The sequence below is a fragment of the Centropristis striata genome, chromosome 10 (assembly GCF_030273125.1).
Source record: "Centropristis striata isolate RG_2023a ecotype Rhode Island chromosome 10, C.striata_1.0, whole genome shotgun sequence".
In the NCBI taxonomy this organism is placed as follows: Eukaryota; Metazoa; Chordata; class Actinopteri; order Perciformes; family Serranidae; genus Centropristis; species Centropristis striata.
In genome coordinates this window covers 25823271-25964131 of record NC_081526.1, presented here as the reverse complement: position 1 = coordinate 25964131, position 140861 = coordinate 25823271, and the positions used below count along the sequence as shown (strand labels likewise).

General features: G+C 39.8%; 12 protein-coding genes and 1 non-coding gene across 15 annotated transcripts; 4 read left to right on the top strand and 9 right to left on the bottom strand.

Annotated features, from left to right (window-relative positions):
* Positions 1–4740: 4740 nt before the first annotated feature.
* On the bottom strand, positions 4741–15262 carry chpfa (chondroitin polymerizing factor a). The gene is made up of 4 exons (XM_059343153.1): positions 14807–15262; positions 11109–11673; positions 9306–9488; positions 4741–9180 (listed from the first exon to the last, which is right to left on the bottom strand). Exons 1-4 carry the CDS (start codon positions 15094–15096, stop codon positions 7918–7920), a joined length of 2301 nt encoding a protein of 766 aa, XP_059199136.1. The 5' UTR covers positions 15097–15262; the 3' UTR covers positions 4741–7917.
* A 5149-nt stretch (positions 15263–20411) lies between these two features.
* On the top strand, positions 20412–29929 carry LOC131979430 (pyridoxal kinase-like). The gene is made up of 11 exons (XM_059343401.1): positions 20412–20651; positions 22095–22149; positions 24500–24604; positions 24939–25022; positions 25358–25392; positions 25675–25760; positions 25978–26023; positions 26108–26219; positions 26899–27035; positions 27159–27225; positions 28606–29929. Exons 1-11 carry the CDS (start codon positions 20571–20573, stop codon positions 28731–28733), a joined length of 936 nt encoding a protein of 311 aa, XP_059199384.1. The 5' UTR covers positions 20412–20570; the 3' UTR covers positions 28734–29929.
* Positions 29930–32502: 2573 nt separating this feature from the next.
* agpat3 (1-acylglycerol-3-phosphate O-acyltransferase 3) lies at positions 32503–52911 on the top strand. Of its 3 annotated transcripts, none has more exons than XM_059342741.1 (10): positions 32503–32707; positions 43127–43184; positions 43365–43592; positions 43920–44089; positions 44238–44399; positions 45859–46012; positions 46107–46209; positions 48322–48397; positions 48903–49101; positions 49292–52911. In XM_059342741.1, the coding sequence occupies exons 3-10, from the start codon at positions 43415–43417 to the stop codon at positions 49381–49383; spliced, it is 1134 nt and encodes a 377-aa protein (XP_059198724.1). In that variant the 5' UTR covers positions 32503–32707; positions 43127–43184; positions 43365–43414; the 3' UTR covers positions 49384–52911. The 3 variants fall into 3 exon arrangements, with proteins under 3 accessions (XP_059198724.1, XP_059198726.1, XP_059198725.1); XM_059342743.1 differs by lacking the exon at positions 32503–32707 and adding an exon at positions 33981–34061; XM_059342742.1 differs by lacking the exon at positions 32503–32707 and adding an exon at positions 40746–40865.
* Positions 52912–54375: 1464 nt separating this feature from the next.
* Positions 54376–76625, top strand: LOC131978617 (GTPase IMAP family member 8-like). Its single transcript, XM_059342327.1, has 6 exons — positions 54376–54479; positions 55417–56133; positions 57261–58547; positions 58628–58689; positions 61336–61571; positions 76511–76625. Exons 1-6 carry the CDS (start codon positions 54434–54436, stop codon positions 76623–76625), a joined length of 2463 nt encoding a protein of 820 aa, XP_059198310.1. The 5' UTR covers positions 54376–54433.
* On the bottom strand, positions 62288–63211 carry LOC131979630 (olfactory receptor 6C1-like). The gene has a single exon (XM_059343685.1). The coding sequence runs from the start codon at positions 63209–63211 to the stop codon at positions 62288–62290; it is 924 nt and encodes a 307-aa protein (XP_059199668.1).
* LOC131979631 (olfactory receptor 4B13-like) lies at positions 71485–72431 on the bottom strand. The gene has a single exon (XM_059343686.1). The coding sequence runs from the start codon at positions 72429–72431 to the stop codon at positions 71508–71510; it is 924 nt and encodes a 307-aa protein (XP_059199669.1). The 3' UTR covers positions 71485–71507.
* LOC131979645 (U2 spliceosomal RNA) lies at positions 74697–74883 on the top strand. The gene has a single exon (XR_009395080.1). It is a non-coding gene; the product is annotated as a U2 spliceosomal RNA (small nuclear RNA).
* Positions 76626–78221: 1596 nt separating the features above from the next.
* LOC131978616 (olfactory receptor 4B13-like) lies at positions 78222–79222 on the bottom strand. Its single transcript, XM_059342326.1, has one exon. It carries the CDS (start codon positions 79191–79193, stop codon positions 78222–78224), a length of 972 nt encoding a protein of 323 aa, XP_059198309.1. The 5' UTR covers positions 79194–79222.
* Positions 79223–84921: 5699 nt separating this feature from the next.
* Positions 84922–85848, bottom strand: LOC131978615 (olfactory receptor 51E1-like). Its single transcript, XM_059342325.1, has one exon. The coding sequence runs from the start codon at positions 85846–85848 to the stop codon at positions 84922–84924; it is 927 nt and encodes a 308-aa protein (XP_059198308.1).
* Positions 85849–99285: 13437 nt separating this feature from the next.
* Positions 99286–100212, bottom strand: LOC131978614 (olfactory receptor 1D2-like). The gene has a single exon (XM_059342324.1). It carries the CDS (start codon positions 100210–100212, stop codon positions 99286–99288), a length of 927 nt encoding a protein of 308 aa, XP_059198307.1.
* A 3192-nt stretch (positions 100213–103404) lies between these two features.
* On the bottom strand, positions 103405–104430 carry LOC131979339 (olfactory receptor 1D2-like). The gene has a single exon (XM_059343292.1). It carries the CDS (start codon positions 104428–104430, stop codon positions 103465–103467), a length of 966 nt encoding a protein of 321 aa, XP_059199275.1. The 3' UTR covers positions 103405–103464.
* Positions 104431–119834: 15404 nt separating this feature from the next.
* On the bottom strand, positions 119835–121090 carry LOC131979153 (olfactory receptor 1D2-like). The gene has a single exon (XM_059343077.1). It carries the CDS (start codon positions 121088–121090, stop codon positions 120122–120124), a length of 969 nt encoding a protein of 322 aa, XP_059199060.1. The 3' UTR covers positions 119835–120121.
* A 6580-nt stretch (positions 121091–127670) lies between these two features.
* Positions 127671–128827, bottom strand: LOC131979154 (olfactory receptor 1D2-like). Its single transcript, XM_059343078.1, has one exon. It carries the CDS (start codon positions 128750–128752, stop codon positions 127808–127810), a length of 945 nt encoding a protein of 314 aa, XP_059199061.1. The 5' UTR covers positions 128753–128827; the 3' UTR covers positions 127671–127807.
* Positions 128828–140861: the final 12034 nt, after the last annotated feature.

Sequence of the window (140861 nt, the reverse complement as noted above, 5' to 3'; positions counted from 1 at the left end):
CATCAACATCTGGGTTTTTTGGAGTCAGAAGTGACCATATTGAGAGGATAGGGTGGTTACAGCCCGGCAGAGCAAACGTTAAATCACCAGCTAATGCTAGCTAGCTAGTTTACTGTAATATTCATTTTATCGGGGTCATCCCTATGTTCCCTGAGTGGGGAACATAGGACCCTTAGAAAAAAAGTCCTATGTTCCCCGTTTTACACAAAAAGGGTCCTATGTTCCCCGCAATCTATCAATCTTTACAGTAGACTCTCAGCATGGCCAGCAGGCCTACTGTCGCATGGCCCACCTTAGCTCAAGCAGTTAGCAAAACCTAAATTTGCACAGCAGCTACTTTCTGGTTACTTTGCAGTTCATTTTTTTGGCTTTTTAAATAGGGTTAGGCTTAGGGTTAGGCCTATTTGCCATGGATTTTGGCAGTAATGGAGGAAAAAGTAACAGACCGGGGAACATAGGACCCTTTTTGGGAAAAGCGGGGGAAAAGGGTCCTATGTTTATAGCGTAACATGTACATACCGTGAAAATGAACAGCTGGTTCTTTAGAGTGTCTTTTATTACAACCAAATGCTGAACAAGGCATCCAGCCACTCAAAATATTTCACCCCATAAGAATAACTATTTAAATGTACACATTGCCATGTATACACACTGCTACGACTCTATTCCAATTGATAGGTCGATGTGGTACTAACTTGTTAATCACAAGATAGCCCCACCCTTAAGAATACCCTGCTTTATCATCTAAATGTCTAAATATCTAAATATCTTTCACTCTAAATAGGACCATAATTTACAAAATGAACATCATTCTCTTAGACTTGAAACTAGCTAATTAAGATCATAAACTCATTAAGAAACTGTTTGCTGTGGTAATAAATCAAGTAAGAAGTAGGGTCACTTTCTCATAGACTTCCATACAATTGGGCTTCTTTTTGCAACCCTGCTGGCCATTTGAAAAAAAAAGCATGTTAAAGGCTTCACAATTTCAGACCGGAAAGCTACGTCCACTTCTTTTTTACAGTCGATCTTTAAACCACTTTGTAGTTTTTCAGCTGTTTTATCTTTTTACTCCCAGCAGTGTTTGGCCGTGTGTCGACACCAGATGCAGAGAATTCTAGCTGTCTTCTTGTTTTTAATGGTTCTCTCATCCAGGCGTCTTTTTTGCCTAACAGACATTTTTTCCAGTCTTCTTTTTTTAAAATTATTATATTGGTTGTCCTGCTCAATATAGATGCAGAAGTAAAATGGCAGTTGCAGTTGCTGTTGTTGTGTTTGTTGTGGTCATTTTTGTTGTGATGTGAAGAAACTTCTGGCTGATTGATCACCATTAACGGCACTGTTGCTAAACCCTAAAAGTACCTGGAATTTATGTTTATTATCACCTTTTACCGCAGGAACTTAGTTAGAAAGCAAGAGATTAACACAAAAGTAAGTCTTATGGTGCACACGATGGCTGCACATTAAGTTATGTTAAGTTCCTGCAGTGGTTAATGGCTTTAGATGATCTAAATAAATGCAAGCCAGTACTGAATTTCTAAGACTAGATGGACAAACTCAGTGTTCTATCAAATTTGGCCTGACTTGACACAATTGTGGCAGTAGAAATAGTTAACTGGGCCTCCTAATAGCTCTTATCCTCGCTTACCCTTTTGCCTTCATCAGCCTAAAGTTACTTACAGTGCAGGCACACTTGCATCATCTTATGGAAAATATTTGTTGAGCTATGTATTCATTGGACAAACATTTAGGAATGTGCTTTCTGAAATGATGAAACGCCAGAGATTTTTTAATTAACTCACCCACAGTTGCCCCACCATCCATATATAACAATGCTATGGGACAGAAAGCACTTCACAGTCAGTTGTAACACAGGACTATGTGTGCTAAATCACAAGGCAGCTGTTCTTTATCTTGGTGGAGATCGTGGGCCTTTCCCATTTCTCAATTTTTCTTGCCTCCTCTCTCCTCGTCCCTCAATCCGCCGGGTTACAACCTGGAAATCATTCTCAGTGCTCCATCTTGAAGGACAACCCAATTCATAAAATGCATCTTCTTGCCCTGGGAGCTATAAGCAAGAATATAGTGGAGTGGACTTTGCAGAAGTCTTTTTGGCGGCTGTGACATTTTCTTTCTATTTTTAACAACTTTATTGAGACAAAATACAAAACACTTGTGTATACTCAAGGGACTCAAGGTTGTGATAAAAATATTTTAAAAAGTGAAATAAATATGTTGTAAAGCTTACAGTGGATTTAGTGTTTTAACTGCTTCTTTATTTGTACACTCAAATGTAGAGGGAATGTATTGTTTGATATGGATAGTCAGCTGTGGAGAGTTTCTACTTGCATATTTGGATTTGTGAACACAAAATGAAGTCAAAATGACTAAATTAATCAAATAGTACCGTGAACAGAGAAACCTGTGACATAGTGAAGTGGCGTGACAATGGACAGATGATGCAGCTGCGCCCATGTCTTATTTAATTGACGTTGCTTTGAAATGACAGCTGCGAGGCGAGGATGTCATTTTTTGAAATGCCTCTTCCTCACCTTCTCCGCTCATATCCCTCATGGGCTGGATTAAGATGCAAGGAGAGGAGGCGAGGAAAGGAATCGTGGATGGACAGACTGGGAAATGGGAAAGGCCACGTGTTTCCCTGATAGCGAGCAACTGCTTTGCTATCAGCAAAACTTTAACCTCATATCCTGTCTTGTTGGAAATTGTTTTGGACTGGATTTTAAAGTTGTACACAAAATCACACCTGCTTAAAGCCCCTTTATGTTTTGACAGGCTTTTGACAATCCACTCTGGGAATTTTATGAAATACTTCACATTACAGGATATCATGTTTACAAATGACAACATAATTTTTCTGTTAATTTGATCGATGCTTTCTGTTGTGCAATATCGCTATTCATCTTTAGCCCACAATGAGATCCCACAGTCCTCCATCTGTCAAATCCCCTCCTCCTGTCAAGTAATCATGGGCTATACATGGCTGTTTAATATTCATAATCATGTGTCACTTTGACATTTTCAAAAGGTTCCCAATCACAGTCTCTGATGGCATCCTGTACAGGCTATGCATAACAATCTTCTCCTCTGTCATCAATAATTGTAGCTATCCTCAGATGAGTCACACAGGAGCTGGTGTGTTGAGATGAATACGAGGCTGCATTATCACTGTAGAGTTGTGTTGCTGGAGCCAGGAGTTGATGCAGAAAGAAGGGGTTTCTATCTTTAAGATGCTGTGCACTGTAAAAACTCAACCTGAATACTTCTGTATGCAAAAGCATTTTAAAAACACAGATTAGAAAGAGTTGATGTTAGAACAGCATGCTGTCCCTGTGAGGTGCCACGGTACTGATGTGGGCGGCAGGTCTGTACTGTAGCAGACGGGACAACTTCCCTGCTTGACAACATGTAGCTCACATTCCTTGCATTCCTCTCAGAGCGTCTGCTCTGAGCTCCTTTCTTGCACAGCTCTTTGGGCCTACCGACTTTTTATAGCTCCATGACATTCAGTCACATGTGCTTTGTCTCCTTATTATATTATCCGCAAAAATTGATTTTCATCCGACAAGCCACCGATGTTAAGTTTAGAGTATCTGCTGTTATGTCCTTTTTTCAGCCGCTTATTTTTAGCTGAGGTCTGAGAGGTCATGTTAGAAGAGAGAAAATATGAGTGCAGTGACACAAGCAGCTGTCAGGAATTCCTAAGAAGCAGGAACTCCATCCCATATCATAAAAGAGCAAGGGAGTGGACCATCACTGCAGAAACAAGAATTGCTTACATTTTGTACAGATGTGTGATTATTTACTTGTGATTATTTCCTCTGTTAGAACACATTTTATAAATGTTAAATATGGTAAATACAATAACTATTAAAGTTTAGATTGGTAAAACCAGTGCCTCCTAAATCCAGAGCCCAATTTACTTTGTAACTTGTCTATTTTCTCTTCACAACAGTCAAAATGTCTCATTTTAAATCCTTTCCACCACTGACTAAGACATTTGTTACAAATATGGCTTACAAGGTTGCAAAAAGACTGAAGGCATCCTAAAGGTAGGTTCAACTCAGAGGGTCTTTGAAGAAGTGTAATTATCTAGTTAGGTTAATGTGATTTCTTGACCATTTTCTTAATGTCTAGTAATTTGTGTCACTCTGTTTCTTAAAATCCCCTCCAGGTGATTTGTCGTGAAACCAGCAAACTTCTAGTACCAGTTTCTAGAAGACTTGAAACAACTGTGTCCCTGTGTGGGAGGAGAAAGTCCTGGGATCGAACGTAAAGCGAAGTACAAAATAATGACTTACAATTAACTCCCAGCTGCTCTGTAGTTATGTGGTTTTACAGCATGCCTCAGGGTAGTGCATACGGACCCTTGAAATAACTAAAGCTGTAATTAAGGTCGCAACGTTTTCCCTGTTTTTACCCAACCCAGACATCAGGAATACCTTGGCTCTGACATGGGTAGGAATGTTAACTGCAGTCTTACAGAGCTGGGAACATGTATGATAAAAGCTTACCAGTTTGTGTTACAAATATAATTTCTAAATGTTGTTCATAACGCTGCTCACCTCAGCAACTGGCAGCCTGTCCTGGTCTTGGACCTGAGCTGCAGAAAGTAACTGCGCTCTTCCGCTGACACCTAAAGGACAAACTGGATTTTGTAACTGAAATACAAAATATACCATTTTCATATATATTTTTAAAGACAGCAAAAAGAGCAAATGTTTATATTCAAATACTCTTTATTTAAAAATTACAATAATTCACAGTTCATTTGGGAATTACAGCACACAATTAAATGTGATGAGCATTAATTAAAATGTATCACTTTGGTTATACTAGTACCCATATGCATACAAAGTAAAATACAGTATATGTTTAATTTTGTCACAAAAATAATAAAAGAATCAATTGCTGTGTACATAAAGCTACAAAAGGCTTAAAAATAGAATCTATAAAATATTTATACATGTACAGAGAATGTCATGAAAGTCTCTGTTAGTGCGGAAGTTCAGAATCTGCATAATTCATAGAGAAATGACAGATAAATAAGTTATGGACAAAATACTTTGAGACTTCGCTCAGCGATGGTGGCTCTGTTAACAACGCCTGGTGATTAATCTGCCACGCTCACTTAATTTTAAGCTTCTCATGTGTACAGAAGGCAGAGACGACGCAGATCACCACAATAACTTCATATTGTAATCTAAGCCCTCCATCTTTCACAGTGGTTTTTGGAAGATTCAGTTTCCAATTGCGCACATTATTAGTGTCACACTTTTCTGCTCTCGTCAAGAAAGAGATGCGTTATAAAAAAAAATGACCTCCGTGGTCTTTGTTCACATGGCAGAAAATACAGCAAACACTGATGAGGATCACAACTGTGGATGTAGTGTTTCCAACAGATACTTTGAATCTGATTAAAGTTAAATAAAAAAAAGGACTTGCCTTATTTTGATCCATTTCAAAGTAAATATGATGATGAAAAGTGTCTAGTGTCAGCAAAATACATTAAAAGGTCTTGACAAAAGAAATTACAGTGTATTTACTTAACAATAAACAGAAAGCACGAGTCTTACTTTGTGTAACGTGATATTCACACTGCTGTACTTGCAGCAAATGTCTTTGAATTTAAAAGTCCTGTCCTCCATTGGACATCTAGCCAGTTGTGTTATCTGTAATATTGCACATCATAATATACTAATAACTTTCTGGTGTCCAGTACCTCAACCTCCACAACCACCACTGAATAATGTAGAAAAGGCCTCCCATTGGACTGCACTGCGGCTGGGAGAAAGCAACAATTTCTAAAACTGAGCTCAGGAAATGGAGGACACTGACATCATTCAATAACTTACAAAAATCTTTAACAATACAGTCCAAAATACTTTGGAACATATAAACATCCTCTTTAAGAGTATAAAATCAGTCTGCTATACTTGATGACGTGAAAAAATGTCTCATACATTCTTAATTTCAACATTTCTATACTAATTAAATCTTGTTTTAAAGTACCACTTCAATGAGGACCCACCTGGGCAATCACTTCAGACATTTACCAAGGTGATTTTTATCCTCATTATTCATAATTCTCCTTTCCCTCCTGCATGTAAATGTTCTTGCAACATCTAAAGATTTCACAGAGAAAACTGTAACTCAAATACACAGTGTTGGCCCTCTGGAATATACTAGTGTTCATCTGTGACCTCTGAAGATCAAGAAGAAGATACTTTTTACCAACTCCTTTCCTGCATTGAGGCACGTTTACAACCTGTGGATGGTTGTGATCACGAAATTTGCAAGTCACCTTTAAAAAATTGAAGGTTCACTGAATATCCATTCAGTTTTCTCAGCTATGTAACAAGCTTTATCCACAGTGAAAGATAATCTCTCTCACCCATTCAGAACTGTTATTCATGTTGTAAGTTCAGATGTGTAACACCTGAAGGGTTAAATATAAAATCTGTGTAACAGAAAGATCATTTTAACAGTCACCATATGAAAACTCAGTGTCAAGGCACATGTACAGAAATGCGCTTTTAAAATACCCAAATCAGTAAAAATTAAAGTAAAAAAGCACAATGTTTCAACATGAAGGAGCTCACAACTTGTGGTGCAATATGCTAACGTACATCTAGTAGATAAAGCTCCATGTAACAGCATCTTTGATATTAATGTTAAATGAAATGACATTCTAGAAATGTAAAAGCGCTGCTGCTAGCACTTCCGATCCTACTGAAAAACAACAAAACCACTATATACCAGCTTTTTGTCACTTTTTAACTCTTTGATTTCAAATTCAACCCTCCCAAAAGAAACTATAAGCAGCTGCACCTTACACTTCTAATATTTGTTTATTTTATAATACCTCCACAACTCAAAATGGTCGAAAGGGAGATATTTCTTCCAGGAGTTAACGGCCCAAGTATGATAAAATCCCTGTGAATATTGGAATTACACTGGACCCCTGGAGATAAGGACTAACTTCAACTGGCTACCCATGTAGCCTTGTGTCCACTGCATGTGAAGCGGACATCTTAAACAAACATAACAACGGGATGGCTTTATACTTTCCACATCCACAGCGGACAGATTTGGTCTGCCTGACGTAATTATTGTCCGCCCATGTCCATGCTCACAGTCTGTGTACAGCTCCCCCCAAAAAAGGACTTTGTGCAGACCGTATACATAGAAAGCATGCAGACTGCTCATGCTCAAGTTGTTGCACAATCCAGTTCAGCTGGTTGGCCAACGAGAGCAGATTATACCTAAATAGATGCTTGTTTAGAGAGAAGGTGTTCGGGTGATCCACTGTTACCATATTTATACAATCTATCTCCAAAGGAATACAAAGACATCCGATTACCATTTTCTTTCCGTGTTGAAAGATCTTGATAAATATGGCAGTTGGGAACAACATTTCTGCCAAGTGAAATGGAAAATGCTCATATGTGAATGCCAGACTGACGCAGACCCTCAATTGTCGTAGGAATAGAAAAGAAGTTCACAGCTGTCTGCAGACGTGGAATGCGGAAAGTTTGCCCGAACCTTAAGCCAGCACTACATCAAGGCTCTGCTGTTTTGAGTTTCTGCCACACAGTGGTCAAAAATGCTAAATGCAGCTTTCAGAATCACCAAAGTAGCAAAAGCATTTGGTTCTAGAAACTCATCTGTATGGACAAGTATTGTAAACATTTAAGGAAAGGTTTCATTAGGAATGTACTGCATATATTTTCCAAACTAGTTAAAAATTCTAGAATAATCCTTGATGCAGACTAAAAGATGGAAAATGACAGGCAGGGTCACAAATGTAGTCTCAGCTCCCAGACATGGCTGTCCCAAATTCTAGCTTGCATCAAAATCTATTTAAAGATTTGGAGGAGAAGAAGTTTACTGATGTTTTCAAGTGCTGTTTCCTTGTTCTTGCTCAAACAGCAGCATGGCCAGCTGGGAGCGAGAACCGAGACCTTCCAAGTTGCTCTGAACACATCTATGATAGATGTCTTCACTGAGCCGTGGATTGCACGCTTGGTAGTTGTACTGCTGGTGCAATGCTGGCTCCACTGCCCTGAATACATGCAGATCCGAATACTTTACAAACATATCGAAGATGTCCAGAGTCTCTAGAATCTCCTCATTCTCTTGGACGTCTGAGACCATTCGCGTGCGTGTGGCCATGTAGTCCGAGTTGTAAAAACATGCTTCATCAAATGACTTGTGGTCAAAATGTCCTGCGTCCTTGATCAGATCCACCGTGGCTGGATGCTGCTGGTTGGGAAAGGCTATATCAGGGTTGAAGTCCTGGAAATGGACAGGGAAGAACACCTGCCAGTTGTTTATGGAATTCATTCGGCAGCGGTTCAGAAATTCTGAATTGACATTTGTGTTGATGTGGGCCAAGAAGAAAAGCGAGTCAACTGGATGCTTCTTTGAGATGATGTCCATGAATTTGATCTGGGATGGTGTTTCGGTCTTGACGCTTATCCATGGGATCTTTACCGTCGGGTACTTGCGTTCATAAGTGTTTATCTGGGTCTTCACGCTGGCAAAAATATCGTTCTGGTTAACTTGCTGGGCCTCCACTGGGTCATAAATAAACAAGAATGTTAGGATTGCATTTTCACTGGTCTCAAAAGCATTAGAGGCAAAGACTTCTAGGAAATGATCAACAAAGCCCCTGTCCTGCAGAGTAAGAGGTATGATGATGTGAACTCTTGTAGCTTCAGTGACATAGGGCATGGGAATGATCTCAATCCGACTTAAAGGTCTCACCAGATGAACTCGCTTGGTGATGGAACGGCTGTGACCTTTTTGGTTCACCACCTCAAGCTGAAGGTCCAAGGTGTACTCCATGCCCCTGATGGGGTCAAAGCGCCTGTAGCCGTTAATCAGCTGTTGCTTCTTAAGGTGTAGGACAGGCTTGTACTTCTTGTTCAGCTCTGCCATGGCTACATCAATGACATCAGCCACATCCATGCGGTCAATACCCTGCAGCTCGCACTTTGGAGCGCCATCGATGCATGAATAAATCTCCTCCTCTGTAAAGTATTCCCACTTCAGAACTTCAAACCGAGATTTTGGTTCAAAAGGTGGATTGATCCCGACGGGCCACTGGGCGCTTCGGTTGCCCTCAAAAGCAACCACGCTCACGTTCTTTATTTCTGCCTGTGGAAACACAAGAAGTGTTCAGCTCTATACAGTTGCCAACCAGCCAGAGGTAAGCACAGAGAAGACAGGTTTTTATTTTTGACTGAACCATGGGTGATTTGTGACACTTGAAAGCAGCTTACCTGCAGCTTAGCAATCTCATCGTAAGTCTTCTGGAGTTCAATCTCAGTGAAGTATCTGTGCAGCTTGTACATCTGTTCAGGGTCAGACACTGGATGGACAGTCAGGGCATTCTTGAAGTGTTCGCTCTGTTCTTTACTGGGATCAGAGTTTTTCCCCAACTCATAATGGTGGTACTGAAACCCCTATGGAGAAACAGAGGTCTTTTCATGAGGCATCTTAAATCCGGAATGACAGAAACATGCTTAATGTTTTTCCAGGCTTAGTTATGCTGTGCTACTTCAAACAGGCATTACACAGTATCTAGACAGCATCTTTGGCTCGTCTCCACTACAAACAGGTTGGTTTAGACCATAATTGAATAGTGAAGGGAAGCCAGAGATTCACTTTGTGGGAACCGATACTATTGTGATGCAACAACTGTCTATTGTCGGTGTTTTGATCATTTCAGGAATGTAATTTGTTCTGGGAATATGAGGCTTAAGAGTTGCCTGATTTGAATTAATTCCACCACTTTTTATATAGAATAAAGTACAACCACAGGGAAATAAGGCTAGAAAGATACAGGTAAGAATTTTACATTTGAAACATAGTAACACAAAATAACTGGCACCAGAATCCCACTTAAAGAGACAGTCACTTAAGCTGAAAACAGAGTAGTCACCTAAAGAGCTTGAGTGATTAAAAAAAGTGAATCCAATCTGATCAAGCTATTAAAAGAACAAAGAATGGAGACACTACTTAACTGAGCAGCGTGGCCACTCTGTTGTTAATGTTTGCCAACAGCCTGTAGTGGTACACTTAGTGAAGCATTATCCGTGCCTAATTGTCATCAAAGTTGTCTCTTAACAGAAAAATTGATGTCAGGCTCTGTGTTCAAGCTGTTTTCTTCACCCACGCCAGGCCTTTTAACTTTCCCCCTGCTTCCCTCCCTCATTTAGGGGACTCGGCTGGAGCTCTTCTGGCTCACAGCACTTTAGTTAGCCATGCAACTCACTCTCAACTGTGTAACAAGATGGTTTCCTGCTCTGTGACTTAGCCAAGGAGGAGGACATTAAAGTAACAGACAGTGGAATAACTCAACATCAAAATACTGGCCTACATGCATATTGTAAGGAAATGTTTATACAGGACAACCTTCTAACAATATAATTAAATATGCTGACACAGAACACAAACTTTAGCACTGATGAAGCAAACTGTGCTGAATGCAACAAAAACCATTACCTGGGAGGTCACTGGGACAGATCAGGACTTCACAGAGCTTGTTTGACCTTAAATGCTAATGACATTACAGGAGCAGGGCATGTTGACCCACAGGGGATTTTCACACCATTGAACCTAAGCAAGGCTGAACTCAGCTGCTCTCTGCTTCCTGTTTACCTATTCCACACTGCTGCTGGGGCTGTAGAAAAAGAAAGGCTAAAGGGTATTAGCAATCTACTCTGTAATATAAATACCACCTCTGTGCTAGCGTGGTAATTACACTTTTATATAGCTGTCTGTCAGTTTTAAGTGCTGTCCCAGAGGCAAAGCCTGATTTCTCCCGTCACAGTTTTGTTTTACTGTCGAGAAGGAGAACCCCTGCTGTAACCTGTCTCACAACCGTTCTAAGTGACAGTCTGAGCATTTTTTCCCCCGTTGCTCGTCATTCATTTTAACTATCAGCTGCCTCGTTCTTCTCCCTTTAAACATCAAACATTATGAAGCTGAGACACAGTTTTATAGATTAAAAAATGATGTATTATTGAGAAGAGAGGTGTGTGGTGTTGAATGAGTACAATGTGATTATAGACTCAACCTACCTCATATTCACTGACACAGTTTGTGTTCGTGTAATCAATGATGCATCTTCCAAGCCATTCATCAGGCCTTGCGCTCAGGATGTCATTCCTACAGTTTTCCAAGTAGGGCTGGAGTCGGAGGAGCAAAGTACGTGACAGGAGGTATCCAAACCCTCCGTAGCAGTACTTCCCTTCCATTTCTCCCCCTATGAACTCCTCCGGACTGCCCATGTACAGCTCTCGATCCATACTCAGGTGATCCACCAGGGTTTTGATGCGGTCAGCTTCTGTGTAGGCGTCATCTTGGATGAAGTAAAACCAGTCGTATTCATTGATGTAATGGTCGAAAATGTATTTGATATTCTGAAACATGTTCCATATCAGTCTTTCATCTCCGTGAGAGACAACAAACATGCCGTGAGGGACTTTTCGGTTGCGCATGCCAGTGAAGAAGATTACAGTGTCCAGGTGATGGCTGATGGTGCGATTGACAGCTACACCCAGAGTGTTTATGGTGTTTTTGGATGTCAGGACTCCAACAAACAGACGCTCTCGCATTCCCAACTCTGTGCTGATGTATTTAGCCCTGAAAAAGACATCAAAGAGCTTCTAAATAAATGCTTAATAATCATTTCAATTAAAAATACACTTTTAAAAAAAGACTTTCACCAAATAATTTTTTGGGGTTTGACTAACTGCTACACCAAAACACATCAATGTGACTACCAGCTGTAGTTTATATAAAGCTGAAGTTTTGGATCCAGACTAAACTTGTGATTTTGTCCACCGAAAGTCATTGACTTCGTGGGAGTTTTAAATATGCCATCACACAGATTAAGAGGAGAAGCCATAAGCTCTTTGGAAAAGTAAACATGCGAGGACTTGTATAGTGATTCATCGCCGAAACCATGAACCAACCTCACTTCTTTTATACTGTTCGGCATCTATTAGAGCTGCAACAATTTGTGGATTAATGATTAGCAGATAGAATGAAAAAGACTCAGCAACTTTTCTACCGAGCAAAAATACCAAACATTTGCTGGTTCCAGCATTGGATGTGCTACTGTTATAGCATACATATATAGTAAATTAAAGGAATACTTTAGCTGCAAAATAACTATCTGTATATCAGTTACTCACCCCACATTACATTGAATTCTTGAAGACAACCAAATAAATAAACTGGGAAATCTGAATTAGGAAATTAAAAGTAAATGAGGTCCACATTTAGCAACAATATAACTATCAAAAAAATCCATTTCAAACTCTCGCACAACTCGTGCTGTATAATCAGGCGTGCCCGGGATGAGTAGCCTGCACATGCGTAACAAAGTTTATGTGAAAGCGTTTTAAATTGTAAGAATTCAGCCTAAATGCATGTGTATGGGAAGCTATGCCTCTGGGTGAATGAGACTTTACTGCACAAGTTGTGTGAGAGTTTGTAAATGGATGTTTTGATATAGTTTTTTTATGTTGTTACATGTCCAACCTGAAATGTCCCCCATTTACATAATTTACAATTCATCAAGAACTTTCTGTAAATTTCAGGTCGTTATTCTTTTTTCACTGTGGTGGGACAGGAGAAAAAAATATTTCTTTTAGAACTGATGGTTACATGGGGTGAGTAATTGATACACAAATTGTCATTTTGCACACAAAGCATTCCTTGAGATATATTTTTGATATACATTTTGAACATCTCTTTGGGCTTTGGAAAGTTGTGATGAGCCTTTTTCACCACTTTTTGACATTCCATAAACTAAATGATTAGTCAAGTAAACAATCAGCCCTAGCCCTTATACTACAAACCACTGCATGACACTAGTTGTCTTTAAAACCTGAATGCTGAAACGCTTTAAGGTCTAACCTCAGCAGAACTTTTCCACAGGGAAAAGTCTCTTTCTCAGAACTGCAGTGCAATGCGACCACTTTGGGTGTGAGAGCTAACATTCAAACAAGGTCTCCATCCAGGAAATCTTGGAAATGTCTGCCTGTTTACAAAAAAAAGGTTGAACTCTTTCAGCATGGAATAAGATGTAGTTAATCTTAGCTCTGTGGCAGGGAATGCTAACAGATAGAAACCAGCCACAGAGAGAACTGGTGCTGGACACTTTCTATTTTATCAGACTTTCTGTGGAAATTTGATCGAGGCAACTTACATCATCGTGGACTGAGTCATAGGACTTGGCTTTAGATTTGACTTGACAAAATAAAATAAAACTTACCACTGAACTTGTACGTAAATACCAATATCATGATAGGCCAGTTAGTTCAATGTCAGCATTACTTTTTCATTATTATAAAGTTCAGTTGCACTATTTAATTTACAAATATTTAAAATAATAATGTATAACTTATTACTCAGTTGTTAAAAAGTTTAGGAAATTAGTATTGACTGCCTTGACTAGTGTATATTGAGTTATCAATACTGAATGTTCTCAATGGCTTCAATACTAATTTTCCACAGTATCTATACACTGGTACCAGCCTGGCCCTATGCTCTCTGGTCTCTCTAACAGTGAGTTGACAAACATACACACCCTGTCTATTGTTAATGTGAAGTACAGTTATTCTTCAGCTACTTGCCAAGGGAAAACATTGTCATGTTATAGCTTTGTTACACGTAGCTTTAAAAAAACTAAATTAAACTAAATGAAAAGAATCTTACGCCCTCAATACTTTTCAAGGTATAGAATTGAAGTTTGAAAGTCCAGTGTGGTGACAACACTAATCTTGACTTGAGTGCAATGACTTGAGACAAATTATGACTTGGTCCCACCTCTGCTTGCCATGTGGTTTTATAATATCGTCACACTGTTAAAATAATCGCCTAAGTCATTTTTTGTCAAAATAGTTTTTTTTTGTCTAAATCATCTCCTCATGATGACGGCCACCTATGGTAAAATCACCTCCATCCTCAGTGGATCAGATCATGTGATTTTACCCTGTTAAGATCATCACTTCTTTGACAATTTGCCACATTCATTGGCATCAGATAAGAACCCAGCAAAGAAGAGCTAGAGGGAGATTGTTTAGTTCAGTTTAGTTTATCAGTGTTTTATTGTTGACACTAATTTTGGTAACACTTTATTTTGAAGGTGTCTACATGAGAGTGACATGAGCGTGTCATAAACATGACAAGGGATGTGTCATGAACATTAATGACACTTTGAAGTAACATTAATGCTCATGATACTTGTCATGTTTCTGACAGGCTTGTGTGACTCTTCAAAATAAAGTGTTACCATATCTTGCTTAAGTCACAAAAGCATGTTAAAAAAAATCCTAAGTCATTTATTTCTCTTAAGTTACATAATTTACACACAATGTTATTACTATGCCAATAGCCATCCTTTGTTAGATCCTTTTTGAGTGAAATGATCAATAAATGTCATATGTTACACTTTTGGTTTAGTTTTTTGTGTTTCCTACACTTGAAAAAAATGAGTTAGGCGATTATTTTAACAGGGTGACGATATTAGTCTTATTAAAAATCAGTATTCAATCTCATACACACATGTGACACCTGTACACCTAGCAATGTTTGAACACAGTGATTGAAGTATGAGTTACTGAGGATGAGCTAGGGCCGCCTGTAAGCCTACCGTAGTCTGTAATAATGTGGCCTGTATTCAAAACAACTATAAACCATGTATTTTAAGCCCGGTCGGTCACAGACTGTGTTCACCAGTTAAAGTAAATAACCATGGGAAGCTCACCTGAAAACTTTCTTCGGGGCGCTCTGCTGGACTTGTTTATATGGGACTATTCTTGGTTCAAAATCCTCTTCGGACTCCACGTCGTTGACAGTGGATATAGAGTTGGGCTTTCTGGCTCCTTTGAGCTGTCCATCCTGACTCAAAGTCGCATCCTCTCCTTCCTTACCGTCAAGGTAACATGCTTCTTCCGTCCAGTTCACGCTCAATAAACTCAACGTAAAGCCTAAAGAAATGCCGATAACCACCGGGCCGAACGACCGCAGGACAGAAACAAACGCTGAAAATCTCATCTTGTGCGTCGGCTCTTCTATCTGACAGTCCCGCGTCGCTTTAAGGCGTCCGAACAGGCCTCTGGTGCGGGACAGGTCAACTATACATCAAGTCTGACTCGAAGCAGCCGTACCGACAATCAACTGGAGGAAAAGATGCAACTTCTTCCTTAAATTTTACGCAGGGTTCTTACGTGTCAGTGTAGCCGCTACCTGGCTCCTCCCCGAGCGGCCAGACGTTAGCAGGAGAGGCGGGTCTAGTTCCAGACTGTGTGAAAGAATGCACTCTACGCAGGGGCGGAGGGATATTCAACCAGAGCCGCTGAGTGAAGGAAGCGGAATGCGAACTGGAACACAACCAGAGTGTCTGTTTACACCAGGTTTACACCCACACACTCTGTGGTTTACAGGTGCATCTCAATACATTAGAATATAATGAAACGTCAATTTCCAGTTGTTCAAGTCAAATAGCCCCAACTAAGTATTGACTGCATATACAGTCATGGAAAAATTATTAGACCACCATTTTTTCTTCAATTTCTTGTTCATTTTAATGCCTGGTACAACTAAAGGTACATTTGTTTGGACGAATTTAATGATAACAACAAAATAGCTCATAAGAGTTTAATTTAAGAGCTGATATCTAGACATTTATCAGTTTCTCTGATCATAACCAAAATCATTATCAAGGAAACCATCATATTTTTCCAAACACATGTACCTTTAGTTGCACCAGGCATTAAAATGAATAAGAAATTGACGAAAACAATGGCCTAATATTTTTTCCCATGACTGTAGATGGACGTTCTTTTCAGAGGCCAACATTTCCATATTAAACATAGTTTTTATAATTGGTCTTTTTTAATATTCAAATTTTTTGAGACACTGAATTTTAGGTCTTTGTTACGTAAGCCATAATCATTACAATTAGAAGAAATTAAATAAATTAGGACATGAATTGTTTCATTCTGTGTAATGGATCTATATAATGTGTCATTTCCACTTTCTGAATTGAATTGCTGACATGAATAAACTTTTGTATAATTTTCAAATTTATTGAGATGCACCTGTACACCATGGGGATGGCCTACATTGGCCTACATGTAGAAGGTAAATGTTTTTGTTTAGTTTTGGGCAGTTTACTGTGTTTATTGACTTTAACTCAGTGTTGACAATATTAATTTTACAGGGCAGTTTAATAACGTATCAGTGTAAAGTGAGTACAAGTCACAAATGGAGTATGCAGCCATCTTTTTCCACCAGTAACAAATAATAAAACAAACACACAAAAATATATAAATAACACAATAATAATAATAATAATAATAATAATAACAATAATGATAATGATAATTATATAATTCCACAAACAACACCTCTTTCCCTACTAGTACAGTATCATATTTAAGGTTACATTTTTACTGATTCAACACAATATTCCAAAAAATCTTACATGCACATATCCATCCATTTTATCTAATTATTTATTTTTAATTTAACAAAATCTAAAACAATTCTCATTTGCAAACTTAGCAAACTGCTCATATCATTATAGGGCCATAATCAAAACATCAATGTTTTCATAACTAGTACCTACAATTTCTCTGGTTTATTCAACTACATTTTTTTACTTAGCTACATTATTTGACAGCTGTTGTTAATTTACATATAATGTACACATTGATCAACTATAGGCTAACATGCTAGTTCAGGGCTGGGTAGTAACAGATTAAATTTAATCAGGGTTACAGAATGAGATTACAAAAAACATGAATTTAACTATAATAAAAAAAAATTACATTTTAAAATTATGTGCATCATATTGTAGTTATAGTGTCAACGATTACTTGATTATGTGTTTAAAATATGTCAATATTTAAATTATTACTCTTATTCTATGATAACTAACGCTATAAACTCATGAAGAGCATGTCTGATGTTTGTGCTACATTTTGTGTAGTGTATGAAAAATTTATTTTATTTGAGTCTAAAGTGTTTTGAGATGTTAAAAAAGTTTTTGTTGAACTCGAATTTGTGGAATGCTCGATTTTGAAATCATCAAAAGTATTCAGATTATATTACATTTATTTGTAACCTAATAGATTATGTTATTGATTTTTAAAATGTAAATGTAATCTGTATTCAGTAACTGACCTCTGCCTGCTACACATTAATGCATCAGTGATGCATCAGTCTAAATAATATAATATAGTAACAGTTTAATACTCAGAGGGGCCATTTTTTCGCAATTGAGAGCTAATTTAGCTAATAATACTTACATAGCATTTATTTTAAGTAGAATTTTGAATGCAGGACATTTAAATGAAGTGGATCGTCTTTGGGTTTGGTTGTGAATACTTTCTCTTCCTTTGGGAGATGGACAAGCACCTTCATGCCCTTCCGGATGAACACCTTCATTAGCAAACTGATGCCAACTAGGTGCACCTCTGAATGCTTGAATCTATCCTCCCACTGGCCAACCATGCTGCAAACACTTCACACTGACAAGGATCTTCAAACTCCAGCCAAATCCCTTGTCCTGCTTTCCTTCCATTTCATTGTGATGCAGCCTTTTAAGGTGTATAATATATCATATAACATATCTCATCTAAAAGCAAACAATGGCGATCATAATACAAACTGGTTATGTAAGCCTTTGTTGTATTTTGGGTTGGTTATCATCTTTTGTTGCACTCATAAGATACACATCAAAGCCTGGCTGTACAAATAGGTTTTATATGATCTGTATGAGTTATCCTCATTTTACCTTTTATATGTTATACATAGTAATCCATATAGTTTTGTTCTCAGACACAATCCTCTGTTAATTGTGGTTTCATTTTCATTGTGATATGTTTGGAAGAGATTGATTAATAAAGATTTGGAAAGATATACACTTTATCTGTCAAGAATAAATCACATTGTCACAACCAATTCATGGAAAGAGGTAATATAGATATATATTTTATTCCAACTTTATGGGCAAACGTTTAATTGCAAGTCATGATTTGCAACATTTAAAATTCTTCATTGAGCATGATTGTGTTTTAAAAGTGAGAAAAAATGTTTTCAAAATCAGATTTCATCATGTGTTTCTTGTGGATATTGTGTAGTCAAAGTGAAAAAACAAAACAATAATCCGGTCATATAGGTAAAGTTTTGATTTAAAAAAATGATACCAAAAAAATGTATGTGGTATATAGAGGCAGAATGAAAATTATTCAAATACGGCAAAAAATAGCCCAAGACGCCAAAGGGTTCATTTAGGTTGTTGTGCTCTTGCAAGCAGTCAGGTCAACAATCTAAACCAACCAATTCATACCACATTACCTCCTTTTTAAGGATTCATTCAGAGTTAAAAGTGAGTACAATTGTGCACTTACAAACCCGAGTCAAGTTTCTCAGTATCATCGTTATTAATGTAGAAAAGTAATAAGTCAGTAGCAGCTGTGCCTCTCTGCAGCTGCTTTATGTGCATTTCAGTGATGATGAGCTCAGCTTTCAGCCCAACCACCTGGCTCTGGCTCTTCTCTATCTGGCCTCTGTGCTGCTCACCCCAGATGCCAGGCCCAGTGTGTTTGTGGTCTGCTCAGTCGATCCTTCAACTGCAATTTCTTTTTCAGTCCTTATCTGAAACTCACTGCCTCCTGTCCTCCCCCATCTCAGTGACACCTCAGCCACCCTGACCCCACCCCCCGAGCCTAAAACAGCCTGAGCAGCAGAACAGGACTCCTCTTGGTCTTCAAAAAATGTTTTCACCTCATACCCCCATTTAGGTCCCTGCAGCTAATAGCTTATAAAAAGGATCGTGTGCTGGAATATTTGATTTGTTACATCCCCCATTATGCATTTTCAGCTGTTTCATTAAAGCAGGTTAGAATCAAATCTTAGCGCTCTTGTGCCCTCTGGTGGTAAGCAAAATACCTACCTCAGTTAATCTGAATTTGGATCATAAAAGGGTTATATTAAAATTGATGAGCAATATATAAACTACATGATCAAAAGTCAGGGGTTAAAGAATAAACTATGATTTATAGTATTTTACATTTGGCTCCATGTATTACTGGATAGGCTGCACTTAAATCAATGTGTGGATTATTACGTTATTATTTTATAATTAAAGTGTATTTTTCTATCACTAAGTGTAAAATATTAAAATTACATCCACAGTGAATCTGTCTTTTTAAGGGCTAAAAATTAAAAAGGTCTAATGTGAATTCTTCTTACAGCGCTGCTGCACTCTCAGCTGTGTATAACAACATGTTTCCTACACTGTTTATCAGCCAAGGAGGAGAACATGGAAGCAAATGTAAAACTTCTGAAATACTGGAGTGTATATTGTACAAGGACACATTAACATTGACAACTTAGTAGCTGAGAGGTCAGTGGGACAGATCAAGACTCCACAGAGCTTGTTTGACCTTCAGTGCTAAAGACATTACAGGAGCAGGGCATGTTGACCCACATGGGATTTTCACATCATTGAACCTAAGCAAGGCTGAACTCAGCGGTGATCTGCTTCCTGTTTACCTTTTCTACACTGCTGCTGGAGCTAAAAAGAAAGAAAGGCTAAAGGATATTAGCAATTTACTCTGTAATATAAATACCACCTCTGTGCTAGCGTGGTAATTACACTTTATATAGCTGTCTGTCAGTTTTAAGTGCGGTCCCAGAGGCAAAGCATGGTTTTCAGGTGTTGTTGGAAACCAACAATTACACAATTTTCTCATAATCAATTGTCAAATTATTTCAGCTATGTTGTGGACTTTAACTGACTGTTAGGTGGCACTGCATGATGGATTTAAAAGGTTATATCTCAGAGGTCATGGGTCTGGAAAACCTTTTTTTGTGTTTGCAAAATGTATCTGCATACAAAACATTAATATTTCTCTTGCTGTGTGTATTTCAATGCCATTGGACGTGGGAATTGAGACTAACTTGTATATTTAAATTCCCTATTAGTTGTTTTTCAACTGTTGTCAATGGCCTCTATGCTTTAAGAGCCAGAGGTTGAGGAGGGACCTTATGAAAAGCCATGAGATGTTTAAAAAAAAAAAGGAAAAAAAGACTATATACAAAGTATTTAGCCAACAGTTAGACTGATTCTTTTTCTTCACATTTGTGTTAGGGCAAACTCAGAGACTGAACTTTTATTTTTTTATTTTTTTAAGTTGCGAGGGCAAATGTGTTTAAACAAAAACTGTGAATCATTTCATCAACTCAAAACTGAAGTGAACGGTTTTTTTCTGGCAGGGAGTTGATGTCTCCCACAGTCCTCATGAGCACATGAACGCAGCAGTTTAGGTGTCCTTGTAGCTGCCTGAAGAAAAACTAAATGTCACTAGCAGCGGCGCCGCTTCTGCCCTTCAATGCTGGAGTTATTCCTCACATGCTAAGTGTCAGCGTGTCGGAGGAGCCTGTAGACATTTCAATGCAGCTTTAGGATTCATTTTGTCCGCTCGGTGTTCTTAAACGCAGTCGCTGTTGTTGCGGTAATGGAGTGTCGTGTGTTGTCCATTCAGAGTCATGTTGTCAGGGGATACGTCGGGAACAAGTCGGCAACATTCCCGCTGCAGGTAAGCAGATTTACATCCAGGTTGCTCAGAAAAATCACCAGATAGCATACAAAATCTGAGAGAAGTGCATGTCTTATCGAGGGTGACTTCCTGGTTTGTGTGAGAAGTCTTGCATTTACTGTAATATGAGGAAACCTTTACTGTCATCACAGGCCGTTTATTATTATTTTTTAGAATTTAGTCACCTAATATAGCTTAATAGATAATTGCTAATTGATGACTAATTAAAAAATACATTTATCTCTAAACTGAACTGGTGTTGTATGACAGTGCAAATAGCATTTCTCAATCAGAGATTTGAGCATGAATTACAGCCTGGTTGTTGTTATCTCCCCTTCATAGACAACACACTGTAGCTACAGGTAGCAAGCAAAGTTAAAGCTTTGATATCGTCGACCTGTTAAAATAATCGCCTAACTCATTTTTTCAAGTTTTGCAGGAAACACAAAAAACTTCACTAAAAGTGTAACATGACATTTATTGATCATTTCACTCAAAAATGATGGCTATTGGCATAGTAATAACACTGTGTGTAAATGATGTAACAAGCCTGTCAGAAACATGACATGACAAGTATAATTTTACTTCAAAGTGTCATTAATGTTCAGGACTCATCCCATGTCACCTTCAAAATAAAGTGTTACCATATCTTGCTTTAGTCACAAAGGCATGTTCAAAAAATTGCCTAAGTCACATTTTATTTTGACTTAGGCATAATGAATCAGCTTAAGTCACACACTAGGCCATTATCTTAAAGGGGTAAAATCACATGATCTGATTAACTGAGGGTATAGGTGATTTTACCATAGGTGGCCGGAGTCAATGAGGAGGGGATTTAGGCAAAAAAAAACAACAATTTTGACAAAAAATGACTTAGGCGATTATTTTAACAGTGTGATGATATCTTTTGCCTGGTGTATTAATTTTAATGTCCCATAGGAAAGCGTAGATTTCTTCAAATATTTGAATCAGAAATACCATTTTGTATTATAACTGGCCATTTTTAAAAGCACTTTGAAGTCGTCAAGATTTTTCAAATTTAGATTTTCCACTCAAAGACAGCCATTAGTTTATTTTATTATCATGCAGAGAAAATAATACATTTCCTGCAAAAGGCTCAGCAGGACAGTTTTCGAACAGTTCATAGAAAAGGCTGTCTCTATCTTTAAAGTGCAAGAGAAAGCATTCAGAAGCTAAAGCATTGTATAACTGTGTTAAAATGTAGTGATTTATATGTACTAAGGTATGCCAGAGCTGACCTCAGTCCTTTCAATAATCACAAAAGAAAGGTACACATTAGTGAGAAAAATAATAAGAACAGCTCTCACAGTAATTCACAATGCTGTTCCCACAGTACAGAGATATTTAGAAAATCCTTTAGACCTGGTCTTGTACTAACATCATTGTTCTGTTTTTACAGCTGCTTTGTTTCTTTTTTCTCAGGTGCTGGGCTTTGAAGTGGACTCTATTAACTCTGTGCAGTTCTCAAATCACACAGGTGGGCTTGAGTTTGACTCTTAATTTGCCCCTTGTCAGAATATGTTTAATCAGTGTCACAAAGTGTATTTGGTCATTTTCCACTTTCCTGCCACTTTTTTATTTATGAGAATATATTAAATATAAAGCTATGGGTTTTTGGTTATTACTGGTGTAGTACATAGACTAGGAATGCTTTAAGTCTTTAGTCAAAAACTATCAAGTTGTGATTCATGTTATGTTATACAGTATCTGAAAGGATCATAGAATAGTGGTTGTTTGTTTGCATCTGATACTACACACAAACAAGGAGGCTCAAAACGGCTTCCAGCTAGTCTAGACAAAAGCAGTTACAAACAATCAAATATTGACCTTGCCTGCTAGTATAGAAACCTTTGTATGAGCTATGTATGCATACTTTAACTGACTCAGTGATAGACAATCCTTCTGGCAATCAGTCAGGTTTAGAGGAGGGAATCAGTTACTGAATAGTTAATGTTTTCCTTGTCCCTCTGATCAGTTTATCTTTCCTGTCAGTTAACTTTACACCGGGTCTATCTGTTGGAGTACATTGCCTAGTATGAAAACTATATTGTATACTATTTAAAAGAGAATTGATGAAAAGAATTGAAACTATTAGTCATTTAAAAGATGAAATATCAAATTCAAACAGGGACAAACTGAATACATATAAATGCATGCACAGTTAAAACAAGTCATTAATGTAAAGGTCTGTGTGGCAAGATTCAGATAAATTAGCTTGTTTCTTTTTTTAAATGTTTCCGAATATCTTAATACATATATGAAATGCCTTCCTAAAATTCCTGAAGATTCCATTTAAAATTACAGTGAGCCTCGTCAAGCTATTCAAATCATTTGAAAGCTTAATCATCACTGTAAAGCAGTTTGCGAAACAGTGGCTCTCCAGGTGAATAGCAAAGCACTCCCTTGCTGCCAGCAGTGCAAATTCAATATATATATATATTTTTTCAAGCCTAGGATTAACAATAACTGCACTATAATGGACACAAACTGTGCAATATCAGTACTTTCAGCACTTCAATCAGGTGTACTATCATTCCACTGTGCAATATAAATACTTTCCTATATCTAATGGTGCAATTTCAACTTTTGATTCTGTCTATATTATATATACTGTTCCTAATTTTGTATTTCTTCTTGCTTAAATTGTTAATATTTTTTATGTATTGCTAATATTGATTGTTTACTATTTATTGTTATTTTAATTAGTTTTTGCTATACACTTTATCTTCTGTAACAATGAAAATGTCCCATTTGTGGGACTAATAAAGGAATATCTTATAGCCTTAAAAACACAGTTTGTCATCTCAATGGGCTTTACAGGTACACATGTTTGCAGGATAGTGATTCTCATAGAATCACTATCAAGTTGATTACTATCGATCAACAGCTCTATTGTCTTCATACATGCTATTTACTAATATAGTTGTTATAACTTATAGAAGATATGTGAAATAGGGCTGTCAAACTTTTTACCCATTCAGGAAAATAACATAAAACTTAATGTCTTAAATTGAAATTTGAGAGCTGAACCACCTGCAGAGAGGACCGGATTATAATCTGGGGCTCATGTGCCAAACTATGTGAAGAATGTGTTTTCTCCACAGGGGCAGCAGACATTTGCACCACTTGCATCCATATAAACATCTGCTTCTCTGTGGGAGGAAGCTGTCCAGTGTTGAGCATATGGACTACATTACACTACTGTGTCAACTCGAATTGTACTTGTAGTTTACACGACTATATGTATACATTGATACGCTGAAATGATCATTTTCATTGGAGGCATTAATATTACAGTTTTCTCAAGCTGTCCGTGCAGTCCTCACAGCAAGAGGTGCGCTCGCTGGCTCAGGGTCAGGTTTGGGCTCCCTGTGAACAGTATGTACCAAAGAGTGTTTGTGTCCATTCTGTGTCCAATCATTTGCAGTCAGAACAGCTTTAGAAGGTTTATTCTAGGTCAGTGGTGAAGGAGGGACAAAGAAAGGGGGAAGCTGGCAGCCAGGATACAGGCATCCCATTCAGTCAGCATGGAGGCCCCGTTTGGCCCTGGACACCACAGAGGAGACGGCCCTCAGCACAGGGAGAGGGGGGGGGTGGGGGGATGGGAAGACAAACAAGGAGCAGAAAAACACTTTGATGCAGATTGATTCACAGCAGGGTTGTTAAAGTACTACAGTCTTTTTTTTAGTTTTAGTAGTGTAAAGTGTCATGGTTCTCCACGGATCCTCAAAAAAGTCCTAAAACATCTTAGTTTCTGTCTTCTAGATTTAAATTCAATATCTTTAAAATGTCATGTCATTTTAAACCCCTGTTCTCCCTCTTCCTAGGCTACGCCCACTGGAAAGGGCAAGTACTGACAGCCGAGGAGCTGAATGTGCTTTATGAGGGCATTAAGCTCAATAAGGTGACCCACTATGACTACATCCTCACAGGTGAGCAGTCTAGCAGTGTGTTCCTGTAAAGACAGGTGGAGATGAGCAGCTACATTTTATGACAGCCTTGTTTTGCAGTTTAATAGAAGAGCTACTACATTCACCTCGAACAGTGGCCGCAGTATGACAGAAATGCTGCATCTGAAGCAATATTCCCCCAAAGTTATTGACATGCCACTGTTCCTGCATTTCTTTCACTCACTCACTCTTAGATTTGACCATTAGTTTGTATGGGCTGCCATAGAAGGATTGGGAACTTTGATCAGTAGTTGGATTACAGCAAAGTATAACACACTAACGTCATTTTCTCTTCATCGCACTTTCATCCATCAAGGGTACAGCAGAGACACGTCCTTCCTGGAGATGGTGGTTGACATTATTCAGGAGCTGAAGAAGTCCAATCCCAGCCTGGTATATGGTGAGTTTAAGTATTGTTATACTGTTCACATTTGGAGTTGAAATAACCAATATTGGTTAGTTAAATCAATTAGTGGAAGGACGGAAAAATGAATACTGATCACTGAATTCTTCCAAACAAAAGTGTGAAACACCCCTTATTTTTCTGATTCTTCATCTCTTCATGATGTGCAGTTTTCACTCTTTTCCAGCATGTTGTAGACCAAACAGTTGATCTGTGAATTGATAAAATAAGAAGCAGAATAATCCATGATTCAAAAAAATAAACATGAATTACAGCCCAGAGAACATTGAGTTTCTAACTTAAGTCCTAATTTTGAATCTTCTTTTCTACAGTGTGCGATCCTGTTATGGGAGACCATGGTGCTATGGTAAGCATCTTACAGTGAACTCCCTTCTTCTTCTTCCAAACTATACAGCTGACGAGGCTTCACTGGACTTAGTACTCTTTCTGTACTTTTCCTGAACCACCATTCAAAACATCCAAACATTTTAATTAATATAGTATTTATTCCATACATGTTATTCTGTCAATGAAACCCATCTTTCATTCATATTGTAATTATTTGTTTTCACTTTGGAAATACATACCTTAGTTAAAAAATTCAGGGAATACCATGAATGAAAAGTCTTGTTTATGACGTCTGTTTCAGTACGTTCCAGAGTACCTGCTGCCAGTCTACAGGGACAAAGTAGTGCCTTTGGCCGACATCCTCACCCCCAACCAGTTTGAGGCAGAGTGAGTGCACTTCCAATCATAATAAACAAAGTTAATGGGACACTACACAGCTTGGTTTGAAAAACATCCATAAAAGCTAGCTGTAAAAATGAATTAGAGATGGTACTATTTTGTTGTTATTAGCTGATAGGGAGAAATATTAGATGAGTCACTGATTATTATTCGATGCAGGTAAATCCCCATTTTTACATCAATGACTAGTGCCCTTTTTACACAGGCTATTAACTGGGAGGAAAATCATTACAGAGGAAGATGCTGTTGAGGTGAGTATCAAACGTATTTCTCACTGTGCTGTATCCAGTTTATTTATGTAAGCTTGAGGAAATTTAACCCCCCCATCCCTCCAGGTGATGGACTTGCTTCATAAAATGGGTCCAGAGACCGTGGTCCTCACTAGTACAGACCTGCCCTCGAAACGTGGGGACCAGTTCCTGGTTGCTCTTGGCAGTCAAAAAATAGGTAAAATACCAGACCAACTGATACTTCAGACCTATACCGAATGTGGTTTTTGTTTGTTTTTTTACACATTTGAATCTCCTATTGAGGTTCTGAGTGAAGTTTTGAATGTTGACATCATAATGTATGAAGCCATCAGCCCAAAAACCCAAACAAATCTGTGCCTTGCTTTGTGTACCGCAAGTGGGTTGTTTGGCCGTAGTAAAAATGTTTGTGCAAGGCTAAAGGCCAATAAATACTGACTGAAGCAGAATATCTCATCAGATAATAACATGTTGTATATTTTGGAAATTATTATATCTATCGCTCCTCAATAAATTTTGACTTTTGGACTTTACAACGCTCTGGCGTTATTGGAAATGTTTGGTTGACATGAGTTGGAAACAATCCAAGGCAGCCACCACTACAATGTGATTCTTCAAATAATATAATACTGATATTATTGTAGCCAAATCTTTATCTGCAACAGACACTGAATAAAGCTGGGCAGCATTCAAATGTTGCTTTAGAATTCAAATGTGAACATTATTAATGTAACATTAAAGCTTTAAACTAGTCAGCACAGTTTAGTCTACTTACTGCTTGAAGACATTTATGGATTTTACTCTTCATTTGGAATTTATGATTTCCATGTTTGTCCCTGGCAGTTCTGATTTCAATATCCTGTGTGTCCTGACTGTAGTGAAACCAGATGGGACCAACACCAGTCAGAAAATCTCCATGGACATCCCCAAAGTAGATGCTGTATTTGTTGGGACAGGAGACCTGTTTGCTGCCATGTTGCTAGCCTGGTCTCACCATCACCCCAAAGACCTGAAGGTTGGTAGCACACTTGACTTTTCAGTCAAAAAGTTGATGGAATCTGGTCTAATTATGTTGCTATACTGCTTAATAAGTTAGTGCCAATTTGCTAACCTTGTTTTTTTTGTCTGTTTCTCACAGGCTGCCTGTGAAAAGACTGTTTCAGTCATGCACCATGTCATTAAGAGGACCATTACATACGCCAACGGTAGGATTGTGTCATGTGGTCTCTCTACTTTATCTTGACATAGTTTACCTGACACAAGGGTTCTACAAAATAAATAGTAATATATCAAACAGTTGTTGAGAGACGCTTCTAAGTTGATTACATTTCTCTACACTGTTTGCCATCACAAGGATTTAGTGAAGCTATTGTTAGGTATTGAGTAAATGTGATTTATATACAGTAGGAGACCCAGAAGTAATGCCGTAACTGGTGCTCATATAACTGTTTGTAAAAAGCCACAAGAGGATTAACAGTGTCAGCATTCACTCAGACAGGAATGACCCTTTTACTGTAAGTTAACCAGTAAACCAAAGTCCAAAGTATTCACAGACCTTAAAGAGAGTCCAAGCTAGTATGTTATTAAGTATATTTATTATACTCAGAGCAACTCTGTCAAAAAAGGGACAGACACTTTTACCTTAGTGAGGAGGTTTGGTTGAGCTTGTTGCAAGATGACACCTTCTTTTAAAAAGGTGTGAATGGTTGGTCAAAAGAAAACGGGAAGCAAGAAAAATGCTGTCTTAGTGATTATAAACAGAATGGACAGTGAAATCAATAGCCCTAATCGCAAAGATTGATCTCTAATAAAACATGGTGTAATAATGAATACTACTGCAAATTCAGTTATAAGCCATACTTTAAAAGTAGCCTGCCAGAAATCTAAAATATCTTGACTGATAGAATTCCAGCACAGATAAGCTTCTGAGCAGCACTGGAGACCCCAGGGAACTCTTCCATAAACGTACCTCTTCACAGATGTCCAACAAATCACTACCTCATGAAAACAACTGCAAAAAACAACAAAACAACATCCTGAAAATGTAACAAATTCCCAATAATGTAATAACATATTTAATTATCTCTGAAAATGTTATTACATTATCAGTTAGGATATGCTTTTGAATTATAGGTGAAGTTATTACATTATTGAGTTTTATTACATTTTGGATCGACTTGAGTGCAAATTTTATTACATTTTCAGGCGTCATCACATTATGAGGAAATTATCACATTAAAGGGTGCTACAAGCCTGTTTAAATGCTAATTTGTTCAATGTATCTGCTTCAGTTTATTTGAATACTGATTAATGGGAGAACAATGGCGTTCTAGTGTTACTGTGTTGGGTGGGAACATCTCAAATAAGATCTATCACATTTCATTAACTCATTGACTCTGTCCAACATTTTCTCCTGTGCTTAATAAACTCTTAAACCTCTTAAAAACTTCCACCTTCCTCCTCACAGTGTTTTACGTTAGTAGCTTTCTTTAGGGCTGTGTCATAAAAAAGTGTCACTACTTTGTACTAGGAAGTTTTATGAATAGCCCCAGGTGTTTTCTTTCAACTTATCTTCTCTCATTCAGAAATTGCTGGGCCTGGGAAAAGGCCCAGTCCTGCACAGCTGGAGCTGAGGATGGTTCAGAGCAAAGCCGACATTGAGAATCCTGCCATAGTAGTGGAAGCTAATGTTTTACAGAAGTCTTCACACTGACGACTGTAACATTCTCGTGAACATTCACATCGAGCCGGTATGAATCAGCTTCAGATCTGGGTGGTCCGCCAGACACATGTAGGATTTTCACATCAAAGACTGTCACGTGTCTCTGCCTTACAGAACCTCTGAGGGAGCACAACTATGTTTCACGAGCGGGGTCAGCAGGATTTGTTGGATGTACATTCTGCTCACAAACCAACTGGAATCACTGCCATATGCGTCTGTACTATGGCCTGTGTAGACATCATCTGCCATTTGAAAGAAAAAAGGACATTTGCCAACTATGTTTTAGGTTTAACAATAGTGTAAGTGTACTTGAATCCTCCTTTACTTGGTGGAAATAATTTCTTGCTATAAAACAACTCATCTCAATTAGGCTGAACAGATTCATGCACGACCATGCCTCCACTAGTTTTGGTTAAGATTGTAAAGACTCGTCACATGTCCTTAAAGTGTGTTGCTCACAAGGCATTATAAGCACATCAATATACTGTTTATAATATAATGAAAACATAATGATTTAGACATTAAAATAAAATAGATGATTTTTAAATGTATGAAAGCATGCACTGTGCTTATAATGAACTTGGGTGTTTCATCATGCACTTTACCTTTAAGTGTTTTCACCTTATACATGCAGAATGGATGCATTATAAGTGCTGAAATGTGTATTTTGACTCCCACAAATGTGTAACATCTTATGCAATTATTATGTAGTCTAAACAGTTTCAATCCCCCGGTTTGTTTCATTTTATTTGTAACTTAATGATAATCATGAGGCTAGTTGATGTCTAAAATTATTTTAATGAATTTTCTGAATAATGTTTTTCACCTCCTTTTTTAACAATACATTAATGTCTTGAATTAGCAGATGTAGAACATGTTAGATCCATGTCTTAAGCATCTCAAATTGAGGTATTTGCACAGATAATCTTTAATATATTTACTAATCATTGTTTGCATTTTTGACTGTTGTCATATCTCAACAAAAGAGTCGGTATGAGAGACCATGCTGTATAGTAGCCTTAATGGGGTTAAGAATAAAAACATTGGTTGTGAATGTTTTCGTGTACCAATGTAATAGCTGATCCTCACACATAATGTTAGAAAGTCAAGTGCCAAGCTGTGAGCTGCTGCTCTGACAGAGAGCAATATAAGAACATAAATAATAAATGATTCATATTTTATTGAAACTTTGTTTTGACTTTGTTATTATTATTATTTTATTTATTTATAGGTTTCAAGATGAGTGAACCAAAGATGTGATACTTTTACTTTTAGGTTTATTAGCCTACTTAGCTTATCCAGACTGATACATTCACTCAAATACTTTGATACATTTTAACTTTTAAACTTACATCACTATTGAATTCTACTCAAGAAGTAGTGACTCATTTTAACTGTATTTACAATAAATTATTATTAACTACATAGAAAATATCTGATTGCATTTTACCTTCATTTTTTCCAATGCTTTCAATATGAAAGGATAAGGAAACAAAAGAAGGTAAACAAGTCAGCTTCTGAGTGGTTACTATATTGTGTGATTAGGGCCAGGTGACAGCTTTGTTTTCCCAACACTAATCCACAGTATGAATAGCCAGCATTAACCCAAATAACCAGACAGGCCAATATGTCTGCCCAACTGCAGCCTCCATGCAATAAGCAAAGTTAGGGCATTTTATTTATGTGCACTATCTAAGGCAGGGGTCTCAAACTCGTGGCCCACGGGCCAATTGCGGCCCACATGACGATATTTTGTGGCCCCCACCTTGAAGTGAAAGTTTAATGTTAGTTTTATATGAATGACACTTTACCTTGTTGTGTATGGAAGGTCCCTTTAATTACTTTTTTTGGTAATTTTGTGTCTTTTTTTTGGTAATTTTGTGTCTTTTTTAAATAATTTTGGGTCTTTTTTGGTAATTCTGTGTATTTTATGGTCATTTTGTATCTTTTTTGGTCATTTTGTGTCTTTTTTAAATAGTGTTTTTTCAGTCATTTTGTGTCTTTTTTAAAATTGTGTGTCATTTTTGGTCATTTTGTGTCTTTTTTTGGTCATTTTAATACTGCCTCCAGCGGCCCCCAGGTAATTTGAGTTTGAGACCCCTGATCTAAGGTAACCTAAATTAGAAACTCCAGGTTCTGTGATGAAAGAGAATTGATTACTTTGTGATAGTGACTGGTTCATGTTTAAGACATTAAAGTTCAGAAAGATAACATGCCATATGTTATCAGCAGACATACCAGATTTGTCACAGAAGAGGCCTCAGGGGCTTATGCATACAAGTTTCTGATCCCTCAGTTGTCTGTTTCCAACTCGTGCTGCAGCTATCCAAAGGCACCAGCAGAGGGCTAAAGAGGTCTGAAGTTGAACAAACATGTACACCTATTCAGGGAACTAAATTATTTTAATGTCATACTACTGGCTGTGTGAGGTTGAGTTGTGGAAGAAAATAAGTTAATGCCTTGTGCATCACTACACATGAAAAAAAAAAGATTTTTCAGACATTGAGTTCTAATTTTTTTAAAAAGTATATTTTAAAATGAATGTTTTAGAATAATTCCCTTTTCAGAAAAGGAAGCACTAAAAGAATTGAACAACCTCTGCCACAAATTATAGGTGACTAATAATAGACTTTTATTAGATTATCATGTTTCAGATTATGCAATGTTACTTCTAGATAACAATTTGCAATTTATGGTGTACATGTTTTAGATACTGCTGATTCAGTTTCTCTTTCTGAGACAAAGGATATTTATAATATCCAATTTAACTCATAAGAACTCATACCCAGTTATCCTTAAAGGATGTGTTCAATAAGTGAACCACATAGAACACATTTCTGATGTTTAAAAAAAAATAAAAAAATACTACCCCTAAATGTCAAAGATCTGTGATGTGACATGAACGTTACATTGGGCGTTTAAGTTATTTATGTTTATAATATTTCTTATTCTAAAATAAAAAACTAGACACATTTTCTGCTTACAGAGACATAAATTTGCCTTTTTCTTTGCATCTCCACAACAGATATCAAAATTGTGACATTAATAGTGCTGTTTAACAATAATCTGTTTGTCAGATTTGTTTTCAAGTAACAAAATAATAATAAATCAATAATAAATAAAAACAAATAACCCTTTGACTTTTTGTTTGCATCTCCATAACATATATCAGAATTGTGACTTTAATTTGTTCAGGAAATATGGTCAGAACAAGTTAAATGCAATAAAGGACACACTATTAATGGATAAGAATTGTTAAATGGGTTTAAACTTAGCGTCTTACCAAAAAATATGCTTTTTGAAATTAGATACTTTTTCACATTTCTGTTTCCAGTCACACATATATTCTGGAGAAGTCACTTCTTATCACAGTCACATGACCACCACACCAGGGTGTTGAGTATACGTCACTTAGGGACTGAATGAGTTAAGGTGAAGCATAAAGCTGAATATGGGAGATTATAAAAGATTTAAAGTGTTTGTTACACTGGTGTCACCATGGGTTCTTATGAGTTAAATAGAAAAATAATTGAAGCAATAACCCGCTCCATGAATTAATTGATTCTAACTGGTCAGAGGGAATCAGTTAATTGTCAATTTCAGTAAATATACTTATTTAATACTATATTTTTTAAAAACCTTCTAGTATATGAATGGGCACGTCCGAGGCTGCTGCTGCCTATTGTTTAAAAAGATTGTGTATTTTAATTATTCCTGAGGATGAATGAGGGGCCGAACCGGATGTAGGGCATGCCACCTTCAGATGGGCTTTGAGGAAATGGGGGCTTTAACAGACAAACAATAGCGCTCTTGCAAATCGCATTAACTCAAGTCATTTTTATTGCGTTTCAGGAAACGGACGAAGCAAGAGGGACTCTTCAGTCCATTTATTTTACGTCCCTGAAGGCAAGGAAGCAACGAAAAAGTATCACAAAATCTACCGACTCCCAAGTGAATAATTCCAGGTAAGAGTCCCGTTACTGACACCGACTGCTACCGTTAGCTGGCTAACTAGCATAGCGAGACATTACATGTTACAGGTCAGTTGACTCTTTACAGATAATGTGTGTTAGGACACATTTGACACTCATTTTCAATAGATCTACCTGCTAACCGACGCCACCCTCCTCCACAAACATAATCATTACCCTAGCTACTAAGCTACACCGGTTTCGTTAACTCAGCATGCTAGCCGCTCCGCTAGCAGCCACTCTGTCCTTGTGCAGCTCACTAACACCAGGTTCAGGCTTCTCTGTCAGCTAGCCTTTACTTATCTGCTGTCTCCGATAACAATAGTGGAATAGAATAGATGCTTTTATTTTGTGGTGTGAACATGTGCGAATGATCTGTGTTTGCAACTTTGAGTTGACGGCGCAGCTAGCTTAAGTTGGGGCCGCTGTCATGACATGTGTCAGAGATCAGCCCAGTCACAGGTTGGACTGATGGGGCATGCTGGCTAGTTGGTTGTTTAGCATGTTGAGCTAGCCATGCCGCACTAACAAGTCCACGAGTGGTTTTACTCAGGGGCCATGCTGCTGCAAAACAAAGCCGGGTAACGCTGTATATACTGAAGTAACACATAGTGTGGCATGCTAGAGACGATAGAAATAATGTCGATGACTTTATTGGATTTGTAAAGCAACTTGATGGGCTTCATTTAGAGTGATAAACATCCAGCTGATCCAGTATTACTTCAAGTACTGTGGTTGAGGACGACTGACTCTGTGAGCAACTGGACCTTAACCCCTTAATCCCCAGAGCCCACTCCCTCATCCCCAATCCCTCCCTTCCCTCTTATTTTGTCCCTTCCTGTCTGTTTGTATGTGTCTTATCTTCCTTTTATTCCATTTTATTATTTATTTATTTATTTTCTATTTTTTTAATTATTATTTTCTCATATATGGTTATCTTCATTTATTTGTTTATTTTCTATTGGTTTTGTTTTTGTATATTTTGACTATATAATTTTGGTGTTTATATTTATCTTGTTCCTGCCTAGTCTATGAATGTATTGGATAATCTGATGTGTGCTCTGACAGCTGATATAATTATGCATCCAAGGAAAATCCAATAAAAATAATTTTGAAAGATAGAAATAATGAGACTGGGTTCATTTAAAAACCGCTATAGTGTGAGCAGTCTGTGTCTGCTGTACGTCATGTGAAGCAGCTGGCTCCGGGTTGACCTGCGTAATGTCGTACCACACATCAGACGTTGGGTTACTGGAGTTCATTCAAGTCTGCGGCTCTTTTAGCCAGTACCAACTTTAGGCTTGAACCTTAATCTTACCCAACGAAGCGAGCAGCACGTGCTTGACAGGCAAGTAAAGCTATCGTGTTAGTTTCTCACTATTGTTGCTGTCTGTAGCTTAAAAGATGCCTACTGGTGATCATAATAATGCTTGTGCTTTGTGCTAGAGGCAGCTGTATTCTCACTGTCCACATAGTTAAATCAGACTACAGGCTTATTTGGATTGTCCATTGATACAGCGATTTGCTTGATTGTGCAATAATGTTTAATGTGAATATGTTTATTGACTCATTGGTTCCACGTTTATATTGTAGAGCCTCTTGATAGGTGTGCCAGCATGCAACAGATCTTGACAGGGAGATGTGTTCACTGTTTTAGTGCATGACTTTGCTAGTGATGAATGGTAATTGTTATAAATTATTAGTTAATATGCGATGTGTGTATCATTTTCAGTAATCTGATAAGTGACTATGACAAATAGCCACTTATCTAAATTGCAAACAGTTAATTTTCTGTTGAGAGAATTACTACTTGAGTGTCTAATCTTTTCAGTACTGGTGGAAATCACAATTTAATCCTGCTGACCACACTGACTCCTAATGACAATTTCTCAGTAATTCAGATAACAGCTATAGCAAACACTAATTATGATTATGATATACAATTAAGAAAGAGAACATCTAACTTCTTTCTTGCCAACAAGGGGTAATCAATTATTTCCATTCCTTCAGGTGTACCTCCAATGTACATGTACATGTGTGTCTAACTAATTACTAACTAATTATTATGTCTAGGCCCCATAAACCTGTGCTTACAGAAATTATGTAATACTAATTAGATATGTATGTGTTGCAATGGTGGGTGAAATAAAGGAACTACCTAAAAACCTCTAGGTTGTATTTCTGAATCATAAATATCCTAAAAATACACTTTTTAATTGAGAAAACTGTTGGTTCAAAGTCTAGTGATAGGACTGTTTACACATGGCAACCTCTTAAACTTTTTATCAGCCGAAGTATTGCCCTGTAGGACTTTGAGACATACCTGAATTGATAAGCCTTAATCTGAGATGTGCCATCACTGCTGGTGATGCCACATTACTATGTATACCTTTTTTTAAACCTTGTAATCATTGTGACTGTCTGGTTGAATTTGAACGTTATACTCTACTTACAGCGTTTATACTCAAAGAGTCAATTTTACCCATCAACCCCCCCACCCCCCTTTGCCATTAGTCCCATTCGAATTTGCTGACTACAGCAAGAACTACCGTTATATACCCTTGAGTCTTATCAGTAATCACTTCGTGCTATGGCTACACCCTTTTAAAATGTTTTAACCATGTTGAAGAGATGCAAGGCCATTCTATGCCAGCTTTATCTTTATTTGTTAGGTACTGTCTCTCCTTTCTGAGATAGCCTTTTGTTTAGACTTTGCATGGCGTATTTGACTAAGTGATAATTTTGGTTTATTTTATAAACTGTGAAATCCAACATTGCCAGGAACTGGGATTTGACCTGTCCAAGTGCAACATAGTGCTCCTGGTGTATTTTCATCTGTCAATAATGGCCCCAATAAGAAGTAAGGCTTTACACTCGGCCACACATACTTGGCTTAAAGAACAACTGTAAAACTGAAGCTGCTATTGAGTATTTAGCACTACAGTTACTCTATGTGCAGGGTTAAGAACACTTCATGCTTTGAAGCATGAATGACCTTCATTGTCAAGCTATCACAATGTATTTTTTTTTTATCTGTGTTTATATTTAGCTTTAACACCCAGTTGCAAGGCCTCAGGACTGTACTCTAACCTTTGACCTATTTGCTTCAGTAAATGCTGGAGTTCATTTCAGCATCTCTCTGCCAGCTTGTCTGAACCACATTTGACAACACTAGCTCTATGTGGGTACCTCAAGGCTTTTGTTGCCTTGTCCACTAGCCCCGTTTGCCATCTCTGTGTGGCTGAGCAATGCAGATCTGTTGTAAAAAAATTCTTTACCCTTTGGTACTGTCAAGAAGACAGAAAAAGCAAGGATGACCATAGATGACTTTATTTCTCTTTATTGATATATTTTCCGATATAGCATTGTTTCTAGTAATTCAATAAATGAATAGCCTAAATAAATTGTCCATATGAAATAACCTCCTGTTAAAGCTTATTTTTCTATCTTCCATACTCCATGTAAGCAAAACAACACCTTAGTGGTTTCGTTCCTTCTTCGCTCTCATGTGCAAGGATCAGAATGTAAAATATTTCCAAATGACATAAATATTACCATAATGCAGTTTGGCTGCTGGTTGTTTGACATATGATATAAAGAAATATGTACAATAGACATTTTAAAAAATTAGCATATATATATATATATATATATATAACAAAACTAATTTTGTTTTAAGGAGTCTATTGGTCCTCTCTTGGAAGTTGTTTCCTTTGACTAATGCTAGGTGTCAATAACAGGTGGCCAATGGCACAAGGAATTCAACATTATGATTGGTTCCTTTAGCGTAACAGATGCCTCTCTGCTAACTCAACCCTGGTAGGGGAGAGCCCAGCCTCCTTCTTTGTTAATGTTAATGAAATGTGACATATCCAGGGTGCCCATAGCCTGCTAATAAGGCCTAATCTGATCCATTGGATTAGAGGATGGGAATGCATGTAAGACCTTGCTTACAGTACGTGTGTGTCTCCTTCCTTTCAGAAGTGAGCCATTTTTCAGTCTTCATTAGTGGACTCTATTTGCACTTGCTCTTGATTAAGATCCATTCTTATTTTAATTTTTCGTATGATATGAAATTCTTTGCTTCTCAGTAAAGTCTTGTGCAGATTAGTCAGCTCGTCCAACAGGTTCTGGCTGTGTTCTTGCTCTCATCATCATAATCTCTCTCTTTCCTTATCATGGCGATGAAGCAGGACAGCCTGTGACTATCCACTGCTCTCTGCAGGACTTTTCTTTGTTGTTTTTAAATTTCTGGCTTTGATTTGGTGTGATACCAGGAGCCAAAATGCTGAACCAGAGTGCTGTGATGATCTTTACTGGGATCTGTGGGGCATTGGTGTTGATGGCAATGGCCTACTATGTCTACTGGTAAGTTAAATGTTAGAGAGGTGGTTTAACTGGGCAAGCACAGGCCCTATCTGCTTTATTAGAACTTGTAAAAAGAGATAGAAGGCGGCATAGCACTTTAGTGCTCAATTTTTTTTGCAGAGGAAATGGGAGCGCAAACCTTTGCAAGCCAAATTAAGTTTGTAGAATTAAAATTACTTGACAAAGGTGCAGCGCCTGCCCCGAGGTGGCTGGAGTTTGCCAATATTTATCTGGTGTTTTTTAATGTACATTAATAGTCCTTTCTTGTATGAAACCCCCAGCAAGCAGTGGTTATTTGCTGGCATAGATGTGTTCAGGTATTGTAGAGCAGAATCAGCTGTCCAGCCTTAAGCAGCTTTAACTCGGTCATTGTATCTAATCTTTGTGGGTTTACAGGTGGGCTTTTATTTTGCTCTTTTCATGGTCTAAACCAGTTTGTTACTCTGAAAGTCTTTTATTCCAGCTTTATTATACGAGGTTATTGAAACTTCAATGCAAGACTAATGTGGGCTTAACTAAAGAACACCGGAAGTTTGATTTAACCACCATGATAACTTGTTTTCTTTGATATTGTATTGAGCAATCTCTGCTGACTTGGCAATGTCAACAGTGAAAGATGCAGATGAATGATGGTGTCATTGTTGAGCCGGGTGGGGTCCGTCTTATGGGCTATTTCTATAAATGTACTATAGTATAACTGATGTGTTTTGAATACAAAATTTAACATTCAAAATATAACAAAGTATTCTGTTTACTTAAATGTTCAAATTAGTTCAAATTAATTGTCTTTTACTTTGCACACGTTCAGTTGCATCTGCAAAGTCTGTCTGTCTACCGTTAATAAATCAGGATTGTTACTTTTTTAAGCATGCAGTGAATGCCATTAGAGCCACCACAAACCCACGCCCACCATGTTAACCTGAATAGTTAAAATGGAGCAGTGATCCAATCAATTACACTTTAGCTAAGCAACACAGAATTTTTTTACCTGGTGACCTCAGAAAGCCAATAGAGCAACAATTACATTTGCATAGTTATTTGGATGTTTGTAAAAAGACATTGTAGTAGTCAATTCAAATTGTGTTTGGTAAAGGTCATAATGAATGAAGAAAATACCCTTTATAATCCTTCATAGGACCTTTAGCTGTCCCATATTGCAGGCAGGCTGCCGCTATTGGTCAGTATTTCCTTATTGCAGTGAAGTTAGTATGGTGGTATGTCATCCAAAAATTAAAAAAAATAATTCATTGTATAGAAAATGCAGATTTTTAGATAATTTTGAAATGGTGTAACCCACACACTCTTTTTTCCACAAAGTAATTGTCTTGGTTACAGCTGTTAGAGAACCAAATTAAAGCCTCCCTTATTACATATGCTTATGTTATGCATCTATCCATCATAATGGTCCAGAAATCTAGTATTGTATCGCTCTGAACAATGTTATAGTCAAGAATCTTATAGATTAAAACTGTCGTGTAAAGGGAAGTCCCATTTTAGCACCAGTGGTGTTGACACCCCCAACCTTTAAATACATTCTGTTCAGCAGTCAGTCTGATTCATTGACACAGGGCAAACAGCCTGGTACTTTCAGAAGAGTTTCACCAAACATAAATTATGACAGTTGGACTATTACGTCCCAACTATGACAAATGGACAATTGATTTGTTAACTCTTCCCTAGCATTAACCTTTTCAGGCAAGAGAAACAACAGACTTTCTTAAATAAGGACTGTCCCCAAAACAGAATTGTCAGAGCAGACTCAAAGTCTGCACCTAAACAATGAGGGGTCTTCTTCATTATCTTGATTTGTCATGTGCTTGTGGTTCATTGGCTCCTTCTCGTCTGTAGATACTAAAAATCCTTATCATAACCGAAGTTTCTGTCTTGCTGGACTGATGACATCAGTGTCAGACTGGATGGCAGTAGAGAAGGTTGTACCGGCGACTGGTTCAGAAGTCTTCTATGCAAACTTCAAGCAATCGGAACAGCCGACAAGCATGAGTTGCCCTGACCTGACCTGACTTTCCTGCCTTTTTTGCACTGCTTCCCATTTCTATTATCCTTCTTTACTTCCAGTTTTGTGGTTTGGACATTTTTAGATGAGACTCGTGTTGTTATTGCTCCTGAATTGCTCTGTGTACAGCATTGTGGCTAAGAAAAGAGTGATTAGATAACCAAATGTGAGTAGACTTCAGGTCTGCTCCACTAATGACTCGAATCATCGATCTTTAGAGGGCAGCACTTGAGTCAAACTGAAGAAAAGAGGAACATAATGTAGTTGTGCAGCAAATATGTTAATATAGTTAGACTAACATTCCCTTGAGACCTTGGTTGGCGATTTACTCCTAATTCTCAAAGCAAATATGATGAGTGCTGCTTGTTTGTTGCATTTTGCAACGCAAGGTAACTTTTGGAGGTGGCATTAATGCACACAGTCAGTGCTAAGATCTTTGCTCTAGGCATTGTGAATAAAAGCCTCCATTTCAATTTGAGTGAGAATGTGTGGCTGTTACAGGTTGTATGAATGAATTTAGTGAGACCGAAGAGAATGTGGAGGACAATGAGAACAAAGGTCATATGTTTGGAAATCTCTCTGTCTGAGCTCTCTTATAGAGTTCCTGCTTGTTGCCATAGCAAAAGTTAGTCGGGCAACATCTACATTGACTGCTTGTGGCCAAACAACTCAGGTTGACTATAAAACACGTTTGCAGTTGCTATCGACAAAAAAATGAAACCATCAGCTGATTGTTGAGGGGGGGGGGGGGAGAAGTTTCACCCTAAAATTCCAACCAAAGCACTACATCACACATAGATTAAATTCCTACATTTAATGAACAGTAGCCTACAGTATTGCTGTATTCAAAGGGAAGGCTGAAGCACATAGGGAGAGAATACAGAGCAAGGACCAGAGCAGACTTGTACCAACATATTTTCTTATGTGGATAATAGGTATCATAGCAACCAGGTGCAACCAAAGCATCTCAGCTGCCAAAAACCTGTGCCTCCAAAGTTGCTCAGGGGCACTCCCAGCTCAGGTGTTTTTAGAAAGACCATCAGGTGTTTTTAGCAAGGAATAAAATGCTTTGGTAGACATACGACCTTATGAAAGTAACCTAAGCATTTTTTCGACTAATGAGGATTTGGTAGAGAAATGCGTCCAACCAACCAACCAACCAGAACTCTGCCCTAAATCACATGCAAACCCCAACACATGCATGCATGTTTCATGTCAACATAATATAATAAATACATCTCAAATCCTTGGGGCTTATCTTTAAACCAATACAATAGATTATACTCAATTTACTGATGAACAGTGTTAGTTGCAGTTGAATAGGTTGAGTCACTTTCTCTCTAGACTTCCCTTTTTATTGTCCATAGCACTTTTACCCACTTCTGTTCATTATCAACATGCTGACTGAAACCAAATCACATGTGCCAATTGCTGCACTTTGTCGTTATTACACGCTGTCCTGTTTGATTATTCAGTGTTGTAGCCTACTGCCCTTCCAAAAAAAGTAAGAGCCACATGTGATATGTGCAATAGTGAAACTTTACCCCTCCAAGTCACTCTCTCCCAGTAGGAACAAAGGTCATATCTGTAACATAATGCAGGGACGACTGTGGATGTTTGGACTGATGGTCTGATCCATCAGGCGATAAATGACACTCATACACATGTGACAGCATTTCATCACTTCTGTGTGTCCTAATCACAGAGATTTAGAAGCATTTTAACTATCGCTTGCCCAACGGACTGAGCTGAAGTTCTATGGATGTGCATGTAAGATTTAATTTACTTCACACCTAGGCCTCTTTGTTAGTCTCTGTGTTGAATGCTAGACGTGTATTTAGATATGTGGCATAAGTTGAAATTGCTTGCTTTGCTCTATACTGAGAGAGTACTTTAAAGAATATCATATGGACTTAAGGTAAAAGATTTCTGCAAATATATTTGAATTGCTTGAAAAATAAGGCCTCTTGGATTTCTGGTCATTTATATTTAGAGGCATTTCAAATGATTCGTGAGGATAGATAAACAACTCTGGTTACTATGCTTTTGGCTGTTTTAAAAATTTAGTCACCGTCATCTATTTGTGTTTGTTGTATCTAGTTGCACTTGTGAAAAGAAACAGTGTAAGACAATAATTAAAGCAACAAGAAAGCATTCATTACAGACTCTGTATGAACAAGACAGAGTCTGTGGTTAGAGACCATTATGTCACTGTGATACGCAGGCACACAATGTTTCCGTCTCTCCCTTGTTATCTAGCATGCAGGCTGTTGTTCTAAAAAGCACCAGACGGCCTCTTTTTTGCTGGTTTGCTGACACAGTTGTATCAGTGAATGCAGGTGACTGTACATATGTTGGTGTTTGCCAGCACTGCAAAGTTAATCATAGAATAAAACAAAACGTTATCGTCCATAATGAATTGCACTTTGAGGGCAATATTGATGCTTTACTTTGAAAGGGCTGTTCAAATACTCCCTATTAACATGTACATAGTTTGACTTAACCAGTCTTTTTATTGAGGTAGTTTCAGACGTGATCCTTATTTTGTGTTTTTATCTGATGAGAAGTATGTACATTTTGTGTACTAAAGATATTTGCAGAAACCGGAAGGCATTTTTGCATATTTATTGAATCATTTATTGGTCAGCTACTCTGATGTTGATATTTGATGCTTTCACGTAAAAAAGAAAGTTGGAATGTAAAACGCAGCAGGTGGAAGCCCAGTTGGCAGTCCTGACAGCTCCTCAGATCGCCGCACAGATCTGCAAAAGGACGACTCAGATTAGAAATGTTTCTGAGAACGGATTTAAACTGGCTTGACCCACACTTTAATGGGCTTTGCTGCAGATGTTGGGAACAATCCATTCAAGGCCGGGTGGCCTGTGGTCATCCTCATTGGTACCTATCGATAGTAAATGTCGATTCAAACAAAAATGCTTAATATTTTGTGAACAATGTTAAAGTGATAATCAAATCTCTGGCCTGAAAAAAGTAAGATATTTTCTCACAAAGCTTCATGTAATGGGTGTCTGGCCTTACTTTGACACCATACAAGCTGTATAAACATGTGGTGGCTGCATAACACTGATCCATCTTTTTCCCTATATCTGCTGTCAAACCGTTCCAAGGATGCTTTGCACGAACACAGAAACATCCTGGATAGTACCCCAGTCTGTTGCCGTGCTAATAGTCAGAAGAACACAGTTGCATCCTTACCTAGAGGCAATTAAATGTTTCCAGTTCACTTGAGTTAAATGTGTTTGACCTGTTGGAGAAAACTGGAGCACCCGAAGGAAACACCCATAAGCACAGACAGAAACCTAAACTCTTCATGGGCATCAGGTCCGGCATTGTGTGCAGCAGCATTGGTGATAAACAGTACACTACGGGCCGCAACTAATAATTAATTGTGGTCTTTTATTGTTTTGTCAAACTCCTACTGACCGCTTAAAAATCCATTGATTGGCTGTGGTAGCAGCCCTTTCTATTACATTAGACATCTTTGACACAATGAAAACATGAGGAATGTGACAAGAATTAGTAGTTGCAGTGACCCTAAACTAAGCTCTACTCTTTCAAATATGTATGTTATAGTGTGACTAAATGTAACTGACTGTATTCAGATTCAAATGTGGGGTTCTGTGTAGCCTAAAATGTGGAATGTCTTTCTTCTGTCTCACAGCCTTTGTGACAGGGCAGACTCCAAAATAAGGACACACACAAAAAACATAAACTCAGAAAAAATGACATATTGCTTTGACAAAGAGCGTGGATAAACACAGCTATAATGGCATATTCCTTAACAAGGCGTGTGCCACAGTTGGACCTATCATCTGTCTTCTTCATGTTAAATTGCTGCCCACACTAAGAACCATAGAAGCTCTTTCTGACAGTCTTGTCATTAAGTAATACAGTTAAACCTGTTGGATGAAACATGCACTTCTTTAAATGTTACTGTAATGACACTTTGCTGCAGCCTTTTACGTCACTCCTGCCTCCTAGCTCAACCTCTGTTCTTCTGTCCCCATCAGGACTGTATTACTGGCTGACGGACCGTGCAAACGAGGCTTGTAAAAGGATCCCACCGTGGTAAGAAACACTGCTATTTGTTTTAAAAATCTGAAAGCATGGTTGCCTGCAAAACAACAGGCTTAAACAGGCCTCATCCATTTGTCTAAACTGATCCATCACTCTCTAATTGTCTGCCAAACTCCCATCCCATTCATTTATCCTCCTCCTTTGTCTGCTCTGTTCCTGCCCTACTCTCAGGTTGGTCGTAGTGTATAGAGAGCCTACTCAGCTCTCTGGGCTCCTCAGCCATGGCTCTGCTGGCCTACCTGAAGAGCCTGTTCATCCTGCAGTTGCTGATGGGCTTTGTGTTTGTGGTGAGCGGCCTCATCATAAACTTCATTCAGCTCTGCACCTGCATCCTCTGGCCGATCAACAAACAGCTCTATCGCAGAATCAACTGCCGACTCTCCTACTCCCTCTGGAGTCGTGAGTACATTTGTTGTTGATCAATATTTTTCTTTAATGCAAACACCAAATTTAACAGGAAGTATGTCATCACACTTGACCTGACCACTGGCTGCATTCATGTCTATTATTTCACTAATGCAGGTTTAATGAACTAGGATACAGTCAATCAGACATTACATTTACACTGCAAAAAGCTCTGATGTTTTTGCTTTACTGTCATTTTGAGCTACTATTTTAAAACATGAATCACTTTTATATAAATCACAAACTGAGGAGCAAACCTGATATTTAGTTAGAGGGAAATGCCTTGACGTTCTGATATAATGTGCTGTCGTCTCTCCACAGAGCTGGTGATGCTGCTGGAGTGGTGGTCGGGCACAGAATGCACACTATACACCGACCAAGCTACGGTGGACAAGTTTGGCAAAGAGCATGTCATCACCATCCTCAACCACAACTATGAGATCGACTTCCTGTGTGGCTGGACCATGTGTGAAAGATATGGCATCCTAGGGGTCAGTAATGTAGCGAAATTTACTCTTTATTTATTAATTTAGTATTCAGTTGCTTGTGAACTTCAGATCTACTCTGAATGACAAGATTGGAGATGATGAGTAATCCAAGCTGCATCATTATGAACATCTACCTGTCCCCTCTTTCTAGAGTTCAAAAGTGCTAGCCAAACATGAGCTACTGAAGGTTCCTCTGATTGGCTGGACCTGGTACTTCCTAGAAATAGTCTTCTGCAAAAGAAGGTGGGAGGAGGACCGAAAGACTGTCTTCAAAGGACTGAGCAGGCTCAAAGACTATCCTGAATATATGTGGGTAGGTACACATTAGACATGCTGTTTGTCTGCATCCTGGTTTCAGTGAAATAGTAAGTTGTGTCTAAGGTTTTGCACTTATGTTCCTCATTTCATGCTACTACACATCCATTTGCACAAATACATAATATAATTTGTATAATACAAATACATTTTTGCAATTGGTTGACTCAAGGTATGACTGTTTCCATCTTGGGTTGGAAATGTGGAGAAAGTGGCAAACTTATTTACTTTAGTTATGTACAACATGGTTCTTATTTTTGAAACCTATTAGTCTGTTTTCATCATTATACTACTAAGCTATATTCCTAGATCTCAGAGCACTGAGAAGTTACTAAAAAAAGGTCCTACAGGCCAAGAAATGAGCAGTGGTAGGCCTGGGCAAAATTACAGTATTAGCCATCAAAACAGTATAGAATACATTGCATATATTTTTCGATATCATTTATATAGCATATATATATATATATATATATATATATATATATATATATATATATATATATATATATATATATATATATATATATATATATATATATAGCCCAGGCCTAAATAATCGGACCACTTCATGTTATAATAATCTCTCATTGCACAAGAAAACTGTGTGAGCTCAACCACAGCAAGTTCAGTCGGTCAAAGTTCAGCCATTAACTTGGCCTGTAAGTGATTTACTTTAAGCAGACATAACTGATTCATTTTTCTTTACTAAGCTAGGATTAAAAAAAGAAAAGAAAAAACTGAAATTATTCTTGAACCATTTAATATCAGCTCTTTAAGTTTTAATTGGGAAACAAAACATGAGGAACTCCAGATGCTGCCCTCTCACCCACTTTCTCTTACATGAATAGAAACCGTGCAGATTGAACACACAAGTTCTCTGAGTGCACCAGCTGTATTTAAAATTTCTCAACAGGGAGGGCATGTGTTATTATTTCTCTCTGAAAACTCTGTGCACAGTGGAAGGTCCAGTTCAAACAGTCCAAGGAGGCTTTTTACTTTGCTTTGCAAGGAAAAACGTCTCTTTAAACAAGCAAGTGGCTTACATTCATTGCGTCTTACCTGGTGGCAGCAGGTGTTGCTGTTTGTTGTGCACCTTTTTTACTGAAGGTGTAAAGCAGATTTTCACCCTGACACAACCAGTTCACCAGCCCAGATTAAGCAGATCAGCAGCTGATCTAATTACCCTTTAAGTCAAGCATCAGGCCACTGCTGTTGACATAGCTCTTATGTGTTAGATAAACAAACCAAACACACTGTTTTGGTATGGAAAATTGTCATCACCTGCTTACTGAGATAGAGCCTTTATTTCAGTGTAGTCTTACATTAAGGGGAACTTGATCTGTAATTCAACCAAGCAGAAGTAGGGTAGTGGATGGGGAAAAGAAAGGAGGTCACCTCAAGTCTGCGTCTTTTTTATAGGTGTGTGTAAGTGTAACACAGCTCGTCTCCCTCCACAGTTCCTGCTGTATTGCGAGGGCACCCGCTTCACAGAGACGAAGCACCAAATCAGTATGCAGGTTGCAGAGAGTAAAGGCCTGCCCAAGCTCAAATACCACCTCCTGCCCCGAACCAAAGGGTTCACCACCACACTGCAGTGTCTTAAAGGCACAGGTAATGTGTTCAGACACACACATATAGTTCAGGCTCAATTCACATAACACGTATGAGCCTCTCATTCTCAATCAGGTTTGTTTGTTTCTTACAGTAAGCGCTGTGTATGATGTGACCCTAAACTTCAAAGACAACCAAACTCCCACCCTCCTGGGCATCGTCAACGGCAAGAAATACAAAGCCGACATGAGCGTGAGGTGAGTGCCACTGATACCCTCCATTTACTCCACAATCATCAGTTATTGTAATAATGATGCATTACACTGCCAGCTGTACTGGATTTCATCAAGTGGAAAACGATGAATGTATTTTAAAGCTTTTGGCTCCCGACCAACTGCATTTTTGTCCCGTAACAATGAAAGGGACAGCGAGAGCGTTGAAAGTGTTGGCCAATCTCCCAGCACGTTTATGGTTTCAGAACAATAACTCTAATGGTCAGGACACTCCTGCTGAGTAAAGAGCTGGGGCTGTTCATGCTGAAATGGCTGGGGAAAGCATGTCTTTTGTCCTGACAGCAAAACTTAATTAGAGAAAATAGTGTTACTTCAATTTACTCAGTTTAAAAAAAGAAACTAGGTGAAGGAGAATAGTGGAGGACACATTTTTTTTATAGTTTGCGGTGACATGACTGATTAGCCTTGCCTCAGTTAATACACATTCCAGTGAATTTAAGATATCAATCAGAACAAAAACAGACAATCTATTGTGCAGAGTGGATGAGAGTTTAATGCTTGGGAGCCACCTGGTGGTGAGAAACCGGCCACAAGTCATGTACTGTTATCAACAGCAAGATTTTACATCTTATTGTCCATGATTTTCATTTTCTTTCATGCAGTGTTAAAGTCAAACCTCCTCATGTGTTACTCTGATAATTCTAGTTTTTTTTTTTTTAATTAAGTGCAGTGACTAAAAATTTCAGAATATGTTATATGTATTGTATGTGTACTTTACTACAGTATTTCCACTTTACGGTACTTTGTACTTCTACCCAACTACATTTCAGAGGGACTATGATCATTTTTTACTCCACTACATATATTTTGATACATTTAGATACTTAATTACTTTGCAGATTCAGATTAATAATACAAAATACAATCAACAAACGCTTTGATGTACCAGCTGCAACAGTATAGCAACAGACACATCAATGCATCAATACTTATAATTAAGTTATATACATTAGACTTAAATAGACAATGCTGCATACTGAGTACCTTCACTTTTGGTATTTTAAGTTGATTTTAACTGTAATACTTTTGTACTTTACTTAACCCCTTCACAGTTTGCTACCTGTCTTAGTGGGGTGTATTTAGGGGGAGCAGGGGATCTTTGGGGGAGATGGCAGGAACAGCAGATACCACAGAGAAGTGGTAAACATCAGAAAGTGTGTATTGCTGAGTACTTTTATCCAACCTGAAATTGATGGACCAATTTCTAGCAATATTGTGGTTTGGTATACCAATATGGTTTACCAATTTTATTACATGGCTTGGGTGTCACAAGTTATCTGACCAAGTCGTACTAAGTCTGTTCCACACATTCATACAGTGTGTGGTGTTTAAAAGAGTTTTAATCAAGTTCCCCATTGGTGGAACCTCTACCAGTTCCTACCAGAGCAGGGGTGTCCCTCTCTACCTTTATTAAAAAAAATAAATAAAAAAACTCCTGAAGACCCAGCTCTTCAGAGAGCATCTTCTCTCCTAGCATCACATGATAATTCTAGTCGTTAACAAATCGTCACTAGCACTTATTGCTGCACTAATGTCTCTTACTGCACTATGCCTTGATTGTACCCTTTTTTTCCTGTAAGTCGCTTTGGATAAAAGCGTCTGACTAAATGTAAGTCCTTGTCAAGAATAATTTTCAAAACTGGAATCATGACCCTCGACATTATGTGTCCTTGGAGAGTAAGTGGTAAAATGGTGTGGTGTGCCAATCCAATTAATCCGGTTTAAGTGCACCTGAATGACCATTGTTATAATGGTCACTCACCTTCATCTCTCTGCACAAAATGTAAATGACCCGCTTCTCTGTATCCCCCATTTCCTTAAAAGTTTTTATTTCTATCTTTGCCATTTCTGCATAATTTGCAGCATAGATCAGCTGAATTCTTGTTCTCACAGGATTTAGGTGTTTTTTAAGTGAAAAAGCAAACTGTCATATCCAGCGCCAGTGTGTTTCCCTTTTTTTATTTTCTCAGTTATTCATAAAATTCTAAATTCTGTCTGTGAAGGTAAAAAACAATCTGTGAATTTTGGCTGAAATGTGTGGTGTTTAACACTATTTTTTTCCTCTTTACCAACCAGGCGGTTTCCTGTGGAGGAGATACCAGATGATGAGAAAGAGTGTGCCATCTGGCTGCACAAGCTCTACCAGGAGAAGGTAAACTGAAGTACACAAATGATTTACAGATGTTTTGATGAGAGGCTTTTGCTGTCTTTTTTTTTTTTTTTTTTTTACCAAATTAGGTGACATGAATAATTCTGTAGTCACTTAATTAAACTCAAGGAATGCACATTCAGACACTGTGACTCACTTGTTGTGCACAGATGAGTTATTACTCTTTGCACTGTTTATATGTTGACTGGACATGTTTTTGATAAGAAAGTGCAAACTTTCTTAATGACCCCAAATGCACCTCTGGCCCTCGAGACCTGATTTGAGGGGTTGGTTCCTAATTAATGGTAACACTCATTTTATGATTGGATGCATCACTTTGTCCTTAATTAATTATGGGGTAGGGGGATTTAGGGAGCGTCCTGTTCTCTCATGTCAAATGAGCCAATAGCATATTTTGAGTCTGCCTTCCAAAGAGTTGCTTGGTAAAACAAAAGTTGATTTGATCAGTTAATTAAGTGCTATTAACTCTTGATCGTTTCCCGCTCAGGATGCCTTACAGGAAATGTACAAAAAGGAAGGCAAGTTCCCCGGACCCACAATAACCCCACGTCGCAGGCCATGGACACTGCTGAACTTCCTGTTCTGGGCCACCCTGCTGCTTTCACCCCTCATTAACTTTGCTTGTGGAGTGGCCGTCAGCGGCTCCCCCCTCCTCATCATTGGCTTTATCCTCTTCCTCATCATAGGTATGTAAACTCTGCACCAGTTACCCTGAGAATAAAAAAACTACATAGGCTTGTGGATTGACAAAAGAGGCAGCAGTTGTTTGACTTTACCTGCAGGAAGAATGAGATGGAGACACAGTGTTGTTTAACATTTGAATCACTGTCCTCACACACTCCTCTCTCTTCTTTCCTCCTTTGTCCTTCTCCCCAGCCTCGATAGCTATCCGCCGCCTCATCGGGGTCACCGAGGTGAAGAAAACAGGCTCCAGTTACGGCAACCCAGAGGCCAAGAAACAAAACTAAAGTGTGTCACCCCCTCTGTGTACGGCCGTTTGTGTACGGTCACCCTGCGGTGACTCACCCCTACCCAAATCCATTCTCCTCCTACTGTTGAGTCAGTTGGCAGGCTGGGGAGGAGACCCAGCTGTGAAAACATAATAGAGACCAGAGTTAGAAATACTAATGGCACTAGAGTGAGAGTGAGCATGGATGGTCTGGGGTCCAAGCTCTCTGGTGTAACACAGAACATAAGGAGGGGGAGATGCAGTACTGTATTCCCCTGCATCTTTCTTAATCCAGCTAGCGACCCACTGTCTTCATCCAAGTCCCATTAAATCCCGGTAACACCCAAGGTTAAGCTCCTAACCTGTCTGACAGCCAGTCAGCCCATTTCCTGCTCTGCTCTAACTACCGCCACTTCCTGTCCGAGTCATCAGCCAATCAGGGAGTGGGGACACGCTTGTTCTTTTTGCCCACAGAACACAAGCCGATCTGCATCTGATCTTTTTAATCTTAACCATCCAGGGGCAGTCCATTTCTGCAACAGCAATCTGTAACATGCAGGACATCTCCCTCCCTTTTTTTCACTAAGTGGGACTTGTAATGGGAACCGGTGCCTTGAGGCCCAGCCTGGTTTCCATCATCTTAAAGGGTCTGTTCACCCAAATCACAAAACCTTGACCAGTTAATGTCTACATAGTTATCCAGCCACCAGGATGGTTTGGGTTTTTATGCCCAGGGTCTGAGATTGCCATCAATGTAGGTGAATGAAAAGCTTGCATCTTATTTGAAAAACTTTGCAGCAGTGCATCTTTCCTAAATAAACGTCTCTGTTATTCTGGATAATTCCTGAACAAGTGAAAAGTGACCATGTTGACACTGTTGGATTATCCAAGTGGTAGGCAAGTTTCTGTAATTTTAAATAAGTCGTGCACCACTACTGACATTCACTTCACCTTCTTTGAATCTGTTGATCTTGGTGAACTGACCTTTTAACATCTTGGCTAGGAAAAGGCTGGTGTCTGCTAAACTACAGCAAGGGCTCCAAATGTGAAAACTGTCCTCGTCAAGGACACCTACCATCTGTTACAGGTCTCATTTGTCGCCCACAGCACCACAACACCCACGGATTCATCTTGACACATTTGATTATTTTTTTCTTCCTATTTTCACTTGCTTTACACAAATAGGCATTCGCATATTGTTCATTTTTACAACATTATTTAACACTTTGTTTCCCCCTAAATGTGATATTAATTAAACCAGCAATCCCAGTCCAAACACTGAAGCAGTGAAGACCAACTGTCTTCATGTAGCCTCGCAGCCATTAGCATATTGTTTTCTGTCTGGATATAAACTGTCGTAGTGATGTTTTAACCTTTGCCTTAAATCAAGCTTGCTCAGGCAACGGATTGCTTATTCGCCACCCCTTTAAAACAGCACCCACCTCTTACCTCTGTTTGAATATTCATCTTCCTCCCGTTACGATGCATGAAGGAGCAGTGTGCATTCATTTGGTTTAATAACCAAAGCAAAGAAAAGTAATTGAAAAACCAATTTTAATGTCTAAAGAGGAAAGCTAGAGTTTGTTAAAGGTATCCTAGTACCTGTTCATAGTTGTTAGTTAAAGAAAGCTTCTTCCACATCGTGTGCACCATTTCACCATTTTTAAATCAGTCATCCCAGAATCGGTTGTTTTTAACAGATTAAATGTTGGCTGCTGCAGTACATGAGTAGATCTCTTCCAGTGTTAAGAGACACATTTCCTGGTTCAACAGTCAAACAGTGGTAGAGACACGGCAGAGGTATTTAGTGTCCTGCTCTCTCCTCTCCTCTCCCCCTTCCCGTGCCACATGTAGACCTAATCACATATTTTTTTGGTTTTCACTCCTCAGCAGCTGTATGTTGTGTACTTTCTCTGTAGACATATTTCAACCCAAACAGATTTCATGCAAGCCTTAAGAGACAGTGCTGCTTAATTTTTGTGTGAAAATGTAGAAAGTGACGAGCCCAGGTGCTAGCGAAGAATTGAAAACTGTTCAAATGTTCTCGAATAGAAGCGAGTTGCTGGGATTAGTTGCCGAGCAGCTCGTTTTAAAGTTCTAACATTAAGAATTAAAAAGAAAAGAAAATGGATAAAACCTCAAAGAGCTCTCTTGGGAATTGATTTATAGTTTTTTACAAGACGAAACTTTGAGTTGCTTTACCTCAAATATCTGTTAAAAGCTTTAGTATCTTGGCCTGTTATCTTTTTCCTCAAGAGATCTGATCACATACCAACGCAGTCCAACTCATCCTGTCACTCAGTAAAAATCATAATCCAAAGCAGAAAGGATGTTGAAACATTCAGACAAGGATTTGGAAAACAACTTTTTACACTGGATGTTTTTTTTATTCAGTAAAGAAATATAACTATCTTGTGGTTGTTGTAATTTTCTGAGGTCTCCAATGGAATTAAATAACATTACAACTTTACTTTTTTAAAGATAATTGAGTTAGTGGCGCCTCTTACGTCAGCTTTTTTGTTTTCTAAGGCTATTTTTATGTTTTCTTCAATTAAGACACTTGAGAATATTAAAGGATTTAATCACAAAACAACTCTTACTCTTCTGACTTATTTGGATCTGTGTGAGTTTCTGTTTGCACAGCAGTTCAGTTACAATGATTATATCTCAGCGTGAATCCAGGATCAGACACAAAACATGTCTCAACTGTTTCCTCCCGTCTTTTCTCATCCATCAGAGGAACCATTTTCACAGAGGCACATCTCCGTCCATCCATCCTCCTTCATTCATCATGACACATCCACAGTTTCCCATTCAGCAACACTATAAAGTCGCACATCTGTTACAGTATGTAGACTGTAAACTGAAAATATGTACATAAGGTAAATGATGAATGTCACATTCACGTTTAGGAATTGTAGAGATGTACGTAGCTGTTATTTTGCAGTAGACCTTTTGAATGACACATTAACCAGTTGTCCATGAAATGTCCCGAGGACATTTTGGATACATAGTCACAGGACGTGTGACCGGATGTTGAGAGACTGTATAAATATGTACATAATGTAAATGATGAGTATGATGTTCACTTTTAGACATGGCAGTGATGCTCTTCTGTTCTTTTGCAATAGTTCGTTTGAATGACGGGCCGTGCGTTCAGGCTACAACCAAATGTACCACTGATGGAAGATTCAAGCAGAGCTGGCCTCCGGGGTGCAGTTTAGAAAAATGATTTGCAAAGGTTTTACCTGACACTAGCTCACCTTTCAGGTTTGAAGCTGTAAATGCCTTCAGTGATGCCTCTCTTCTAATTAAAGCCACAGACTGAAGGCTGAAGTCACAGATGATGCTTATAAAGCATTTTTTCCAACTTTGTAATTAATCATGGTTTCTTACTGTAGTCAATTACTTTTTTGCATGATGTGCACTCCTGCACCGTCACTGAATCGAGTTAATTCTGACTCAGGGACTCTTTTACAGACTGGCAATGCAACAGCTGTGGCATTAACTCTGAATTTGAACCTGAATAAAAAGGCTTTCTGAGGAAGCTGAAAAAGTGTCATTTTTGCTTTTGTTTAATGCTATACTTCACGTTCAAATATCTGGACCTGTTTTCCTAAAAGCCCCCTCGTATGTTTGATATGAATTATTCATGACAAAATAACAAATGTAAATTTGAAAAAAAACAAAAACATCCTTGGGTTTCATTTACAGAGCTTGAGCCATATGGGATTTTTTTAAAGACGCATACCAATTTTTGATTTTTTTTCTTTTAGCTGGAACGAATATAGCTATACTTTTTTTTTTTTTAAATTTTGCGAAGGTTGCTGCCAACAACTTTATTAAATGATTTGAAATTATACCGTATACATTCAATCTGTTACATTATCAACCAACTTTAGAAATTAAAACTGAGAAGATAAAGAATAAATTAAAATAAAGAGCTAAAAGAAAACATCAGTACTGTATATTCAGTATTAGTCAATTGCTGACCATTAAGATAAAGACTAAAAAAATAAAATAGATAGCTAACACAATTTGTAAATCACCCCAAGCAGTGTTTTCTGCATGACATTAATGTAAAAAAAATGATTTTTCATATACCAATATGTCTATTATAGGCCAATATTAATAAATCGGTCATTATTTATTATGAAATAAAAACAAACAACGTAATACCATGAGGACCGTGTGGGTGTGATTTAAGAGAAGAGACTGAAATGTTGAAACTTGGGAAATGATACTCAGCCCTGATTGGTCCATGGAAATACATCACAATCTCTTTTTCCAACTAAGCCCCGCCCACCTCAAAATTGCGAGAAGAGCACAGATTAAAAACAAATACAGAAACATCTCATCTGAAATAACCAAAACCGTTCTTGTTTTTGTTTTAATCGTTATTGTATAAACCAATGCAAGCATCTCCCTGAGCCATGTAGTGCAAAAAATAAAGAGGTAAACCAGAGAAAAATAAATGCTAAGAATACATTGGTGTAAAAAAACCCGACTTTATTCAAAAAAATGCAACGCTAAATCACATACAAACACAGTGTCTTTTATGATGGACTGGATAGGCCATCATTCATTCTTCCCTCTCACATACACAAAGAATATCTCACATTCAAAATTGTATCTCACCCAGACACATTTTTTTAAATCTCTCACATTCACAATTTTCCCTTTCACATACACACATTTTTTGTGAATGTGAGAGATATTCTTTGTGTATGTTAGAGATAAAATTATGTACGTGAGAGGTATTTTTGTGAATATGAGAGATACATTTGTGAATGTGAGAGGGAAGAATGAATTATGGCCTATACAGCCTTAAATGACCAGTAACATTACAGTTAATCAGACCCTGGCATTAAATACAGCGGGTACGAAGTGTAATTACTGTTTGTGATTATTACATGTGATATCTCTCCTTGGACTTGGACTTGGACCGGTTAGGTTGGCAGGACTTTGACCTCTGATCAGACAGGAAGCTGAGTCAAACATTAAAGCACAGGGGACGTTGAGGACTGCCATGAATTTGATCTTTGAGAAAATATTTGACAAAATCAAAGATGGAAGAAAAGGTTTCAGTGGGCTGCAGAGCCCAGACACGGAAAGGTATGCTGTTAATTTACACTTGCTCTTACTTGTTTAACACTTGGAGAATAAAGAGTAGCATTGTGTCTTTCTGACAATTATATTACAGTTATACAATCCAAGTAAACAATCTCCCAGCAGGGTCGATATGGTCCCTGTCCTGGAGCTTTTAATTGCATTAATGTCCGTCTCAGTAGATTGAGTATGCAGAGATGGCAAATTTTGAGTTTCTCAGAACTTAGAAATTAACAAAACAATCTCAACTCAGTCCATATTGTAGCTTGTTCTGGTGCGTTTAATCATATGCCTTATCTACTACTGCTTCCAAGGTTCCTAACAAACTTAGAGTTTCCTTCAAAATCATTGTTTTACATTTTTGAATAAAACTTTTACGAAGGGAACTTTGGATATCTCTTGTTATCATTCCAAAAATCAGAAAATACTGTTTTTAGAATTAACATTTTCGCCATGTTTTTTGGAATAAAACATTATATCAATCAGCCTTTGAATTATATATAAAGAAACCACTTAGTAAAAACCTACAGAATATTGATAGGGATGAAAATGGAACGCTTGGTGTAAGTTAATGCTGCTGAAGTGGAGATTGTTGGCTCAGGGGCCTTTAAAGACATGTACAGTCATGGAAAAAATCATTAGACCACCCTTGTTTTCTTAAATTTCTTTTTCATTTTAATTCCAGGTACAACTAAAGGTACATTTGTTTGGACAAATATAATGATAACAACAAAAATAGCTGATAAGAGTTTAATTTAAGAGCTGATATCTAGAAATGTTCCATGCTTTTCTTGATAATAACCAAAATCATTATCAAGAAGTCTAAGACATTGTGTGGAATCAGTTTTATAATATATTAAGCATTCACAAGAGCTACAATATAGCAGGACTACCATATGATGACATGTTTGAATTGTTGCTGAATAATCTTATCTGCTTCCAGAGGACAAACGCTGTCTTCAAGAGCTGAGGATCGTCCTCCTGGGACACGACTGGTTGGAAAAGACTCTGACAGGAAACACCCTCCTAGGCCAGAAGATGTTTGACATCAGCAGAGACGTGAAGATGTGTGTTAGGAGACAGGGTGTTCTTTATGACGGCCGTGAAGTTATTGTCATCAACAGCCCTGAAAGGTGGATTCACTATTCTGTCCGGGACCCCGGCCTGGTGAACGACAACATGGCAGCCTGCATGGCCATGTGCCAACCAGGCCCTCACGCCTTCCTCATGGTCATACCCATCAGCTCTCACCGAGGCAGGGAGTGGACAGTCGAGGGGCCTCTTGAGCTGCTTAATGACACAGTGTGGAGAAATACAATAGTAATATTCACCAGATGTGAGAGACTGAGAGGGTCTTCCATAGAGAGCTACGCTAGAAAACACAGGTTTCTCAGAGCAGTTCTGGAGAGGTGTGGACATAGATACCACCTTCTAGACACGAGCATCTGGGGAGAAGATGATGATGCTCAGGTTGCAGAACTTTTGGAGAAGATTGATGCAATGCTTCAAGGAAACATGAAGGCAGGAGATGTTGGTTATGTTGCTACAAATGAGGAAGTCTCTAGAATAACTGGGAGAGAAAAGAAAGAGGTAGAAGAGAGGGCGATTCTGAGGCGAATGAATGTGCAGACGACCAGAAGTACACTCAGATCTCTTATGGGTAAGCATCACTTAATTCATTCAACACTGGATCATATATGACGTGTGTAATGTTAAAGGAGTCAGTGACGAATCTACACAGAATTATCACGTGATGCTTTTTAGCTTGTTTCAGCTTGTCGTTTGGTTTTGTCCTGCAAACATTTACTGTTTGGTTCACTCTCACGGCTCTCATAGTGTCGCCTTTTGTCCACAGATGACATGACATGAAGCGTTTTCAACAACAAAACTAAATTTAGCAGAACTAGATACATCCATCCTTAGTTGGTTGAGAAAAAGGAGGGTGAATATTTTAACCTTCCTGTTATGTTCGTTTCTCAGAAACAGCAATCATTTTTGTGGGCCAATTTGACTCATGTTTAATCTACCCAAAAGTGTCAGAAGCCAAGAAATCCCAATAAACATTGTTTATATTTCATTATTAACTCCATTACTGAAATGGTGAAATTAACCATTTTCATTTTATATGTTGATTTCACTTATTAAGCCAAGCAGAAGAAGTTTCATCCCGTTTCATATATATATTTATTATTATTATTTTTTTTAGATTTTTAAATTTTTAAATTTTGAAAAGGGCCAATTCACCCGCGACATAACAGGAGGGTTAAACCTAATGAGATACTGTCATCCCCAAAAATACGACCCTATAGGCTGCAGCTTATTATTACAAATATGACAGTAGTAAGCAGCAGCTTCTGGTAGCCATAGTCATTGTGAACGACAGCCATTAGGGAGTTTAAAAGCAGAGAGGGAAGTGAGTATACAGAGTATAAAGACTGATACATTCCACTCAATGAGGGATGGTGAATGGGTGAAACAAACTAAACCAAAGGAAACAATGTTATTTGAATGATCTTAACCTAACTTCTGTGCATCATGCTTTACGGCACCATGAAACCACTTCACTTCTGGTGGTTTACATTTATTTAACTAACTAACTTTAAATTCAATGTCAAATAACTAAAGTTTCCTTAAAAAAAGCTTTCCCCATTTTAAAGAGCACCTGCTGCGTCCTTCCTCCTAATCAATCCCTAAGTCATTGTCATTTATTAAAGTGCATCCAAGCATCATATTCTTCCAAGATAATATTGTTGTCTAAATCTTGCATAATGTGTCTGTTAAATCGAGGAGAGGCTGCTCCGACCTCAATGCTTCGACTTCTCCTCTTGGGACCACAGCAGGTTGGGAAGAGCTCAGCAGGAAACACCATTCTTGGAGAGGAAGTATTTCCTGTTGGACATTCAACATCACAGTGCACTGAGAGACGAGGTGATGTTCATAAAAGGCAAGTCACTGTGGTTGAGGCTCCTGGCTGGTATGGGAGATACTGCTCACAGGACACTCCACAGGAGGTACGACACCAGATTACCCACAGTGCATCTCTGTGTGCCCCTGTTCCCCATGCTGTCCTGTTGGTTGTACGCAGTGATGAGACTTTCACTGAAACGGACCGGTTGAAAGCAGAGGAACATCTCAGCTTACTCGGGGTGTGGGGGTGGACTCGAATCATCGTGTTGTTCACCTGGGGAGACAAACTGGGAGTCACTCCTATTGAGGAGCACATTGAGAGATGGCCTTCTCTTCAGTGGTTGGTGGACAAATGTGGGAATAGATATCATGTTTTTGATAACTCAAACAAAGGAGACATTCAGGTGAGAGAACTGCTGGCAAAGATTGAGGAAACAGAGGTGGAGAATGATACTGGACACTTGTTGCGAAGTTTTATTAAACTCCAAGAAAGCAACAGGAAGCTTGATCAAATTTCCCAAAAGAAAGCAAACCAGCTCAAGAAGGCAAGAAAGGAAAATGATCTGCTGAGGCAAGCAGCAGAGGAGAAGGAGCGGGTAGCAGAGGACATGATTAAAACAACTGAAGAGAAAGATGAGCAGATTGAAGCTCTGAAGGCTGGGAAGGAGTCGGAAGATAGGAAAAATAAAGATTATGAAGAAGAGATTAGCAGGAGATTAGTGGAGGCTGAGCGGGAGAACAACCAGCTCAAAGAAGTCATTATGGGGAAAGACAGAATGATAACAAGTCTGAGTGAAAGATGTGCTGTGAAAGATGATGTGATAAAAGCTACAAAGCAAAGCAATGAGGTGGAAAAGGAAGTGCTAGAGGAAAGAGTGAAGAAACAAGAGCAAGAGAGTGCAGCCTGGAAGGAAAAGTATGAAGAGAAAGATAAAGAGCTGGATCAAATGATAATTAATCACAGAGGAGAAGCAAAAGAGCTTAAAGAGACAGTTGAACAGCTGAAGAGAGAAAATGAAGATACTAAGCAGGTGTTGAAGGCCGCAATTGAAGGGATGCAGAAAAAAGAAACAATGACGGACCTCAAGTCATTGGAGGAGCTTGGCCAACAACAAAAATGGGCATTCACTGTGCCACTGAGCCACCATGGAGACACGGTTAAACCCAGTGAGTACAACCTGATGAACAGCACAATCCTCAGTTAAAGAGTCTGGTAAAGTTATCTAATTGTCACTAACCTCTTTAAGTTACAGAGACAGAACAAAAAAGACTGGTAGTGTCGGGCGATGACATCATGCTGCATGAGAAGGTGAGTGGAAATGGATGTTTAACATTTTTGTAAAATCTTGAAGGTTGTATAAGGGAAGGAGTGCAATACACTTATGTTGGTCTCCCTCTTCATGCTAAACAATCCAATATGCCCAGAAAGGCCCTCAGACCAGAGAAGTTGTGTTGTCATTGAATTTACTGACAGCTATGACTAACTGTGAAACTGAAAAACAAATGAATCAGAAAATGTCAATGAATAAAGGCTCTTAGAACATGCCACATGGTTGTAGCATTAGGCGTGGTTCCATACGGATAAAAAATGGCCTCTGGGAAAGTTTCAGGCCGCGCCCTCTTAAATGTCGCTCACTTGGCATGTCTCCATTATAAGAAATCCCCCAGAGGGACTTACCAGACTCTGGTATCTGTCGCATATGTGACGTCACAGTCAAAACTGTTGCTAAGTGATTACGTGACGATCGAAAACCATACGTCACGGAATCACTTAGCAACAGTTTCGACCGTGACGTCACATACGTGACAGATTTAACTGGGAAACACACCAAACAATGGAAGGAGATGCCAAGATGGTAGGAGCAGAGCTTGCTGTGTTTCTTGTTGCTGTGTTCATGCACATGGCGGCAATTATTATGGACGAGAGGACTACTCGCTACTTTGCTGGGTTTTAAAAATGGCGTGTGTTTTTGTGCTGTCAAGTACTCCATCACATCCCGCTTAGCGATCTATCCAATCAGCTACCAGGCTTTTTTCGGGGGAGAATAAATGGCCCTTCACTTCGACAGAGCCAAAAAAAGTCTGGTCAAACAGCCGCGAGGGACGGCTCACATTCAAAATAGGGGCGTTTCGGCCTCATTCCAGGTATCCCACTAAAGTGGAAACACACCTATTACTGGTAGTGACTGGCCCATAGATGTTGAAGACCTGAGTAATTTTACACATGGAAGTTGGCTTGATGCGCCACTAAGCAACTTTCAGAGGAATGAACGGGGCCCTGCCTCCATAGCTGCATCTAGTTCTCTTTATACGCCCTTGGTTTATCTGACTTCAAATGAGACAAGCTAGCTAGCAACAAGTTACTTACTGGTGGGGCTCTGGGATCAGACCCCTGGCACTGAGGATTGCATAGGCTGAATTTGAGCTTTTACAGCTGCTAACTGTATGTCAGAGAATGAGTGTATGCAAATGTATACAAAACAGCATGCTTTCATTATGTAGGCTGCTATACCAACAGATTTGCTCCATGCAAGAAAAGAAAACAGCAATTTTTCAAAATGAACACTATTTACATTCTACAGTCACAATAGATGAATTAAGACTTGTGAGGTATCAGAAAAATGTACAGATATGAAGAAAATGTCTACCCACTGGTCATTTACTTTACTACAATGAAACTTAACTCTGACCTAAGGTTGCATTTCCATATTGCATCACTGGATGGCACTATTACACTAAAGGATATGAAACAGATTAAAGACAGCAACAAGGCCATGGCACAGTTACTCATTTTATTTCTGTGTCATGACAAGACACCATTATTTTACAAAACATGTAAGATATAACAACAAAACAAATCAAATAAATTGCCACATTATAAATTACTACGATATTCTTAAAAAAAAACATATTTTACATAATAAGTTTCAAATAAACTGTACACTGAAAAAACTGGTTTCACACGTCAAGAGCCAACTCAATCTTTGTGCATCAACCTTATTTACAAAATCATATCTTACGAAACCCAAATATTGCACAGTTGCAAGTGAAAATAAAAGACAACGCTGGACTAATTTTCTAACAGCACATTGAACTAATAAATTTTCATCTCAGCTGGGCACATACAGCTCTTGGCTTTTCACATATATTATTTCCAACATAATTATCAGAACTATGGTCATATTTTATCATCCTAACAATGTTGGTTTAGTCCAGATACAACCAATATATTTATACACCATATTATGCAATGTCCAAATATGACCCCCTCAAAAAAAAGTCATACTATTCAATGCGTGTTGATTTTTGTCAAAAAAATGTCAAATTTAAAAATGCCTAAAATGCTTAAAATAGGTTAAATTATACTCTGCATTTTTTTGGACTGTGGGAGGAAGCTTGAGTACCCCATATGTATCAACACTTAGGTTTAATTGTCTAAATAAATAATTTTGTCAAAAAAGGTCAAATTTTAAAATACCTAAAATGCTTAAAATGGGTCATTTATGGTCTGTTGATTAATATTACAGAATAATATGGCCACAAAATGACAGAAAACACCGTATTATGGGATGTCCAAAAAAGTCATATTATAGTATGTCGATATTTGTCAAAAATTGTCAAATTTTAAAATGCCTGGCCTTGAATATTCATAGCACATTTTTCAGGGGCTCATTTATTCATTTTTAGAGCATTTGTCATCAACTAGTAACCTGCAGTTGGCACGGGTTTCATCATCAGGATCAGCCTGTCCTTGGGTCCAAGTTTTTTCCCATTCAATTCATGCATCAATCGGGTCCAACATTTTGGAGATCCATTCTCCTTCTGAACATGAGATAATCAGCTAGTACAGTCAGACAATTCATTAGATACAATCAGCTGTGAGATACTGTGCACTTGATATTGCTGAATGCTGGGATGGTAGCCTGGTGTGTTTACACAGTGATTGTGCCTACAGAGAGAGACTGCTAACCAAGTGTGGCAACATGAGGCTGAATGGTTGTCGTCGTGGCTGAGGGCTGGAGGTGCTGCACTTGGAGCTGCTGTTGGGGCCCTTGCTGGCTCCTCCAGGGCGGTGCCAGGAGGTAGCTCCAGGTCAGCTGTTGGGGCTGCAGCTGGGGTTCTGCTGGGCAGCTTACTGCTCCAAGGATCCAGGCCCCAGCAGGGGAAAATACAGTCTGACACCAACTGCAAGTGAGTCTCTACCAAGAGATGTGAGGTGCATTTTGAAGCACCATGGACATAAAGATGTATAAGTTAAACCTCAATCAAGTTACGGGTGTGCATGCCCTCAGTATCCGGACATTGGTCTGATTGGGAAAAATAAATTAAATCATCTGTAGGCCTATAGATAATTGCTCTTTAAATGTGGTGAGATGGAAATTATTCTAAATCTTTTAAGTGTGCCTAGTATAAGGGGTATAGTATAAGTTCTCTATGCTGTGCTGTGTAAAATAAACCTTTACCATTAAGCTCAAAATCTCCATGTTTAAGACAAGTTTCTTTTTAAGCTCATATGCAGAGAATACATCTTCTGATATGTCTAAGGGATATGAATATTTTTTGTTAGAATATACTGCTCTGCTGTTGTTAGAATATACTGCTCAAGTGTAGAAAATGTCCTTCTTACAAAACACTTGTTGTTTACATGCAAGAACAGAACAAGAGAAACATGTTCATTTACATTATATATAGCATATAAATAAAATGATCAGAGTTGAAAACAAAAATCATAACATATCATATAGTAAGTGCATGGACCTTTTTCATATCAAATTAAAGACTAAATATTAGCTTCAGTTAGATGTTTTGTATACATCTGTTGCATTACGTCTTCTTATAAAATAATGTCCATCTGTATTGTCCCTGTTAAATCAACAAAAACGAAGAATTGAAATTAAATGAATATGTCATTTTCTTTTAATATAAACAAAACCCAGAATTCTGTTTCGTATTTTGGCCAGTTTAAATCCATATATTAAAGGATTCATCATAGGAGGAATAAGCAGAAATTCTATACCAATAAAGTTTCGAAGGCTTTGAGGTAAATCTTTGGAGCCAAATCGCATATACATCAAATCAAAAAGCATAACAACCATGAACGTGAGTAAAGATACTAAATGGGGTACACATGTCTGCATAAACTTCACTCTGTCATCTTTAGATTTAACACAAGTTCTAATAAGATGCATGTAGGTCCAAATTATGAATAACCCATGAAACACATAAATGATAATAATTGCATATGACAGAACATCACTTGAAACTGTATCAGAGCAAGCAAGCTTAACAATCATCCAGTTCACACAGAAGAGTTTCTGAATTTTGGAACCACATAACTTCAGTGTAAATGTTATAAGAACGTTGATGGAGAAGATGCAGAAAGGTGTGAGCCAGGAGAAACAAATCAGCTGAGAGAGCCTCCTCTTATTCATGAAAGAGTGGTAGTGCAGTGGTCGACATATAGCCAGATATCTGTCGTAAGCCATAACTGCTAGAATGGATAACTCAGAGCAAGCAAATGAGTACATGACAAAAGCCTGTAAAAGACATCCTTCATATGAGATCTGTTGGGAGGAAGACAGCACATCTAAGAGGAATTTGGGGTAGAAACCTGTGGTGCCATAAAGCCCATTAATGCAGACACTGCACAATAAGATGTACATGGGTTCATGCAGGTTCTCATCTAAGACGATGATGATGATGAGAGAGATATTAAAAAACAAAATCATACAGTAATACAGCAAAGTAAGTGAAAAAATAGCAATTCTATAATTCATTGTCTCATTTATCCCTGAGAGAGTAAAAACTCTTACCACAGAAACATTATCCATGAATACAGAACAAATTTCGCAGATTTCAATCTTCTGATTTTACCTGTCTGGTTACAGCGTACAGTTGAGTAAAAGGTTGGGCAGCGAGGTGCTGTCTGACTCTGGTTACTCTCCTTAACTCTCCTAATAACAGCTTTGACTCTGATGTCACAACATGTTGGGAATTCAAACATTGATTACTGGTACCGAAAAACTTGTGCAGAAGTAATTAACAAAAGATTAAAGAAAAGAAAAGAACAGATTATCCTTACCAACGTATATTATAACATAATATGGCCAGAAATGACAGTAAAACACCATATTTTGGGATGTCCAAAAATTACCCCCTCAAAAAATAGTAATTGAAGCTTCTTTGAGTGTCTAGAAAAGCTCTATATAAATGAAATGTATTATTATTATTATTATTATTATTAATAGTATGTTGATTTTTGGCAAAAATGGTCAAATGTCTTAGAATGGGTCAATTATAGTCTGTTGATACATGTGGTAGTATAGTTTGTCCAGAAATATCAACAAAAAACCCCACCATGTGTGAATTGCTGATGTGTTGTGATGAATTGCTGGTGTGTTGTGATTATTTGCTGTTGTGTTGTGTGAATTGCTGGTGTATTTTGTGAATTGCTGGTGTGTTGTGGTGAATTGCTGGTGTGTTGTGTGAATTGCTGGCGTGTTGTGTGAATTGCTGGTGTGGTTTGCACTTCAAGACCACTGTAATAATATGATCTGATATGACAGAAAAACATGATATTATGGGATGTCCAAAAATCACCTGTCAAATTTTAAAATGTCTAAAAATGCTTTAAATGGGTCAATAACAGTCTGTTGATACATATTAGAGCATAATGCAGTTGAGGACAAAGTAAAAGGTTAGTCAGCGAGGTGCTGTCTGTCTCTGGTTACTCTCCTAATAACAGCTTTGACTCTGATGTCACAACTGTTGGGAATTCAAACACTGATCCGTCAAAAAATCTGCAGTTTCATTGCAAAGGCAACATAATGCTTTACATGAAGGCTGCAACCATAGATTATTTTCATATTATAATTTTATGAATGCTGAAAGCTAAAAAGGTGACACTAAACAGCAATGCTGGCTTAAATGTGAGAAAATGAACATGTGGAAAGGTGGAAATGGGTCGAATGAGTGCACAGTATGTATAGTTTGTGTATTATATATTTGCAATACGTAATTTGTCACATCTACAGCTGTTCAATTATTTTTTTTTATTCACTGACTGATACATTTAACTTGTGGGGAAGACAAGGGCTAAGATCAATTATGGACTTAATATATCAACAACATTTTTATCTCTGTTAATCATATGTCCCATTAACAACATCTTCCATGTTTTCATGTTTGCTATCAAGAAATCAGGGACTTTTAAAGTAGTAAAACATTCAATTTCCTCAAATGCCAGAGACATTTATTCTAGAGATTCAAGAAAAAACTCCTTAATAAAGGAATGACTTCTAGAATACATATACACACTGACATTAATTCCCCTTGCCTTAATATAATTAAGTTTCGTTGGGAAAATCACTGAGAAGTTAAATTCTCAGAGGAATATTGGAAGTTGAGTAGAATCCATCTATTCAAATCTATTCTTCTATTTGGTCTTAACACAAGCTCATAAAGTTTGAATTAGTTCATCTGCCTCAAACAAAGCAGAACTTTAACCCAGGAGACTGGGGTTCATGTAGCATGTCATAATAAAATTGACAGTGTTATTAGAAGTAACATAAATTAATGTCCATGCGTCATGCTTTTATGTGACCTATGTAACTATGTCACTTCCGGTGCTCACATTGTTCTTTTAACACCTTAACTTCCAGCATTTATTTTTACATTCTAACACCTCACATTGACAAACAGATAACAACCCTCTCTACTTGGTGGAGCAGGCCTCTACTTGCCCATACAATACATATGTATATGTGTATATAGATGTTATCACCACTAAAGTTGGGCACAATATGAGATAAACTAGGAAATTTCCTCTGGGGAAATTCTGAAAGGGCCACGGGGGCTACTGCCGGTGTGTGTACACCATGATGAGATTCTTCAGAGATTTCAAACAATTAATACTAGTAATGTGATGATGCTATATTATATACAAGGAGCACACCAACAGCAAGCATTCCTTTTCAAGTATTTATTTATACTAGTGGGGCGGATTAGCTCAATATTTTACAACAATCGTTCACTTTGTGATAAAAGCATGAAATTTGGTAGATGTGTTGGTGAATATGTTTCGAACAAATCTGGATATTGGGCCACCTCAAAAGCGCCCCCTAGTGGCCGTAGCAGGCATTTGTTATACGAATAAATCAATGATGAATAAAAACTGCCCTTTTAATAATACCAACTGGTGATGAATTGTATATTGTTGGAAAGCCTGATTAGTCACCTTTACAACGAGGTACAGCTTGTAAGGATCGTGCATTCATGGAATGAGCAACGGGGCTAAACGTGTGGGTAGCAACCCCCAAAAATGTGCATCCCCTGTGTAGTGGGGTGGATTAGCTGAACAATCGTTCATTTTGTGATAAAAGCATCAAATTTGGTACACTCATTGCTGAATACATGTTTAATGAATCTGGATATTGGGCCATCGCAAAAAAAATTCTGATGGCTGTGGCAGCCATTTTTTAAAATGGCCGCCGGTGGCTACTGGCGAGGAATGCTTTGCCTACCCTACAGCTGCTGTTTCATGTTTTCAGCACCACAAATATAATTTAGAGACATGTTAAAGTGACAAAAGCTTTATTACAGTCTAATAGAAAAGAACATTAACTTTGTATAACATTTTATTAGATCTTGATATTCCCATTCACAGGCTACGGCCTCCTCTTTGGCTTGTATTCTTCTGTTGCTCCTTAAAAAGAAAAAATAATTTTCAATATTGTATGACCTGCAACAATAAAAACAAAACACATTTAGACAGAGAAAAAAATCATACATTTTAAAAATTCTACTAGGGTTACTTGTAGCAGGTTACTCTTTCTGGCAAAATCCTTGTACTGAGGTGTGTGACTTAGTCAGGCGGCTTAGCCAAATAAAGGGGACACGCCGGACAAGAGCACCACATTTTTTCCACATACTCTCTATCATTATAGGTTTCAATTTTTAGTAGGAGCCACTTCATCAAGATTGCGGTGATGGCAGCCATATAAAGTCTATGAGAAATGCTATATCTTCCAAGCCACTTAGAAGGTCAATTGGTGTCAAAATATACATTTTCTGGGTCCAGGAATCATTTAAAGCTATTGAGAATATCACTAGATGATTATTTGATCAAATAGATATGTTCATTTTCACTCAGACTGGGCAACTCGCTTCAAGTGCTGCAGCAGGGAATCCTGAGTTGAAACTGTTTGGAATCAATGTTCACGGGAGAGTGTGGATTAGCTGCCATGTACACTGCTCAAAAAAATCAAGGGTACGCTTTCATCTCATGTCAGATCTTGATCAACAAATTATTTACAGTGAGTCATCCAGTGATATTCTAAATAGCTTTAATTGATTCTTTGACCCAGAAAATGTATATTTTGACACCAAGATTGACCTTCTAAGTGGCTTGGAAGATAAATTGGTTCTCATAGACTTATGGCTTATATGGCTGCCGTCTCCTATCTGCAATCTTGATGAAGTGGCTCCCACCAAAAGTTGAAACCTTTGGTGATAGAGAGCATGTGGAAAAATTTTGGTGCTTTTGTCCGGCGAGTCCCCTTTCTTCTCAAATCTGGTCCTAAGCCGCCTGACTAACTGTGATGGAGTTATAAAATACATTTAAAAAAAAGAAAAAAAGAATCACATGGGCAAAGGAGACATATTACATATAGTGTGTGTGTGTGTGTGTGTGTGTGTGCAGAGAGGGATGTCCACATTCCACAGGACATAATTTAACAGTGTCTTATTAAGCTTTCACACCCAACAGCCACTGATACATGTTCCAAGCTAACTAGCTAGCTTAAGTACCTAATTTTGCTATCTTGCTAATTTACTTTTCCGCCAAGGCCCATGATGATTGTTTTTCTCTTTAGCCTTTATGATGTTCATAGCATATTTTATTCATAATTATAACAGGTGAAATAAAATATTTAGACATACCTTGATGGATAGTCCACTGCACTGCTTGTCCCAGGAAGCAAATGCTAGCTAGCTCATTTGCTAGCTAGCTCGATGGCTAGCCCGATTGTGGTGGGGCAGGAAAAATAACTGAAAGAGTGTCTAACTGGATTTTTGTTAATTTAATATGTGTATTTACATTTTTTGATTTACGTTTGTATATTTAGTTTAAATTTTTAAAATATTTTAAGAAATAATTTAAATATTTTTTGTAATTTTAACCAAGAAAATGACTGCTATGGCCACTAGGGGGCGAATTTGCGATGGCCTAAGATTCAGATTTGTTTGAAACATATCCACCAACACATCCACCAAATTGTGTGCTTCTATCACAAAATAAACAATTCTTGTGATTTATTGAGCTAATCCGCCCCACAGGGGATGCACATTTTTGGGGGGTGCTACCCACACGTTTAGCCCCGTTGCTCATTCCATGAATGCACGATCCTTACAAGCTGTACCTCGTTGTAAAGGTGACTAATCAGGCTTTCCAACAATATACAATTCATCACCAGTTGGTATTATTAAAAGGGCAGTTTTTATTCATCATTGATTTATTCGTATAACAAATGCCTGCCACGGCCACTAGGGGGCGCTTTTGAGGTGGCCCAATATCCAGATTTGTTCGAAACATATTCACCAACACATCTACCAAATTTCATGCTTTTATCACAAAGTGAACGATTGTTTAGCTAATCCGCCCCACTATACAGCAACTTATGCCCTTTAACCTCAAAATGTGTGTGTGTGTGTGTGTGTGTGTGTGTGTGTAATTAAAATCACATAAAGTTACCTGTGTGTGTGCACGCTTAGGCGCATGTGTGTGTGCGTGTATCTGTAACTGTAATCACATCAAAGGATCAAAGGCAATCAGAGCAGAGCAATCAACAGAATTAAATGCCACCAACTGCCAATGATCTGGGACAGTGACAGCAGCCAGAGGTGGACGGACTGGAATTTCTGGCCTCGAACAGAAAGCATTTTTGGCAAAACCATAATACCTATCATTGATCTGACTTCACTTTGAGCGTCCTGAGTTCTTCCTGAACGTCTACATATGTTTTTTTTTAAGAAAAATGAAAAATAGCTTTGTTAGAGCGATCTAAAAAAAACTGTTACATCTCCTTTTTTCAGAAATCTTCCTGCGTTTTGAATATGGGAGCAAATGAGGCTGTTGGTGCGTGTTGGTGGCGCATCTGTGCGTCCTACGCCCAAACTATAACTCTGACAGCTTTACCAGAGGATTGTGAGTGAGAAGACAAATTTTCCTACGTTTCTATGTATAAATTATTTCTGTAGAGTGGAATTTGCTGCCAGGAGTGCAGTTTTCAAATTTATTTTTTGACATGTTTTTCTCTCCCTCTACGCTCTGGCAATGATGTCACACACTGTGACACGAACATCCCATGCAATACACACCCATTACAATCTCAGAATTTCTCCAAAAATTATCATGGTCATTGAACAGGGATTGATAAAAAACTATATGACCTATCGAAACGTGGATTAATACACCGATACACAAGACAAGTCTACTGTTTAAAGTTTAAATGGAGTCTCTAGGTGAAATTATGCCGGAGAAGTAGACGTTTGAAAATCTCCAATTATTGTTCTTTTTCGCAAATTTTTTTCCGGCCGTACCATTCATTTCAATGCAAAATTTTGGGCAGTTTTTCGCGAAAAATTCGTATTCCGTAGAGAAAAGTAATAGCACACCGATCCCGATCAAACCGCACGTTTTTGATATATAATTTGGGGACGAAATTGCATCCAGAAGAGGAAGAAGAAAAAATCCACAGTATAACAATAGCAGTGGCGGGCGGTGCATTTCACACTTACGCCTGGATTCCACTGGATGCGTAACGACTCCGACAGGGGTCTGTCCGCAACGGCTGCGTATCTACGCAGTCCGTCAACACCCACCGGATCCGTCTGTGTCGGAGCTGTTGCGGACAGCAGAGTCCCGAGGACGCACGAGATCTCGCGAATTCACGCCTAATCAATTGATATAACTGGAAGATAATCAACATCTCCTCGTTAATGACTGGAGACAAATCCAGCGACTCCGTCTTAACGAGCGCTAACGAGGTCGGCCGGCTTGTTAACGAGCCGGCCGACCTCGTTAGCGAACCCGAGGTATTTTATTTTGAAAATATACCGGTGTTTTATTTTGTGTCTGTGCAAGACTTCCTGTCCCAAACGATCTGCTCTGTGCTGAATTTATGCGTAGTGCTCCGTCGTCCGACAAAAATAGAAGCTCTGCGCAAGTGTTGCGAGGGCTGTCGGATGGCCCTGCGTTGTCGGACTCATTACGCAGCGGATCTGCAGTCGGTGGAATCTCACACATTGATTATAATGGGTGCGTAACGGCTCTGACGACGGATCTGCAGCCGTTACGCATCCAGTGGAATCCAGGCGTTAGGCCTTCAGTGATGTCCAACTTAGTCAATAAATACCTTTCATTTTGCCAGCATTTATAACACCAGGACTGGAGAGTAGTTAGAAACACACTTAAGCACTACTACAAAGAATATGCAAGCTTTAACAAGATTGTACAATACATTGCAAAATCGCAGTTTAATATCAGAAAGACACTAAGAAGACGGCCATACTTTGGCGACAGCGACACAATAAACAAGTCTCTTTGTAAAAAAACGTTTTCATGTCAAAACACGACGTATCGTGACTTTCTGTGACCTGTTGCTTTGAGTACAACCACACATCTGCGCCAATGCGCCAGATTATTTACATACCGTTAACAGTCCCGGACTCTGTTGATCTGCATAGCACTACCGTGGCTCAAACTAGTAAGTATTCATATCCAATCACAGGACGCGTAAATGTCACGTTCAACGTGAGGCCAGCTAGAGGGCCTTACTAACACAACTCATGATCTGATTGGCTATCGCAACTATCTATCAACTGTATTTGCCCGTTCACTTACAGTGCAAAGACGCCCGCATTGTTGATTCTGAAGGCCCGGGCAGATTTCATACAGCCTGGCAACATAAGATAGCTGAATTCTGATTGGATAAAAACTCTAACCTAAAAACAACAGCACTGGAAGGAGCATAATATGACATGAAGAGAATATGAATACTTTTAGATATTTAGGGAAAGAAAATAAAAAATTAAATTAACCTTTATCATAATTATGATCATGATTTCTGGTTATGTTAGGCCAGCAGAGAAGGCCTTGCTGGCCCTGATGGCCCACCACTGAACAATCGTGCCCGGGGCTTTGCAGCACTGGTCCCTACAGCTATTGCTGTATGGGACCAGTGCTTGATGCGATTGGCCCGTGGCCCTAAGAAATGACTGAGAAGGGAGCTGGGAGAGACAATTGAGTGAGATTCAACTCTTATATTTTATGTAACTGAGTGTGTCATTTTCTCCTTTATTTTATAATTATATATATAATTGAGAGACACATCCGACCATGACATAATCAGTTTTCTCAATACATGAAGACAACTCATTGTACACACATAAGTATATGTTTTAATCCGCTGTGAGATACCGTGCACTTGATATTGCAGAATGTTGGGATGGTAGCCTGGTGTGATTACTTATTATGTCTACAGAGAGTGTAGCTAACCAAGTGTGGCAACATGAGGCTAACTGGACGTCGTCGTGGCTGAGGGCTGGAGGTGCTGCACTGGGAGCTGCTGTTGGGGCCCTTGCTGGCTCCTCCAGGGTGTGAAGAGTGAGTCAGCTGTTGAGGCTGCACCTCAGGCTCCAGGGAGCCCCAACAGGGGGAAATGCAGTCAGACACCAACTGTCACACAGAAATCTGTGTGGATGTTTGCTCTTTAAATCTGATGACATTTGAGGATTTTTAATCTTTCAGATGTAGCTTCACTTTGAAAATGGAGATAAATATGATCTGTAGTTAATGGTAACATGAAAACAAGCTATATTGAGCGCATATATTGAGGCCTGCAGCCCTCATACACGTAGAACAAACACCTACAAACTTTGTCAAAGCAAATTTAAAGAACTTACCAGGAACAAAGGCTAAATAAAGCTTGAGTTAGATGTTTTGTATACATTACAGCATTACATCTTTTGCACTACTTCTTCCTATAATACAATATCCATCTGCATTGTCCCTGTGAAATAAACATAAGACGTACACAAATCACAGTTGAAATATGATGTGAAAAAAACTCATTTTTTTCTAACATTAAATAAACCCACAATTCTGTTTCTTACTTTGGCCAGTTTAAATCCATATATCAGAGGATTCATCATAGGAGGAATAAGCAAAAATTCTATAGCGATGAAGTTTTGAATGCTTTGAGGTAAATTTGTGGAGCCAAATCGCATATACATCAAATCAAAAACTATCACAACAAGAAAAGTAAGTAAAGAAACTATATGGGGTACACATGTCTGCATAAACTTCACTCTGTCATCTTTAGATTTAACACAAGTTTTAATAAGATGCATGTAGGTCCAAATTATGAAAAACCCATGAAACACATAAATCATAGTTGTTGCATATGACAGAACATCACTTGAAACTGTATCAGAGCAAGCAAGCTTAACAATCATCCAGTTCACACAGAAGAGTTTCTGAAGTTTGGAACCACATAACTTCAGTGTAGATGTTAGAATAATACTGATGGAGAAGATGCAGAAAGGTGTGAGCCAGGAGAAACAAATCAGCTGAGAGAGCCTCCTCTTATTCATGAAAGAGTGGTAGTGCAGTGGTCGACATATAGCCAGATATCTGTCGTAAGCCATAACTGCTAGAATGGATAACTCAGAGCAAGCAAATGAGTACATGACAAAAGCTTGTAAAAGACATCCTTCATATGAGATCTGTTGGGAGGAAGACAGCACATCTAAGAGGAATTTGGGGTAGAAACCTGTGGTGCCATAAAGCCCATTAATGCAGACACTGCACAATAAGATGTACATGGGTTCATGCAGGTTCTCATCTAAGATTATGATGATGATGAGAGAGATATTAAAAAACAAAATCATACAGTAATACAGCAAAGTAAGTGAAAAAATAGCAATTCTATAATTCATTGTCTCATTTATCCCTGAGAGAGTAAAAACTCTTACAACAGAAACATTATCCATGAATACAGAACAAATTTTCACAGATTTCAATCTTCTGATTTTACCTGTCTGGTTTACAGCGTACAGTTGAGTAAAAGGTTGGGCAGCGAGGTGCTGTCTGACTCTGGTTACTCTCCTCACCTCTCCTAATAACAGCTTTGACTCTGATGTCACAACATGTTGGGAATTCAAACACTGATTACTGGTATTGTAAAACTTGATTATTCTTACCGACACGAAAAAAAAGTATTCTTTGGATCATCTGTGAAAAATACACTGCAAAGGCAACATATCCTTCACATGAAGGCTGCAACCAAAGATTATGTTCATATTATAAATGTGTGAATGCTGAATCAGCATTCTAGTTGTAACATTTTCTGCAGAAGATGCGTGTAAATGATGAAAGCTAAAAAGCTGCCAATGCTGGCTCAAATATATAAGAACATGGGTCTAATTAGTAGGAATGTCCAAAAATGTTGTAGTAGTGTGTACAATATACATAGTATATGTAGAATGTGTTTTACGTAGCTATAGTATGTGTATAAGGTGTGTACAGTATCTATCGTATGTGGAGTACGTGTGTACATTTTTTACATATTTGGACATATTATTATGTTGTAATTAGGCACCGGGGCGTCAACTATGTTGGGGTATCTGTTTAAAGATACCAATTGCCTTCATCAAGGATCACCAAAAATGTTGGGGATTAAGGATGGCTCTTTTATGAATAAATGATGACCTTGCACAGGGCGTCAAATATATTACTAAAAGGGCGTTATCATAAATGCTATCCCTTTCATAAGGATACCAAATATGCAGAATGAACCTGAGCAACACTTGTGTGGATCTCACAGTTCAAAAGTGTGGTTAGATGGCTATAAGAATTATTAATAATTATCAAAAACAATTATTAATTATAAGAAATGATATGACTTTATTTACTCTAAGTCAGCTTGTAAAATGGGGCACCATCTGTAAAACAGAAAAATATAGCCAATTCACCTAAATCAGTCTCATAAAGTTATTAAACTATTGATTTGGAACACTGATTATTAATTATGAATATAATTATAATCAAATTACCATATTAATATTTAATAGTGGTTGAAGGAATTGTGAATTCTTGACACAGCAGAGGCCAGCATATCGTTCATAATATACAACATTAAATAGACAGCATTCGTAATCAAAAGGTATTTATTCTAAACAAGTAAAGCAAATAAAAGCACACATCTATAAAATAGAGAATACATTACAAAAGAGGAGGAAACGCGTGTGTGTGTGTGTGTGTGTGTGTGTGTGTGTGTGTGTGAGGGGTTGCCACTCCTCAAACAATGAGCTGTGTTCAGCTCCAGTTAATTTAATCAGTGTGTGAGCAGGTCAAAGGTTAGTATAGTTACTTGCAGTAAGACTGACTGTCTGTATAAAGCAAGATTAACATACAACTTTGATCGTAACACGAATGTCACATAAATATACTTAAAACACACATATAAACCAAATCATTAATCACAGGTCAAATCCTAGTTGCTAAAGTCCTTGCTGATTTCTTATCTAAGCCCAGTTACATTACTCACGAGTCCGGTGAAAAAGGGGGGGAAGCCTTTTCAGCAGAAGAGTGGAAGAAGGAAGTTGAGTTCAATAATTTGCCGTCTTGCAAATTAGGTTGCTGGTTGTCCTTTTTGTTGAATTAGAGCTTTCTCTGACAGATGCAATGAACTTTGTGTTCATTAAATGCAACTTTGGTGTGCAGAGAAGGTCAGAGTTGCAGTTGTTCAGGATCCTTGTGGACAAGGAGATTCTGGTTGTTGGAGCCTCACCTCAGCTGCAGAGGATCTCAGCAGGGAGTGAGGGAGGAGGGGGGCTGGTTAATCCAGGCCTCTGGATCCCCTCCTGGAGATGCTTCCAAGCAGGAACGGTGGAGAGAGAGCAGCGATGGAGAGAGAGCTGGCTTCTTTATAGCAGGCCAGCTGACCTCCTGTGGGGTCAAGGGTGCCTTGACCAATGACATGACACCTGGAAGGTGTCATAAATGCAGTGCATTCTGGGAACTGAAGTTCTTGAGAGGGGACAAAATGGAGGTTCTGCCATTTTGTTGAGTTGACTCAAGACTATGGCTGTGTCCCAATGTCAAGGATCCTTCCTTGGTAGGATCCTTCCTTCAGAGTCGGGTCCTCCGAAGGCAAGGCAAGAGTCCTTCCTTTGACTGGTGTAATGCACAAATGGGACAGCCTTCGGAGTGTGCAGCTGTGCGTCATTGCGTAATTGGACGTCCTGCTTAACTTCAGCGCCGCTCTCGGCCATTTGGCTAAGATCAAGTGTAGTATCTGTTCTTATCAGTTTAATAAAAAATAAATAAATAAATTCAGCGCCGCAATTTCAAAATCAGTTCACGACATGAATGTGTCTCCGGCATCAGCACTCTGACACATATTTGTGAAAATGGAAGAAGATGCTTTAAGGTTGAATCTCCACGATTTATCAAGTAAAAACCATAAAGTGGATTAAACCTGAATATTTAACTGATCCTGGCTGAATTCGGCCGCTACTTAGTGCCATGAATGCAGCGGCACATAATTCATCATGGAAATATGTTCTGTGATTTTTTATTTTTTATTTTACAGTACAGTACAATAACAGTTATTTATAAATAACAATAACGGATAATGGCGGACTTTCGGTCCCTGTAAACACAATAAAGAAATGTATAACTTTCTGAATGGCACAGTTGCACATAGTACATCATCATCGGACACATATAAAGATTATTATTGGTGTTGTTGGTGTTATTGGTGATGGGTAGTCGGAGCGCATGGAGGATACACACATGCATCCTCGGAATTTGGGCAAAAGAAGGACTCTGTCCTCCGGAGCATCCTCGACATTGGGACAGTCCTTCGGCGGATGTCGATGACGTAGTGTCCTTCAAATCCAGCCGTTTGAGCATCCTTCCTTGACTTTGGGACACAGCCAATGTCTCATTTAGTTCACAAATGTTAAAATCCACAAATGAACCCAAAATTCACCTGTGGTAGAATCCCAACAATTACTTTTACTATTATTTTAAAATGCCTAACAATCCTAGAAATGGCCCAATTATACTCTGCTGATATATGTGGTAGTATAGTTTGTCCAAAATTGGCAAAAAATATATATATATTATGGGATGTCCAAAAATGACCCACTTAAAGAAAAAGGAATGTCGATTTTTGTCAAAAATTGATTTTTTTTTTTTTTTAAATGCCTAAAAATGCTTCAAATGGGTCAATTATACTCTGTTGATACATATTAGAGCATAATATGGACAGATATGACAGAAAAACACCATATTAGAGGATGTCAAAAAATGACTCAATCAAAAAGAAAGGCATGTTGGAGAATTTATTTATTTTAAAATGCCAAAAATGACCCCCTGAAAAAAATCATATGAAATGCACGTTGATTTTTGTCAAAAAAGGTAAAATTCTAAATGCCTAAACAAGCTTAAAATGGGTCAGTTATAGTCTGTTGATATATATGAGAGGATATTATGATCAGATATGACAGAAAAATACCAATTTTATGGGATGTCCAAAAATGACCCAAGAAAAGTCATACTATAGCGATTTTTCTCAGTTGAGATCTCCCTCCTGTCCTGATTGTGCTGCAGCTCACTGTCTCTGCTGAGGTGTTGTCAATTTATCCATCCTCAAGCCTTGAGAGAAGTCCCAGATCGCCTCCAGTGCTTGTCTGGCAGTTACCAGGTAGTTTTGTGATACCCAAAGGGCTGGCCCCTGCTGTTTTGCTTTACTTGTTTTGCCTTACTAGTTTTGCCTTGGTAATTGTTTTGCCTATTTTGCTTAGTTATTATTCTTTTTGTAGAATTTTGTCTTAATTGAGTTGTTTTCTTGTTTGACAGATTTACTTGATTTATTGTTGAAATTTGATTTTTATTTTTTTTATTTGCTTAAGACAAACCAACTGTGGCCAACCTCCTAATTTTGAGGAGAGTGTGACTTTGATTGGGTTTAGTAACTTGGGTGGGCCCTTTTCTGATATTACTTGCATGCTTAGGAGTTAAGAGTTAATGTGCACTAATTCTCTCTGATCACTTTTTGCAGTGTGTTTGTGGTGGAATCATCGTTTGCAGTGTGGATAAAGCGCACGTTCGGTGTGACCTCTTTGGCCCTCCTGTCGAGGCCCCCAGTCACAGCCTACTCTCCTCCCTCCCCCTAGGTACACACGTTTTAAGAGAAATTGCTTTGTCATGTTTTAATATTTTGCTTATTTGAACTTTTAAAAGTATTGGCAAAATTGTATTTGTATTATAATAAACTTGTTAATCTCTTTGTCCTCATAACTGCTTCCAGCTTTCTTATTTATTAGTACCTTTCCCAATAAAGCATTTTTCTTATGAACTTGAAATTACGTCTCTTCATATTTACTACTTACTTGTGTGCTTGTTAACACAAGGGTATTTCTAAAACATATCATGTCCTAGGTGGCGTAGTTGGTACTACTATGTATTGAGGCCCCTTGTGGCCCGGTCACACACGGAAATTCTGTTATGTTTAAATCACATCGTTAACTTTTGTTTTCACATGGGACACGGACCCAGTTCTCCCTAGTTCATCATTATTACAGCTGCTGAGTGAGGTGTTAGAACATAAGTGTGGTGAGGTTCACCATCAGTGACATCCCTCTCCTTTTATCTGCATGGTTTTGGGTAAAGTGGATACTCTGCTTGTTGCTTGAAGCATCTGTTCAAGAAAAGAATAAACTGACTTGACGGAAGACATATATATACTATAAATCTATACATATACACGGTCGCCCATGAAGTTGAAATAAAATATTTTTTACTTCTTTACATGAAATGATTGTGACAATGTGATTTATTCTTGACAGTGTATATCTTCTTAAAACTTAATTAATCAATCTCTTCCAAAAATATCACAATAAACATGAAACCACAAACAGAGGATTGTGTCTGAAGACAAAATTATCCAAACTTTATGGGTGACTGTGTATATCGCTTAAATATGCATAGAAAACAAGCAGGTAAGAAAATGAATCGAAGACATAAAATAGTTATTTTAAACTTTATAGTGCTGTTTTTTGTACTTATATTTCTTTAAAATTAATATTTGTACACTGCAGTCCTTTGTGGTGATAAATAAAATATCAGAGGCATCACAACAAAAAAGATCCAGTTCAGAGAGCTACGTTTATATGTAAACAGCTTCTGCAATGCACATCTTCTGGGCAGGTTCATTAAGGTTCATAGATAAAGTGCATTAGTATACATAATACCAAAAAAATAGCGTGAAGAGTCGGAACATGACAAAGAGGGAAGAGATTGTGTTTTCTTATAACAGAGCTTTTGTTTTTATTTGTAAAAAAAACCCCCTGTTTTAGAATACTCAAACTCTAATGCATCCAGTATCAAAATGTAAAAACTCAGGTACAGTCATGGAAAAAATTATGCGACCACCCTTGTTTTCTTCAATTTTTTGTTCATTTTCATGCCTGGTACAACTATAGGTACATTTGTTTGGGCAAATATAATGATAACAAAAATAGCTCGTAAGAGTTTAATTTAAGAGCTGATATCGAGACATTTCCATGGTTTCCTATGTCACATGCAGCATACAAGAAATATGGTAGACAAATTGAACCTGACATGTTGAGAAACTGAAAAGTTAAACTCTGTGTGATTCAGCATACTATCAGTCGGGTTAAGTTTTCAGGAAAACCTTAACCCAGAGATGATATATCCTCAAGAAAAACACTGCATTCTTCTTTGTCACATTAAAATCAGCCAGAGCTGACTCAACTCAATGGATAATGCAATTTTATTTCAATGCAAAATATACCTAAAATCCTGTTTCGTATTTTGGCCAGTTTAAATCCATATATTAAAGGATTCATCACAGGAGGAATGAGCAGAAATTCCATCGCAATAAAGTTTTGAAGGCTTTGCGGAAAATCTTTGGAGCCAAATCGCATATACATCAAATCAAAAACTATTACAACAAGGAACGTGAGTAAAGATACTAAATGTGGCACACATGTCTGCATAAACTTCACCCTGTCCTCTTTGGATTTCACACAAGTTCTAATAAGATGCATGTAGGTCCACACTATAAATAACCCATGAGCTACATACAAGTAAATTGTAATATATGCAGCTATACCGTTTGAAAATGTGTCAGTGTCAGGGCAGGCAAGTTTAACAATTACCCAGTTCACACAAAACATTCTCTCAATATCTGTACTACATAACTTTAGTCTTGAAGTTAGCACAACATTGATGGAGAAGATGCAGAAAGGTGTGAGCCAGGAGAAACAAATCAGCTGAGAGAGCCTCCTCTTATTCATGAAAGAGTGGTAGTGCAGTGGTCGACATATAGCCAGATATCTGTCGTAAGCCATAACTGCTAGAATGGATAACTCAGAGCAAGCAAATGAGTACATGACAAAAGCCTGTAAAAGACATCCTTCATATGAGATCTGTTGGGAGGAAGACAGCACATCTAGGAGGAATTTGGGGTAGAAACCTGTGGTGCCATAAAGCCCATTAATGCAGACACTGCACAATAAGATGTACATGGGTTCATGCAGGTTCTCATCTAAGATTATGATGATGATGAGAGAGATATTGAAAAACAAAATCATACAGTAATACAGCAATGTAAATGTGAATAGAGCTCCACTGTAATCATTTGTTGTGTTTAACCCTGATAGAATGAAAACTCTAACAGATGCATTATCCATGAACACATAAGTCATTACCTCATCCATTTCTTACCAAAGTGTACTTTCAAAGTGTCACAAGATGATTAGAGTAAATGAGTATGAGTGAATGAGGGAGGAGTTGCACTGTGCTGTGACTGCACCCCCGTCGACTGCATCCTCTAATAACTCTTATAACAACAACAAAACATCTGGGAAAAAGAACTCAAAGCTTGTCAACAACACTGAACAAGAGATCAAAACAAACAGCATCAGAACACATAATAATAGAAATATCATAAGAAATATACAAAGTTCAAATGTAGTAATAATCAAGTAAATGACAATGGGGCTATAAAAGGGGGTCTGTATGGATGAATGACTAGACAAGGTACATTAAGGTACAGAGATAAAGTGCACAAGCATACCTATGTGTGTCATTCCTATATGATGTCAAAAAAATTAGAGTCGGGACATGACAAAGAGGAAGGAGATTGTGTTTTTTTTAAACAGAGCTTTTGTTCTTATCTGAAAAAATCCTGTTTTACAATACTCTAACTCTAGCATCCAGTAGCATATCATTTTCAAAAAATATTTTTTTTTGGGATAAAACAGTGTTTTTGGACAGCTTTGGGTAACAAGTAATGATTAAAAAGCCTGGTTTTGGCACACAAGTGGTTAACACCTCCAGGTCGCACGTGACGTCATTCACCCAAAACAGCGACGTCAGGCAGCAGACAAACTTGACAACAGGCAGGCTTGGCAACAGCAAGCTGTTCAGCTGAAGTGTAACAAGATATCATGTCACAAAATAAGATTTCCATGTTTTTCCCCCAAAGGTGGTCAGCAATCAAAGAGGTAATGGGAGTAGAAATATAATAATAATAATAATAACTAGAAAATTTCCTCTGGGGAAATTTTGAAAGGGCCACGGGGGCTACTGCCGGTGTGTGTACACTATGATGAGATTCTTCAGAGATTTCAAACTATGCCCTTTAACTTCAAAATGTGTGTGTGTGTAGGTGTAATTAAAATCACATAAAGTTACCTGTGTGTGTGTGCGTGTGTGTGTGTGTGTAATTAAAATCACATAAAGTTACCTATGTGTGCGTGTATGAAGCATGTTTATGCATGTGTGAGGAGTGTGCGCACTTTAGTGCATGTGTGTGTGTGGGTGTGTATAACTGTAATCACATCAAAGATCAAAGGCAATCAGATCAAAGCAATCAACAGAATTAACTGCAGCTGTTAATGTTCCGAAAGAGTGACAGCAGCCAGAGGTAGACAGACTCGAATTTCTGGCCTCGAACAGAAAGCATTTTTGGCAAAACCATAATACCTATCATTGATCCGACTTTCACTTCCGACGTTCTTCCTGAACGTCTACGTATGATTTTTTTAAAGAAAAATAAAAAATAGCTTTGTTAGAGCGATCTAAAAAAACTGTTCCATCTTCCTTTTTTCCAAATCTCCCTGCGTTTTTAATATGGGAGCCAATGAGGCTGTTGGTGGTGTTGGTGGCACATCTCTGCGTCGTACGCCCAAACTATAACTCTGACAGCTTTACCAGAGGATTGTGAGTGAGAAGACAAATTTTCCTACGTTTCTATGTATAAATTATTTCTGTAGAGTGGAATTTGCGGTCTGGAGCGCAGTTTTCAAATTTATTTTTTGACAGTTTTACCTCTCCCTCTACACTCTGAGCGATGACATCACACACTCTGACACCAACATTCCGTGCAATACACACCCATTATAATCTCAGAATTTCTCCCAAAATTATCATGGTCATTGAACAGGGATTGATAAAAAACTATATGACCTATCGAAACGTGGATTAATACACCGATACACAAGACTTGTGTCTAGTGTTTAAAGTTTAAATGGAGTCTCTAGGTGAAATTATGCCGGAGAAGTAGACGTTTAAAAATCTCCAATTATTGTTCTTTTTCGCTCATTTTTTTTCGGCCGTCCCATTCATTTCAATGCAAAATTTTGGGCAGTTTTTCACGACTTATGTCGCGAAAAATTCTTATTCTGTAGAGAAAAGTAATAGCACACCGATCCCGATCAAACCGCACGTTTTGATATATAATTTGTCCTGCAACTCTTTAAATTGTAGGACTAGTAGCGGGACGAAATTGCGTCCGGAAGAGGAATAAGAAAAAAGAAAATCCACAGTATAACAGTGGTGCTCGGGGCTGGTCCCTACAGCTATTGCTGTATGGGACCAGTGCTCGGTGCGATTGCCCCGAGGCCCTAATAATAATAAAATAGAAATTACGTGAAAATGTATAATTTCGAAAAGAGTGTTGCAGCTGGAACTACTAGGTGAAGTAGCTAATGTTAGCTAGCTAGCAGCTAGTTGATATTACATGGGAAAAAACAATCTTTTATTATTAGCATCTGTCTGTAAATGCTATTGTAGTGTGTGAGAATTGTGTACCTAAAATAATTAAGCTTGGGCTTCTTCTTGGGCCTACGATACACCGGGGCCCTCTTTCTCTCTCTCTGATGTCCCAATAATACATGACACAAGCTTTTATTTTCCCAGAGTACTCGCACTTTCTCTGCTCTCTCTTCACAGGGTGTCGAGCTGTGGTCCTGCTCCATCACTCCTGCTGGTCTCACTGCTGTGGATCTGGTTCGGCCCCAGATGGGAATGCTCCTCTCCTGGTCCACTCTACACTCACCATCACTACGGGCCAATGGTGGCGCTTCATCACCTGCTGCTGTGTTGTTACCTAGCTAGCTAATGTCAGTACATGGGTGCAAACTAAATTCAAAATGTGTCATTCATTTGATGATCTGTGGTTATGGGATTTCATTGTTTTCACCTTTTTCACCGATGATATGAGGTTTGCAGTGCACCCCTGTACTGTACCAAGCATTCGTCTCTGAATGCAAGTGCAGTGTGAATTGTGTTCTTAGGCTATGTGGAGAATGTCTCTATGTCTAAAAAATGTCGGCGCGCTAAGCACGCGCATCTGCTTAACTCTTCTGGGCTGAGCCCCCGAATGTGTCAAAATCCTAGAGACGCCCCTGCAAAGTAGTCAGTCTAATTATTCAGAAATCTGCTGCTTAACTGATGTGGTTACAGTTCTGACATGATTAGCAGATGTTTTGGTGAATTAAATTTTGTAAGGGCCTTTTGCAAATATACAAAAAAAAAGGTCCTGCCAGAATGGAAATCTCTTCTGTGTTGTTTTGTAAGGTAACAGCAAGCAATGTTTTTATTCTAGATAATGTTTCTGTTATGGAATTACAAAGTCAATGCACTGAGCTGACACAACAGTCTCAGGTTTTAATAGTTCCATTTTTGTGATAGTATAAAGTTAAAACAAGTATGAGTCCCTTTGTCATTCACTCAAATACTGTTTATTGTACATTTGCAGCCTGGAGTAGATGGACTCAAAATAACCAACAAGATCTCCAACCTAAATGACAGAATATGAGCGTTGTTATTTATTAAGCGACTTATTTGAACATTGGTACACAAGGTTCAAGGTTGTAAAAAAGACTGCAGTTTGGTGGAATTTATCCCACAAAAACACTAATCTAGTTTTAGGGCAAAAAACTTCCTGGTAAGATGGTATAATAGACAGTTTAAACAGTAAATAAATGTACTTAATTGCCAGAGTAGGCTAAATGCATGTTGCAAAATATATACATGAAATACTAGGCCTACAAACAGACCAACCCTCCATTACAATACTACAGTACATTGGTACAGTGATGTACTGAAACATATATTTACTTACAGTATACTGTGCTACAGTATATAATATGTCATACAGTAATTGCTGTCGACATTTACATACTGTACTATAATGTCAAAAAAGGTAATTACCTGTTCTCTTCTCTAAATCTTGGGATTATGGTGGACACAGTGAATCTACTGATGTTTGGTTGTACCCTTTGTCCGGCCTAACTCATGCTCATACCATGAACAAGAACATGGTCAATCACAGTAGTTCTGATTTCATCAGATATTACCTCGACCACCTTGATCTCCTCTCACAGGAACTCTTCCTCTCAGATTTCTATCCATTGTAGGGCCTCACAAACCAGTGCTCTCTGAACTGGCTTATATGTTCCCTCACATCATCAGCCACAAGTGTGATCAATTTTGAATTTTTGTTTTCAAGTGGTGACACTTGTGCTTTAATTGTGTTTGACTTTTGTCACCTGTGCTCACCATTATGCAGCACGGGTGCATCACAATGAAAATTTGTTGGCAAGTTGTGTCTAAACAGGTGAAAAGTGCTTATGGTTTTGCCAAAAGAGTGATTGAATCAATCAGTGGGCTCAAGCAATTATGGAACTGAGCAACTGAGCATTTGGTTCAGACAATAGGGTTTAGTGTTTTAGCAATTGAGAAAAACTGTAATCAAAGATTGTTTTTTCCCATGTAATATCAATTAGCTGCTAGCTAGCTAACATTAGCTACTTCCCTCCAGTAGTTCCAGCTGCAACACTCTTTCTCTCTCACGAAATTCTACATTTTTACTTAACTTCCATTTCATTTTTTTTTTTAAATTATTATATTATTTATTATATTTCTATTACCTCTCATTACCTCTTTGATTGCTGACCACCTTTGGGGGGGAAAACATGGAAATATTTTTTTGTGACATGATAGCTTGTTACACCTCAGCTGAACAGCTTGCTGTTGTCAAGCCTGCCTTTTGTCAAGTGCGCCTGCTGCCGCTGATGATGAAATGGACCTGCACTTATATATCGCTTTTCTAGTCGCCACTACAGACTGAGCTCATTCACCATACTGGTGGCAGAGGCTACCCTAAACAGTGGCACTTGCCACCATTGGGAATTCATTCACACTATTGCAATTTGGGGTTCAGTATCTTGCTCAAGGATACTTCGATAGGCTGGTCATGGTCAGGGATTGAACCACCAACCCTTTGCTTGGGGGGCAACCCGCTCTACCAACTGAGCCACAGCCACCCCAATATCACATGCGACCTGGAGGTGTTAACCACTTGTGCGCCAAAGTAGTGGCTTTTTAATAATTAATTGTTACTCAAACCTGTCAAAAAACACTGTTTTATCGAAGCATCAACATAAGATAACTGTAGTTTGAGGATGTGATCTTAAAAAAAAAAAAAAAAAAAAAAAAAAATATATATATATATATATATATATATATATATATATATATATTTTTATATAATTAATTAATTAATTATATATATATAATTAATTAATATATATATAAAATTAATATTCGGGGCTACTTAAAAAACTAGGGACGCCACTGCTCTCAGGCAGTATAAAAAAGTGAGCTGAGGACTAGAATGTGCCAAACACTCCTTGTCAGTGTCAAGTATAGGACAAGGCAACAGATGAAAACACATTTTATTATTTATTATTCATGCAAGGTGTATTTATATATGTGTATGTCAAACTGCCACAATCTCTGCTCAGAATGAAATTATTCAAATGTATAATTAAATTGACTCCCACTTTTCCATTATACAGTTATAGTTCTTTCAGTTTTACATATAGTACATAAACAGTGTTCCTTTCAAACCATAATATTAATATTCTGGGCAACAGATTGTGTTCATCAACATTAAAAGTGCCTTGTGGGAGTTGACTCCTCTAATTTACACTGGGAAAAATATATTTCTGATATTACTAATACACAAATATTATATCCAAACGTACCTGTTTTAATATTAAAATACATGCATATAATAAATATTATGATATACATTTTGAGAAAGTGGTATCAATATAAAAAAAACCCAGATATTATAGATGATGCTGTACTAATCTAGTGACTTTTATCACACAAAAACTGTATAATTCTTTTTCTTATTTTTGTCAATTTGAGACCATATATGAGGGGATTAATCAATGGAGGAACAAGGAGAAATTCTATAGCCATAAAATTATTGACACTTTGTGGAAGATCTTTTGAGCCAAATCTGATGTACATCAAATCAAAGCCCAAACATACAAAAAAAGTAAATAAGCAGAATACATGTGGCAGACATGTTTGCATAAACTTTGTCCGGTTGTCTTTGGATGTTAGGCATGTTCTGATCAGATTTGCATAAGACCAAATAATTATCATGAAATGGCCAAAATAAAATGTATAATTAAAAGCTGGAACAGCAACATGTGCTATTGAGGCAGAACAAGCTAATTTACCAACCAACATGTTAATACAGTAGATCTTCGGTATGTGTGAGCCACATAACTTTAATATTGCTGTTGTTATTGAACCAATGAACACCAAATTAATAGGTATAAGCCAAGCAAAAAACACAAACACACAAACCTTCTGTTTAGTCATCACAGAGTGATACACCAGAGGGTGACAGATGGCCACATATCTGTCATAGGCCATCAGAAGCAGAAAAGAGAAATCAGCACAAACAGAGGAGTGCAACACAAAGCCCTGCAGAAGACATCCAGCATAAGAGATAACATGACTGGTAGACAGAAGATCTATTAGGAATTTGGGGTAGAAACCTGCTGTCCCATAAAGTCCATTGATGCACAGATTACAGAGGAAGATATACATGGGTTCATGAAGGTTTTTGTCAACAATGATTGTCACAATAATGGTCAAATTTACCAGCCAAATCACACAATAACACAACAAAGTAACAAAAAAGAGAATACCTCTGTAGTTTGTTGTCCCGCTTAAGCCTGACAGAGTAAACATAGTAACTACTGAAACATTGTCCATCATAAAACTTGACGTTTTTTAGATGTTGATGCCATACAGAGAACACGTTGCATTTACAAACCCAACGATAAAGGATTTCCAGCTCTGTGTCTGTCCAGCAGCCTGAATGTTTTCATTTCAGTTTATAATCTTTCATTGAAGCAAACACATAATATAACTATCCAATTAGTGAGAAGGAATAGGATGGAAAAGACCTCCCACTAAGAAGCAATAATCCAAACTACAAAAGATAACAATGCAAGCTTAATACATATGGGATGAATAGCTTTTAATCTGGTGGACTGGAGAAATGAAGAAAATTAGATCCATAAATGATCCTCTTATTTTTATTTTGGTTATCTAACTTCAAAAGTTTGATTAAAGCAGAACTAATCAGCATTTTAAACTCAATAAAACAATGATTCGGATAATTTCCAAAAATGTATTAATACATTTCTGTTAAATGATATATTCTCTATCCAAGCATTTTTTGGTTAAATCTCTCAGTTTTAGATTTTTATTAAGTGAATTGTATGTTTGCTGGATAAACACTTAATTTTAACACACAAATAAATAATACTTATTAATATATATATATTTTTTATTATAACTTTGTTTCACAAACATCAAAAACATACAATTCATTACAAAAGAATTTCACATGTATATTCTACGCCGGGGGGGAAGGGCTTACAATAATATATTTAATAGTTCACAAATATCAACTGTTTTAATAGCTTTTTGGTTTTTGGACAATTTAATAGAGGCGATGTACTGCCTGAGCAACAAAGGCAACAAAAGATGGTTTTCTTCGAACAAATTTGCATTTATGCATATGAAATTTCTCCATCAGTATGATCAGGTTTATAATAAATATTTAGTTGAGTCTTTCTTTATTTTTGTCCAAGAGCCCAAATATACATCCCTCCAAAACAACTTAAAATCTTTATTAATATTGCTTGCAATAAAGTTACAAATCTCAATCCAGAGACCTTGGACAAAGGGGCAGTACCAAAATAAATGAGTGACAGTTTCAATATGTTCAGAACAGAAAGTGCATTTCACATCAATGTCTCCTTTGAATCTTCTAACAATGTATTGACTGGAAGGATAAGATTTATGAATTATTTTAAATTAAATTTCTCTCACTTTATTGGTTATCAAATAACGGTTGGGTAATAGCCAGATCTTTTTCCAATTATTGTGTTCTATGTATTTATTCCAATATGAGAGCACATATGGAGCTGTAGTGACATCCTTTTTAAACAGGTTTCTGATTAATTTGTTATTCCGATGAATACCAGTTAAACAAGCTTTACCCACTGGCGTGTCTGACAAGGACAGCAGGGACAAATGTTGGGTTTCCAAACTTGGTTGAGATCTAAACAACATGCCAACACCAGATGGGATCGCTCCAAAAACCTTTGGCAAAAATCTACAAGAGAAACAGGGATATTATATTCAGATAAAAATTCATTATAAGAGTAGAGAAGACCATCCTTGTTGAATAATTGAGCTACATATATTATGTTATTATTATACCAATAATCTATAAAGAGGGATTTGTGTTTAAATAGAATGTCCTTGTTGTTCCATATAAAATAGTTATGAGATGAAAAATTATGTTTGAAAATAAGGGACCATGGGAGGAAGGCCTACCGGTGAAAGGATGACATTTTTAACGGTATTTTATCAATGTTATAGTTACAGCTTAAAAAGAAGTTTAATATGGGGCGTTCCTGGTGGCACACCTGGTAGAGCGCATACCACAGAGGCCCAGTCCTCGTACGCGGCTGGCCGGACCGGGTTTGACTCCGGCTCGGAGCCCTTTCCCGCATGTCTTCTCCCCCTTTCGCTCTCAATATCTCATCTCTCAATAAAGCTACAAGATGCCCAAAAAATATCTTTAAAAAAAAAGAAATTTAATCCACCCAATTTAGCTTTTGGCTGATCACATCAAATCATCATCAATTTCATCAAGTCATGCCACCCATTAGTTTAATTGAGCTATTACTTCTGTGATATAGACTTTTGATAGCAGAGAAAAATTAGTTGCCAAGCCAAATTTCTTAAGGGATTGTAAAATGAACAGATGTTCAACTGTATCAAAGGCTTTGTAGAAGTCCAGAAACAAAATGAACCCATCATCCTCCACCATTTCTGGATAATCCAAAATGTCCAGGACTAGCCTGACATTATTTGCAATATGCCTCTTGTTCATAAAGCCTGATTGTGTTTCCTCTATAATAGAGTCTAGAACTAATCTTAATCTTTTTGCCAATAAGAGAGCTAATATTTTGTAATCGTTATTTAGTAGGCAAATCGGTCGCCAATTGTCTAAAAGTAGATTGTCCTTTTTCAGTTTGGGAATTAAAACAGTAATTCCTTGGGTCAAAGTGGTGGGGAGACATTCATTACTTATACATTCAATAAAAACTTTATGTAAAAAGGGAGTCAGTTCAGCACTAAAAGACTTATAAAATTCAGCTGTTAGTCCATCAGACCCCAGAGATTTATTGTTTTTGAGATGATTTATGGCTTGCTGTACTTCCTGAGGAGATATAGGCCTGTCACAGGATTCTTTATCTGCTTCATTAGGGCCTCGGGGCAAAGCCCCGAGCACCACTGTTATACTGTGGATTTCTTTTTCTTCCTCTGCCGGACACAATTTCGTCCCGCTACTAGTCCTACTTGAAGAGTTGCAGGACAAATTATATATCAAAACGGTGCGGTTTGGGGCGTCCCGGTGGCTCACACTGGTAGAGTGCTTACCACTATGGCGTGCTTACCACTATGAGTCCTTGCTGCGGCGGAGCCGGGTTCGAATCCGGCCTGTGCTCCCTTTGCCGCATGTCCTCCCCTCTGTCACCCCCTTTCTATCTGTCACTTTCAATAAAGAATGGAAAATACAAAAAAAAAAAAAATCTTAAAAACCTGCAGTTTGATCGGGATCGGTGTGCTATTACTTTTCTCTACAGAATACAATTTTTTCGCGACATAAGTCGTGAAAAACTGCCCAAAATTTTGCATTGAAATTAATGGGACGGCCGAAAGAAAATGAGCGAAAAAGAACAACAATTGGAGATTTTCAAACGTCTACTACTCCGGCATAATTTCAGCTAGAGACTCCATTTAAACTTTAAACAGTAGACACAAGTCTTGTGTATTGGTGTATTACTCCACATTTCGATAGGTCATATAGTTTTTTATCAATTCCTGTTCAATGACCATCATAATTTTTGGAGAAATTCTGAGATTATAATGGGTGTGTATTGCACGGAATGTTCGTGTCACAGTGTGTGACATCATCGCCAGAGTGTAGAGGGAGAGAAAAAACTGTCAAAAAATAAATTTGAAAACTGCGCTCCAGGCCGCAAATTCCACTCTACAGAAATAATTTATACATAGAAATGTAGGAAAATTTGTCTTCTCCCTCACAATCCTCTGGTAAAGCTGTCAGAGTTATAGTTTGGGCGTAGGACGCACAGATGCGCCACCAACACGCATCAACAGCCTCATTGGCTCCCACATTAAAAACGCAGGAAGATTTCTAAAAAAAGGGAGATGTAAAAGTTTTTTTAGATCGCTCTAACAAAGCTATTTTTTCATTTTTCTTAAAAAAAAACCATATGTAGACGTTCAGGAAGAACTCAGGACGCTCAAAGTGAAGTCGGATTAATGATAGGTATTATGGTTTTGCCAAAAATGCTTTCTGTTCGAGGCCAGAAACTGCAGTCTGTCCACCTCTGCTGTCACTGAGCCGGAACAGGTGCCAATTAATTCTGTTGATTGCTTTGATCTGATTGCCTTTGATCTTTGATGTGATTACAGTTACAGATACACACACACACACACACACACACACATGCGGGTAAGCGCGCACACTCCTCACACATGCATACATATGCTTCAAACACACACAGGTAACTTTATGCGATTTTCGCTACACACACACACACACACATTTTGAGGTTAAAGGGCATAGTTTGAAATCTCTGAAGAATCTCATCATAGTGTACACACACCGGCAGTAGCCCCCGTGGCCCTTTCAGAATTTCCCCAGAGGAAATTTTCTAGTTTATTATTTTACCCGACCGGGAATCAAAAAAATGATCAGCTGCCATTTGGGAAAATTTAGAACTATACAAGTCTTTATAAAAATTAGAACAAAAGTCTGCTATTTTACGATGGTCTTCAGTAACAGCTCCATTAATATTTATCTTACAAATGCTATTGTTGGTGGCGTGATGTTTTTCAAGATTAAAAAAGTAATGAGTGTTTTGTTCCCCTTCTTCTAACCATTTAGAGCGAGATCTGACAAAGGCACCCTTTGCTTTTTGGCGATATAATTCATCAAGTTTGATTTGCAAGAGAGCTAGGTCTCCTTTTTCTTCCTCTGTTAAGGAGTCAGGTTCTTTGCTGGATAAGTTAGTTATGCTTGAGACAATTTTTAATTCATCTGCTTTCCTCGCTTTGACAGCTTGAGCACCACTCTTTCTTAAAAAATGTCCTATCTCATATTTAAGGAGTTCCCAGTTAGTCCCATAAGAGTTATCATTGTTTGCTTTGGGCCAGTAAAATGAGATTAAATCCTTAATCCTTTTTTGAATTTCATTATTTTGTAGTATAGAGCTTTATGACCAGTTAAAGGCGTTGGGCAGATGCGAACATCAATATTATTCTTGTCTTAACTGTCAGAAATATGCCAATAGTCTAAACGAAACTGTCTCAAACCAGATTTATTACTCCAGGTGTACAGTCTACTGCTAGGGTACTTCTCTCTCCATGTATCAACTAGATTAAACCTTTCTATGAAGTCAATTAGATATGAGTCAGCTCTATATTGTTGAGAAGGTGGAATTTTGTCTGTGCCATCCAAAATATTGTTGAAATCCCCACCAAACATTAAGAATGCATTTGGGAATCTGGTCAGCCAACTTGAAATAATGCGATCAATATCTAGCATCAGAGTTTTATTTTCTCTTCTTGTGTTGTAACCATAGACATTGGAAATAATGTAGATGAAATCATTATGTTTAATAGCTTGGCAGATGAAGTGCCCATTTGGATCACATTCAGTAATCATAACATTTCCTTTAAATCTGTCATTTAAGGTGGCTACCCCAGCTGAACGCTCTGTTCCATGGGAGAGCCATATAGTGTTACCCCAATGTGATCTCCAGAAGTTTGTATTGTCCACAGTAGAGTGAGATTGTTGAAAGAAAAAAAAATCTGATTTGAACTGTTTTGCGAAAAGAAACAGTGCTTTCCTCTTAATGTTATTACGTAACCCCCTGCCGTTTAGTGAAACAAATGACAACATTAATAAACAAAAGGAACTATGTATAAAAAAATGAATATAACCAAAACGTAAAGGTGTCTCGGTTAAATGTTACAGGATAGTGTTGATAAGTAACACATAGCAGCCGAGATCAGCACCATATTAGCTTTATAACTAAGCGTAGTATTTTTAGAGAAGGCAATATTATTATTTCTTCACATATTTGGGAATAAGGCATTACGTCTTTATATAAAAAAAATATATATCTTTATGTATTAAAGTGCAGGGTTTTTTTTAAGCAGGGAACAGGTAGGTAAATAACCTTAACATTACCCTTGACAAATAAACAACCCTGAGTAACTGAGAACTGAGAAGAAGGCACTTATTCAAACCTTGGCATCTGAACTTTGACAGCTCAAGGAAGAATTTCTGAACCGTTCACAAAACCTTTACCGCCTACAAAGTAGGCTGTTTTCCCTTCATGTCGTGCTTTCTTTATGAGTGGCCACAGCTCTTGTCTGTTCTCTCTGTCCTCCTGATTTAAGTCCTCTGTGAAGCGTAAGCCCTTATTCTGCAGATAGGAGTTGCGTTTGGCAGCTTTCCAGACTGCATCCATGTATCTTCTGGAGTTGAATCTCATGATAAGCCCTCGCGGTGTTGTGTTGTGTTGTCCTGTCGATGTTTTCCGACTCGGTGCGCAACGTCTATGGCATTGGCAAGCTTCTCCTTTTCCTCCGGTAGAATCGCCTGGCACACGTGCTCGTACATCCTCCTCCCTGGTTTCTGTCAAGCCGTGGAGCCACAGGTTCCAGCTCGGAGACCCGGCTCATAGTTTTCAAAGCAGATTCTTCGCTTCTTTCCATTCTTTCTTCGACATGTACAACCTTTTCATCCAATGCCTTTATCTCACCGCGGACAGACTCCAACATTTTTTCGAGGGTGTCGCTTCTGCTGTTGATGAGGTCAGCCAGGGCTCTAATGGCATTATCAGAGCTGAGGCCGCGTTCTGTCAGCGGTTGGATTACGTTCGGTTTCTTCGGGAGTGGTGGCTTACTTGGAGTTACCGGTAAGGGCGGGTATTCATCCTCATCGTGCGACTGCAGGCTGCCGTATTCATAGTTGTGGTCGCTAGCTAAGTGTTAGCCTCCTTGGACGTGTTCTGTCGCTTTTGGCCGGTTTTCTTCGACATTTTGGTTGGATTAGCCTTAGTTTTGCACTTGATGTACCAGTAAATGGACACAGAAGTACTATGCCAACTGTTTTAACAGAGAGCGACGGTTAAAAAAGCTTAAAATAAATTTGGTGCTGAGAGCTTGAAAAGTTAAGACTGCTCACGCTGCTATCTTGGATGTCCCAATACTTATTAATATTATTTGAAATTATCATATTAGAAATGTCACTCATTAGTTTTCCCAGGACCCCTAATGTACATAGGTTTTGAAATCAATAAAATAACATTTTTAAAGCCAAAGAAGTTCATGTTTATTCAAAACAATTAAAATCATAGCATGAATTACATTTGTCTTTAACCTTCAGATTTAACAGTGACATATTTAAGCATTAAAAATACAAATGAACATTGGAAATGTGTTAGTCTCTGAACAAATATCCTTCAAGGAATAAAACAGATGCCATTTTCAAAGAAATACTATAAAAAGGTTTTGATGGCGTTGACAAATTAAAATTGCAGGAATGATAACATGATTTCCAAGTTAAAAAATCTAATTGAAAATGTCCTCTGAACTGTATTACTGTATAGATACATCTGACATTCCCTGAAAAAAAGCTCAAAAAAGACAATGTATATACTATATACTTCATGTATAATGAAATAGGACCTTGTGGGAGCATGTAAAAGACGAGACTGAGGGACTTGAGTTGAGTCTGTTTACTCTCACTTAGCACAACAACAGTGAGGTTAGAGCTCTGGCATTTCACACTGCACAGTACACAACTCTCTCACCCACACTTGTCAGCCCAACAAGCTAACAGATAGCTCTCCTGTTCGTTTCTTAAAGGAGTTGCAGCCCTTAGTGAATGTCTCTATATTGTGGGTCACCACACTGGTTCACGTCCTTCCCAACCCGTTCTCATTCCCGAAGCGTAAAATACCGACTATTTGTCACGCCCCTGAACGTATCATACTGACGAAAAGGGTACCCTTCCACGTGTGTGGGGAACGCTCTGGGTTCTCAATTGACCTCCAATATAAACCCGCTCGCGCTGCTGAGAAACGCTTAGAGCAGAGGCTTACAGCCGTCTATTCACTCCAATAATATCCCGACCACGGCCCTCCATTACACTGCCAGCGACAATCTGAATGGAGAACCGAGGACCCTGTGCACGGAAGTATTTTTCTCCCTGTTTTAAGGATTTCTTTTAATGACATCGTCAACATTTCTCAACACAAACACATCAAAGTCTCACTGATAATTCAACAATAAAATAGCTTCATGTTGTGGCTCTCAGTATAATTTTTTTCTCCTTCGATTCTGAGAAATAAACTTTTATTCGTTTGTTTTACGGCATTCCACTGGCGGACATTTCTCTCATTTTTAGTGAAAAAAAAATAATATTTTGACTTTGTTTCTGCATAAAAATGGATTTTGATTACATTTCTAGTGAGAAATATATGTTTTATGTTCTTAATATTCACTCAGTGAATGTACATAATCACTTTGTGGCGAAGATCTCGCCAGAAAAAGACGATCCGCTGTGTTTTATTTTGAAATCTGTTTTATTTTGTAATCTACCGCGATCATAGCGGATGTGGTCCTATCCTCGCGGATGTGCTGTGCGATCTCATTGAATCGCGCTTCACTGTAAATGGCCCCGACTCTGCTCTCCTGTTTTAGTTAAAATATCTTCATTAAACAAACATTGTTGTCTTTTTTTTTTAGCATAGATAATATACATACAGTGTAATTATTTATTAGACAGTGTGTGATATTCGATATATTGGGTAGAAATAGGTTTTCACAGCCCTAATAGGGAAGAACTACAAAACGAGAGGTCTAGGGAGTTGTAGTTTTTTAATAAAAACAGGTTTTTCCCTCAAATTGGAAGTTGGAAATACTTAATTAGTGGCTTTCCAGGGGTTTGAGGGGAAGTCAATCACATTTTTGGCATCAGAATTTAAATATTGTCTTGTTCAATGGGGGATTTGTTGTTTTTTCAGCATATCCTAAAGCCCCACCACTCCCACCCCTTAGTGACTATGCTCACATTATAGTCCATGTCAACACCTTTCTATAACAGTAGGTCTCATGTCTGTAACCCTTTTTGTCTCTTAGTTATAATCATTTAAATATGCCCCAGGGTTAAGGTTCAAAGGTCAATATCTCAAAGCAAGAATATTATAGAATATTATGAAATTGATATATGTTACTCTCCAGGCCAAGACCTTTCCGGTGATGTATTTGGTTTAGCTCTATGACAAAGTTTTATTTTTTCACATCTCGGAATCTGAGCACTCAAAGGGCTGTCTGAACCTTAGCCTGTTAGGGCAGATTTCCAAGGTTTGAAAAAAATAAAACTTTGTCATAGAGCTAAATCAAATACATCACCGGAAAGGTCTTGGCCTGGAGAGTAACATATATCAATTTCAAGGTTCTATAATATTCTTGCTTTGAGATATTGACCTTTGAACCTTAACCCTGGGGCATATTTAAATGATTATAACTAAGAGACAAAAAGGGTTACAGACATGAGACCTACTGTTATAGAAAGGTGTTGACATGGACTATAATGTGAGCATAGTCACTAAGGGGTGGGAGTGGGGGGGCTTTAGGATATGCTGAAAAAACAACAAATCCCCCATTGAACAAGACAATATTTAAATTCTGATGCCAAAAATGTGATTGACATCCCCTCAAACCCCTGGAAAGCCACTTATTAAGTATTTCCAACTTCCAATTTGAGGGAAAAACCTGTTTTATTAAAAAAACTACAACTCCCTAGACCTCTCGTTTTGTAGTTCTTCCCTATTAGGGCTGTGAAAACCTATTTCTACCCAATATATCGAATATCACACACTGTCTAATAAATAATTACACTGTATGTATATTATCTATGCTAAAAAAAAGACAACAATGTTTGTTTAATGAAGATATTTTAACTAAAACAGGAGAGCAGAGTCGGGGCCATTTACAGTGAAGCGCGATTCAATGAGATCGCACAGCACATCCGCGAGGATAGGACCACATCCGCTATGATCGCGGTAGATTACAAAATAAAACAGATTTCAAAATAAAACACAGCGGATCGTCTTTTTCTGGCGAGATCTTCGCCACAAAGTGATTGTGTACATTCACTGAGTGAATATTAAGAACATAAAACATATATTTCTCGCTAGAAATGTAATCAAAATCCATTTTTATGCAGAAACAAAGTCAAAATATATATTTTTTTTCACTAAAAATGAGAGAAATGTCCGCCAGTGGAATGCCGTAAAACAAACGAATAAAAGTTTATTTCTCAGAATCGAAGGAGAAAAAAATTATACTGAGAGCCACAACATGAAGCTATTTTATTGTTGAATTATCAGTGAGACTTTGATGTGTTTGTGTTGAGAAATGTTGACGATGTCATTAAAAGAAATCCTTAAAATAGGGAGAAAAATACTTCCGTGCACAGGGTCCTCGGTTCTCCATTCAGATTGTCGCTGGCAGCGTAATGGAGGGCCGTGGTCAGGATATTATTGGAGTGAATAGACGGCTGTAAGCCTCTGCTCTAAGCGTTTCTCAGCAGCGCGAGCGGGTTTATATTGGAGGTCAATTGAGAACCCAGAGCGTTCCCCACACACGTGGAAGGGTACCCTTTTTGTCAGTATGATACGTTCAGGGGCGTGACAAATAGTCGGTATTTTACACTTCGGGAATGAGAACGGGTTGTCCTTCCTGAGACCGAGCTAAACTTGACACCCACTAGCTTCGTAGACGCCTTAACACCATGATGGGAAAGGCAGTCGATAGTGTCGAAAACCCAGCGCCGCCAGCCAGTGTGCACCATCGGACATGGTTGGCCAGTGGAGATGTTGCAAAGGAGTGTGGCGCTGGTATTATCAAACCTCAACATCTGCCATTGCAGCCCTGTGCTGACCATACGGTAGGCCTGGACGTCCGTGTCGGCAGCCTGGTCCGCAGCCATGGCAGCATGGTCAAGTCCAAGATGAACGGATGAACAGCTTTCGCCCAGAAGAGGCAGTCGGCGACAAAGTTGTTTTTGCCCGCCACATGCGGGATGTCCGTGGTGAACTCAGATATGGCAGAGAGCAGACGCTGTTGACGGCCGGACCACAGCTCAAAGTTCTTGGCCATAGCTAATGTCAGCAGCTTGTGGTCCACATAGGCGGTGAATCGGCGGCCCTCCAACAGGAATCTAAAGTGACAGGTGGTGCGAGTGGCTGCCAAGCGCCGTCCACCCACTGCTCACACATCACACCGACTGCATAGTCAGAGGCTTCCGTTAACTGGGGCGGTGGGAGATGGGTGTGCCAAAAAAGTGGCGTTGGCCAGTACAGTATTGGCATCATCGAATGCTGTGTCCATCTCAGGAGACCAGTCCATATCTTCATACAAGGGCCGCATGGGGTGAGCCGTGTGGGGAATGAACCTGTTGTAAAAGTTCACCATGCCCAGGAATTCCTGCAGGGACTTCACAGTGTTAGGGCATGGGAAACTAGCAACTGCAGCCACTCTGGCAGGGAGAGGGACGGCCCCCTGGGGAGAGATGTGATGTCTGAGGAAGTCAATGGACGACAGGCTAAACTGACACTTGGCCAGGCTGATGAGGCCATGTGCACTGAGCCACTCAAACAATTGCCGGAGGTATGCCAGATGTTCCTCGGCGGACGGGCTAGCTACGAGAATGTCGTCCAAGTAAACAAACAAGAAAGGCATCCGTAGGAACTCAGAGTGCAAAGGGCATGATGATGTCCCATGGGTGGACCGGTACCTGGTGGTAGCCGGTACCTGGTGGTGGCCGGTACCTGGTGGTGGCCCCGGCCAGGAGGGCGGAGAAATCCTGTAGGTGTGGGTTGGGGGTCGTGGCATTGTTCAGGTGACGAAAGTCACCACAGGGGTGCCAACCACCGTCTGCCTTAATCACCATGTGCAGGGGGAAGGCCCAGGGGCTGTCCAAATCGCAAACAATGCCAGGACGTTCCATGGCGGCGAACTCCTCCTTGGCAATTGTGAGCTTAGCTGAGTCGAGGCGTCAAGCACATGCATAGACTGGGGATCAGACAGAGGTAATGTGATGCACAGAGCAGATCGTTCGGGACAGGAAGTCGTGCACAGACACAAAATAAAACATCCGGTATATTTTCGAAATAAAATACCTCGGGTTCACGGCAGCTTGTATTTCACAACGTGAAGACGTCATGATGGGCGGGGACAGACCCGAAGTCAACAGGTTAGAGGTTTTCACTCGTCTTTTCACACCGCTCACTCCGGTGCTTCTTGTAAACAAACAGAGATCGCTAAGTGAACACCTCCTGCAGCAGCAGCACATACACACTGTACTGCTACAGAGCTAACTGTAGCTAACTGCCGCTAACGAGGAACAAGCCGGCCAACCTCGTTAGCGCTCGTTAACACCGAGTCGCTGTATTTGTCTCCAGTCATTAATGAGGAGATGTTGATTCTCTTCCAGTTATATCAATTGATTATGCGTGAATTTGCGAGATCTCGTGCGTCCTCGGGACTCCGCTGTCCGCAACAGCTTGACGCAGACGGATCCGGTGTGTGTTGACGGACTGCGGAGATACGCAGCAAGGTTACAGCTCTGGCATTTTACCCTGCACAGTACACAACTCTCTCACCCACATTTCTCAGCCCAACAAGTTAACAGATAGCTCTCCTGTTTATTTCTTAAAGGGGCCGCAGCCCTTAGCGGATGTCTCTATATTGTGGGTCACCACAACCTCTTGAAATCCATGCAGAAGCTAATTGAATTGCATGTAGATATTCACTGAAATACAGTTCAAATCAACACATTACTAATGACTGCTTGTCATCATGAATTCAGGTAGAGATCCAAACACAAAGGTGGAAGAGGAGCAGCACAATAAATCAATTAGATTCATCAATTTATTTATTCACTCTCAATTAACAAACACTTCAAACTATAATTACTTCAAAAGAGAGTGCAACATATTAGTGTAACAATAGTACATTATGATATATTTACCAAACATATTCAACAGTGGGTCGACAAATCTTTCAGATACAAAATTCCATTTTTTCCCTACAAAAAAAGAGTCACAAAACAAACCTAATGTCTTAGATATTAGTCTGTTGATAATTAATAATTTTTTTTACATAGCATTACGAAGTACTTCACACTACCGGCCTCTTTACATGTTAACTGTTTGCCTGGTAAGCTATACCATTTTAAATGTTAGCTAACATGGGGTCCCTCCCCTGTCTCTCTATAAACTGGGGGAACATTGGCAAGGGACATTGAAGACCCCTGAACTAAACTATCCTACAATTAAACTACAATGAAATAAATCAAACATTTACCGATCACATTGTTTTGCATTTACATGCATTCGTAATTCTTTTGATGGAATTACATTTTCTAGCTGAAAACAAATTATTTATAAAAACATTGAACACTGAAAGACTTCTATTCTTTAAAGTCTTCTTCCTAAAACATCTCAGTCATTGGTCATGGGATTGTTCAAAGCGTAACTTTGAAGTTAGGGTTTAAACATATTTAAGTACACTACTTTATATCATAACTACTTGAATTCAACACATGAAACTGCAATAGCAATAAAAATGCATAGCAAGTGATATTATTGGTATAAACAACATGTTGTTGACAAATTAATGAAAATTTAAATTTAAATTATGTATTATGTATGTATGTAATGAACACATTTCTCATTACATCACAAAGGATTGTCACGGGAGCCATCTAGTTTATCATCTATTGGTCATGGCCCAGCCAATCTATATAAATAAATGTTATATTGCAGAAAATGTTTACTCAAATGTTGACTTTTAGTAATTTTGGAGTTGACATGCTATGGTTGTGAAGCTGTGAAGTTGACTCCTCTAATTGACCTGTTTTAATACTAAAATAGATGCAGATTTTAAAGATTATGGTAAACATTTTATAATAGTGGCATCACTATTAAAAATATATATTATAGATGATGCTGGACTAATCTAGTTACTTTTAACACACAAAAACTGTAAAATTTTGTTTCTTATTTTTGTCAGCTTGAGACCATATATGAGGGGATTAATCAATGGAGGAACAAGGAGAAATTCCATGGCCATAAAATTCTGGGCACTTTGTGGAAGATCTTTTGAGCCAAATCTGATGTACAACAAATCAAAGCCCAAACAAAAAAAAAAAGTAAATAAGCAGAATACATGTGGCAGACATGTTTGCATAAATTTACTCCTGTTCTCTTTGGATGTTAGGCATGTTCTGACCAGATTTGCATAAGACCAAATAATAAAAATGAAATGGCCAAAATAAAATGTATAATTAAAAGCTGGAACAGCAACATGTGCTATTGAGGCAGAACAAGCTAGTTTACCAACCAAAAAGTTAATACAGTAGATCTTCGGGATGTGTGAGCCACATAACCTTGATGTTGATGTTGTTATTGTGCTCACGAACAACAGGTAAAAAGGAATAAGCCAAGCAATAAAAAGTAACATACTTACTCTCCTTTTAGTCATCACAGAGTGGTACACAAGAGGGTGACAGATGGCCACATATCTGTCATAGGCCATCAGAGCTAGAAGAGAGAAATCAGCACAAACAGAGGAGTGCAACACAAAGCCCTGCAGAAGACATCCAGCATAAGAGATAACATGAGTGGTAGACAGAAGATCCTTGAGGAATTTGGGGTAGAAACCGGCTGTCCCATAAAGTCCATTGATGCACAGATTACAGAGAAAGATATACATGGGTCCATGAAGGTTTTTGTCCACAATAATTGTCACAATAAGGGTCAAATTTACCAGCCAAATCACACAATAACACAATAAAGTGACAAAAAAGAGAATTACTCTGTAGTTTGTTGTCCCGCTCAACCCTGACAGAGTAAACATAGTAACTACTGAAACATTATCCATCATAAAAGTTTATGTTTTTTAGATGTTGATGCCATACAGAGAACACGTTGCATTTACAAACCCAACAATAAAGGACGTCCAGCTCTGTGTCTGTCCAGCAGCCTGATTTTTTTAAATTTCAGTTTATATTATTTCACTGCAGCAACAGATAATGTAACTATCCAATCAGTGAGCAGGAATAGGACGGAAAAGACTGCCCACTGAAAAGCAATAATCCAACCTAAAAAAAAAAAGGAAATTACTACATATGAAGAAAAGTTGATCTGTAAATGATCTCTTTTAATTTATTTTGGTTAGCCAACCACAAAACATTATTGTGAAAAATAAAAAACATATGTGATGATGAATCCAAATCTCCTTTTTGCCATTTTTGGTATTGCACTATATGAGGGGCTCACGATATTACGTTTAAAGCAGAACTTAGCAGCATTTTCAACTTAATAAAACAGCTTTGAACTGTTACATGTTCGTCATGGCTGAGTAACCAAAAAGTCCTAAGAAATGGTATTCGGCAAAGGAGGTGAGGAAGAGGAAGAGAGCGAGTGACTGAGCGAGGGACCGCACAGATGTGAACCTTGGTCAGGCACAAATACCACTTAGTTTTCTGCTCATTTCTTATAGTAGTGTTTGTAAATGTGTTAAATTCATTACCATCGTCGGTCGCTGACTGGCTACCGCGCTAGCTCAGAAGCAAACATTTTTGTTTTCGGTAGCACCTAGATTGCTCTCGACTTTTGCATTGAGTTGCTGCTATTGTGACAGGTTAAAATTAATTGTTCTTTATTACTGTTAGAATTATCTGTTCATGCCATTTGTTTTCATTGTTAGTTGTTAAAGTGTGCCAGTAGTTGTTATAGTTAATGTATGCAGCCAGTGACAAGTAGATGAACACCGATAGGTGATGCAGAGTTTAGTATGAGTGAGTTGATTGTTCAGTGATCTATTAGTAATGCTTCTGGGCTTGGGTAGGGGGAGGCGTGCTCCGATTCCTTATTCAATATAGACAAGTGAGAAACAGAGCATCGAGTGGTTTCTTTTATTCATCTCTCACCCTTGTTTAAGGTAATTACTGTACAAAGCACCATCAATTTGTCACATCTGTTGCAATAACCCCCTGCAGAAAAACGTTGCGGAAGAAGACTTGAGCATTTTAGTCCCAAAGTAGAGATGGGCTAGTCTGGCTATGTAAACATCAGTTGTCTTCTTCTTCAATGCTTCCTCGTCTAATTTTTGTCGCTCTACATACGTCATCTGGTATAACTGATACGATTGGCTAAGAGCTACGTACAGACGCTTATGATAGACATTCGCAATCGCCCAATAAACGGCTCTGGACGATCGTAAACCACACCTCCTCCACAGAAAAATGAATAGGTGGTCTCCAGACTATATCTCATTTGTGATATAGTCTGGCGTTAGCCAGGCTATCTCTTATATGGGACAAATTCAGAATTGCGTTTCACTTTGGGCCTTACGGTACTACATAAGAACCTATGCTAGTAACCCACACCCCAGCTGTCACTCTGCTGGCTCCAGTAACAACAATTGCACTTGGCAAGCAGCAAAAAAGGGGTGGGATGCTGCAAGTGAGTTTTTTCTTATGACAGTATTATGAAATATACACCCCAAAGCTGTAGGGGGAGCTACAGGAGCTCCCTACTACCAAGTAGGTCTTTAAGGTTAGTCCCACAATGGGGAAATTCAACCTCTGCATTTAACCGTTTTGTTTTTTGTTTTTTTTACACACCAGTGAACATACTCTGCTTAGGAGCAGTGGGCAGCACATTTCTTCGCACATGGGGAGCAGTGAGGGGGGTAGGTGCCTTGCTCAAGGGCACTTCAGTCCTTGACCTGTCAGTCCTGGAATTCAAACTGACGACCCTCCTGTTACAAGCCCGATCGCTAACCTCTAGGCCACACTGGAAAAAACAAGATTCTATCTCAGAGATTCTTAACTCCTGAACTTTCTGTTGCCTTTTATGGAGAATTGGGGGAAGGGGATGGGGGGTTCTGTAGGAGGAGATACCAGGTCAACAGTAGATGTCACATAGAAGTGGTGCCATGTGATTGGCTGATTAGATATTTGTGTTAATGAGCAGTTGAACAGGTGTAAATAATAAAGTGGCTGGTTAGTGTAAATTGCTTGAAACATTGCAGGAACCTATTCTGCAGTCAGAGTTTCCAAATGTTTTCATGGCAATGAGAACTTTTCTAACTTTTCTATCCACCACGGGGAGCAGACTTCATCCCTAGTATAAAAAATGAGCTGCGTCTAGCATGTGCCAAACACATCCCAACTCCTTGTCAGTTATATCATAGTCAGACCTCGTAAGACAGATAGATTTTGATGATCTAGTGGATGATTGTCGTGAGGAATAAGGCAAGAAAAACGTCATAAAAAGGAGGGTGGGGGCCTCCAAAACACATGTGCCCAAAGGACTCAGAGGAAAGTAACCCGGCCCTGGTTAAGAGGAGTCCTGCACCTCCATTAAATCTGCAGGGACACATTCATTTTACAACTACTACTTTTTTTAGTCTTTCCTCCTTCAATGCAATGTTTCACAGGATATGAAGTACTGGTATTTTTAGTGGTTCCATAAACCAAACACAGTCCTCCAATCATTTAAGTACAGGACAAACACAGCAACAGTTAGTAATGATAAAAACACATTTTATTATTCTGTAAGTTTTTGTAGCAGTTTTCTTACTGGACAAATAGGTTGATTATTACACATGGACAGCAGTGTCATTGTTTTCTACATCACGCATTCAAATAATAATAATAATATTTACCTCCTAATTGTGTGCAATTCACAATATATCTGAATGTTGTATATCAATATTTTTGTATGGTGTTATGTTTTGCATCATCTCTTTCCAGACTCAGAACCTGTGTAGTGTGATTGACTGCTGTAGTTTTGTATAACATTCATTTTCTTCCTTTCTTACTGTTCAGTATATTAAAGTTTATTTGCACTGCAAACAATAAAAATGTAATCATGCATGGTGTTTTTATGAAGTTATGTATGTAAAGCTGCCACAATTTCTGCTCAGAATGAAATTGTTCAAATGTATGATTCAATTGATTGCTTCACAATTTTCTATTATACAAATTAAGTTCCTCTTGTAGTTTGTATTGGTGGCGTATTTCAGTTTAACATATTGTACAAAAAGAGTGTTCCTTTCAAACTATAATATTAATATCCAGGGATAAGTAGAGGATAGACAGGGATGAACATATTGTGTTCAGCTACATTAAAAGTGCCTTGTGGAAGTTGCCATACAGTCGAATTTATGCTGACTTTTAACACAAAAAAACTGCATAACTCTGTTTCTTATTTTTGTTAGTTTGAGACCATATATGAGGGGATTCATCAATGGAGGAACAAGGAGAAATTCTATAGCCATAAAATTATTGACACTTTGTGGAAGGTCTTTTGAGCCAAATCTGATGTACAACAAATCAAAGCCCAAACATAAAAAAAAAGTAAATAAGCAGAATACATGTGGCAGACATGTTTGCATAAACTTTGTCCTGTTCTCTTTGGATGTTAGGCATGTTCTGATCAAATTTGCATAAGACCAAATAATAAAAATGAAATGGCCAAAATAAAAGGTATAATTAAAAGCTGGAACAGCAACATGTGCTATTGAGGCAGAACAAGCAAGTTTACCAACCAAAAAGTTAATACAGTAGATCTTCGGTATGTGTGAGCCACATAACCTTAATATTGCTGTTGTTATTGTACCAATGAGCATCAAATAAATGGATATAAGCCAAGCAAAAAACACAAACACACAAACCTTCTGTTTAGTCATCACAGAGTGGTACACCAGAGGGCGACAGATGGCCACATATCTGTCATAGGCCATCAGAACTAGAAAAGAGAAATCTGCATTAACCGAAGAGTGCAACACAAAGCCCTGCAGAAGACATCCAGCATAAGAGATAACATGAGTGGTAGACAGAAGATCCTTGAGGAATTTGGGGTAGAAACCTGCTGTCCCATAAAGTCCATTGATGCACAGATTACAGAGGAAGATATACATGGGTCCATGAAGGTTTTTGTCCACAATGATTGTCACAATAATGGTCAAATTTACCAGCCAAATCACACAATAACACAATAAAGTGAGAACAAAGAGAATAACTCTGTAGTTTGTTGTCCGGCTCAACCCTGACAGAGTAAACATAGTAACTGTTGTAACATTGTCCATCATAAAACTTGACGGTTTTTCGATGATGCCATACAGAGGGGATTGTATGGGAACACGTTGCATTTACAAACCCAATGATAAAGGATTTCCAGCTCTGTGTCTGTCCAGCAGCCTGAATGTTTTCATTTCAGTTTATAATCTTTCATTGCAGCAACACATAATATAACTATCCAATCAGTGAGAAGGAATAGGATAGAAAAGACTGCCCACTAAGATGCAATAATCCAAACTAAAAAAAAAAGAAAACACTGGAAACTCACTACAAATGGGATGAGGAGCTTTTTTTCTGATGGACTGGAGAAATTAAGAAATTTTGATCTGTAATTGATCTCTTTAATTTTATTTGGTTTGCAAAACACAAAACATTATCGTGAAAAATAAAAACACATCTATATCGCACCGTATGAGGGGCTCAATATGATTAAGATTCCCTTATTGGGTTAAGCTTCCCTTATTGGTCCCATAACGGGGAAATTCAACCTCTGCATTCAACCCATCCTTTTTACACACCAGTAAATACACCATGCTTAGGAGCAGTGGGCAGCACATTACTGTGTGCACAGGCAGCAGTGGGGGGCTTGCTCAAGGGCACTTCCGTCCTTGACCTGTCAGTCCTGGAAGGTTCTCTCTCAGAGATTCTTAACTCCTGAAATTTTATTCCCCTTTTATAGACAAATATGGGGGGTCTGCAATAGCAGGTCACCAGTAGATGTCACATATAAGTGGTGTACACCATCTGAAAACTGGGACCTGCAGATTAATTTGAGATGCAGTTCATCACTGTGTGTCAAGTTGTATTAGTCATAGTTCTGTAATACAAATAGTTAAATTATTTATACAAGTATAATGAAGGTCATTGTGATGTTCAATTATTTCTCACAAGTTGTTGGAGCTATTTTTTGGGTCTGTTGGGATCTTACCATGTGAACCTAAGGTTTATTTGTGGATTTGAACTAAAGTGGATTAAATGCTGCACCATTTATATTCTCCCCTCAAAATTGCATCTCCATTTTGGTTCTCTGACAAGGGACAGTCAGATGAATCTTGTCCCATGATGCTCAGCGTTTATGACACACAGATCACCTCCCAGAGGGACACAGGGTCTGGTTCCCCCCAGAAACAAAAACCCCCTCCCCCTCTTCTTCTCACCTCAAGCCACACAAAGGGCCAGGTGCACAAGTTTGGGCCTGTGCTGTGCCCACCAGAAGGATTGCTCCCCTTTCTCAACTGGACTGTGATAATGAAACTGGTCTCAGATAAGAATATCAACAAGTATTTCAGTACAAAGTATTTGACCTGTAATCAATTATTTGGTTTATGTGTTTTTAAGTATAATTATTGTAACATTTTGTGTAGCCACATCATTTGAAGTTGTATGTAATCTTGCATTACACACACAAGTCGTACATATAAACTAACTTTACTAACTTCTTTAATTTGCTCACATACTGATTCACAAACAATATACTTACCACCACCTACCATCTATCTTCACAGCATGGTATTCACAATCCCTTATATGAAAACATGGGGCGTCACACACACGCACATACACTTCCTCTTTTACAAATCTTACACTGTAAATGATCTTAGATTAGACCTTGTAGCTCTCTATACTCCATAGATTGTGTGCTTTTGTTTGCTTTACTTGTTTATTTAGAATAAATACCTTTTTGGAATATACATGCTGTCCATTTCTCCTTCAAGAATCGCCACCTTAACGCGGTGGAGGGGTTTGTGTGCTTCAGTGATCCTAGGAGCTGTGTTGTCGGGAGCATTAGCTCCTGGTAGGGTCTCCCAAGGCAAAGTGGTACCAGGGGAAGGGCCAAACTAAGAGCGATTCAAAGACCCTTATGAAGCGGCAACACAAAGAATGGAGTACCTCGCCCGGCACGAGTAAACTGGGGCCCCCTCTGGAGCCAGATCCAGGAGAGGAGCATGCAGGCGAGCGTCTGGTGGCCGGGCCTTCCTCCAGCGGCTAGCTCTGGAGACGTGGAGCGCCTCAATTGTTGAGGTGACTGGTAGGAGCTGTGGCTTGAAGGCCTGTCGTGGCTGCAACCCAAGAACCTGCTGGTAGACACCAGCAGTGAGGGAGGCCGTCAAGCTGAAGAAGGAGGCCTTTCAGTCTTGGCTGCCCGAGGGGTCTCCAGAAGCAGCGGGCAGGTACCATTCGGCCAGAAGGGCTGCAGCTGTGGCTGTCGCTGAAGCAAAAACTCGGGTATGGGAGGAATTCGGGGAGGCCATGGAGGAGGACTTTCAGTCGTCCTCAAAGAGGTTCTGGAAAACTGTTGGGCGACTCAGGAAGGGAAAGCAGGGCTTGGCCCAAGCTGTGTTCAGCGGGGGAGTAGACCTGCTGACCCAACCTGGGGATGTCCTCAGATGGTGGAAAGAGCACTTTGAGGAACTCCTTAATCCAGCCAAAAACATCCTCCGCAGAGGAGGCGGAGTCTAAAGACTCCAGTATCCCTGGCAGAAGTATTACAGTGGAATTACACTTCTCAGCCTCCCCGGGAAAGTCTACTCCAGGGTGCTGGAAAGGAGGCTCTGGCCGATTGTCGAACCTCAGATTCAGGAGGAACAATGTGGCTTCCGTCCTGGCCGTGGAACAACGGAACAGCGCTTTACCCTTGCAAGACTCCTGGAGGAGTCATGGGAGTTTGCTCATCCAGTCTACATGTTTTTTGTGGATTTGGAGAAGGCTTATGACCATGTCCCTCGGGGAGTCTTGTGGGGGGTACTGCTGGAATAAGGGGTTTGGGATCGTTGCTACGAGCTATCCGGTCCCTATATAACCAAAGTGAGAGCTGTGTCCGCATACTCGTTACAACGTCAAACACATTCCCGGTGGGTGTTGGCCTCCGCCAGGGTTGCCCCTTGTCTCCGATTCTGTTCATGGTCTTCATGGATAAGATCTCAAGGCGCAGCCGGGGGGTGGAAGGGATCTGGTTTGGTGACCTTAGAATTGCATCTCTGCTTTTTGCAGATGATGTGGTTCTTTTGGCTTCATCAAGCCGGGACCTCCAGCACTCACTGGGGCAGTTTGCAGCCAAGTGCGAAGCGGTTGGGATGAGAGTCAGCTCCTCCAAGTCTGAGGCCATGGTTCTCTGCCAGAGAATGGTGGTTTTCCCCCTCTGGGTGGGGAGAGAGGTACTGCCTCAAGCGAGGGAGTTCAAGTATCTCGGGGCCTGAGATGGACAGGCGGTTTGGTGCAGCGTCAGCAGTAATGTGGGCGTTGTACTGGACCATCGTGGTGAAGAAGGAGCTGAGCCTGAAGGCAAAGCTCTCGATTTACCGGTCCATCTACGTTCCAACCCTCACCTATGGTCATGAGCATTGGGTAGTGACCGAAAAAACAAGATTGTGGATACAAGTGGCTGAAATGAGCTCCCTCCGTAGGGTGGCTGGGCTCAGCCTTAGAGATAGGTTGAGGAGCTCAGACACCCGGAGGGAGCTCGGAGTAGAGCCCCTGCTCCTTCGCGTCAAAAGGAGCCAGTTGAGGCGGTAATGGATACCTCCCAGGTGCCTCCCGTTAGAGGTGTTCCGGGCATGTCCAACTTGTAGGAGGCCCCAGAGAAGACCCAGAACACGATGGAGAGATTATATCTCTCACCTGGCCTGGGAACACCTCAGTGTCCCCCAGGAGGAGCTGGACATTGTGGTTGGGGAGAGGGGCGCCTGGAATTCCCTGCTTAGCCTTCTGCCCCCGTGACCCGGCCCCAGATAAGCGGACGAGAATGGATGGATGAATGGATGGATGCTGTCCATTTAATGTTGCACAATATGAACGATATGCGAACCTCTTCTATCAACATAATTCCAAATTCCTTCAACTTCTACTAAATATATACATATGGTAATTTGATTATATTTATTAAGTTAATTATTAATCAGTATTCTAAAATGATAGTTTAGTAACTTTATTTAGGTGAATTGGCTATCTTTTCTCTGTTTTATAGAGTGGAATCGAAAGATGACTGAGTAAATCAAGTCATATAATTTATTATAATAAAAAAATATTTATGATAATTATTTAAAATTCTAATAGCCATCTAACCACACTTTTGAACCGAGAGACCCACACAAGTGATGCTCAGGTTCATCCTTACATATTTGATATCCTTATGGGAGGGATAGCATTTGCAAATGCCCTTTTTAACATTTTTGATGCGAGGCATCCTATAACCTTATGAGATAAAATCCCTACATTAATAGTGCCCTGTGCAAGGTATTTATAAAAGATGCATCCAAAAATCCCTTCAGGTCCATATCATTTGTCACACACATTTGGTAGTTAAAAAAAGTCCCTCTCATATTGGCTACCACATCAAGACACAAAGACCTTGAGGAACACAAAAAAAAAACCATCCCGTTATTTGATATCAAAAGCTTTTGACATGTTGGAGATTTCTGCAAGAATTGCATTTTTATGTGATTAGGTGGTGAGAACTTCTGGGCGAAAAGTGAGCGTTGTAATCTGTGTATCTTCTGTTCAATCCATATCTGTTTGGAAATCAAAACACAAAAAAACTAAAAAACAATTTCATGTTGTATTTTTTTATTTTATTTTTTTCAAGTAAATAAACAGATTGTTTTTTCAAAATATGCCTGTAAAATAGGAATTGATTCTCATTTCTCATTTTTATTTTCCATGTCTCCCTGAATTATAAGAAGATGGGAAATGAGCCAAACAGAAAATGAAAAAAATGGGCATTTTGTCGGAAATACAGTCAAGCCAGCCGCCAATTGTATTCGTGATGCATGTATTCACTAGATATTACGGTACCAACGTGCTAGAACGATATGACAGCAGATGGGTCACTTTTAGGTGGAGGGTATACATCACTTTTGATTCAAGTGAAAAACAGGATTGAGAATGTGAACCATGGCTGAAACCACACACACCACCGACCCTCTAGATCCAGTTCCACATACAAAAGGGGACCAACTGACAGTTATGGATGTACAAGATTTCAGCCAGCGCTCCCTCCAGAAGAAACTAATGAGACTGTGGAGCAGAACCGCCAAAGACTGGTGGAGATTTACAGACAAAGTATGTACAAAGTATTTGACCTGTAATCAATTATTTGGTTTATGTGTTTTTAAGTATAATTATTGTAACATTTTGTGTAGCCACATCATTTGAAGTTGTATGTAATCTTGCATTACACACACAAGTCGTACATATAAACTAACTTTACTAACTTCTTTAATTTGCTCACATACTGATTCACAAACAATATACTTACCACCACCTACCATCTATCTTCACAGCATGGTATTCACAATCCCTTATATGAAAACATGGGGCGTCACACACACGCACATACACTTCCTCTTTTACAAATCTTACACTGTAAATGATCTTAGATTAGACCTTGTAGCTCTCTATACTCCATAGATTGTGTGCTTTTGTTTGCTTTACTTGTTTATTTAGAATAAATACCTTTTTGGAATATACATGCTGTCCATTTCTCCTTCAAGAATCGCCACCTTAACGCGGTGGAGGGGTTTGTGTGCTTCAGTGATCCTAGGAGCTGTGTTGTCGGGAGCATTAGCTCCTGGTAGGGTCTCCCAAGGCAAAGTGGTACCAGGGGAAGGGCCAGACTAAGAGCGATTCAAAGACCCTTATGAAGCGGCAACACAAAGAATGGAGTACCTCGCCCGGCACGGGTAAACTGGGGCCCCCTCTGGAGCCAGATCCAGGAGAGGAGCATGCAGGCGAGCGTCTGGTGGCCGGGCCTTCCTCCAGCGGCTAGCTCTGGAGACGTGGAGCTCCTCAATTGTTGAGGTGACTGGTAGGAGCTGTGGCCTGAAGGCCTGTCGTGGCTGCAACCCAAGAACCTGCTGGTAGACACCAGCAGTGAGGGAGGCCGTCAAGCTGAAGAAGGAGGCCTTTCAGTCTTGGCTGCCCGAGGGGTCTCCAGAAGCAGCGGGCAGGTACCATTCGGCCAGAAGGGCTGCAGCTGTGGCTGTCGCTGAAGCAAAAACTCGGGTATGGGAGGAATTCGGGGAGGCCATGGAGGAGGACTTTCAGTCGTCCTCAAAGAGGTTCTGGAAAACTGTTGGGCGACTCAGGAAGGGAAAGCAGGGCTTGGCCCAAGCTGTGTTCAGCGGGGGAGTAGACCTGCTGACCCAACCTGGGGATGTCCTCAGATGGTGGAAAGAGCACTTTGAGGAACTCCTTAATCCAGCCAAAAACATCCTCCGCAGAGGAGGCGGAGTCTAAAGACTCCAGTATCCCTGGCAGAAGTATTACAGTGGAATTACACTTCTCAGCCTCCCCGGGAAAGTCTACTCCAGGGTGCTGGAAAGGAGGCTCTGGCCGATTGTCGAACCTCAGATTCAGGAGGAACAATGTGGCTTCCGTCCTGGCCGTGGAACAACGGAACAGCGCTTTACCCTTGCAAGACTCCTGGAGGAGTCATGGGAGTTTGCTCATCCAGTCTACATGTTTTTTGTGGATTTGGAGAAGGCTTATGACCATGTCCCTCGGGGAGTCTTGTGGGGGGTACTGCTGGAATAAGGGGTTTGGGATCGTTGCTACGAGCTATCCGGTCCCTATATAACCAAAGTGAGAGCTGTGTCCGCATACTCGTTACAACGTCAAACACATTCCCGGTGGGTGTTGGCCTCCGCCAGGGTTGCCCCTTGTCTCCGATTCTGTTCATGGTCTTCATGGATAAGATCTCAAGGCGCAGCCGGGGGGTGGAAGGGATCTGGTTTGGTGACCTTAGAATTGCATCTCTGCTTTTTGCAGATGATGTGGTTCTTTTGGCTTCATCAAGCCGGGACCTCCAGCACTCACTGGGGCAGTTTGCAGCCAAGTGCGAAGCGGTTGGGATGAGAGTCAGCTCCTCCAAGTCTGAGGCCATGGTTCTCTGCCAGAGAATGGTGGTTTTCCCCCTCTGGGTGGGGAGAGAGGTATTACATTACATTACATGTCATTTAGCAGACGCTTTTGTCCAAAGCGACTTACAATAAGTGCATTCAACCTGATGGTACTAGACATAGACCATAGGAATCGAGTAAGTACATAACTTTAAGAGCTAACTGTCATTGCTAAGGAGTGCTATATGTTAAAGAAGAAAAGAAGAGAAAAGAAGAAGAAAATTTTTTTTTTTTTTTTTTTTAATATATATATATCTGTTAGGTGACCATGACTTAACCGAGGTATTGTTGGAAGAGATAGGTCTTCAGCCTGCGGCGGAAGATGTACAGGCTGTCTGAGGTCCTGATGTCGGTGGGGAGCTCGTTCCACCATTTGGGAGCCAAGACAGAGAAAAGTCTGGAAGAGGTTTTGAGGCGAGTTGACCCACGCAAGGTGGGAGTCGCTAGCTGTTTGGCTGATGCAGAGCGGAGAGGACGGGCAGGGGTGTAGAGTTTGACAAGGTCCTGGATGTAAGTAGGACCTGAACCGTTAGCAGCAGAGTACGCCAGAGCTAGAGTCTTGAAGCGTATCCGCGCAGCCACTGGTAGCCAGTGGAGGGAGCGGAGGAGAGGTGTTGTGTGTGAAAATTTGGGAAGATTGAAGACCAATCGAGCAGCTGCATTCTGGATGAGTTGTAGAGGTCGGATAGCTTTGGCAGGCAGACCTGCCATGAGGGAGTTGCAGTAGTCCAGGCGTGAGATGACCAGTGCCTGGACCAGGACCTGAGCTGCCTTCTGGGTGAGAAACGGGCGGATTCTCCTGATGTTATGCAGCAAGAATCTGCAAGATCTGGTGGTGGCGGTGATGTTTGTTGAGAGGGACAGTTGGTTGTCAAGAGTTACGCCAAGGTTTTTGGCGGTTTCTGTGGAGGCAACCACTGTGTCCTGGACAGTGATGTGGAAGTCAGTGGTGGGAGAGCCTTTCCCTGGGAGGTAAAGTAGCTCAGTCTTTCCCAGGTTGAGTTTGAGGTGGTGCGAGGACATCCACTGGGAGATGTCGGCCAGACATGCAGAGATACGTGCTGCTGCACGTGTTTCAGACTGGGGAAATGAGAAGATTAGCTGGGTGTCGTCGGCATAGCTATGATAGGAGAAGCCATGCGAGTGGATGAGGGAGCCAAGGGAGTTGGTGTAAATCGAGAAGAGGAGCGGACCAAGGACCGAGCCTTGAGGGACCCCGGTGGTGAGTAGACAGGGTTCTGAAACAGAACCCCTCCAAGTTACACGGAAGGTGCGGTCCTTGAGATAGGATTTGAGCAGAGAGAGGGCGGAGCCAGATACTCCCAGGTGATGAAGGGTGGAGATGAGGATCTGGTGATCCACAGTGTCAAAAGCTGCAGAAAGGTCCAGTAGAACCACAACAGATGAGAGAGAGGCCGCCTCGCCTTGTGAAGCTGTTCAGTCACAGCGAGAAGGGCAGTCTCTGTTGAGTGGCCCTTCTTGAAACCAGACTGGTGAGGGTCAAGGAGGTTGTTCCCATGCAGATAGGAGGACAGCTGATTGAAGATAGCCCGTTCCAGAGTTTTGGAGAGGAACGGCAGGAGAGAGACGGGTCTGTAATTGTCCACTAAGGATGGGTCGAGGGTGGATCTCTTTAGGAGAGGATTCACCCTCGCTTCCTTCAGAGAGTTAGGAAAGCAGCCAGTAGTCAAGGAAGTGTTGACAAGATGGGAGAGGAACGGGAGGAGATCAGGAGCAATAGACTGAAACAGGTGGGAGGGAATAGGATCCAGCTGACAAGTGGTAGGACGGGCAGAGGTTACAAGGCTGAGCACTTGAGGAGGAGACAGTGGAGTGAATGCTGAGAGGGAGGGAGACACTGATGGGGAGGGAGGAGAGGCAGGTTGTGAGACTGGATGGGTAAATGACGAGCGTATGTCCTCAATCTTCTTCAGGAAATGGTTGACAAAGTGGGTTGGTAGGAGGGAGGAGGTAGGAGGGGGAGTTGGAGGGACCAGGAGGTTTGTAAAGATGGAGTAGAGCTTCTTGGGGTTGGAGAATGAGGATTGGATTTTGGTCTGATAGAAAGAGCTTTTTTCGGCTGAGATTAAAGATGAGAAGGCAGCAAGAAGAGATTGGTAGTTGTGTAGGTCATCAGGGTGTTTAGTTTTCTGCCACTTCCGTTCTGCTGCCCGTAGGGGAGCTCTGGTGGCGCGCACAGAGTCCGACAGCCAAGGGGCAGGGGAGGACTTGCGCACTTTACGAGGAGTGAGAGGACAGAGTGAGTCAAGAGAGGAGGAGAGGGTGGCAAGGAGAGTGTCGGTTGCAGAGTTGGGCTGCAGAAGTGAGAATGAGTCCGATGAAGGGAGGGATGAGAGAACAGTTGAGGCCAGAGCAGGAGGAGAGAGAGAGCGAATGTTGCGGCGGACCAGTGCAGTATCTGTCGGTGAGGACAGACAGTCCGATCGGGAGAGTGGGAGAGAGAACTTGACAAAGTAGTGGTCAGAGACATGAAGTGGGGTTACAGAGAGATTGGTAGTCGAGCAATTCCTGGTGAAAATGAGATCGAGGAGGTTGCCAGCTTTGTGAGTAGGGGGTGATGAAGTGAGCAAGAGAGCGAAGGAGGAGAGTAGAAGTAGTAGGTCTGCTGACTTCTCGGGCTGGATGTTGAAGTCCCCGAGAAGGACAAGTGGTGGACCATCTTCAGGGAAGTTTGACAGTAGGACGTCAAGCTCCTCCAGAAATTCTCCAAGGGGACCAGGTGGGCGGTAGAGAACAACAATGGTTATTGGTGAGGGAGAGGTTATGGAGACAGCGTGGAATTCAAAGAACCGTGGAGAGAACTGTGGGAGTGGATGGAGGGAGAACTTCCAGTCACGGTTGATAAGAAGACCTGTTCCTCCACCCCTACCAGTGTGTCTAGGAGTGTGAGAGAAGGAGAAGGCAGCAGAAAGAGCTGCAGGAGTGGAGGAGTTGGTTGGTGTTAACCATGTCTCAGTGAGGGCAAGGAAGTCCAGTGATTGCTGAGCAGCAAAGCCAGAGATGAACTCAGACTTGCGACATGCAGACTGACAGTTCCAGAGTCCACCCTTGACGAGGCACTGAGTGTGCTTGGAGCGAGCGGGGTGCACAAGGTTGTGATAAGTGCGACAGGTTGTGCGAGGTCTGAAGAATCTTCTAGTTGAAACTCGAACTGGGATTGAGTACGTTGTCATGGTCAGGGCAGGAGGTACAAAGATGGTGCAAGGGGCCAAGCCACCAGCAGCCCCAACGGGGCTGCTGGTGGCTTGGCTGGTTTGAAATTTTTTTCACAATCTTAAAGCAAAATTACATTACCAGAGACTAGGAGCTAGGTTAAGTCCACACAAGATAAATGCACTAAAGATTCCAGCTAAATGTCACAGTTTTTAAAAGGGGCTGGCCACTCCCAGATACTTGAAAACAAAAGCTGCTAAATAGCCAATCAACAGGTAAAGTAGCTAGACAGTAGGGCTCTGAAAACTGACCTTAACTTTAAACTTAAACCAAGCAAATAAAGCAGAAAGCCCAGCAAGTAGAGAAACAAACTTAGGCAGAAACACTAAGCAACACTAAGCAACCTTTAAGCAAAACAATTAACAATCTTAAAGCAAAATTACATTACCAGAGACTAGGAGCTAGGTTAAGTCCACACAAGATAAATGCACTAAAGATTCCAGCTAAATGTCACAGTTTTTAAAAGGGGCTGGCCACTCCCAGATACTTGAAAACAAAAGCTGCTAAATAGCCAATCAACAGGTAAAGTAGCTAGACAGTAGGGCTCTGAAAACTGACCTTAACTTTAAACTTAAACCAAGCAAATAAAGCAGAAAGCCCAGCAAGTAGAGAAACAAACTTAGGCAGAAACACTAAGCAACACTAAGCAACCTTTAAGCAAAACAATTAACAATCTTAAAGCAAAATTACATTACCAGAGACTAGGAGCTAGGTTAAGTCCACACAAGATAAATGCACTAAAGATTCCAGCTAAATGTCACAGTTTTTAAAAGGGGCTGGCCACTCCCAGATACTTGAAAACAAAAGCTGCTAAATAGCCAATCAACAGGTAAAGTAGCTAGACAGTAGGGCTCTGAAAACTGACCTTAACTTTAAACTTAAACCAAGCAAATAAAGCAGAAAGCCCAGCAAGTAGAGAAACAAACTTAGGCAGAAACACTAAGCAACACTAAGCAACCTTTAAGCAAAACAATTAACAATCTTAAAGCAAAATTACATTACCAGAGACTAGGAGCTAGGTTAAGTCCACACAAGATAAATGCACTAAAGATTCCAGCTAAATGTCACAGTTTTTTAAAAGGGGCTGGCCACTCCCAGATACTTGAAAACAAAAGCTGCTAAATAGCCAATCAACAGGTAAAGTAGCTAGACAGTAGGGCTCTGAAAACTGACCTTAACTTTAAACTTAAACCAAGCAAATAAAGCAGAAAGCCCAGCAAGTAGAGAAACAAACTTAGGCAGAAACACTAAGCAACACTAAGCAACCTTTAAGCAAAACAATTAACAATCTTAAAGCAAAATTACATTACCAGAGACTAGGAGCTAGGTTAAGTCCACACAAGATAAATGCACTGGTACTGCCTCAAGCGAGGCAGTTCAAGTATCTCGGGGCCTGAGATGGACAGGCGGTTTGGTGCAGCGTCAGCAGTAATGTGGGCGTTGTACTGGACCATCGTGGTGAAGAAGGAGCTGAGCCTGAAGGCAAAGCTCTCGATTTACCGGTCCATCTACGTTCCAACCCTCACCTATGGTCATGAGCATTGGGTAGTGACCGAAAAAACAAGATTGTGGATACAAGTGGCTGAAATGAGCTCCCTCCGTAGGGTGGCTGGGCTCAGCCTTAGAGATAGGTTGAGGAGCTCAGACACCCGGAGGGAGCTCGGAGTAGAGCCCCTGCTCCTTCGCGTCAAAAGGAGCCAGTTGAGGCGGTAATGGATACCTCCCAGGTGCCTCCCGTTAGAGGTGTTCCGGGCATGTCCAACTTGTAGGAGGCCCCAGAGAAGACCCAGAACACGATGGAGAGATTATATCTCTCACCTGGCCTGGGAACACCTCAGTGTCCCCCAGGAGGAGCTGGACATTGTGGTTGGGGAGAGGGGCGCCTGGAATTCCCTGCTTAGCCTTCTGCCCCCGTGACCCGGCCCCAGATAAGCGGACGAGAATGGATGGATGAATGGATGGATGCTGTCCATTTAATGTTGCACAATATGAACGATATGCGAACCTCTTCTATCAACATAATTCCAAATTCCTTCAACTTCTACTAAATATATACATATGGTAATTTGATTATATTTATTAAGTTAATTATTAATCAGTATTCTAAAATGATAGTTTAGTAACTTTATTTAGGTGAATTGGCTATCTTTTCTCTGTTTTATAGAGTGGAATCGAAAGATGACTGAGTAAATCAAGTCATATAATTTATTATAATAAAAAAATATTTAGGATAATTATTTAAAATTCTAATAGCCATCTAACCACACTTTTGAACCGAGAGACCCACACAAGTGATGCTCAGGTTCATCCTTACATATTTGATATCCTTATGGGAGGGATAGCATTTGCAAATGCCCTTTTTAACATTTTTGATGCGAGGCATCCTATAACCTTATGAGATAAAATCCCTACATTAATAGTGCCCTGTGCAAGGTATTTATAAAAGATGCATCCAAAAATCCCTTCAGGTCCATATCATTTGTCACACACATTTGGTAGTTAAAAAAAGTCCCTCTCATATTGGCTACCACATCAAGACACAAAGACCTTGAGGAACACAAAAAAAAAACCATCCCGTTATTTGATATCAAAAGCTTTTGACATGTTGGAGATTTCTGCAAGAATTGCATTTTTATGTGATTAGGTGGTGAGAACTTCTGGGCGAAAAGTGAGCGTTGTAATCTGTGTATCTTCTGTTCAATCCATATCTGTTTGGAAATCAAAACACAAAAAAACTAAAAAACAATTTCATGTTGTATTTTTTTATTTTATTTTTTTCAAGTAAATAAACAGATTGTTTTTTCAAAATATGCCTGTAAAATAGGAATTGATTCTCATTTCTCATTTTTATTTTCCATGTCTCCCTGAATTATAAGAAGATGGGAAATGAGCCAAACAGAAAATGAAAAAAATGGGCATTTTGTCGGAAATACAGTCAAGCCAGCCGCCAATTGTATTCGTGATGCATGTATTCACTAGATATTACGGTACCAACGTGCTAGAACGATATGACAGCAGATGGGTCACTTTTAGGTGGAGGGTATACATCACTTTTGATTCAAGTGAAAAACAGGATTGAGAATGTGAACCATGGCTGAAACCACACACACCACCGACCCTCTAGATCCAGTTCCACATACAAAAGGGGACCAACTGACAGTTATGGATGTACAAGATTTCAGCCAGCGCTCCCTCCAGAAGAAACTAATGAGACTGTGGAGCAGAACCGCCAAAGACTGGTGGAGATTTACAGACAGGAGGGTATAGGTGGAGCTGAAAGAGCAGAGGTCAAAAATCTAATGGATCTCACATTCTGTCCGCAACGTTGTCATATAAATGCACTTCCACCACCTGACATTGAAGATATGAGAAACAAATGGCCTTTTCTTTTCACTCAGAAGGGCATATATGCTCATTTTGAGTTGCTCACAGACATCAGTGTGGTCCGTATGTTGGAACTCAGTATGGAGGAATGTGGTAGAGCCATCACACAATACTTCATTGGGAAACCTACCAACAAAGGTGTCAAGGATGTCCTTTCTAACTGAACATAATGAGATGGCACTTTGTGTTGTGCAGCTGCTTATGGCACACTTTGGAGAGAACCTAACAGGGCTAGTCCTTCTTACAGATGTAAGTTTATATTGTCTTTCTTGGCCTGTGTTTTTTTTTATTCTAAATGACTTATCTATTTATTCACAGCTGGTTGACTGAGGAAACTCCAGAAGCCCACCTCTTTTACTTCAAGGTCTCGAGGTAACTTACTTTGTCTTTATCTGTTCCCCCACAGATGTCTGCTACCCCAGCTGATATTGAGACTACCCTCACTCTGCCCGCAAGTCCTCGCCTGATACTGCCTGGTATGCATTTTATTGATAGACATTTTAAATCAGATCAACCATTGTTTTTTTAGTCACAGATGTTTATGCAAGGTGAGATGTATTCTGATGTTGTTATTGTTTGAAGTTTCAGGAGGAACAGGGCAAGCCATGACTGGACTCTGGATGATCACCCTTGAGGGACGTGTCATATCTGAGGGCATCACACCAACCTTTTTGACAGGACTTGCTGCTGTGTTTGCGATATACATTATCTTCAACCTGCAGTATCAAGAAGAGGCAGCCTGCACTGTGGAATTCATTCAGAGGTAAGACTCCATTAATTTCCTTGTCGTCATTATAGGTTTTTATTTTTGGACAATTGCAATTCTTGAAACCTGATAACCACAAATCATTACTACACATATATTTTGGATTTTTTAACATAAGATGATATTAGTTACTCACCAGAATTAACACATACATTGACTCAGGCAGGCAGTTATGTAATCAGAAATCTCCCTGCCAGCTGGTCGTGGTTGTTGAACAAATTAGTAACAGAACATGGGGGCGGGTAACAAAAACATTTCAAGTTACACGCATAACGAACACAAACCATTCATAAAACAATACAACATAAACTGAGTTATTCTGCTTTTGATTATCCTGTCCAACCTCTCTATTTCTTGAAAATATTTTCTGAGCCGATTCTCATACTACCTTATGATATCAGTACCTTATGTTACATAACCCAAACTATCCCCTTAACCCTCTGGAGTCTCCAAAAGCACCAAATCATGACTTCTTCATCACATCCAGACTAGAAAACAAAGCAGCGTGGAGTTCTACTGTAAATTTACCTCTAAAGTTCTGGCTGTAAATTCCATGAGGCCAGTTTCAGTTTGATGATGATATACCAAGTTTGACAAGATCAAATATAGTATAATAGTAGTATAATAGTATAAAATGATAGAACTGGATGTAACCCTCTTATGTGTTATATTTGACACCTTTGTTCACATTTGCAACATTTAAAATTCTTCATCGAGCATGATAGTGTTTTGCATCTCTGCTACCAGCACTTTACTGTTATTTTATAGGAAAATTATTTACAGCGTATCTCTTATTTGGGAAAAATTCAGAATTGCATTTTATGAAGTACTGGCATTTTTAGTGTTTCCATAAACCAAACATAGTCCTCCAATCATTTAAGTACATGATAAAATAAGACAACAGTAATTAGTAATGATGAAAACACATTTTATTATTCTGTAAGTTTTTGTAGCAGATTTCTTACTGGACAAAGAGGTTGATTATTACACATGGACAGAAGTGTCATTGTTTTCTACATCACGCATTCAAATAATAATAATAATAATAATAATTACCTCCTAATTGTGTGCAATTCACAATATATCTGAATGTTTATCAATATTTTTGTGTGGTGTTATGTTTTGCATCATCTCTTTTCCAGACTCAGAACCTGTGTAGTGTGATTGACTGCTGTAGTTTTGTACAACATTCATTTTCTTCCTTTCTTACTGTTCACTATATTAAAGTTTATTTGCACTGCAAACAATAAAAATGTCATCATGCATGGTGTTTTTATGAAGTTATGTATGTAAAGCTGCCACAATTTCTGCTCAGAATGGAATTGTTCAAATGTATAAATTCAATTGCTTCACAATTTCCTATTATACAAATAAAGTTCCTCTTGCAGTTTGTATTGGTGCTGTATTTAAAATTATTTTCATTCATTTTAAGCGTCTTGTGGAAGTTGCCATACAGTCGAATTTATGCTGACTTTTAACACACAAAAACTGCATAACTCTGTTTCTTATTTTTGTCAGTTTGAGACCATATATGAGGGGATTAATCAATGGAGGAACAAGGAGAAATTCTATAGCCATAAAATTATTGACACTTTGTGGAAGATCTTTTGAGCCAAATCTGATGTACAACAAATCAAAGCCCAAACATACAAAAAAAGTAAATAAGCAGAATACATGTGGCAGACATGTTTGCATAAACTTTGTCCTGTTCTCTTTGGATGTAAGGCATGTTCTGATCAGATTTGCATAAGACCAAATAATAAAAATGAAATGGCCAAAATAAAAGGTATAATTAAAAGCTGGAACAGCAACATGTGCTATTGAGGCAGAACAAGCAAGTTTACCAACCAAAAAGTTAATACAGTAGATCTTCGGTATGTGTGAGCCACATAACCTTAATATTGCTGTTGTTATTGTACTAGTGAGCATCAAACAAATGGATATAAGCCAAGCAAAAAACACAAACACACAAACCTTCTGTTTAGTCATCACAGAGTGGTACACCAGGGGGTGACAGATGGCCACATATCTGTCATAGGCCATCAGAACAAGAAAAGAGAAATCTGCATTAACCGAGGAGTGCAACACAAAGCTCTGCAGAAGACATCCAGCATACGAGATAACATGAGTGGTAGACAGAAGATCCTTGAGGAATTTGGGGTAGAAACCTACTGTCCCATAGAGTCCATTGATGCACAGATTACAGAGGAAGATATACATGGGTCCATGAAGGTTTTTGTCCACAATGATTGTCAGAATGATGGTTAAATTTACCAGCCAAATCACACAATAACACAATAAAGTGAGAACAAAGAGAATAACTCTGTAGTTTGTTGTCCCGCTTAAGCCTGACAGAGTAAACATAGTAACTGTTGAAACATTGTCCATCATAAAACTTGACGTTTTTTAGATGTTGATGCCATACAGAGAACACGTTGCATTTACAAACCCAACGATAAAGGATTTCCAGCTCTGTGTCTGTCCAGCTCCTGAATGTTTTCATTTCAGTTTATAATCTTTCATTGAAGCAAACACATAATATAACTATCCAATCAGTGAGAAGGAATAGGATGGAAAACACCTCCCACTAAGAAGCAATAATCCAAACTAAAAAAAAAAAAAAAAAAAAAAGAAAACACTGGAAACTCACTACAAATGGGATGGGGAGCTTTTTTTCTGGTGGGCTGGAGAAATTAAGAAATTTTGATCTGTAAATGATCTCTTTACTTTTATTTGGTTTGCCAAACACAACATTATCGTGGAAAAATAAAAACTATATCGCACCATATGAGGGGCTCACAATATTAAGATTAAGATTCCCTTATTGGTCCCACAACAGGGAAATTCAACCTCTGCATTCAACCCATCCTTTTCACACACTAGTAAATACACCATCCTTAGGAGCAGTGGGCAGCACATTACTGTGTGCACAGGGAGCAGTGGGGGGCTTGCTCAAGGGCACTTCCGTCCTTGACCTGTCAGTCCTGGAATTCAGACCACCAAAACTCTGGTTACAAGCCAGTTTCCTAACCTCTAGGCCACAAACTGCCCAATGCCATGGCACATGTTTGATAAACAAGCCACTAGCTTTTATTTGCTGGATCAAGGAGGTTCTGTGTATTGTTAAGCTGGAAAAATAAGGTTCTCTCTCAGAGATTCTTAACTCCTGAACTTTTCTTCCCCTTTTATAGACAAATATGGGGGGTCTGCAGGGGGCGATAGCAGGTCACCAGTAGATGTCACATATAAGTGGTGTACACCATCTGAAAACTGGGACCTGCAGATTAATTTGAGATGCAGCTCATCACTGTTTGTCAAGTTGTATTAGTCATAGTTCTGTAATACAAATTATTAAATTATTTATAGTATTATGAATGTCATTCTGATTTTCAATTATTTCTAACAAGTTGTTGGAGCTATTTTTTGAGTCTGTTGAACCATTTTGGTTCTCTGACAAGGGACAGTCAGATGACTCTTCATGCGTTTATGACACCTATAGATCACATCATTGGTCAAGAGACCTGTGACACCACAGGTGGTCTACTATAAAGAGCCAGCAACCCCTCTTCTCTTCCTCTTGTTCTACTGACCTTCCAGAGGGACACAGGGTCTGGTTCCCCCCAGAAACAAAAAACCCCTCCCCCTCTTCTTCTCACCTCCAGCCACACAAAGGGCCAGGTGCACAAGCTCGGGCCTGTGCTGTGCCGACCTCTCCTTAAACCAACTCCTGTCTGACCTGCGCACCAAAAGTGGGATTATTGAACACACGTTTGCTGCAATTGCCAGAGAGACATTAATGAACCAGAACAAGCAGAAACTTAATTTGCAAGATGGCAAATTATTGAAACTCAGCCTGAAACCAAACCTACTTTTGACACCCTCTCCACCGAAAGGATTTCTCCCCTTTCTCAACTGGACTGTGGTAATGAAAATGGGCTCAGATAAGAATATAAGCAAAGACTTCAGTACAAAGTATTTGACCTGTAATCAATTATTTGGTTTATGTGTTTTTAAGTATAATTATTGTAATATTTTGTGTAGCCACATCATTTGAAGTTTTATGTAATCTTGCTTTACACAGACATTACACAGACAAGTTGTACATGTAAACTAACTTTACTAACTTGCTCACAAACTGATTCACGACCACCTACCATCTACCACCTACCTTCACAGCAAGGTATTCTCGATCCCTTGTGTGAAAACACGGGGCCTCACACACATTCACACACACACACACACACACACACACACTTCCTCTTTTACAAATCTTACATTGTAAATAATCTTAGATTAGACTTTATAGCTCTCTTGACTCCATAGATTATGTGCTTTTGTTTGCTGTACTTGTTTATTTAGAATAGGGTCTGGCTCCAGGAGGGGAGCACGCAGGCGAGCATCTGGCTGGGCATCGTCCACGGGGCCCGGCCGGGCTCAGCCCGAAGAAACCACGTGGACCCGCAAACCTTTGGGCCCACCACCCGCAGAGTTAATCGTAAGGGTCGGGTGCGTAGAGAGTCAGGCGGCAGGCGAAGGCGGGTACCTGGGCATGCTGACCCTCTCCAGTGGCTAGCTCTGGAGACGTGGAACGTCACCTTGCTGGTGGGGAAGGAGCCCGAGCTTGTGCGGGAGGTGGAGCGTTACCAACTAGAAATAGTTGGGGTCACCTCCACGCATAGCGTGGGCTCTGGAACCAACTCCTGGAGAGAGGCTGGACTCTCTCTTTTTCCGGAGCTGCCCAGGGTGAGAGGTGCCGGGCGGGTTTGGGGATACTCACAAGCCCCAGGCTGAGCGCCGCTGTGTTGGAGTTCTCCCTGAGGAACAAGAGGGTCGCCTCCTTGCAGCTGCAAGTTGCGAGGAGAAGGTCTCTGACGGTGTTGTGTATTAATTTGAAAATGTATTAAAATATCAGACATATAGCAGTTTAAAAATGCATTACATATGGTTTGAGAAACACAGAAATCGGACCAACAGTCACAGTCTCTTTACAGGAAACTCCTGCTTGATTAAGATATGAGCAGCTATGAGTTAGACCTGACACACGAACATTAGGTATAAAGTAACAGAAATAGGAATACTATTCTATCCTTGGTTCGAACAGCAGTTGCTGTTCGAACCAAGAACCTGCTTTGTGTATCTTGAATATTGTATCTGTTTTGTGAAACTTGTCAATAAATCCCGCACAGGGCTGTCTTTTTAGAAAGGCTGTCTTTTTTAGTTGTCTCTTAAGATTTTCCAACACAATGGTGCCCGGAGGGGGGTTATTGGGAGGAACGGCCTGCCCGATCTAAACTCAAATGGTGTTCTGTTATTGGACTACTGTGCAAGTCACGGATTGTCCATAACGAACACCATGTTTGAACATAGAGTTGTTCATAAGTGTACTTGGTACCAGAGCACTCTAGGCCAAAGATCGATGATCAATTTAATTATCGTATCGTCAGATCTGCGGCCGCATGTTTTGGACACTTGGGTGAAAAGAGGAGCAGAGCTGTCAACTGATCACCACCTGGTGGTGAGTTGGATCAGGTGGCTGGGGAGGATGCTGGACAGACCTGGCAAACCCAAATGTGTGGTGAGGGTGAACTGGGAACGTCTCGCGGAGGCCCCTGTCTACAGGATCTTTAACTCACACCTCCAGAAGAATTTCTACAGCATCCCGAGTGGGTTTGGGGACATGGAGTCCGAATGGGCCATGTTTAAAGCCTCAATTGTTGACGCGGCTGGTAGGAGCTGTGGCCTGAAGGCCGTCGGTGCCTGTCGTGGTGGCAACCCAAGAACCCGCTGGTGGACACCAGTGGTGAGGGAGGCTGTCAAGCTGAAGAAGGTGGCCTTTCGGTCTTGGCTGCCCCAGGGGTCTCCAGAAGCAGCGGACAGGTACCGTTTGGCCAGAAGGGCTGCAGTTGCGGCTGTCGCTGAAGCAAAAACTCGGGTATGGGAGTAATTCGGGGAGGCCATGGAGGAGGACTTTCGGTCGGCCTCAAAGAGGTTCTGGAAAACCATCGGGCAACTCAGGAAGGAAAAGCAGTGCTTGGCCCAAGCTGTGATCAGCGGGGGCGGAGACCAGCTGACCCGACCTGTGGATGTCCTCAGATGGTGGAAAGAGCACTTCAAGGAACTCCTTAATCCAGCCAAAACGTCCTCTGCAAAGGAGGCAGAGTCTAAAGACTCAGGGGAAGACTCATCAGTATCCCTGGAAGAAGTCACCAAGGTAGTCAAAAAGCTGCCCGGAGGCAAGGCGCCAGGGTTGAATGAGATTTGCCCTGAGATGCTGAAGGCTCTGGACACTGTTGGGCTGTCATGGTTGGGAAGCCTCTTCAGTGTCGTATGGAAGTCTGGGACAATACCAGTGAATTGACAGACCAAGGTGGTGGTTCCTATTTTCAAAAAGGGGGACCAGAGGGTGTGTTCCAGTTACCATGGAATTACACTTCTCAGCCTCCTGGGAAAGTCTACTCCAGGGTGCTGGAAAGGAGGCTTTGGCCGAGTGACGAACCTCAGATTCAGGAGGAACAATGCGGCTTTCGTCCTGGCCATGGAACAACGGACCAGCTCCGAGACTTCTGGAGGGGTCATGGGAGTTTGCTCATCCAGTCTACATGTTTTTTGTGGATTTGGAGAAGGCTTATGACCGTGTCCCTCGGGGAGTCTTGTGGGGGGTACTGCGGGAATATGGGGTAACAGGCTCGTTGCTACGAGCTATCCGGTCCCAATATACCCAAAGTGAGAGCTGTGTCCACATACTCGGCACAAGGTCAAACACGTTCCCGGTGGGTGTTGGCCTCCGCCAGGCTTGCCCCTTGTCTCCGATTCTGTTCATGGTCTTCATGGACAGGATCTCAAGGCGCAGCCAGGGGGTGGAAGGGGTCAGGTTTTGTGACCTTTGAATTGCATCTCTGCTTTTTGCAGATGATGTGGTTCTTTTGGCTTTGAATTATAAGAAGATGGGAAATGAGCCAAACAGAAAATGAAAAAAAGTGGGCATTTTGTCGGAAAATACAGTCAAGCCAGCCGCCAATTGTATTCGTACAATGTATTTCCTAGATATTACTGTACCAACGTGCTAGAACGACCTCCAAAATAAAATCAGTTAAACTGTATTTCTGTCTAATTTCAAATTGCAATTAAGAGAAAACTATCCATAATCAGACTCATTTTACTTCAGATTGACAGTGGGGACCCTCAGGATGTCCCGCAGCTGATTAAAGGACATGCTGATGTATCATTTCAAAATAAAAGACCTTTGAAATCTCAGACAATATGCTATTTTTCCTCTAATTAAAAATGGCAATTCTGAAATTATACATCAGAATGTCTTGCAGTCAGCTGAGCATGCCTGTGCTGCATTTTGTATGGAACCACATGGACCTAATGAAAGAGGTCGCAGCCGCGGGAACCTCGGGGTTATAGAACCCTGACGACATGACCACTAAATTGCAAAATGTGAATTTTCAAAATCAACATTTGGACCCTTATTCTCATACTTGATATCCTGGTCATGCATTGTGTTTAAAAAAAGAAAAAGTGGGACTTTTGTATAATATATAATGTAAATGAAAGGTTGATTATAGAAAAAACAGGTCACTTTTCGTTTTGCTTTCCGTGTTTTGATTTCCAAACTGATATGTATTGAACAGAAGATACAACAGCTACACTACCATCAACTATCAGTTTTGACTGTGGTGTGATACTTGACAAATGGTTCTTAAAGCAACAGCCATTGGTTTTTTTTTACACTCTGGTTTTGCATGCTGCTTGAAGGGTAACTGACTATCCTTCTAGCTTTGAATACTCCAAAATAGGGCTGCACATTTCATTCAAAAATTTTTTTTGCACAAAAGCATGAAGACTAGTATCGCCATAACAGTATTTGTTTAAGATTTTTTTTAAAAAGTGTCCAAATACCATTCTGAATTGAGTTGTGTGCCATTGTAGAGATGTCCAGGCAAATTAATAATATTCTAAAGACTTTTTTTTTTTTAAAATGCATTGGTATGGATCCTGGCAAAAAGTCACAACTTGATCATTTTTATATTTCTAGTGAAAATGAGAATAATGATGCAACATATACTGCCCTACAAAGAAAAAAGGCAGTAACTGCATTTTTGGTCAGAAATGAGTTATTATAATTTTCATGACATTCAAGGCATCCTTTGCTATGTGACAAAACATCTTATCTCAAATGTGTGTCGTTTTGGAGAAAAATGGTAGTCGTTTGTACAGTAACTGCAAAAAGCCCTGGTGAAGTACAGCTTAGCAATGTGAGACTTTAAGCAGCCTTTTCAGCACCAGAACAGCTTCCGGGTGGAAAATATTGACCTAAAATGGTCAAATTAGTTTGGGTTTGGTATATCCATGCTCAGGAAAACAAATGGTTCCAATTATTTCAAATACAGTATATCAAACACACCCAGAGCCCAAGTTGTGGCAAAATAGTTTTCGGAGAATCTACTGCCTTTTTCCTTGGTATGGTGCCACGTTTTTTGGTAAGTAATACAAAGCAAGAATACAGTTACTGCAAAATAGGGGTAAAATATAAAATTAAATATGAGGATTGATATGTACAAATGATAAGCTAATATAAAGTAACAAAACAGCCACATGTCCAATAATACACCTACAACTACTGAGGCTGGATTACAGGATAACTTTAAAGTCATTTTTCTCAGTTCTGCACTCTGCGTAGTTACTGCCTTTTTGCTTTGTAGGGCAGTATACCCATCATAATTATTACAATTACATATTTTTTCATGCAATCCTACTGAAGATAATAAATGCTAAGTGAAACAAGGCATACATGATCAGGGACATATTTATTTAAAGACACAGACGATTGTAAGAAAATCAAATGTGAGAATCATTTGGAGAAACATTTAAAAAAGGAGATAAATGCAGTTGGCTTGTCTGAAATGCCACAGAAAAACTGATGAAAATTGCTTTCTTTCAATGTGTAAATACTGTACAACATGTATTAATGTATTCATTGTGTAAGTGCTGTTCCTACTGTACAATATGCATTAACATTGTCTAATGGTGGACAATAGTGTAAGGCAAGCTGGATTTTCTCCCAAGTCATGTACAAACAGATTTTTCCTTGTGCACACCAACTCATGACTTCAGACTAAAAACAGATATCTTACTACATATAAAATGTTGAATTCTGTTTCTGATTTGTGTCAATTTTAAGCCATACATCAAGGGATTGATAACTGGGGGAATAACAAGAAATTCTATGGCCATAAAATTATTAGCACTTTGTGAAAACTGTTTAGAGCCAAATTGCATGTACAACAAGTCAAATAGCAAAGATACAACAACAACAACTAAAGAGAATACATGTGGTACACATGTCTGCATAAATTTACTCCTGTTCTCTTTGGATTTTAGGCATGTTCTGATCAGATTTGCATAGGACCAAATAATAAAAATGAAATGGCCAAAATAAAACGTATAATTAAAAGCTGGAACAGCAGTATGTGCTATTGAGACAGAACAAGCAAGTTTACCAACCATCAAGTTAATACAGTAGATCTTCAGTATGCGTGAGCCACATAACCTTAATTTTGCTGTTGTTACTGAACCAATGAATATCAAATTAATAGGTATAAGCCAAGCAAAAAACACAAACACACAAACCTTCTGTTTAGTCATCACAGAGTGATACACCAGAGGGTGACAGATGGCCACATATCTGTCATAGGCCATCAGAAGCAGAAAAGAGAAATCAGCACAGGCAGAGGAGTGCAACACAAAGCCCTGCAGAAGACATCCAGCATAAGAGATAACATGAGTGGTAGACAGAAGATCTATTAGGAATTTGGGGTAGAAACCTGCTGTCCCATAAAGTCCATTGATGCACAGATTACAGAGGAAGATATACATGGGTTGATGAAGGTTTTTGTCAACAATAATTGTCACAATGATGGTCAAATTTACCAGCCAAATCACACAATAACACAATAAAGTGACCAAAAAGAGAATAATTCTGTAGTTTTTTGTCCCGCTTAAGCCTGACAGAGTAAACATAGTAACTACTGAAACATTGTCCATCATAAAACTTGACTTTTATAGATGTTGATGCTATACAGAGAACACATTGCATTGACAAACCCAACGATAAAGAACGTCCAGTTCTGTGCGTGTCCAGCAGCCTGAATGTTTTCATTTCAGTTTATAATCATTCATTGCAGCAACACATGATATAACTATCCAATCAGTGAGAAGGAATAGGATGGAAAAGACAACACACAGCACATTTCTGCGCACACAGGGAGCAGTGGGGGGCTTTCTCAAGGGGACTTCCTTCCTTGACCTGTCAGTACTGGGATTCAAACTGACAAACCACCAGTTACAAGCCCACAAACTGCCCAATGCCATGGCACCTGTTTGATAAACAAGCCCCCATCTCTGATTTGCTGGATCAAGGAGGTTCGGTATGTTGTAAAGCTGGAAAAAATAAGGTTCTCTCTCAGAGATTCTTAACTCTTAAAGTTTTTCTCCCCTTTTATAAAGAATTAAGGGAAGTGGATGGGGAGTATGTATGGGGAGATAGCAGGTCAACAGTAGATTTCACATAGAAGGGGTGTACACCATCTAAATGCTGGGACTTGCAGATTAATTTGCAATGTAGCTAAGCACTGTGTCACGTTGTTCTAGTCATATTTAATAGAAATTATTCAAAGGTGGAAAAAGTATTCAGATCTCCTACTAGTATTTCAAAATACTATTGTTGGTCTACAAAGCACTGAATGGTCTAGGGCCGAAATACATTTCTGATCTTCTGCTTAGCCACGAACCATCCAGAACTCTCAGACCATCTGAGACTGGTCTGCTCTGTGATCCCTGAGTCAGAACTAAACATGGAGAGGCAGCATTCAGTTTTTATGCACCACATATCTGGAACAAACAGAAAAGTACACAGTGCAGGTGCAGGTCTGCTGCATCTCTCAACTCCTTTAAATCAATACTGAAGATAGCCTGGGTATACCCATACTGCCCTGCACGCTCGATTTCATTTCGAACCTGCAGCCAGTCTGGCAACTATGGCCTTTCTTAGCCCTGTTTTAGGGATCCAATCGCAGAACGGGGAGGGACGGCAAGACGATGACGCATACTACTCGACAGATGGAAGCTTGTAGTTTTCTTACGGATCCAACATGGCTGCAGCAGACGCAAAACTCTCTTTAGATTTAGCTGTAGACTGCATTTTAAGTAGTTCAGAGCGAAAGTTTATTTTAAAAGAACGATTGACTTTACACTCCTGTTTCACCACCAAAAAGCCTAATCTACCAACTAGCCTCGCTACCGCTCGCTGATGTAACGCCGGTGATCTCGCTATGAGCCAGGGGACAGCGGAGCTGCCGAGAGGCCCGCAGCTGCTTGTCTATTGCCCATAAAATCAGTTGATGTGTGTGGCTGAACACTGCCGGTAGACTGCGACCAGCCAGACCTAGAACATGCTGCAGAAAAATGTTGCAGAATCAGAACTGAGCATTTTAGTCTCAAAGTAGAGATGGGCTTATCTGGCTACGTAAACATCAATTTCTGTTGCTCTACATACGTCATCTGGTATAACTAATATGATTGGCTAAGAGCTACGTACAGACGCTTCTGATAGACATTTGTTGCGCCCAATAAACGGCTCTGGAGGATCGTAAACCACGCCTCCTCTACGGAGAAATGAATGGCTGGTTTCCAGTAATCTCATTTGTGATTAGTCTGGCGTTAGCCAGGCTATACTGAAGACTTTTCTCTCTCTCATATCATATTCCGATGGCGCTCCGAAGAGTGCGACGTCGCGGAGCTCTCCGAGTCTACTTATTTTTTTGCTTCTACTGTTTGCTTTTTTATGCCAAATTAAGGCAACCTCTGCTTAAGGTTTCTATTATTACGGCTGAGAGAGCGCAGTCATATCGGACTTTTCAATTCGAACACGCTGAAGTCCTACCAGAGCTGCGCCACATAGACTCTACAGGGAGCTCTCCTGAGAACAACAGGCCGAAGCGGAGGCGAGGTAGACAGGGAGGAGCTGACCGAAGGCTCTGGGGCTTGGTTAGCAATGGAAGGCTAACCCTGCCGATCATACTGCTTGCAAACATTCAGTCTCTCGAAAATAAAATGGATGAACTTCATGCCTGGATCTCCGCGCAGAAGGACATTCAGGACTGTTCCATACTGTGCTTCTGTGAAACCTGGCTGGGGGAGAGGACACCCGACGACGCAGTAACACCAGACAGCTTCAGAAAAGACTGATGCACGGTGGAAAGCGGCAAGACCTGCGGAGGAGGAATGTCCGTGCTTGTCAAACAATCCTGGTGTACCGACTGTAAGATAATTTCTAAGTCTTGCTCTTAAAATGTGTGTGACAGGTGGAGAGTTCCTGCAGACTCCTACCTGTGGGATACACCCCTCTGTTCAGACTCAAAACTAGGTTAATTGGCAACCAGACACACCTGGTGTGCATTCCCTTCCAGCATATAGGGAAGATCTCAGTTGAAATCTCCCTCCTGTCCTGATTGTGCTGCAGCTCACTGTCTCTGCTGAGGTGTTGTCAATTTATCCATCTCCAAGGTAACTTTTGTTAATTTTACTTTGTTTCTACTTAACTTGTTTCTTGTTCAGTTTTCTTTGAGCATTACTAATGGCTGTTCTCACACAAGCTTTGAGAGAAGCCCCAGATCGCCTCCAGTGCTTGTCTGGCAGTTGATGCTCCCTTTAAATATCAGAGTTTTCTCCATCCAATTCGGACGAAAGTCCTCTGGTTGCGTTGCACTGAGAGAAGTGAAAGTATATCCTGGCAAAATATACAGAAATTCACTAAAAAACCTAATACTGACTGGGGCAGTAAGAGTTTTTCAGCTGGGGCGGTCTGAATCTCTCTGAATATTTGCTGTGATCAGCCTAAAATCTGCATTCCTTTCTGAATTCTGAGAAGTCATCTCTGTGAGGGCAAGTGAGCAATTAAGTGGCCATCTAGGGTTGGTAACAACCCCCAGGTGTGAGCAACTTTGCACTTCAATTGGAAATTCCAACCATTCACAGCTCTGGCAGAGGGCGGTCTACGCTTGTCACAATCAGCCTTAATGCGAGAACAGCCGCATTCAATTCCAATCACAGTATAATAACAGGGGCGTTTGCTAAAGCGGCAGCCGTCCTTGGGCAAGACGGACCCTCCCAGTCTTACAATATGTGCCACTCCATTCCTGTTGTTGTCTCCGGTCCACGCAGAAAACTGCCCAAAAGGTGCAGAAACCTATCTAACCTTCGGCCTCTCAAACAGTCCTCACACACTGTCACTTCCTTTTCCATGGGCCTGTGGAACTGCCAATCCGCAGTAAACAAAAGCGATTTTATTACGGCTTACACAAACCACCTTTCTCTTCAGCTCCTTGCTCTCACTGAGACCTGGATCAAACCTGAGAACACAGCCACCCCTGCTGCTCTCTCCACTAATTACACCCTCTCCCACACCCCCCGTCCTGCTGGGCGTGGAGGTGGGACTGGCCTGCTAATCTCCAATAAATGGAAATTCACTCCTCTGCTACATTCCATCAGATATGACACTTTCGAATACCATGCCATAACAGTAACTGCTCCTGTTAAAGCCTACGTTGTGGTCATTTACCGTCCACCAGGCCAGCTGGGTGGCTTCACTGATGAGCTAGATACCCTGCTCTCTTCCATACCTGATCATGACTGTCCGTTGCTTGTCCTGGGCGACATGAACATCCACTTCGACAGTCCAGACTCTAATAACTTCATGACGTTAATTCATTCATTCGACCTCCAGCTGGTCCAAAGTCCTCCTACTCACAAAGCTGGCAAGAACCTTGACTTAATTCTCATCCGTAACTGTGCCACAGATGCACTGGTGGTAACGCCTCTCCACCTGTCAGATCACTTTTTTATCCAGTTTAATGTCACTCTACCAGAGCAACCCTCTGCTCCTGCACCAATGGTTACGTTCCGCCGCAACCTCCGGAACTTATCCCCAGCACACTTCTCCTCTATTGTTGCCTCTGCCCTACCTCCACTCAGCACATTCTCCTCTCTGAAGGCTAATGATGCCACTGACTCATTCTGCTCTACTCTGAACTCATGTCTGAACAGGCTATGTCCTTTATCTACAAGGCCTGCTCGACCCAACCAATCCCACCCATGGTTGACTGATACCCTTCGATCACAGCGTACCAAGCTCAGAGCTGCTGAAAGAAAATGGCTCAAAACCAAACTTCCAGACGATCTCATAAACTATCAGACACTATTGTCCTCATTCTCAGGCAGCATCACCAATGCAAAGACTGCTTTTTACAACGACAAAGTCAACAGTGTCACTGACACCCGGAAACTCTTTTCCACCTTCAAATCGCTACTCAACCCTCCACCCCCTCCTCCTCCTACCTGCCTCACCGCAGACACATTTGCATCCCTCTTTACAAGCAAAGTTGCAGCAATTAGCAGCCAATTCTCTGACCCCCACCCGACTCCTAATACTGTGACATGTAGAAGTCCTACTACTTGTCTTTCTGTATCTCAGCTGGGCGGCACTGAATCAGTTGCTAGCACCTCATTTTCTGGCTTTACACCCCTCTCTGAGAGTGAGGTATCCAAACTGTTGACATGTAGCCGTCCTACTACATGCTAGTTGGACCCTATACCAACAAACCTTCTTCAGTCCATTAGCCCAACCATCACGCCAGCTGTCACACATGTGATTAACGCCTCACTGTCCTCCGGCACTTTTCCCACTGCATTCAAAGCAGCTCGGGTAACACCTCTTCTCAAGAAACCCTCTCTCAACCCTGCTGAAGTCGAGAACTATCGTCCTGTCTCACTTCTTCCATTCTTCTCTAAAACTATTGAACGGGCGGTCGCTAAGCAACTTTCAGAATTCCTCCTACAGAACAATCTTCTTGATCCAAATCAATCTGGTTTCAAAAGCGGTCACTCAACTGAAACTGCTCTGTTGTCTGTGACAGAAGCCTTAAAAGAAGCAAGAACAGCAGCAAAGTCCTCAGTTCTCATTCTGCTTGACTTGTCAGCTGCATTTGACACAGTTAATCATGGCATCCTCCTCTCTACTCTCTCTAAAATGGGCATCTCTGGCTTGGCTCTGTCCTGGTTTGATTCCTACCTCAAAGGACGCTCATTCAGTGTATCCTGGCATGGACAGTTGTCTACTTTGTCTTGCCTCACCACAGGGGTTCCCCAGGGCTCAGTGCTGGGACCCCTGCTATTCGCTATCTACACCACCTCTCTGGGTGAGGTTTTCCGCTCACATGGCTTTTCCTATCACTGCTATGCAGCTGACACTCAGCTCTATCTGTCATTTCCTCCTGATGACCCATCGGTCTCTGCTCGGGTCTCTGACTGCCTCTCTGACATAGCCACTTGGATGAAGGCACATCACCTCCAGCTGAACCTTTCAAAAACTGAACTGCTGGTCCCCCCTCCTAAACCCACAATACACCACAACATCAACATCAAGATTGACTCCCTGTGTCTTTCACCCACCAAGGTGGTGCGAAACTTAGGGGTGATGATTGCCAACTCACCTTTTCCAGTCATGTCGCCTCAGTCACCCGGTCATGCCGCTTTGCACTTTACAACATCAGAAAAATCAGACCTTACCTAACTCAACATGCCACTCAACTCCTGACACAGGCTGTTGTCATCTCAAAACTTGACTACTGTAATGCCCTCCTGACAGGCCTGCCAGCCTGCTCAGTAAAACCGCTTCAGATGATCCAGAACGCGGCGGCGCGTCTGGTCTACAACCAGCCTAAAAGGTCACATGTCACTCCGCTGCTCATTGAGCTCCACTGGCTACCTGTTGCAGCCCGCATCAAATTCAAATCTCTAATGCTGGCCTACAAAGTTGTCTCCGGTACTGCTCCTACCTACCTGAACGCCCTGATTCAGACATATGCTACCTCACGACCGCTGCGCTCTTCCAATGAACGGCGCCTGGCTCTGCCCCCCGTTGGTCCAAGGCAATCCAGACTCTTTGCACTTCTTGTTCCCCGCTGGTGGAACACACTACCAGTTCCTACCAGAGCAGGGGCGTCCCTCTCTACCTTTAAAAAACTCCTGAAGACCCAGCTCTTCAGAGAGCATCTTCTCTCCTAGACCACATGATAAGTCTACTCCTCAAAGAATTGTCACTAGCACTAATAGCTCTTATTGCACTATACCTTGATTGTTTGCTTTTACTCTTCCTGTAAGTCGCTTTGGATAAAAGCGTCTGCTAAATGACTAAATGTAAATGTAAATGTAAATGATGCCCAAAGGTATTTCTTTTGGTTTCTCTACTTTAGTTATCATCATTATGATTTTGATAAAGCAACACTAGTAAGGTAAAAACAGTAAAGCAAAACTAGTAAGGCAAAACAAGTAGAGCAAAACTAGTAAGGCAAAACAGCAGGGGCCAGCCCTACAATGAAAGCAAATAACAATTAGTAAAAAAAAAAAAATCATAATCCTCTCACCCCGAGATGCCACCTTCTCAGACAGCCTTAACACCTTCTATTCTGCTTCACACCAGTCGTCAAGAAGTGACTAGAAAAACTGGTTCTCTATTGTCTCGAGACTATCTCTTCACTCTGTTACATATTTCAAATGTACGGGGGAATGACCCCCCTGCTTGTCAGGGAACGTGGTAACTTTTTAAAGACACGCCGGCTTGCCCGGCCACACCCCACAGATACCGATAAAGCACCTGTGTTGCCGTGCAATCAGTGATGGTTTGATTTCCACCTGAGTCAGAGAATCTTGAAAATTTGAATGCTAGAGTGTATGGGGAGCGGTGGGTTGCTAGCGCAGATGAAAGTCGGCTAGCGGTGATGAAGTTCCTGCCCTGTCAAGGTCTTTCCACCTTTTCATTGGTCCTGGCGGTTGTGTCCCCGTTCCCCAACCTGGTCGGCTAACAGCGGACGTCTGGAAGGAATAAGAGGAGAGAGTGAATGGAGGTCCATTTCCTCCGGTCTCGTGGTTGCGTTCCCAGCATAGCGTATCACTCACAGCGTGGGCGCGGTGCTGGGAACCCATGCTGAGCACTGACATATAGTCGGTGAGCAGTGGGTGAGAACACGCTTCTCTGAACTGCAGGTGTTCCTGTAACGTGACACCACGCTGAGTGCAGACATTGTCAGCCCGAGGCAATAAGTAACCCCAGACCTGTAAGCTGGTTGCTAACAGGAAAGCTACAGTTGCTACTTCCCCCTTGTTGCTAGGGAAAACAAGAAAGTAGATTACCGGGTTGCTTTTGCAAGTATGGCAAGCCCCCAGGGAAATTCTTATCTTATCAACAACTTATCAATATCTGAGGTTACATATTGATGTTTTTATGTATGTGTAGTTTGACTTAAATATTTTGCTGCTGTAGTGTTTTTACGTTATTGCATTAAATCATATTATTAAAAGCACCCATTTATCAGCTTCCTGATTGTATTCTCACATTTTTAAAATTAGACATATATCACCTGGAATAAGAGTTGAACATAAATGCTTAATGTTTTATCTGTGTTGTATTATATCAGATATTTCATAACATTTTCACACAGCAATAAAAAACAACGTTAGCTCAAATGTAAATATAATTTATTGAAATGCATAAAAAACAAAAAGGTGGACAATATTTAAGTCTAGAAAAGTTCTCCATGATGGTGAGCAGCTTGACCTGCTGACCTCCCCCATGCTGCTGCTGCTGCTGTCGTCACAGTGGAAGAAGAAGACATCTGGGCAGCTCTTCCTCAAAGAAGAGGAGAAGGTCTTTCCACCACAGTCCACCAGCCACACTGATGTCCAGCAGCTCGCTGGACAAAGAGCTGTCACCAATGATTCACACTGACTATGGGAGGAAAATAAATGAGAGTATTAAATGCTTCAGGTAAAAAAATATATATAACAAAAACCTATGAAGAGTGCCTAAATAATGTTGAAAACACTAGGATTTGAAGGATAAAATGGAAGAAGGGATCCACACCTCAAAAATATAAAACATTCAAATTTATTTATTTTGTAGTCCTTTGAAGACAGATAATGTGATCATAATGTCAGCCGTCTAAAGTCAAGTTACCAAGACTGGAAGTTAAATTTATTGACAAATGTACTGAAATAAGTAAATATAAATATAAAATGGCCTTTCTGTTTTAACTGATATTCCAGATAATAATCCCAGACAGTCTGTCAGTGTCACATCATAAAGGTAAATGCATACTGTTTAATAGCGCTGTGGAGGATTATCATTTTACACGTTAACCGATAAGCCCTGACACATCTACATTGAGAAACAACTCGCAGATTTACTAATGTAATAAGTTTGTTTTAATCATACCTGAGTAGAAGTTATTAATAAGCAAAAAATATATAATTATGTGCCAGTATCAATCCAACATCTACGGTAAGAATACTAACCTAATTACATATCACTCAGCTCATAAAGTTTAATCAAGGGTCATCCAAAATAAACAACTTCTAGCTAAAGTAAAATTAAATTAAAATTCAGGTTAACATGTTTGCCTCATGTAAGTATCCGTAAACGTTATGTTTATTCAAGGTAACACTGGCGACATTACTGCAAGTCTCGACAAAACCAGTATTTCAAATGGCCCTAATTATATATTTAAATCAAGTTGAAGTTGCTGTGGTAAAGTTTTAGAGTAACTTACCGTGAGTTAAGCACAGTGTTGCCACAGTTACCTTGAAAAAGTAATCTGATTACTGATTACTCCTTTAAAAAGTAACTTAGTTACTTTACTGATTACTTGATTTTAAAAGTAACTTAGTTACTTTACTGATTACTTGATTTTAAAAGTAACTAAGTTAGATTACAAGTTACTTTATTAGTTACATTCAGCAGCTGCCGACAACAACCCCTCGCCGCCTCAACATCAAAATGACAACCAGTTTTAAATTGCCAATACTCATTTTATTGGAAGTGTATTTTTAACAGTAACGTACAAACTTAAAAACAATTTCCTGAAAAAAATACATGTTTTTATAAAAAATAAAATAAAGACAGTCTTTCTTGACTTTACTTAAAAATAAATACTCTCTTTTTTTTAAAATAAAAAATAAAATAAAGACAGTCTTTCTTGACTTCACTTAAAAATAAATACTCTTTTTTAAATAAAAAATAAAATAAAGACAGTCTTTCTTGACTTCACTTAAAATACTCTTTTTGTATAAGACTGTATATAACATCAAGACAGTCTTTTCTGACCTGACATATTTAACTAATACTGTAATGACAAAACCTACTGTTTTATGATCTACATTGTTTATAAATGTAACAATCAAAATCTTTTTAACATGTTTTATGAACACTGAACCTGTACATCATTATAGAAGCAAGGAGTTGTTTTACAAAACAAAACATAACACCACATGTAGGCTCTAATGTCTACCTTTTTTACATTGGCCTAATCTTATGTTGGATTTGCATGTTATGAGTGAAACAGTGGAGTGGGGCGAGTAAACCAGTGGTTGTACCTCATTAATAGCGAGATTTTCCAGCCAAAACCGCGAGAATGCACAAAAAAACGCCCAAAATAGTTTTGCCTTGTTTCTCATGTACACAGTGAACTAGAACGGCCAAGACAGTCTCACAGACCGTTTGGGTTTTTCTTTTATAAATAACTTCGTTTACATTAAAACTACATGTCTCTCAGTCGGCGACTTTTCCTAAATATATGTGTTTGATGGTTTCTGAAGCTTACAGCTTATATATAATAATATATTAAAATGAAACAAACTCTGAGCATTTATACCCCGGACTGCCAATAGCGATCATATTGACTGCTGCATATAAACGGCAGTTATAGACCACTTTGTCCAGCTGTGCTGTGTGAATCGCAAGAGAGAAAGATGAGATACCGGGCGCGTACGGGCAAAAACTGAAGGAGGAGGATCGGATGGTGGCTCAGGTAGCGATGAACTGTCACTGTAAGCTGCACACCTGTCAGCTGCACACCTGTAAGCAGCTGTGCTCCATGCAGACATTTCTCAAACTTTATTTTGTAGGCTAAGGACAGACTAGATCATGATTGTGTTGGATATAAAGCACCATATAGTCATCCTTACTGATTGACTTAACGTAGCCTGAAGGTAGTGGGAGTGTCTGTTGTGAGTTTAGGGGGCACGTCAGCCAGAGCTGTAGTGTGTGTGTGAGTGAATGAGTGAGTGAGACTGCTGCCTGCTGAACAGAGGGTCGCAGAAAAAGGATCTGAAGTGCCCGTGTTTCAGCTTCAAAAACCCGCAGAACTGATCCGAAAACAGCCCAATTTTATCCACCCACCCAAACCCATTTTTACCCGCAAAATAGATTGCAAAACCGCCGATCGACGTCGCTCCCCGAGTCGCAAGAAGAAAGCAAATATATGGTTTTACTAAGGAAAATGACAAAAAATAGTAATGCACACAGTGACTTGGATAAGTAACTTTAATCTGATTACTGGTTTGGAAATAGTAACGCGTTAGATTACTCGTTACTGAAAAAAGTGGTCATATTAGAGTAACGCGTTACTAATTAACGCGTTACCGGCATCACTGGTTAAGCAGTGTAAGCTGGGACACCAGCAGACGGGAACATCACGGCAATGTTCGTCAGCGAGCCGGCCGGCTGCTGTCCGTCCCGGTGTAGCATGTAGCCTAGCCTGTTAGCTCCGGTAGCCTCCGCTAGCTTGGTAGCTTCAAGCTAAGTGGGCGTGTTTCGGCTGCCTCAGCTGCAGTTCTATGTCCATTTATGGATTATCCGGGGAAAAAATGACTTAGGCAATTATGCTATGAGGCTAACGATATGTCACTGAGCAGAAAGCGACCACTGTTCTTAGAGCAGCCAAGTTGGCGGATGATTTCGCTTTGACGCACAGAGGTGGTGTTGGCGATGTATGCTCTGGCGGGGATGCGAGACGTAGGGTTAGTAGCTTTGGTAACTCGCGTTATGGTAACCAGTCTCCAGCGGTTGGTCCCCCGCTTACATTTAAGAACTCGCGTGGTAGGGATGACAACAGTATCGTGTGTTACTACTGTCAGGAATCTGGTCATTGGAAGGACCAGTGTCCTCTTTTGAGAGCCAAAGGTAGACGTAATTTTTTCTTACCTGCACCGACGCCTGCTCTGTCCTGTTCCGGTGTCCCAGGGCTGCAGCCGGGGTGTGTGGAGCTGGGCTGTGATGCTGGGTTTGAGCCATTTATTACTAGCGCTGTTGTGTCTTTAGTCGGCAGTGATGAGCATGTGCCGATTAGGCTGTTGAGGGACACGGGTGCGAAACACTCACATTCATCTTGCGATCAGTGTTGCCGTTTTCGTCTGTAACGGAAACGGGTGATTATATTGTGATGCGTGGGATGGAGATGGGGCTGGTGCCTGTGTCGCTGCATAATATGGTGTTGGATTGTGGGCTTGTGAAGGGCACTGTTGCAGTGGGGGTTCGCCACGCGTTGCCTGTGGATGATGTGGAGCTGATTTTGGGAAACGATCTGGCTGGTGGTGTTGTATGGGCTAATGTGCTGCCTCCTCCTCTGGTTACTGCTAGACCGTTGTATGCTGGGGATGACAGTGGCCGGAGGTTGCCAGAGGTTTTCCCTGTTTGCGCTGTGACGCGTGCTCAGGGCCGCGCTGTAGCTTCTCCAGACTCGTGTGAAAGTGGGGGTAATGAGTGTGAGTTTGTGGTCCCCTTGCCTGATCTGCCTCCGTCTGTTTCTCTGGAGGAGTGGGTTTAAAGTCAGCAGTCTGACCCGACGCTGTCCGTTCTGTTGGCTGGTGTTCTTCCTGGAGACGGGGTTCGGGATGTTGCGCACGGCTATTTCCTCCAGAAGGGTTTGCTGGTGAGGAAATGGGTGTGGGTTGAAGTTGATTTTGTTGGTGAGCCATTATTTCAGGTGGTTGTGCCGGAGAAATTTCGTCATATGGTGTTGAAAATCGCAACATGATGACTCGGGTCATCTAGGGGTGAGGAAAACTTATGACAGTGTGTTGCGGTATTTTTTCTGGCCGAAGTTGAAGTGGGATGTTTCCAGGTATATTAAGTCGTGCCATACCTGTCAACTTACTAGTAAACCGAGTCAGTCCATCAAGCCAGCGCTGCTTTGTCCCATCCCGGTGATTAGTCAGCCGTTCGAGCATTTAGTTATTGACTGTGTTGGACCGTTGCCTCCATCAA

Excerpts from the sequence above, each read along its gene's own strand:
- chpfa (XM_059343153.1), bottom strand. The coding sequence starts at position 15,096 with ATGAGATTTTCAGCGTTTGTTTCTGTCCTGCGGTCGTTCGGCCCGGTG. Across the intron at positions 9,489-11,108 it reads ACTGTGTCAGTGAATATGAG|GGGTTTCAGTACCACCATTA; the intron begins GTAGGTTGAGTC and ends GTTTCTCCATAG. Across the intron at positions 9,181-9,305 it reads ATGAGATTGCTAAGCTGCAG|GCAGAAATAAAGAACGTGAG; the intron begins GTAAGCTGCTTT and ends GTGTTTCCACAG.
- LOC131979430 (XM_059343401.1), top strand. The coding sequence starts at position 20,571 with ATGGAGTGTCGTGTGTTGTCCATTCAGAGTCATGTTGTCAGGGGATAC. Across the intron at positions 24,605-24,938 it reads CTATGACTACATCCTCACAG|GGTACAGCAGAGACACGTCC; the intron begins GTGAGCAGTCTA and ends TCATCCATCAAG. Across the intron at positions 27,226-28,605 it reads GACCATTACATACGCCAACG|AAATTGCTGGGCCTGGGAAA; the intron begins GTAGGATTGTGT and ends TCTCTCATTCAG.
- agpat3 (XM_059342741.1), top strand. The coding sequence starts at position 43,415 with ATGGCTCTGCTGGCCTACCTGAAGAGCCTGTTCATCCTGCAGTTGCTG. Across the intron at positions 43,593-43,919 it reads CTCCTACTCCCTCTGGAGTC|AGCTGGTGATGCTGCTGGAG; the intron begins GTGAGTACATTT and ends GTCTCTCCACAG. Across the intron at positions 44,400-45,858 it reads ACTATCCTGAATATATGTGG|TTCCTGCTGTATTGCGAGGG; the intron begins GTAGGTACACAT and ends CTCCCTCCACAG.
- LOC131978617 (XM_059342327.1), top strand. The coding sequence starts at position 54,434 with ATGGAAGAAAAGGTTTCAGTGGGCTGCAGAGCCCAGACACGGAAAG. Across the intron at positions 54,480-55,416 it reads CAGAGCCCAGACACGGAAAG|AGGACAAACGCTGTCTTCAA; the intron begins GTATGCTGTTAA and ends ATCTGCTTCCAG. Across the intron at positions 61,572-76,510 it reads CAGTCTGACACCAACTGCAA|TGTGTTTGTGGTGGAATCAT; the intron begins GTGAGTCTCTAC and ends CACTTTTTGCAG.
- LOC131979630 (XM_059343685.1), bottom strand. The coding sequence starts at position 63,211 with ATGGATAATGTTTCTGTGGTAAGAGTTTTTACTCTCTCAGGGATAAAT.
- LOC131979631 (XM_059343686.1), bottom strand. The coding sequence starts at position 72,431 with ATGGATAATGTTTCTGTTGTAAGAGTTTTTACTCTCTCAGGGATAAAT.
- LOC131978616 (XM_059342326.1), bottom strand. The coding sequence starts at position 79,193 with ATGGATGAGGTAATGACTTATGTGTTCATGGATAATGCATCTGTTAGA.
- LOC131978615 (XM_059342325.1), bottom strand. The coding sequence starts at position 85,848 with ATGATGGACAATGTTTCAGTAGTTACTATGTTTACTCTGTCAGGCTTA.
- LOC131978614 (XM_059342324.1), bottom strand. The coding sequence starts at position 100,212 with ATGATGGATAATGTTTCAGTAGTTACTATGTTTACTCTGTCAGGGTTG.
- LOC131979339 (XM_059343292.1), bottom strand. The coding sequence starts at position 104,430 with ATGATGGACAATGTTACAACAGTTACTATGTTTACTCTGTCAGGGTTG.
- LOC131979153 (XM_059343077.1), bottom strand. The coding sequence starts at position 121,090 with ATGATGGACAATGTTTCAACAGTTACTATGTTTACTCTGTCAGGCTTA.
- LOC131979154 (XM_059343078.1), bottom strand. The coding sequence starts at position 128,752 with ATGATGGACAATGTTTCAGTAGTTACTATGTTTACTCTGTCAGGCTTA.